The 126,784-nt window shown below is 39.9% G+C and overlaps 1 protein-coding gene across 1 annotated transcript; it reads right to left on the reverse strand.

Moving 5' to 3' along the window:
* Positions 1-1,913: 1,913 nt before the first annotated feature.
* On the reverse strand, positions 1,914-97,500 carry MED27 (mediator complex subunit 27). The gene is made up of 8 exons (XM_076355119.1): positions 97,278-97,500; positions 94,344-94,488; positions 58,579-58,709; positions 30,817-30,910; positions 20,311-20,418; positions 14,101-14,142; positions 4,963-5,040; positions 1,914-2,425 (listed from the first exon to the last, which is right to left on the reverse strand). The coding sequence occupies exons 1-8, from the start codon at positions 97,481-97,483 to the stop codon at positions 2,291-2,293; spliced, it is 939 nt and encodes a 312-aa protein (XP_076211234.1). The 5' UTR covers positions 97,484-97,500; the 3' UTR covers positions 1,914-2,290.
* Positions 97,501-126,784: the final 29,284 nt, after the last annotated feature.

A 126,784-nucleotide genomic window follows, 5' to 3' on the forward strand; every position in this document is an offset into this window, starting at 1 on the left:
GATGCTGTTTTCTGCAACTAATTATCTCCAAGTGCCAAGACATGATTCCACATATTATACTTTTGTGAACTTCAGGATTTGCTTTCTACGCCATTATTTAAGTATAAACAGAATGGAGCAGACAGCAGCGCCTAAAGCAGGTTGGATACCATATTATGACCTTTTTATTAACAAAAAAAAAGTGCTTACACTATCAGAAACCCAGGCCTTCTAATTAGTACAGTAACGGGACAGATAGCAGGGCTGCTTATTTACAAGGCGCTCTCTCATCTAAGATGCACACGTTGTTCTGTCTTGGGTGATCTTTGTACCGAGAAGGCTGCTTGGGTCAAATAATAGCACAACAAGTTTTCATTAGGTAATTCAACTGCAGCCGGATTTGAAACGGCCATTATCCCACTGCTATGGCCATGTTCCCGTCTGGTGATTGGGGGGGGGGGAAACGTTGAAAAAAAATCCCACTTACCAACATCCTCAAAGAAATATATGCTCATTCTTCATACGCAATGTTGTGCCTCCAAATGAAGTCATAAAGGTGTACTTTCTTTCAAGTTTCTCTCTCTTTTATACGAGCCAGTTTTGCACGGATTTCTATACCTAGAAAGCTGAAATTCCCACGTCACACCCTGTCCTTGCAGGAGGGAACTGTTGTCTTTGGGAGCTCAGTCTTTTATGTTACCAGCAAACACCAGTTAATTTAGTATCATGCAAGTACAGGGCGATACTCAAGTTTCTTCATTTTTCAGTTTCCACAGCTATGAAATGGGCTGTTTCATAAATGCTGTAGATTCAAATTGAATGAAACAAGTGCTTTAAAAATCTCTAAACACCTTATTTCAATCAGCTGCAAAAAAAAAAAGTCCCTCCCCTTCTTGCCCTGTTTTTTTTGTCCCCCCTGCCCCCTTCTTTTTATTAAATGTGATTAACTTCACTCAACATTCCTTGCTGAAAACCAAACCAAACCTCGCCACCACCAAAGCCTCCGAGAGGGGCGTCTTTTCTTTCTGCAACAGCAGCTTTTCACACAGGCAGAAGAAACCTCAAAAATTAGCCTGCAGCACTACGCTTTAATGTCGATTTATCTGAAAATTAATCGAGCGACAAAGCTTCTCCAGACCTCCCCTTACCAGCTCCCAAAAGCAAGCTTATTACCGAAGCCTCTGTGGCTTGTAAAGGAAACAAGGGTGCGCTAGCGGGAATGGCGGTTGAATTAATCAAATTGGCTATCAGGAGATGACAGATGAAACGTACCGTCCTCAAGAAAACACCAGAGAAGACACGTCACTTGCTACAGCCCCAGGCCAGCGAGCGTTCAGCTGGGACAGGACCAGGGACCTTCCCCGTCTTTGGGTGAAGGAAAAATGGCTGGGGCTCCTCGGAGCTGAACACTCCCATCCATTTCAAGGGCAACGATTACTGGGAGGGATCTTACTCTTCGCTGGTGTGTTGCATGTAAATTTTAAATCATTTAGGAAACATGCTGTCTGTGCTGCAGAAGCTGTGCTTTAGGGATGAATTATTTTACTACTTTCAGTCCTAAAACATGACGAATTGCACACACTGTCACTGCTCATGACACGTTTTCTAACCACTTAATACATGCAGATTTTGCTAACATTTTTCATTACAATTTTAGTAAAGGGAAACATCTGTTTCCCCCTGCCTTAGAAAGTATATTGCATCTTCCCAGCTGCCACATGCCTTTGAAATTCCATGTTTAATCAACGCCATAATCTCTTCCAGAAAAAGGCCAGCACTCAGATAAGCAGCCTTGCAACAACAACCACCCCCCCATCACATCAGCACGCACGTTTCAATGTTTCCAGTTTTTCTAAAGAAAAAAGCAGCATTGAAAAATCCACACCAAAACCAAGGATTTTGTTGACCAAATAATGAAATAAATAGCACAAATTCTGGAATACAAAATTTATTTCAATCTTATAAAAGTCTTCAACATTGCAAATTCTGTCACAAAACACTAACTGTACACAGATATTTTCATTAAGGTTTAGAATAACGATTATTACTGTCAGATCTCCCCAGACATATCATTTCAGCTCAGAAGCATCAAGCGATCACACACAGCTTCTTAGCATCTTCTTCAAAATACATTAGTCTCACACGTACCTTGCAGACTGATGGCTTTTAAATAGTCAAATGTATTAGTGCAACCTCACTACTTAGTACAGGATGAAAGGTTCAGAAATTGAACCACCTATTAAACCACCAGTTCTCTTCCGAGCCCGACAGATTGTTCTCTCCTCGCGTTATCAACGGCTGGGCTGGGCTACTATTGCCTGCAAGTGTCATGAAAAGCTTCAAGTGTTCGGAAATCCCTCCATGTGGGTGGCAGGCCATCCTGCAGAAACTTTCCGCAGCGCTGGCATGGAGCCTGGAACAGCTTTATGTAACTTCTTAACCAGGTCTAAAAGGAAAAGGGAAAGAAATTAAGAAAATTGGATACGGATGTTGCCGTTTGTCATCACTCTTGTCAGCGATAGCAAGGACAGAGGATGTACTTTGGCGAGGCCCCAGTGAGGTATACAGTGATTTTATAAACAGAAACATGCCGAAGATTACAAGGTCACTGTATAGCTGAATTCCCACTTTATTAATCATCTTTTTCTTTTTTAGTCACTTAAGCAAATTTGTTAATAGAAATTCACGCACCCTGAGCAGGAGGTATTCGCAGCTAGAGAACCATGATGGAAGGCAAGTATTGTAACGCTCCTCATATTTTTACTGGAATATAATTGTTCTTGATGGGTACCTCCTTCAACCGAATATTGGTTTGTCTCTTCCTATGATCATCTATCATACCCCTACTGCAATCATACTGCAACGGTCTGAACTCTTCATAGCCGAAGATATAAGGACTTTCACAGCAAGCGAACTAACTTCCTCTCTAATGCGATTTTAAGATCAATACTCATTGGTCATAAAAATACTGTACCATTTTAAATCTGATTACACTGAGAAATATATATATAAAAAAGGCTAGTACTGAACAACACAGAGTAAGTTCAGGTGTTCCTAGGTAAAGTTCCTGCCTCTCAAGGGGATTGTTCCCATCGTCATACATAGCAATGAGCATTATGTAACTCAATTCCCAACTCAAGGAGATATACAACTAAAAAACACCTAGACCAGCAGATTTATACTCTGAAGGATGCACATGAATCTTGTCATTTAAAGTCCTATTGAATTACATCGATAAGAGAAAATTGTTCTCTGAAGAAGAGGTCAACCGAGTTTATTGAAACAAATCCTTCCATCTTCATCAGAGCCTTCTCTATAGCAACCGAACCTTTGGCCATCAATAACTCTCCTCCAAAAGAACTAGATCTTCTCTGGGTTTAGCAGTAAATACGGGGACAAGGGCAACAGAATACTACAAGTAAATTGCTGTTATTTACTTCAGCTTGGATGAGCTTTGCTTGCACTACAGAGAAATCGAATTTTCTGAACCATAATACAAAAATAGGTAAATGAAGTTAAATTGTGCACTTGAGACATCTGTTGAAAGAAAAAAAAAAAAGGCATTCTTCATTCCCATCAGAAAATTAGGGCTTCACTACATCCTGTCATGTGGATTGCACAACTGACATGTGAAGGGACCAACATATTGACACTTCTGGTGTACATCTGGTTTTGCTTTGTTAAAAGTTTTAGTAGTGTTTTATCAAATCAATAAGGCAGGTCCATGGCTTAAACAAACGTGCTACCCATTCTATTAAACATTAATTTTCAGAAACATGTTGAAACATGGATTTGACCAGCAAGAGTTGCTTTCACCTTTCAAAACTTATTATTTTAAGATGCACTCCAAGAGAAGAGACCTTTGCAAATCTCTCACCTTAGTGGCCTTTTTATTAAACAAACCAACCAGCACAGCAGGTAAGGGAGTCTGACTGATCTGAAATTACAGACGTAAAAGACCCAATGCTACTGTACACACCTAAAGATGGTGAATGGCAAAATTAGATGTTTCTTTTTAAAAGTCTCAGTTACATTGCTCCAGGTGAAGGGGTAACGTAATGGAAGTTAAGAGAAGGAAGAAGTCTGAAGAGCAGAGAAAACTCTCCCAAAAGCCTCCTTTGGGAGACTGCAGCAGAGAGAACAGCAAGAATCTCCACTGCCAAAATTCATCTTGGTAGCAGGAATTCTGGATCATAAACCCTTGTTCTCACCCTCTGATTAACAGGGCTGCTTATTTACAAGTTTATTTCACAAATAAAATTCTAAATACAAGCAGAATTAAAGGTAATAAACTTAAATCTGCACATCAAGGTAGAGCAGTATTTGATTGATTTTATTCAGTAAGAAAACAGCAGAATACTTCAGTAAGCATTTCCTTGATTCCCAAAACCACCTGCTGTTGTGCTGGGTGAGTACATGCAATTCCTTAGGAACAAAGTTGGGGCTGATAGTGGGCACAGCAAAACGGACTCTTCCCGATCACGTTCTCCAAATAACTCTCATCACTTCCCATACTGGGCAAGCTGACAAGCAAGCTGCCTCAGCTGGAACACACTACCTGGGAGTCTCCTCTTACTGGGGAACTTCCAGCGGAGCAGGCTTTCTACATACAGAACTCAACTCCTTGCACAGTACGAACAGTGTGAAAGGGCTGGACTATAGTAAAGATTTTGGTTGAGAGAGTTTTTCCTACTGTCTTTAGAGGTGACCCAGAGTAGCTTTGCAAATAGGAATCATCAAGCAAATATTGAGACCTGTGACAGAAGAACCATATACAGCTCAGTCTTCCGACACCAGTTATCCCAGGGTAATGAGAATGAGCTCTTTATCCTTGTCCAGGTATCAGATACAAAGAATTAGTCATTCTCTACTGCCTAGCTTGTTTACATAGGGCAAATCACAACTGCATCAGAACTGCCTAATGTCAATCACTGTAAGCATGCTGAAGTCTATCTGGAAAAATGTATTTTCCAATACACTTACCATGAAAGATCTGACTACCACATCTGGCATTTGAGGCAGCTGGTAGTGCAACAGAGCAGTGGTTGCATGATCTGTCACCTGTATCACACAAAACGAGAATATACGCTTATTCATTCTGTATTTCAGACCAAGCAGTGTTAATTTGCAGGAAAACTATAAATTTCATGGGGAAGTAGCAAACCAAGAATTACATGACTGTGAAGACATCCTCAAAGTAATTTTGGGTAGTTTTTGACAGCTAGCTTCCATTCCCTCTGCCAACTTCATACAAGAATCAGCTGAAGCTGATAAATAACTTTGTACCCATACAGTAAAATCAAATAGACCTTTGGAAGTTCATAAACGTGATAAAAGCTAATAGTGTTGGTAAAAGAATCTAGACTGGTAGCCAATGTGAGCCAAGTGATGAGGAAGGTGTCCAGCTCTACGCCATATGGAACAATACTAAACTAACACGCTTCGCTTCCCACTTTGGGCTACCAACTCTGCTGTAAAAAGGATTAAAAAATAATCTTCTACAAAAGCAATAGCAAATAACTTTCAAATGTCTACAGCATAAGAGCAGAATCTGTGCTTCTGTGATTGAAATCCCACGTATTCTGTGAAATCATAACCAAGCAAAGTCACTAAACAAATCACGTCAGAAGAAAGCACTTTGGTTTTCTCTTTAAATGTTCCCATTTTTTCTTTGGTCTTTTTTTTTTTTTTTTTAAGAGAATATATTCCCTTAATCTATGACGATTTGCTCAACAAAAGAAAAAACGTTGTCAATGATGTAGCTAAATTAAATAGTCCTGGAAGACTAACTTATAAGAACAGAGGTTAAAACTTAAAAAAAAACCCCAAAACCCCAAAGCTTTGGTTTTGATCTGTTTTAGTGAAAAAAAATCCCAAACCCAAAACCAAGACACCACTCCCCCGCCCCCCTCCCAATAGAATAAAATAACCTGAACTGAAACTACATTTTTACAGAAAAATGAGTACACTCCATTTTTTAATGGGAAAACTTAAAATATTTAACTCCTGTAGTCCTGTTTCAGGTTGCTTACATTGAACAAACAGGAACTGAGCTCTCAGTTTCATTTCCTCTGAAACCAGGAATCAATTAATATGATTATGGTTTATAAATACTTGCATTAGTAAAAGATTTCTGATAGAAAGCTTTTTAATTTCCCAGACAGAGCCATAACAACATCTTACATCTGGGAATTACAGCTAGACAGAATACATAGAAAATGTATATTTATAATAACAAGAATAAGTAAAGAAAAAAAAAAAATCAGGAAAACCAACCAATGCTTTGATAGAATTTTTTTTTTGTTTTTTAAATCACTACCATTTTGAAATGATTCTGGAAGGGGGCAGTTTCTGACAGCTATGATACAATTCACTAACAGTATTCAGCCCGTCAGCTTCCTAAGTTATTACACAGTCAACAGCTTGCTTCTTCTCCGAAGTTCTAGGCTTAACGCAGAAATTCTTGGCAAAATCCTTTGGGCTGGACTATTAAAGAACTCAACACAACCCCGAGAGCTCTTTCACATCTTGTAACTTATAAATCTATTAACGGTCCTCATCAGTAATATCAAAGCATCCAATAAACTATGCGATTGTCTAGTTAGTGATTAAATTGTATGTTCTAGTTTTAACGTGGAGAAGTAGTGCTCTTCTCAGGGCTTGTCTATATATTTCCCAGGGCTTGTCTATATACTATAGTAAATTTTGAGTAAGATAAAGTGTGAACTGAAATTACAATTGCTATTCCTGGCTAACTCCACTTGTTCCTAATTTGTATTTAGTCTAATTCAGCAATGCGAATTGTGCTGAAGCACTCAAACTTTCACTGGAGAAAGAGAGGCTCATGCTTGAAGCTATTCAGGGAGGTGAATCTGTAAAATATATATTCCTGAAAAAATCCATGTATAGACAGGCTCTAATTCACACCATACAAACTTCCTCCGCAGAACACTACATCAAATCAGTCTGTCCTACACTGAATCCACTTTTAAGTTATACTACAATTTTAGAAACAGATTCTGCTCCCCATCATTCGTGCACAACTAACTCCAAAAGCAGCTCCATTCAGCGTGAATAAGGACATGCGATTCTGACATTTGGAAGGGAAAACTTTTGGGACCGTGCACATTCTGGTGAGTTTGCACAAATATTCACACAATGGACCTCAGCCTGCTTAAGCCATTTATATGTTACCATAGGAAAAAGAATTAAAAATAACGTGATTAACGGTGCATTAATAGCACAGCATAACTCAAATCAGTCATTTCTTTTAAACACATCTCATGTAGCTTTCAGAAATGACTGTAATCCAAGCCCTACTAGCTATGTGATTTTTTTTCTTTTAAGATGGTGCTTTTATAGGATAGTACCAGACATGTCAAAGGATAGAAAGTTCTGAAGTTATTTATGAGCAGCCGCTCTCCTTCTGCTGTATTTCTACTTCTAACAAACTGTATTTTTTTTCCTGAACAACAAAGTTGTTTTCTCTTGGCACTGAAGAAAGTTGCTTAAAAAAATACTGCTATTAACAAATTTAAATTGACTGGCCACTTTGGCAAAGTTGCACATATGCTGTTCCTATTGTAATGTAAAGCTAATGAGATTCCACAGGGAGATAAAAGCCATCCCAGCATTGCTAGAACACTAATAATGTTTTCTGAACAAAAAGGAGGCGATTTCTACCATAAGCAAGTGCTGATAAAGCGCTTCTAAAAAAGATCAAAGTGGGTGTCAAATCTGAGGAAGAGGAGTAGGGGATGACCCCCCCCAGCCCAGCAAAGAACATGATGTCAAACAGAAAAGAGCTGGGCAAATGATAAACTGGCCAGTGCATGGGAGTGAAGGAAGAATTAACCCCCGCCAAGATAACAGAGATGATGAGAGAAAGCACAGACTGGCCAAGATTAAAAAAGAGAAAAAAAAAAAAGGGGTGGTGGGGTGGTGGAAGATCAATACCCAGCTTTACTAATGGCAATACGATTTCACACCAAAGCAAAGCAAAACAAACTGCATACGCACCAGCTCACTTAAGGGACACACTTTTTCTGCCAGCCAAGTTGGAATCACAAACTAATTTATTCTGGGTGTGGGATGACATTTTGTACATTTCAGGGTTTTATTTTATTAACTTCACTTTTATTGCTCTGCCTCACCTACTGCTATCTAAGTTATTGGTCGCTTTCTAATTTCTCTACCTCTTTTTATATGGGAACATATTCAGAAGAGCACACATTGATTGGGATAGCTGTTGCTCTGGACCTTGAAATAGATCTTCAAGAGATCTTGCAGAAAAGCTCAGTATTTCACAATTCATATATTGAAAAGCACTTGGAATTTTTATCCAAAAAAAAGGCAAGACAAGGCAATCTCCTGAAGCACAATTTTGCTAAATAAAATAGCTGTTGTTTAACTAAGCACTTTGAGACAGAGCAAAAGAGACTTCAGTTACATGAAAAAAAAAAAAATCTGGCAAAGAGACTCAATTTGAACAGGAAAACTTCCCTTCTTGCTAACCGTTAATTATATCGCCTGAGATTTATTTTTTTTTTCCTCCTTTTCGCTTCCAAATTCAAGTTGACTATAACCATGTACTTCTTAAATACATCTCTGCTCCCTTGTCTAGGGCACTGTATAGCTCAGGCATACAAAACAGACTGATACTGGATCAAACCTAATCTTCATTGTGACTATGTGCAAATTAAATCCTACGTACTTGTCGCTCTCGGCGAACAATCAGGCCCCAGCAAGTGAGCAGGGCTGGCTGGGTACCGGCCCGCTGTGAGGAACTACCTGCCGAGCTCACGCCGCTGCTCTGCTCTGCGGCAGAGTGGGGAGACATGGACTCCTGGCTTCCCTCTCGCAGCCGACTGCTCAGCTTGCCTGCTCGGTAAAGTTATAAATAGCTCATGAGACCAACACCCAGCGATGAGCAGAAAACAAAATCCCTGTTATTTGTCTCAACCGAGCCACCACCAGTCATTTCTACAGCATTTCTTTACCCACTTGATAGTACTGCTCTGCTGAAACGTGCTTTCCAAAGGTGACACATCCAAAACATGGCATTATTGGGCCTTGACGACACTTGTTAGTCATATAGAATTCCCAAAGCTGAAAATTCATTTAAAAAAAAAAAAAAAAGCCATTCTACAGTTCACAGGTTGAGAAAGCCAAACAAGTGCTTCCTCTAACTGGAATAAGAAGCACAAAAGCAAAGACCTATGGTATAGCTTTGCTCCACCATAGACCCGGAATGTTCCGTAGACGTATGAAGCTATACCTGGCATAAAAACTAAAACATAAAAATACAAACATCACATGACTAAATTATAGAAGCTGTCTCCCTCCTCTAGCATTTTATCTCACTGCCAGTAAATACGCTTTTCAAAAGTAGGTGCAAAACTTTCTTTAAGAGTTATAACTTTCCTTGCCACTTACTTACTGGTTTATTCCCTCAAGTATGGCACTGACAATTCTATCTAATATAAAAGGATTCTCTAAATCCCCTGGAAGTTTTTTAATTTTTTTTTTAAACCCTGCTAAGTTCATGGCCTTAACAGTAGCCTGTAACAATGAGTTCTGGAGGATGATCACAGCACTAAAAGAAAAAAAAAGGAAGTTATTTTATTAGTGTTTAGACCTTTTATAGTGTGGAAAACTGCAGAGTGCCTTTGTTCATTTCCAAGGATTCCCATTACTCAGTCTTCTCTCCAGGACCACGTTTGAGTCTCTCTGGAGGGAATCTGGTGCACAGAACCCGGTGCCCAAGAGGTGCTTGGAGGGATGATAGATGGTGCCTGTACGAACAGGCATCGATGAACTCCACACAAATCCTTTACACACCCTTCCCCACTCCTAATTCAGTAATTTGTCCTTGCGACAGGACAAGGGGGAATGGGTTTAAACTAAAGGGGGGTAGATTCAGACTAGATCTAAGGAAGAAATTTTTTACGCTGAGGGTGGTGAAGCACTGGCACAGGTTGCCCAGGGAGGTGGTGGATGCCCCATCCCTGGAAACATTCCAGGTCAGGTTGGACGGGGCTCTGAGCAACCTGATCTAGTTGAAGATGTCCCTGCTCACTGCAGGGGGGTTGGACTAGATGGCCTTTAGAGGTCCCTTCCAACCCAAACTATCCTATGATTCTAAAGCACTACCAGAATTTTCTGAAGCATAGGATTTATCACTTGTTTCCAGAGCTCACAGAGTGTTCAAGTTTTTATTTCGCTTGTTCTGCTTATTTGGACTGGGTCATAGAGATTTTATTTCGCCTAAGCAGGTCTTTGAACAGAGCCAAGTACTGATCATGCACAGGAGCAATCATGCAGGTGACCCTGGAACAGTCCATCTCCTCTCCTTGAACAGACATCATCAATAGCCCAATATTTGTCTCATGCATGCATTCATCCTGCATGTGATTTTATTCTGAGATTATTGACAAGAATACATCTTCATACATTACAATACTTATGTGCCCTTGTAGTGGTGAAAATTGTGCTCCCGAGTTCCATCACTTCGGGATCACACAGCTCACAAACGGCTGGATAGGCACAAACAGCTTCTCGACGTTCAGGTTAAAACGTGCCTTGGGAAGCATCATATCTAAACAAAAACAGTTTGTGGCATGCTAAAATTGATAGACCACTTAGCTGAACATAAGAGTGGGACTCCGAGATCAGAATGAAATATATGGGTTTAATGCTATGCATATGACTTAAACAGCCAAACTGATCCTATTACACAGCAAAACCAGCTATGCCGCTCTTAACTGAGCAGCTTGATAAATGAAACAGTTAATGTTTGACACCATCTCCCATTTTGATCCACTCATAGCAGTTCCACTATTCTATATTTTTGCCTCTTTTTTGAATGCAAAGTTATGAATAATGCCCATTCTCCACAATACATAGTTTTTTAACCCTCTGCACAATGACCCGGAATTACGCAGCCCTCATGTACACTCTTCTTCCCACCAAGATTTAAACCCCAAAAATATTTCCTTATTTCCCGTGTTGTTCCTCCTCTTGCACTAGTGGATCAAGAGATGCAAGGTGTGAAAATAAGGAGGTTTAAGATCAAAACAGTTGCCGCTCCTGTGGAGTTTAAATGTCAGACCAACATGGAAGTCTGAAAAACCTTTTCTTTGCTCCTTGTGCTTTTGCCCTTTCAGCCTTCCCTCTCTTATTTCCCAGCTCCATTCTCTGAGTCTAACCCTGCTGGTGGATTCAATGCCTATAAAGCTTATTCACCCCAGGACCAGATTCAAGGAGTCTCCAGGGAACTTAGAAAATGACTGTACACTTTAACAGTAATGGGCCCTCTGGGAGCTGTCCCCCATCAAATTATACACACTCGGGTATCCTGCCTAATAAGGAGGAGAGAGAAAAGGCTTGCTGACACAGCCAACGTTTGCAAACAAAAAGTCAGGACAAATTTAGCTTCGTTTGACAGGGTTGGATTGAAGATCAGAGGTCTCTGGTCCTTAACCTAGAAAGTCATGCTGCAACCCTGTGAGAATTTGACAGGCCTGCAGCTACCGCTGGCAGGTATCTTGCGAGCTCCAGATGTTGTTATATCATCATTGAAGACACAGTTGGAGAACTTGGTCCAGCTTTTAAAGAGAAACGGCCCTGCCCTTCAGAGGGATGATTGCTTTTATGGTATTAAAGGCAGTAGAGCTGCAAGGGCTACCCAGCCTCCTCGGTGGGAGCAGTTACTCATCCGTGTTTTTCCTTCTCAGCACAGCACTTCCACATCGCGTTACTGGTGACTGCCATGAGAAACACATTTCAGGAACATTCAGATGTGCTCTGACACATTTACTGATGATTTTTTTAATGGCATAAAACCATTTGTTCTGAAGATCCTGCAGATCCTACACTAGTAACAGAGTATAATAGTTTCTCTAACACTATTTTATCTATTTCCTTTATTTTGCTACTGCTACATTACTATTCCTGGGTATTATAAATGGATACAAGTGCAGCTTCAGAGAATAAAGAGAAAACCAAACCAAGCACAGCACCACAGAGAGAAAACTTACTATGCTGAACCACAGCATTTTCTATCATGTTTGAAAACTTGACTTAGGTCCTAGCCTCAACTTCTTTAACTATCTGCTCAATAGTACAGAATCTATTGATTGGAAAGTACCATCACCTTGCATTTTTATCACATTTTTCATGCAAGAATCCGAGAGCACCATGCAACCAATTCCGCAATAGCTCCTGTGTAGGTAGCTCCCATGAAGTCAGCAAGTATTACCCCAGCCTAAGGGATGCGGAAAACTGAGCCAAAGAGAGGTTAATTTGCCCAAGGTAACACAGTGACAACTGGGAACAAAATGTATAAAACTACTATAAAAAATGCAGACAGCTGTTCAACTGGTTACAGGCGACCCTTTCGCCTGCAGTCTTTTCTTTCTGGGGTTTTTTTTTGGTAAACATTACTGCATTTGGTATTATTTACAGAGAGGGAACTGGAGAACAGGAACTTAATATTCAGGCCGCGTCACATTATTTAAGAGAATTAGGAAGAGAATAAAGATTCTTATTTATCCATAACGCAGCCACAGAGGCAGCAGTAAGAGGGGCATTTCACGTTTTCTCACTGACCTCTTCCACTTTTGGTCTGAAGGCCATCACCTGGACCTGAAGAGAAATTTACTCTACGTATTTATGCTCCCTGAGTCCTTAACCTGGACTTTTAAGCAAACCATACATTTACTCTACTCTGTTATTTTGCATATAGGCAATTAAAATTATACAATCAAAACCTCACAATTTATTATCATTTAGCACAAATTATGGCAATATGACTTAACCCTTCCAAGTTATTCTAAACCAAAACATCCAGGCAGACGATCTTAGGCCCAAAGGAGCTTACAACCAGACAGACACATGGGGAAATTGAGATGATGCACTTAATTACAGAACCTTAAATTTATTCCATTGCAAAAATTACTTTAAAGCATACTGATAAACTAGTTACTAAGATACACACTGTTTTACTTCCCGCTGTATTACCCTACTCAACACTAAATATTTTTGAGGAGCAAGAACAAAAAAAAAGAATATTTAATCCACTAATCTCTGGGGTAAAGAATCAACTGCAGCAAAATTTTGCTTTAATGCTAGGCAGAGAGGGAGAGCAACCAACCTCCCCAAAAGCTGTCCTTTGATCTCTAGCAGGTTAATATTACAGGTCAAACCTCTTCCCTTCTGACTGCATCTGAAATCTTGGAAGGAAGATGCACAAATACAGCCAATATGCCATATTTTTGACCCCTGCTTTTATGCCCTTTCGAGTCCCTGACCCCCATTTGTTACACAAACTACAGAAGTAGATGAAAGGAAGCTAGTGCACTAGCTGGAGACTCAAGCTCCTTGAACTGTGGCCTGAAGGTAAGGAAACCGGAATTTAAACCCGGATCAATCTGAACTTACAGCATTTTGACAAGAGGCCTTCAAAGAGAAATCTTCTCTTCCTTGCCTGGAAAATGGCGAGACATAGATCTTTCCAAAATACACTTTAACCTTCTTAATAGTTTTATACCTATTGCTCCCATTCTCTCATCGGTCTTTTCTTACTTTCTGGAATGGCATTCATTTCAGTAAGTTACTCCTTTTCCTTACACCATCATGGGAAAAGAAGCAGGCAAAATAATGTCATGGAAAAAATTTCCAAATGCATTTTGGAAAGTGAGTTCTACTGATTTATTAAACTCAAGCCCTCAGGAGAGGGGGGCAACCAAAAGCAATGAAAACAACAAAACAAAATCCAAACGAACCTGAAAGTCCTTCCTCCCCCAAAAGATTTAAACTAAAAAAAGAGTGCTTGAAGACTCCTCATGAAATTTTAAGGCTAGAGTAGTATAATCTCCAATTTCCTATTCCAAACCATGGACTGGAACTGTGATGGGAAATAAATCCAAATTAAGTAACAGCAGAAGTGATCTCCTTTTCTATTCACGGTTTTCCATTATTACAGATTATTGTTTGTTATCTGCAAGTTGTGATGACAAAGGAATAAATTCTGAATTCTTTTACATAAGGGCCTAGATATTTAAAATAAACTCCGCATATCTCCTATACGCATTATGTAGAGAAAAATGATATGAGACTTACCTTCTGAAAAACTTGATAGTTGGATTTAGACCATATGTCAAGCTACAGTAGGAAAAAAAAAAGAATTATGTATTACCACATGTGATTACGGAGAAAAAGAAACTAAGCAGCTCTTCAAATTAAAAGAGCAGGCAAACAGATCTAGGGAGATGTATTTCTCAGTTCAGTATTTTGACCCAGTGCCTTTACCTGTTGCAATCCAAGAAAGGGAATTAATGATGTAAGATTTCCTTTGTATTGCAATGAAGAATGAACACAGTTCATCACAGTTTCAATTAAAAAAATTATATATACAAGACCTGTTGAATTAATGCGTTCTCTTTAAAAACAGCAAAATCTTCTTTTGTATGGGGTTGTGGCTGATCTATGCAAATATTCATCAGCTTCAGTCTGTTTCTAAAATGAGGGCATTTTTACTAAGTTTATGCTTGTCTTGTGTCTGAATAAGTGATTCAGTTACAAATGACACAAAGAACGTTTAGCTGAATTAAGCCAAAGCACCGGTCTACTGAGGCTAAATAAAACATCCCTTAGGAAACCGCATTTAAATTTGCAGACAAAAATCACACTAAAAGAGATTTAAGGTTGTAGATAACTGCACACATCCATGACTTAAATGCGTGCTCAACTATACGCAAACTAAAAGAACAAAATTGAAATAAGTTTTATTAGCCCCGGAAACCAGAAGGTAAGGCTGTCCTTCTTAGACAACCAAATGGCTCACATGTTAAACAATTTCAGCTGACATGCTAATGCTCTTTTAGCCCAGCCCTGCGGAAGATCTTGTATTCTGTCAAGGAAAAGCAGCAGGGAAAAAACAAGAGGAGCTTCCATCAGTCCCAGAATTGCAAATCACTTTTTTCCCCTGCAGATCCCACTGTACTCAACAATTCCATATGCACAAAATTTGTCACAGGAAAGGTGTTTGATACAGCATTAACCTCAGGAATCTTAGTCTGGACCAAAGAAAATAATTTTTTTTGAGTGAATTTATGAAGCGGGGGTAGCTCCTCTAGTGCTTGATAACATGGTTGGACACACGTTCCCATTCTTTTCAGAGTAATACTGTTAAAGACACAGGTGTTACCACTTCTAAATACTGGTAACTTTTGAGTCCCCAAACCTCAGGCCGGACAGGAGGCGATGTTAAAGACTTTAAAAATCACTTCAGGATAGATGTTTCATGGCTTAGTACTGCTGACCTGGCCGCGAGACAAAAGGCAGCTGAAGTCTCAACGCCTTTTCCAGGTTAGATGAAGACAGAAGTACCCTGAGGCATGTACCTACAACCCTTTCTACATTTACTCGCTCTTAGGGTGGGATCAAGAACCTGTGCGTGCACCAGCAACACTCATACTCTAGAGTCCACAAGCGGCAGTCCAGCCTGGACTTGGACCTGAGCTTGATTTACCATGTAATAATAGCCCCGTGCCTGTTGGGAAGGAAGCACCGCATTTCCATATTAGAAAAGTCTACATTTGAAAATAAAAAAATAATGTGTATTTTTTAAAAACTGTTTTCCTGTAATTTAAGGCTTTCCTTGACTGCAGACAGAGTTGCTATAGTTGGAATGTATATATGCTTTTGCTAATCTCTAGTGATCAAACCAAGTATGGGATCCTCTCCAGTTAAGACTCAAGATCTAAAAAAAAAATAAAAAAATAAAAAAAAATTTCCACTTCAGATGCTGCATTAAGATGAGTCCAACAGGTTCTGAACGTTCATTAGTCGGCATGACGAAAAGCTGAAAAAGTAATGAATGTCTGTTTTACAGACATGATGTTATCCAAGTTAAAAAAGGAAAAAAGAAAGAAAAAAAAAGAAAAAAGAAAAACAAAGAAAAAGAAAAAGCAACCAAACGCCCCAAACCACATGCATACATCCTAAATGACTGCCCACCTTTCCCCCTGAAACAGAGGATTAAGGCAGAGGCGGATTAAAGAATGCATCGTTACAGGTCTATTATTCTTCAACTTTTCACTTTCAATCAAGACACACATTTGTAACTAAAAAACTGCTGAAAGCACAATTTCAGGGCATCCTCTGCATGTGAATTAAACTGGGGCTTTTTTTCCCAACGCCCCACTCTCCCCACCCGCCCCCAGCATAAGTAACAAGAGGCCATTTTCTGAAGGTCGTCTGAACGATTTCAAAGGCGATAACAAATCAGAACATTCCCTGCATCTAATATCAAACAGGTCCGGTGCCAACACTTATTAGAGAAATCGGATTCAACCCCCCTTTCACCCAAACACGCACACATCCAGCTTTGAAGTGGAAAGAATGCAGGGATCAGAAATTACCCGAGAGACAGCTCTGCCTGTCTTTGAAGCTTTCCTTTGATACTACTATTTCTTTTCCTCTCTTACGCTAGGAGGCTAAAAGCTGCCTTTTCTTATTGATATGGGGTAATTAATGAAGCCATAGCATTAACATAACCTAAGTTCCTTAACATGGTAATTCAACACAGACACTTATGTTTCTTTAGTTAAGTCCAACGGATGCAAAAATAGGAATTTGGCTAGGCAGCATTGTTAAGTACCCACTCTAAATACGCCCTGTCAAGGTGGTTCTTGGTCTCTGCATCCAAAGAAAAGCAGGGTATTACTATGCCAAAAAATCCCAATACGTTTCTATTTTTATTGGCAGACTAGGGCTACTAATGGCTCAGCTGACAATAAGCCTGCCCTGCGAGGGTGAGCTGCATAGGTTCATTTATTCAGGAATCAGGACAACACTAGTAATTAATTGCTATCCATGGTTAAATTCCAGTGCACAATGAGTATGCCAGAGTTTGAAATTAAGGGTGGCACGGTGCCATCACTAAAACCAGGGGGCTAATTAAAACGCATCAGTATGTGGTGGACGCAATGGGTTAGTATGGTAAGCAAGAGAGACTGCAGAGCGATCAGCATCCAGAACCCACGACATGAGAGAGGCTGCCAGATCTCACCTATTGTTTTTGCAAAGTGTCACCAAAAATGTCTAAGTTATGCAGCTGGCAACCTGGCAAAGACATATTCTGCAGGGTTTGTGAATAATGCACGAGAGAAGTACATGAAGCACTTAAGAAATGCAATGATTCTTCATCTGTATAAGCAAAGCTTGAAAATAAAGCCCCAGAATGTAGTGTCTTATTTTACTCACTGCAAGCTTAAGACTTCTATTTTTTCACCTGAATTTTGAAAGTATTTAAATCTCTAAGACGAAGTACCCAATTTAACTAGACTTCAGAACAGCAGAAACCATGTGAAGCTTTCACGTAAGTACCCGTCAACCTACATAGTACAACGTACAAGCACACAGCAAGCTAAAGCAACCTGGATAATGCAATGTCAGCTTTCCTGTGTAACTGCTGGTATGCCACCACGCACAGTTCTACAACTATGAGAAACACCCATATTTGTTTTATTTCTAGATTTGCCTGACTAATGGACCAGAAGACTATCAACGCCTCTGCTGTTTGCACTCACCCCTTCCCTTTTTCTTCCCAGTAATGCAAGATTTGCTAAAACAGTTGTACTTTGAGATAAATGATGACTCCCCTGATCCACAAGCAAACCGTTGGCCTCTTCTGCGCACAGCCCATTTTTCACTTACTGTCTGTGTGATCATTCAGTCTCCCAATGATGGCCATTTCTTCTTTTGCTGAATACATTTTGTTGCCCCAAACCCTGCTCTACTTGGAGAAAGCCCCCCACTGAATTTCATTTCTGTTACTTAAATGACCTTCTGACTTGCGCAGTTAGGAGGGTGACTCAACAGACCTTCATTCAGCTATTTAAGTGTAAAGAAGCACAATGACTTATCCAGTGTCCCTTCTTCAACATGGCTTACAGAAAAGACAGGAGCTTCAAAATTGCCATATTGTAAGATACCACCTAGTTAATCTTATCGCTGCTGTTTACAAATATTAAATGCTTCCCAGGAATACATAAGCAAACCCCCAAACCAGCAACTACTGTGTAAACTGCTCACTGGAAAAACGATCACCTCCTACTGTGATCCTGAGGGTTCTCTGTATTTTTGTTATTTAATAAAGAAGATACTCACTGATCTTCTCCTTTTTCATACTCTTCTGTGTCTCTTCTGAAAGCTAGTGCATTTTTCCCCCTATCAGGCTAGAAACTGAGAAGCTAGAATAGTATGGTGAAACCTCACTGGAGTACTTTCCCAACAGCATCTGTTGTGACAGAGAAGGAATTGGAATGGACTATGTTTGCAATTGACTGTAATTGCTTATTCCCAGCAGACACAATAAGTAAAGCGAATCATTGCAAGAGCACAATCTTATTCTTATTCTCCAATTACCAGCGTAGTTAATTAGTGAAAAAGAGGGAGCTCACTGTTTGTCAATATGTGCTCCAGTTGGCAAAACTAGCAAGCTTCGCGTTTATTCAATCTTCCAAGCCAAATTTACTCATGATTTAAGTGGCTGCAACGCTAATTCTATTTAAGTCAAATGAAATGTTCCTATTTATACCTAAAACACAGACCTTCAGGTTTGCGAAAGCCCTGGGATGGCCCAATGGAATAGCAAACTGCCACGTAAAGGTCACAGGTTCATGCAGCCTTGTGGGAGCAGTCACATAGCTTAGCTTTGGACACAGAAAGCTAAATTGGTAGAAAACACGATTCCCCTGCAGACTGGCTTAAAGCAAGAAAATAAGCCAGGTGTTAGCACCGATGCTCTGGAGAAGGTGAACTGCTCCCCACTGACAGCAGACAAAGGTTAGTGCCCTGTGCCAAAACCAGCCTTGGTGAGTCCCGCTCTCCCCCGCGCAGGAAACGATGACAGAGAAACTGTGTATGGCTCTCAAGAGAGTTAACCTTGAGCTAAACAGAAGCCCAACGCCAGATGCCGTTTCAGAAAGGAACTCTTTTACTTAGCTCTTCAGCATATATAGCGTTATTATATTTCAAGGGAGCTTCAAAGGAAACTGGATTCATCGGAGAAAATGAGCACACCCAAATGAAGTGTGACACAGGAATCCATCAAGCACTGTCAGCGCTCTTTAGGCAGACTATCATTTCACTTCCGAGCAGAACTTGGGGTGAAGAGGGGCTGGTGCTGTAAGTCTGTATTTATATGCTAATATACAGGGAGTATAGTGCAGCTGCTTCTGCGGCAAAGTGGTATTTAAACCTGCATATTTGAACAACGCAAATCAAAATCAGGCAATTTTTATTTTACTACTTCTTAGGCCAATCCCCCACCCTTTGACTGAGAATCTCTCACCTGGGAAATACAACTGTACTATTTCCTTCAGGAGATCAGCTCCTGGCCTTTTCTAGAGAACAGAGGTTCAGACTGAGAGCTGCTGAACTCTGGGTCAGTACACAACGTGCTTCTGTGTGCTAAAACACAGTTATCACTTTTGAAAGGGAAAAAAGTCTCACCTCATTATAACATGGCCTATGGCTGCCAAGTACTCATCTTGATATAATGAACTTTTTATTTTAATAGGCTTCATAATCAGAAGAGAAAGCTCCAGAGAGAAAATGTGAAACATGGAGGTATTTAGTACTGTTACTGGCAAAGGAGAGTCCTGGCGGATGTCTCGGTAAGAGAGACCATTCCACCCTGAAAAGAGAAACAAGCTGAGCTGAAGGCCGTCAGGTCCCATTAACATCTCCTGATGCGCTAAAGAGAGCCATATGGAGTGTGTGCAGTCAGATGGAATTTGAGGGTTCAAGTGGGGTGAATTGTTCGTAAAACAAATCACTTGTGGAAACAGGTAACACTTCCTTTAATAGCTGCTGTTCAAGATGTGCTATTACTGACAAGCAAATTATTGGGGACTACCTACCGATGACTCTCTCAGTTGCGTTTATCAAGTTAAGCACAAAACTAGCCCAAGATTTCCCAATGGCTCTCAGAAAAGAGAAAGCTGAACCCTGGGCTATTGGTGTGCTGGTACACTGAAAAAATGTTTTCTCAGTACACACTATTAATGAGGCAACTGGGGTCTAAGGTGATAAATTAGAAATTCAAGCAAGGGCTTCAGAGCTCAGAAAAAAGTCAGACATTTGGGTATGAAAAATCCAAGCAAAGCATGATACATTTAAACCAGAGCATTCTGCAAAACATCCAGAGAGTCTTTTGACAGTTTTATGTTTCTAGCATACTTGTGATGGGATTCCTGTTCTCTGTCATTTAACTACCAGGTAAAAATAAAATTTGATGTTGCTGGATATACAATAACCTACCTTGCCATCTTCAGTATAGACATTTTCACTGTACCCTTTTACTATTGTCCGGTCAATGAAGAGGCTCCGCATCACCACTATCACTTTTAACACTTTTCCTAAGGTAACCTGTGAAGAACAAGAGAAGGACAAAAACAAGCTGAAGGAGAGTCAATGGTGTCTGAATTCACAAGACCATCAAGTTAACAGCTTAAGTTGATGCAATTTCAGCTTTCAATATTTTATAGACAGACCAAAATAAAAGATCTAAAACCATGGTGTGTGTTATGAGGAAGAGATCGACTGTAAAGTGCAGAACAAATAAACATTCATTTGCAACTGAAAATATATGAATTCACAGAATTCCCTTGTGTAGACATGACACTGCCAAGCAACTCTCTCAATTTTATTAACACCACGACTCAATAACTTGTGAAAACCAATGAGCAAATGTGATTATTTTCGATGTATTTGATATTCTCCAATATAAGTCCACTTAGAGAAAAATAATCTGAAAGACAAATTGGACTCTTCTAATGCTAGCTTTTAAAAGCATGTCATGAGCTTAATGGAAAACATTTTAGGTCCAGTAAAAATGTAAAATTGTTTAAAAGGAAACTACAGCTAAAAAGTAAAAATGTTACATTTTCAAAGATTTAATTTTCTTCTGTGGAAGTGGTAAAGTGTAAAGAATAAAACTAGTATCATGGAAAAATATATAGGGTCAGAGTATAACAACAGATATAACACTAAATTATTATATTGACAAAAATGCAATAATGAAGGCATTTTAATCTAAAAATCAATTTACATTTCGAAGATGAACTTGCACTTCAATATTGTTAAGATGCGCGTCTAACAATAATTCTGTCTTTTGTGTTTTGTTATACAGAGATTATTACAGAGTTTTTCCTCACCCACAAAAGCATAAAACTGAGATAAAAAAGAAACAATTATTTCATTTTAATATTTCCCAATCAGCAGTGGCTCATTTTCCATTGTCTGTGTTCCAACATTTAGTCCAGTATAGATTAACACAGGCTAGAACAATTGTGTTTTTACTGCTGACCTCAGCAGACAAATCCACACCCAAAGAAATGAGTCAATATGCATCTTTATTGATTTGTTACATGTTTTTCCTTTTTAAATCCTGCTAATGACTCCTGCCTACCACCTTGTTTCAACATGAGTAACCTCAACCTGATGCTGACTAACTAAGAGACTAACAGGCAAATCAACTCTGAAGTGCCAAGTTGCTTTTCCCACCAAGAAGGAAGACAGAAAATCTGGCACAAAGACTCCATCTCAAAGCTGAGGCAGGGACCATGCTGCTGAAGGAGGGTTAGGAGGGGAAATGGTGGTAGGAATGGGATGACGGTACAGGACTTTGCAGAACAGTTACCCAAACTACTCTAAATGCTGCTTATTATATCACTATATAGCAGGACAGAGTCACAAATCCTGAAAAGAACTGATGACAATTCTTTGGCATGGGACATGGAGAAAGCAACTCTAGGACAGAGGAGTCTAAACAGGGAAGAACAAGTTGACAGCAAGAGAGACGACAGGGAGAAGAGACGGGAAAAAAGAGTCAGTGATAGACTTCAAGAGGACAGGCTGCTAGGTATAATTTTGCAAGAACACGAAGAGAAAAAGCAGGTCAGAACAATGGGTAAGTTTTTGAAGAAAAATGTTACAGGCTGAAGTAGGGTAACTTGTACCAAGGCCTGAGCCATGCACATCCCATGAACAGCTTTTTCTGGTTCCTGCCTTCTTACAATAGATTTTCTGAACGTGTATGGAACTGCCTAGTGTTCTCAGGCAACCATATCATGATATCAGGTACCGTGAATTTGGATCTAAATGTAGTTATCTTGCTGGGATACTCTGTAATAAGACCTAGTTGGTCTGCAAATAAAGGACATTGGCAGAGTTATTTCAGCACCTACCACGGTATCAGTTAAGTTAAAAATACAAAGCCATGACCCAGAGGTGCCTGATCTATGATGCTGATCATCCACTAGAATCAGAAAGACAGTTTTGTCATAACTGCTAAGATGAGGAAATGGAGTCACTTTGAAAAAAGTTGTCAGCACGCTTAGAGTTAACAGTTTGTTATTTATTTTTCTACCTTAGTAAGACTGGCACTTCGCTAGGATATAGGTCTACTGAGAGAACTGACTTTTGTAACTTCAAACTAGGCATCAACCATATACAGTAAAATTAAAAGGAGGAAAAGAAGAAATTTTAAACAAAAAGAAAAGAAATCTTCTTAATGGAAGAGCAAAAAGGCTGCCCTACAAACACCCAGACCCAGCTTTACGTATAACACTTTCTATCTCCATTGCCTTCACGCACTTTAGTGGATGCTCACTTCTTTCCTCTTCCCTTACGTTCTGCATTCATGATATCTCACATTGCTGCCAGGTGGAAAAAAAAATTGGATGAAGTTGATCTGAAGCCTGTGTGGGATGTTCCTGAAAATCCTCAGAGTGAACAGTGGAACATAACAAGCTGAAAAATCCCATGTTTGGCACTCCAGCTTGCTTGAATATACTTATTGCTGGCCTCAAACCTCCCCACAAGATTTACCTGCACAAATGCTTTCAAAATGCTTCTGCATTAGCTCATTGCCTTTTCCCAGGTCATCTGTTTTCATGCCCTTCCAACGATTTACTCCACACTTTCAGAATCCGTCACAGCTAGCCAGACACCAGCTACCATCCATCATGCAATACTGAAAGGTCAAATTCTGCATACTGGTCCGGGACAGTAGCCTCGATCACCCACTTGCTTGAATGTCAAACAAGCAGTGTTACACCGTCTCCCACATGTGTCAGGAGCTGTGTAAAACCATCCTTAGATGGGTACCTAAGACTGTGAGCTCCCTGAGGAAGGCACTACTGTTGCAATCTCAGCTTAGACAAGGGTTTGTGCCAGGGGGTCCTCTCCAGGAGTAGGGGCACCCAGGCGTCGTGGTAATACAAATGAACTATTGAATTGCATTGCAACTTTGGCCAGGTTAGTGCTAGGTTGTCTGAATTAGCTCTTACAGTGCTCTGGCACTGAAACAGAAAACTTTCCTGTTTTGTGTCACTGTTGTTATGACATGGGATTCCTGTGGATTTTACACTGGCTGGAAGAGAGATCGGGACTTTCAGATTATTTTTGCAGGACTGTATCATTAGTGAAGTCTGACAGAAGCAGAAATTTTGTAAAACTAAGCGTAACTCGGAGAAATTATAGTTCATCATTTTAACAGCATTGAAAGAATGAGGCTAGTAGTACAAAAAATGAACAACAACCTGTCACTAGACTGGAGGATGCTGTTAGATTTGGAAGCCAAAAGTATGCTCTGCAGCTATTTTCAGGGTAAAGCACATTCCAAATTGTACACAATAAATGGGATACCCTTTATATTTTCCTCTAATAATCAAGACTTGTAACTGTTTTCAGGACTTAATGATTTTGTTCACATCAACCGTATTTTACAAATCATGTTTTCCAGCAAACCATTTTCTTTCAATGCCTGCTCAACTTAGCTAACTGGAGTCCACGTTCAAAAAAGATCTATGTGTGGAATGTAATTTACACCTATAGTCATACAACTGTGTCCCTACAGATCACCTGAAAGAAGGTAGTAGAAACCTAATGACTCTGGTAAAAAAGTAATTTGATAGTTCTACTCTAAGCTCCAGTAGTGCAGGTCTCTCCTTCTGGAGGTCAAGACTCACCCAGATGGTCCCTATTTAATGGGCACTAAAATGTCCCTACATTTCCACAGATATCAACCGAAAGAAACTTCTTTCATTATACAGAAAAGATACCTTTCAATTGTGACAAAAAGGCAACAATTTCCTTTCTAAGCCAACTTTTCCTATTAAATTTCAACAACTTCTGTCGATATCCTGTTAAGACAGCACTTGGCTTTTTAATATTTCGCCTGAAGGATATATGCCAACTCGTCCTTGATGTAGAAAATTTTAATTCAAATCAATACATGTACAAGGTCACTTTAAAATTCAATTAATATGAATGAAAAAATATGCCCCACAGTTCTGTGAGCTGAAAATGGAACAGTTGCAAGTTAAATACTTCTGTAGCTTCTGTTTTGGTCTGTGTAATAACAATGTACTTCTAACTTCCTTTTAACTAAAGTGTACTAAATTCAGACAGTTAAGTTATTCATAAATCCCCTGCTTCCTAAAATGGCAAGCTCCAGAAGAAGGTAGGACAGGCAGCTGATTGAAATCTGCAATATTATGCAGCTTTTCTGACAAAGAGACATAAAATTAAAATATTGAAATATCCCAGTTTTAAAAATATTTTGTCTATCACCAAGATAATTCTCAAAGAGCATATGACAGACACTGTATGCCAAGAAAGGGGGAAGGGGAAACAGAATTATCAGTGAGAATGGCTTAGATAATGTCTTGTAAGACTGCTAAAAAAGTTCCCATTTAACATCACTTTTGGTTGGAAAAGAAATAAGTACCTCTCTAAATAAGTCAGAATTGGGGTAAAAATTAGTTTACAAAATGAAAAGGATCAAAATTAATTTACCACGCCAGAATTCTGCCTGGAGGAAATAGCTTGAAACCCCCCCCTTTAATTTTGCCTCCTCACTGAAAGTGATACCAAATAAAAAGCCCCTTTATAAACAATTTTTAAAAAATGCATTAACAAACATTCTTTCTTCAAATTTATTTAGAAGTTTGGTATTAGGAAAACATATGCTGACAACACCAAGCTCCAACACTTTGCAAAATATTCCCAAAGCTCCAGATTTCCTCTCAGCATCCCAGGGAATTTGCTGCTGATTTGAGCTGCAGATGCTCTGCAATGCAGAGCTAAAAGAAAGAAAACACTATTTTCAGTTAACATGGGTACCTCCCTGCTTGTATAAAAAGGAGGACAAGTCTGTATGCGTTTTTTATTCACCTTAGAAAACAATAAGGCAACATCAAACCAGAGATGTAACCAAGCTGTACCTATTTCCAGCAAAAGGCCAGACACCTGCTCCTTGCCATATAGCCAGCCATAAGCTTGTCCTCCACTTGTGTACCTATCTTACTAATCAGTGCAATGCCTGGAAATCATATCTCTCTCTCTCAACTGAAAAATAAGGTTTTATATTAAAAATAAAGTAAAAGAACCCTACCCAGACTTTCAACTAGTTTTTTTTTTTTTCCTATGTCTCATCTGCTGCTGGTATGAACGCTGCGCTTTCTCTCACATGCTTATTATTCTTTAATTATCTTGCTATTTACAAATAGGCATAAGATGCAATTAAGCCATTAGAGTCTAAATAAACAAACATACTAATTAGGTGCTTTACAAGGATTTCTTTTTTTATGTAAGGGCTGGAATTTACCTTTCATTAATCTAACCTAATTGCAATAGTGCATGATAAAAAGTCAACATAAATGAAGGACTTCAAATGATTTTGCCATATTAGGGATGAGCTGGTGATCCCCTCCCTCGGTAACACGGCATATTCTCTTAATAAAGTGAACAAACTGGCACAGAATATTGTTCAAAGGTTGAAAGACAGATTTTGCCAGTGGCCAGTCACACTTAGGGAAGGGTCACCCTAGTCCAGCATTGCTACGGATGATGAAATGGATTCTGTCTCTTCCTCCGTTCTAAATTATAACACACCAGGAATTTTACAGGGATGAAAAAGATGTCTGATCTTGCAGAATATACATCTATGGGAATATCAACACAGACCTGTGAGCCTTTGGGACGGACAGCAACCCTGGGACACAGTAAGAGGGAGCAAAGCTGAGGAAATTTCTTGCTGGTCTTCCTCTACTTTTCCTACTCTTGCTCACTTTCCCATCAAAAGACCCTTCCTCATTTTCCTCATTCTTATATTACACAAACAGAGAATAATTTACAATTTACTTGCCAACCCCTGCTCACATACTTTGCTGATTCAGGACATTCTTCCTCCACATACGTGACCTGAAATGCTGGCTTAATGCTTTTTAAATGCTGGTTCTCAATCTTAAAGAGACAAACTGTGAAGCCACCGCAGTCACAACAGTCCCACTATGAGCTCAGAAGTGATTCCTCAAGATCCAGCTCACACAAGAGATCCTTAAACAACCCAGTACCTCCATCAAACACCAAAACCTAGTGTCTCCAAGAGAGTAAATCCCTAAATTAGTGTTCATCATATGCGCCTAAAATTAGGTGCCTAAGCCACCAAACGCGATCATCAAATCTATATCCCTATCACAAACCTGCCTACCTCTAGCCAGTGCCTACTTTGCGCTAGTTTCCTAATGAACCACTGGACTGGTAAGGAGGAACACTTACACTGCTAAGCATTTTGGAGAAAAGAGACTGTTTTGAAAATAACAGCATTAAATTGTTTCCGATCAAGTATGACATCAGTGCTAACTTCAAATCCCTTAGCATGTTTCCCCCCCCTCCCCAGTTCTTCAAGATCAGGGTCTCCTGAACAAAAAACCGTTTGGTGGCTTTTCTTAATGGGCAAATAATAATAAATTTCAGAATCCATTTTTCCAACAGAAAATAATAACGATTTTAAGTAAAACACTGATAAACAAAAATGAGACACAAGAAATTACTCAGTTTCCGTGAACAGATGTCTAGCCTATTTGCAATTAATACAGCCCACTTCCATGCAATCAGACTGTTTAAAATGCTTGGAACAAGACTTGAAAGTTGAAATGCAAATGTGTCTGATTTTATGGAGAATGAATAAAATTGTATAAAAACGTTTCATATTTTTATATGAAAGATCTAGTAAAAATCTAGGCATCAGTATAAATTCATAAAATTAATTTATCATCAAAAATTTGTAAGAGAATACGAAAAGACAAAATCATGATTTCTGCCATGAGCTTTGGTTTGGCAGAAACAATTCAATTTTTCAAATTGGAAGATAGTTATACATATCATTATCCTTTAGAAACAGCTCAAATTACAGAAAACTATTCAATTATCTGTAAAAATATTTACCCAGTGTTTGTAACTTCTATAGTAGTGCTTTTATATAGCTTTACAAACACTGGGGAGACAAACAATTTTAAAGACAAAGTAGTTCCCAGATGAAGACAAGAAAGTAAGTTTCTACACCTGACTAGGACTGGCTAGGTACATGACCCGAAGGAAGGTATATCCGTCAACTGGAAAAGTGGGGCTAATGTTTACTGTTTTCTAAAATATTTCTGATATTAAGGAATGAATGAATTGTAGACAGGAATTAAGTGTTTCACACTGAAAAAAAATATTCTGAATTTTGATAATGGAAACAAGGTGTGTGAAACTCTCATAATAATCACACCATCAAGTTATTGTATTAGAAAAAAATAATGTATATCTAGGAATTCAAGTAATCATTCAAAACAAGCAAAAATCTAGGTATTTTTCGTTAATTAAAAATCAATTCATGTTTTCTTAACATATGAGATGAGGTTTATCTATTTACAATTCCTGGCATTTGACCAACAAAATCTCACAAAAACCTTAAGGAGTCCACAGTTCCCTTTGCTGCTGCTGGAAATTAATTTTGCATAACCCAGTTACTAAAGCTGATATAATTCTATGTTGAGTCTTCTTTATGCATAGTGCGATTAAAAGATTAATTGAAAAATCACTAGTGAAGATTGGGATTAAACAGCACCTTGAAATGCCATGATAAACTGCTTTTAAAATCAGTTGAGGATTTCACACAGCTCTGAAAGGTTTCAATTATTTATGTGTTTGGTCTGCGTAGCATAAATCCAGACTAATGAGGTACAATTGCTGTGTATAAATCTAAAGTACAAAAAACCTCCTTATTGTCTGGAGGAAACAGTCACCTCAAAGGACTAGGAGGTAGCAACCTTTCAAGACACCGCATTTATGCTCTCAGGAATAGTTTATTTTTCTCTTTGCTTAAAGTTCTCAGCTGATGTGAAAGCTGTACCCTGGTTAGGGAGAACCCAGCTTAACACAAAGGTTACTCGCCAGAAGAGTTTGACCAGCAGGCTCACACGGCTGCTAATTATTCCTCTTGAAACACCAGACGAATCTTAGACCGTGAAAGTCCCACTGCTACAGCTAAGGACATAAATTCATTTCCATGTGCGCATGAAGTTGTAGAGTCTGGGGCTGAAACTTGCTGTATTAGGTCTTTTTCCTAAAGATGCTTTGTTTGGCAAAGTCTCCAGCTATTCTGAAGTTTCAAAGAATCTCACAGGCGCTCCCTTCCCCTTCTTCCCCATCTCTTTCCAATCATTTGCACGCTTTTAAAACATGTACAGTGCTTACCAGTGCCTTTGAAGATGGATACATGTTTTTTCTGGTAAATGGAATGATTGTGTTTAAAGATGTTTTAACATAACAACTAGACCTCCGCGTCAAAGACCTTCATAAGCAACGGCAGGTATGATATGAACAGTCCAAGGATGAAAATAGTTGAGATTATACAGTTAATTAATTAACTCTGGGCAAACAGTATGGTTGTGAAATATTTTTTACATAAAATAAGCATCATCTGAATCCTTTGGTATTGTGGTAAACCACGCTGCTGCAAGGGAACAATTCCAAATCTAACTTGGGATAAGTTCAGAGTGAGAAATCACAAGTAGTGAAGAAACCTCCCTTCTTCTGGGGGAGGTGCTCTTCACACTGCCCATCCTACAGCACCTTTCACTGAATGATTTGCGGCTGAAAACAGCAAAAGCTTTTGTAGCAGTCAGGGCCAGATGGAAAGCGCCATATTGGCAACATCAACTGAGACAGATGGGAAAGAGGGAAAACCTGCCTAAAAGAAAAAAATGATAAACCCATCACACAATCACATACAAAAATACTTTAAAAACAATCTTTTGATCTCTGATCCAAGGAAAATATGCATGCCACTGGTTCAATACACGGCTGCTATCTTGTAGCAACAATCATGTCCTTGATTTAGAGAGCGACTGCAACATGGAATTCAGTAAGTTACTACTGCTTGCAAAAGGGGCTTCTTTTACAGTTACCGCCCTTCCACCCTACCTTATTCCTTATCAGTCACATCCAAGATAATTTATCTAATTTCCTAATTGTGCCCAAACCTTGAAAAGCATCATCTATTTTCTGACCTCAAAAAGCCATTAGAAGTGGAAGGCACTTACCACATGCAAAAAGGGGCTCTAAGAGAATGGAAAGGGTTTCAAAGCAAGGAAGTAAAACTAGACATTTTTCTATAGGAAAACAGTTAAATATAAAGTCAGCTTAAGAGGAAACACAAAAGCTTCCAAGACTTATAGCTTCTTAAGACTGCACTGATGAATTCAATTCTTTTCTGGAATATATTGTTCCACTTGGCAAATCCAACAATTGCAGATTAAATGTTTTAATGCCAGCTGTTTATTTTAACCTCTGACTCGGTTAATCTCTTGCAAATTTGGGGCTGTTCAAAGAAAGTTAATAATGGGATGTTAGTTGATTAATTAAAACTAAACATAATCACAGCTATATTTACTATAGAGAAATTAACGGAACCTTTGAAAAATATAGACAAAAATCTAACCATAGTAGTGTTTTAAAGTCAACAAAATCTAAAACCAATATGAAATCTAAGGAGCGGCCCTAACGTTGACTTACATTGACTCAACAATTCTGTTTTGATAAGGTATCTGATTTTCAGATTCATTTTACCATTTGCTTGGAAACAAAAAATATACTCACATGTACACTACACCCAAGCCTTTTGTAATAGCTTATGTGAGAAAGGAAAAAATTAAAAGGAAGTACGATGAGAAATCTGAGATGGAAAAGACCGATCTGGTCTCAGTTCTTCACCTGTGTATACCGATTATTTTCTAGTTTTATTTAAAATTTGGCTAAAGATGCGACTTCTGTCTTTCACCCTACTAGAGGAAAATCAGCATCCAACTGCTACGCTACAGACTCCACTTCCATGTTGCTGTCTTAGAGTAACAGCTTTAAAGACTTCTCTTGCTATAAGCACAACAGCTGCCTGTGAAAATTGATGTGAACAATAGGTTCTTCTGGAATGAAATCTTGCTTGGTCAGGCAGAAATAAGTCGAATGTATTGGACTTGTTTACCTCTAACCCAGCTTCTACTGCTCCTTTAATTCAAAGGCAAATTCTTGACTTCATCATATAACAGCAATTCACTGACCCAAGAACAACTTGAACAAATTTAAATCATATTGGTTTCCTCCTCCTTTTCTTCCTCCCACCACTCTTTTCCTTCTTAATTATCATGATTAAGACTCACTCATTGCCAAGACTGCTGAAAAACACAGCGAATATTTGAGTTTGCGCTCATATTTCTACAATCACATTTAACAATAAAAAGTAATAGATCTTTCATTTAAAGGTGAAATTCTTTTAGCACTCATTTGCCTAAGAGCAAGAAAGATCCTACATTGCTGTGACAAATGAACAGTATGTTTCTGAAAAAAAAAAAAAATATCTTTAATAACCTGCATTTTAGGAACAGTAACTCAATCCCTTAAGAAAACCATCTCAAGGGATTAAATGATCCAACTTACCAGAAGCATTGCCGAGGTTCCATTTGGCCGGGATAGCTGGATAGACATTTCAGGGAACATCCTATCAATGCGATTGATCACATCATCAACATATCTACCAAACAAACCAAACAACAGAATTAACACACACGCTCCTTGCCACAGTCTCAGATTAGTACTCCTTTTTAACAATCTCCGTAGGACTTTCCTGAATTAATTTCTCTTTGATACCTGCATATTCTTCAAAAATGCATGCAAGCATAATTCAAAAAGTTATTGATGAGAGGAAACATGCCAAAGCCCTATGTAAGTTGTTTTGAAAATTAATTACTCTGCCCTTAAAAACATGCACTCACTTAATTTTTAGTCCAAATCTGTCACCCTCAAACTCTTGCCATCACATTTCTATACTTTTGCCTCAGATTGTTGAAGGATACATTATCAAAATTACTCTTCCAGTGTAGGAATTCATAGGTTGTCAACTCCTTACCCTTTCTTTGATAAACTAAAGCAGATACAGGTTTTCTCAAAGTCTTCAGACTATTCTTAGGGGTTTGTTTTTCCTCTGAATCTTTCCAATTTATTTCATGCACTGGTGACTCTGAAATCGGCTACTACGTTCCAGGAGTTTCTCTGGGGTGATCACACACAGAGGTAAAATAACATCCTTTCTGCTGGGTATAATCCCTCTGCTTACGCAGGCCAAAGCGAGCCAGCGTACATTTGCTTGGTTCCCTGGCATCATATTAAGAGCTGACATCCATTAACAGTGAAAACTTCCTTTCAGAGACCTTGTTTCCCAGGACACATCACCCCATCCATGGGCATGTCTCTCATCCGTCAGCCATTCCTCTGGACAAATTAAAATGCACAGTATTTCTTTAGCAGAGTTTACAAGACAGTCTGTATCATCTGTGCCCTAATGTGTCCTCTGGTACTACTTTCAGTTCTCCTGAAGTATGCAGAAGAAGGGAGGGGCACTGCTGCCTTGTGATCATATGCATCTACAAACTCTGCAACTTGATCAGATCCATGAACGATTTTATTGATAAAACTGTTTTCATGCTAGCCCACATATGTGCTCTGAAAAAAAGATTTTGGAAGAATCGGTTGCCCCCGTTAGATTAACAGTAAAACTGAAAAATATAATTCTTTCCCTTTAACCTGCTTAAATAAAGGCAAAAAACGTTGAATTCTTGCTCTTCGAAGTTATTCAGTTCTAGTGTTAGTTGCTACCCCCCCCCCCAAAAAAAATCAATGAAGTGCTATGCTCCAATTGCTATTTTGCAAGGGATTAAAAGTCATCAGAAAAAAATAAAATCAAGAAAGCTACACTTACACAGCTGGTAAAGTCACCCCACTTTTAAAAGTAACAAAAAAATGGTATTAGTTATGACAATTTTGCATAAGAAACTTAATCCGCACTTCTCATTGCACAGAAAAAAGTTTCCCCGTTCACTTGAATGACTCATTAACAGCTTGCTTGCTGATGAGCAAAGTCAAAACATCCATTAGCCAAGAACTTCCTTAGCATGGGTGAAAGAGGAGACGCGTAAGACAGTGCTTCAGGATGAGTAAGCTACACATTGACAGTATGCACCTAACTATTTTAAACATTACTTAATCCCATACTTTTTTTATATAGCATGAGAGTTTATATTGTTTCCTAAATGCAATTACTCCAGGCTCTGCAAATAAATTAAGCTATCGCTTGTGCATGAATAGAGATGACTGACTGAGAAACAGGCAAGGAGAGATTCCGAGTTTCTTGGCTAGTATGTGGTTAGGAACATGTCTTATAGCCTTGCACGCTACGATGCAGATTATTGCATAACTTAAGTTTTCTAATTTTCCAAGCTTTGGGCAATAATCAGTTAAAAACAATCAAAAGATGAAGTTGCATAAAAAAAGGGCTGCTTACACACGGACACAGTCTATATGCATTAAGGAAGGAAAAGTCAAGTAATTTTAAATCATATAAACAACAGTTGGGCAGTTAATCTGCCTAGGTCCTTCTGAAAAACCCCAGGGGAGATGTACATTTATTCTTTGAAAATGTGATCCAAGCTGGTTGGAGGTAACCAATTCTTCAAGTCGTTCTTAGATCTGATTATTTTTTAAATGTAAAAATTGTCTTGATCGTGTGCCTTAAAACCTGACTCAAACCCAACTGTCATCTACTACTACCTGAGCAGTATAAGGCAGAACAGGGAATTCACAGGGAGCTTGGGAAGAGTCTTCCCTTTAAGTGAAATCACACATACAGCAAAACAGAAATCATCTCATTTGTATTAACCAGCTCGTGAAAGAACTTAAAGATGAGTTACTAAGACACTTTGGGCTTAGAAGCCTGTTAATTTTGTACCACTCTTCATAAGTCAGTTGACAAAAAAAGAAAATTAAAACCATACGCTTAAGGAAATATAATGTTTTACTTTGGTAAGGCTCAGCAACTCTCCAACAGGACCATCCACACAGGTAGCCTTTTCCTTCTTTTCTCAGTCAAGAGGATGTCAGAGAAAATCCAAGACCAATATGATAAAAGAGCATTGATGTACCTATCATTGTTTTGCCCCTTTGCCTTTTTTCAAGTAGACATCAGGGTTTCCTGAGGACTCATCAGAACAGAAGGATTCTTCAAAGATGCATATATAATTACTAAATTAGCCTGACTACATGGCGGCCTCAAATATAAAATGACAAACAACCTAATCTAAGGCAAAATTCTTCTATAGATATGCCCTTCAGAGAGGACATCTGGTAAAACATCTTGCGAAGGGATGGATATGATAAATCAGATGCAGCAAAGTAATGTAGAAGTGTAACTGGTGACGACTTTAGAGAAAACTGAAGAAGATATGATAAAGACAAGATAAAGTGCACTCCTGAGGCTGTCTGGAAAGAGGGTCAGAGAAAAAGCTGCTGTCTGGAACTTATTCTACAGAACTAGAATACATTAATTTAGTGCCAAAATAAGCAGAGTCACAATTTACACATCTCTGTCCACTCAGTTTTAGCTCAAAAATATGATAGTTCCTATTTGTGTTACAGAACCTCTTACACAGTCTCAGAGAAGCGTAGCACTTAAGGATGGAGAAAAGTCTAATTTTACTTTGCCAATAAGCACTTCAAACTTTTAACGTACTTACCACATCTCAGTTTTCTCCTACTTACAAAAGATGATGGTTGGAACGAGCATTTACAAACCCAGGAGAAATAACGCAAAGCAGGGAAAAGCAAATGGAAATAGATTTGCTCAAACATTTGGCATATCTTAATCTCAAGAAAAAAAATTCATGGAATTCTCAGAATTAAATACAAGCTGAAATTATATGGTAGTAGCTTCCCCTCTTGTCCTAGAACGGGCATTGTTCCACCTACGAAGGGTTGAATAGAGTGTTTAGACAAACTCCCTCCCCATAGCTTCTCTATCACGCAAAGGATGCTCAAGAAGGTCTGAAGACAGATCGCAAACAACTGCAAAAGATCATACCCAGTAGACTACATATTCAATTACAGCACAGTATTTAAAGTCTCTACAGACAGAATTTCATCTTCCTTATTCTTCTAGGCCTCAAAAGACAATACATTAACACCTTGTAGTTGCAACATCCTAAGTTAGTCCCATTCTATTCAAAAAAGCTTCAAGTAACTTCATCAATACCTGCATCCTAATCCAGACCTGTATGCCTCCTAGTCAGAAAAGAACAACAGACTCGACCAACAGGACCTCCGATCATTAAAGCATATCAGATACTAAAGCAATTTTGCTAATGTAATTTTACTGGTCAGAGGAAGGATTTTTAAAGAAGCTGTAATAGCAGGTTTGTACCAACTTCCCTCTCCCATTTTTTCTCATCCTTCTCTCCTTCGTGACACAGATTCATAATTTTTAAGGAGGTTTTAAAATTATATTTTTGACAGAAAATCTTTACTTTAAAAACGATAAATAGTATCATTCAGGGGTATGCATCTGAATGTGCAACAGAACCAGCCAGTAAGATCAGACCTGACATCAGATGCTCTCCAAGGCTGTCAACGCTATGAATCGTTGTTTTCATTTTAATGTAGTAGAATATTTTTTCCTACAAACATGCTATATTAATACCGCAAAAGTCAAAACACAGCAATCTACTTCATGAACATTAGCAAAGACTAAAATGAATTTGAAGTGTTATACTCCAAATGAAGTTGTTATGAACATGCAGAAAAGTCAACACTAGAATAAAGCAACAGAAATATTCTTTGAAAATCTCTCTGCCATTTTGCCAATAAGCTTATACTTAAATCCTTTAGTCCCTATTAGAGGAACAATGCCTGGGACAGAAGACACTTTTGAAGCCAGTTAGAAAATACTGTTTATAAGGGACTAATTAGTTATGCAAAATGCTAAACGAAAAGTTTCATACTAAAACATCAGGTTGACAAGGTAGATATAATTCAGGAACCATCTTTGTAGGTAAACGGTCTTGTAACATCTCCTTGATTCACACAAAGGTCCCCCCAAAAACCAGTAATATAGAAAAGTAATTCATTATAAATGCCTTTCAATTCCACACTGGACAGATGGCTTAGATCTCTAAAGTGACCTCTCATTTTTTTTATTTTTACTGGATTAGATCCAGCGATCCAATGTTAGTTTGATGTTTAACAGCTTAGACAAGATATAAATAGCGTTTATCCCACACAGTGTTTAACTTGCATGCTGTTCATTTTTTCCACCCAATACAACAATTTAAAGATTAGAAGTATAAATAATAATTTTCTGAGGAGGTCTTTCAGAAGAAAGAAAACTTTGCTAAATGATCTTGGGGAGACAGAGAAAAAGAGAGAGGGAGAAAAAAAATAGACATTTGTAATATAAAAGAACGGAATCTTTCCTATACACTCAGTGGAAAAGACCACATACGAGATGAAGAGAAACTCTACGATTCTGTTGAATCTGGATTCATAATATTCTGGACAGCAACAGGGGAAACTCTCCACACATTCTCTCACTTACTAGCCCAGTATTTACTTGCTCCCAGATTTTATTTTTTTTGGCTTTCAGTTACTATTTTCAACACAGCTAATCATTTCTTTTCACATGTCTGATATTTCAGAAGCATGGGCTGGCCCTACAGACTCTTGCTAGCATATGCAGTGTTCGCTAATAAAGGCATCGGTGCAAAGAGCTTGCCTGTACTCTGCTAAGACCTATGGAACAGCTATTTTTTGCAGAGCCAGGCTCAGTATGTAACTTAAAGCTTTTAGCAGGGGCAGGATTTTAAATATTACAGATTTTATACAGAGACTAAATAGTTTTCAGGCAACCTGATTAGAGAAATATTATATTTTAAAACATACAAGGTAGTCACAGTTCTAGTGTTTTATTCATCAATGAATTAAAGTTATAATTTGAGTCAGCTACCTGCTGAGCAAGTCTCTGCAGGTAGCAAATTCAAGTTGCTAGAAGGCTTTTCAGAAGCATCAATTAACAATAGTTATTAAAACAGTGACCTCTGCCAGCTTTTGTGAGATGACACTTCCTGCTTGGATAGGCAATGAAGAGCACGAAAAGAAATTCAACAACTCTCAGACTGAGAAAGTGACTTCAAGTCTCAAGACTCAATTAGACAGCTGGCACAATCCGTGACATCTCTACGTCAATCCTGGAAGTCTCTACCTCTTTCCCCAAGTTCCACAGGTTTTGTTGGGGTTTTTTTATTTATTGTTAATTCAGGCTCTTGCTCTTTTCTTCTCTAGAACCTCTAGAAAAATGCTCAAGTTTCCTGGCTCCAGTACTAAAATCACTTGCTTGTTTTGACCAACTTCTCCTCCAGCTATAAATTTCCTTGCCAGGCTGTCTTCTCTTATAGTTGTTAACACTGTCCTCTTGTCCTTTCTGAACAAACTGCTTCAGTGGTTTCCTCTCTCTTCTCACCCAATTTCCAAGTTTCTGTTGGTGGAAGACTCCAGCCAGGCTCCTCCTGGCTCATCTTCTTTCCTTCTGTTCCCTTCTCATCTGCACACTAACTCAGTCTTCTGCTACTCCTTCAATGCCTCCGTTCCTGCTGTGAAATCTTTATTCATAATACATTATAAAGGAAAAATGTTACCTCTTTCAAATAACTAACCGACTTCTAACTACCACGAGGTAAGTTGAGGGCAGAAGGGGCAAATCTGAGTCTCTCGAGTTATACACAGTTCTTCAGTCTTGGGGCTACAACATACGATCAGCATGAGGGCGTTTTGGCACTGGAGTGTCTTGGTAGCGTGAATCCACAGGTGTGGGAAGAAGCAAGCCAGAATGCACAGATTGTAAGGAAGAAATTTGCTGAGAGACCTTGGACAAAGGTCCTAAGGAACAAATTTGCTAAGATTCATCTCTACTGCAGGGTGGGGCGAAGGTGGGCAAGTGAGACAACACGCATCTGAAACCGCTGAAAGATTCAACTCCAAACCTGAAAGAAGGCAAATTTCCATTTATTCTTGCAAGTTAGCTTGTTTTCAACTTTGCTAGGGATGTTGTTTCGGTCATAGAAGAGTTACGTTTTATTATTGAGTGGATGCAAAAGATTAAGTTATGTGCCTAAATAGTCTAGAAGTGTTTACATATAAACACAGGGTGGTCTGCTTCAAAAGCATATGCACATATAGCTGTATCAAACACTTAACCATCTGCACTTCTCACTCACAAAAGGCCAAACCTGGTACAGCACTTAAGGATGCATGTGAAGTCGTTTGGACAGTTCTCTAGAAGCCAAGACAGAGTGTTTAAGGGTTGGATTTACAAAGACATTTAGAAACCTGAGGCTGTGATTCAACAATTTTCAGTCTTCAGCACCAATAGTGCCATAAGGCACTGACACATCCCCTCCCGCATGCTGCAGTGTACAGCCCCCTCAACTGTGCTGTGCTGGGAGAGCTGGATCACACAACTGATCTGGCTTTAAAAAAAAAAAAAAAGGGAAGAAAAATGTATTAGTTTAAATCGAAACCAGCTTCATGATTCAGCTCCCTGTGTGGCTGCACACACTGTGCGCCAGCACAACTCCTGCTGGGACCATGCATCAGGGGCCAGGAATACTGTACACCGGGGTCATTCTATTACAACAATCAAATAGTGGTTTATGGTAAAATGTGTTACTTATACTGTATTGTTTATATAAGAAACACAATTCTGAATTCTTCATTCAGTGCTAGTGTGAATCCATTGATAAGCGACATGGTGTCAACCTGCGAGGAATGTCCTCAAAGGTATGAGCTGACAGTGATGCTACGAATGCACGCAGGTTCTCATGCTGAATGCTTATAAAATGCAAACCGGGTTCTGAATCAAACAGTCTCCAGACATCTGCACATTTAAGTTAAACATGAACACCTCTTCAATGCACTCTGAAAACACACATTTTGACAGTGCGTAGTTTGTTTTTTAAGACAGAGCAAAAAGACATTTGTTCACAATATCAAATTCCAGTGCACCACCTTAAAAAGTGTAACTTTAATAAGGAAAATTTTAAGTTACAAATAGAGACCTTGCAGTCAAATTCCCATAGATATTTTATTATACTGTTGAAATAGCTTTCTTTGTACTTATGTGGAACGCTCTTCAAAATGCCTTTAATTCACAGCAGTAATCAAGAGAGGAATATGGATATTAGAATGTGTGAAAGCTGGTTAACAAAACAAGCATGCATCTACTTTACAGTCATCACCAGGATCTTGTCTGAGCCTGTTACTAGTCTGTGCTTTGTGGAAAACATTAACTCCCTTATATGTACCTCGAGAGGAAAAACAGCCCTCCCTAACTATGCAGCATCAGTAGTAATAGAATTTCGGAAGCAATACTTCACAGCACATATGTGTTGTTTATATTTCCACTCCTTCATGAAACTAGATGTTGCTCCACAGCCCAACAATGAATGCTAACAACAGTAATTTTCAGGGGCCTGGATGAGAATCAGAACTATTACATCAGTGTTTATCTACAAAGATGGTTCTTGAATTACTCCTAACTTGTCAAGCAATTTGTGCCCCACCTGTTAGCCTAAATTTGCACATGCACATACATGTTTCCATACAGTAACGCTGTGCCAAAAGTCCTCAAGAGAAACTCAAGCCAGGAGATCCAGCTGGCCTTTTAAAGAAAAAATAAATTAAAAAAAAAAATTAAAAACCACGTTTGCACAAACTACACACAGTTCTCCCCCGCGGGGTTTCAGAGATGGATAATCCCCACCCTCTCCACCACCTGTGGTTCAGCAGACTTCATCTGAGGTTGCTTGGGTCTGCGCTGTAAGGTGAAGTCACCTCTCCTGCACTCACTAGTCAATCATGCAGCAAGGGAGAGAGGAAAACTGTGACATGCTGATGTTCAGTAAACACCAGACGGTGCTTTGACAAAGGCCTCAAAATAACACATCAAGTTCAGTCCTGCTTCTAGAAAAGATGACAGGCTGGGCTGGTTTTCAGCCCACCTGCCCAGCCAGATTCCCAAACAAAGTAAATGGGGCTCCCTGCAGATGGGAAAGGTCCCGTTGTGTGGGCTGGCCGCCTGATGGGATCCCAATGGCGCACATTACTCCACACTGTCATTGCTGAATTCAGCTTTCTAAAGCTAGAATTCAGTATTTTGTAACATGTTATTTTCAGCTCTGCTATTGAGGAATTACTTCAATAGCAAAGTCTTCTCACTTACTTTCTTTGTGCTTTATTTCTCCCTCAACAGAGCAGAAATTACAGTACTTACTTGCTTTTATGAAAAGCAACCGATGATGCATGATACCTATTATGTATTCTATACCTATCAAAACCAGCAAGATTTTACCTTTGGGTGGAGAGATTGATGAATAGGAAACATACTATGTTTTGCACAGTTAGACCTTTTTATACGCTGTGCTTGACCATATAACTAGCACTGCTGGAAGGAAGAGATCTTAGTGATCATTTATGTTAGGCACATCAAGTCCCAGAACCTAGTGAAGGCAACACAAATTCCAGAGGATGGGAGGAAGGGAGGATTAAGGATATAACCGTCTGGGGAATGGCTAACATATCAAAACTTGAGAGCAGAGCAGACCGTTTCATAGGACAGGTTTTGTTTGTATCAGTTAAGTTACCAAAGCCCTGACATTTTCTGCTTTTAAAAAAGTGTTCCCTACTTAAATCACACTCCGATAGTTTGCAGGCAGTATCATGTGGTTTTAAAACATTCTTTACATTTGCAATGGCTCAGTACTCTGAAAACCTGTCTTATCCTTACCATATGTTTCTTTTAACTTCAGCTAAAAACACAATGGCTTATTGTCTCTGCCGTGTCATCACCTAATACAGCACCAGCACACGTACCAGATCTTCATTATTTATTTCATTATTTAATGCATGTAGGGTGTGTTGTGTTGTACAGTTATTGACTCTATCTTAGCTAGTGTTTCGTGACCTGTTAGAAGCTACTGGGATAAGATACTCAACTTTTATGCAAAATGGTTTAATTCCTACAGATCCAAGCTAAGACTTAGTGCTATCTATTACCATAGAATCTGCACTGAACTCTTGTATTTTGCAAGCAGATTTCTAAAGCTTGTAACCATGCTTTAGTGTGCTTTTTAAGCACACTCAGATACCAACAGAAGTGCTCTGACCAAGTATTTCGATCTGCCTGTGATACTACAGAGATGAAAAATCTATCTTAAAACTCAGAGGTTTATCAAAAGACTCCTTCAAGGTCACCTTTACACTCCAGTGCAAAAGCTGCATATAACAAGTACAATTAGACATTTATAAACTCAAGACTCTCCCAGTACAAACATTTTGGAGAGAAAAGCCCTTCAAAATATTATTTTCTAAAAAATACACTTTCATCACTTCTTCCTCCAACATGACAAGCTGTTCCTTAGGTTGGGATTTTTATAGGGCTCATGGAAATTAATTGTGTGGCTTCCACTGAAAGTCCATGTGGGGGAGGAGGGCTAATTCCCTTAAGCAAATTCTCTGAAAAAATTTTCTCTTTAAACACCACCACCACTAGCAGAAGTAAACAACAGCGTTGGTTAAAGGAAAGGGCTTATCATGGCAGTTACTCTGGGCTTGCCAGACACAGTCCAGACACCTCAGCAAAGCTACTGCAGAAATTCACTACACCTTTTTGACCATTTTCCCACTCTTGTAACCAGGTTCTCTCTCCTCTGATGTTATTTCCCCTCGCACACAAGGATCAGTGTGCAACCACAGCAGAGATCAGACGGGCTTTATGTTCACTGTGGCTTTTCAAACACTGGAGTCTCTGCTTTGCCTGTGTTCCTCCACTGCGCGGAACGGGCAGAGCAGAGTTTAAAGTACTTCACAGGGCTGAAACCTGGACTAAAGCCAAAGAAGTACCACAGCAAGCAAATACAGTTCTGTTCATAAGTATATTCTTGCACCTGCATCACTTTACATTACCTGCAGAGCTTCCCTAAGAAGTAAAACATAAACCAGCTTTTATGCCAAATATATCTAAAGTAGAATAACCACTTTAGAACGACTGTGTCCGGTGCTATCAGGGAGAAATGTTCAGCCCATTAAAAAAATAATACAGTTCTGTTTATGTAAATATACTAACAGAGAAAACTGCCTAAGTGAAAAACAAGGAATGAAGATCTCCTTAGGTAAATACAAACACGATTATTAACACTGCCTAGCTTTGCTCCTAGATACATTTCCCTAATTCTGAGTATCCACTTCGCGAATATTGGGCTCAAAACTTGTAAAAAGCAAGTTCCTTTAAGGAATGTCAAGTTGGTCACCCAAAGTAAAAACATTCCAAATTATCAGGTAATTTCTAATAGTAAATAGGTACAGATTAAAAAAAAAAGAAAAGTCTCTATGCATTCACAGTCCTTAATTAAAAAAGAAAAAAAGAAAAAGAAAAAGGAAAGACTGCCCTCTGTAATGTGAACGAGTGGCATGAAATAATCCAACATCGGATGGGACCGTACATGGTCACAAGTGAGAACTCGGACTCTGCCAAACAGCATCTCAAAAGTTCTGCTACCGAAGGGACAATAAAAGATTTCTTGCAGACTCTGAAGACAATACCAGCCTGATCAACCTTTCCTAATCAGCAGCCAAAGTGTCTCGCCTGTCTGTCAATGACAGTGTCTCTCAGCAGGGAGTGGTTTATTATTCTAATAAGATGCTCCAAAAAAGAGAGGGTCAGCTATGAATCACTATCATGAGAAGATTTAATTAGATTTTTACACTGACTAAAGACATTCCCTGCACACAGACAAAATTTTAAATATGGAGATAAATGATAGCATATTTTAAGGCAAGTTTACTTTTTGTTTGTTGGTTTTAAACTCACTGTTTGTATTTTTCCTTTTCTTGAGATGGCTGTTCACATTATACAGTTACACCATCCAGCTTAAAGGTTTCTCGTGAAAAAAAGTTCAATAATTTTTTGATTAAAAACTCTCTATGCAAATCTTCTGAAGTATTCCACCCAACAGAAAGCTCTATATTTTCTTAGGAAAAGGTCTGATGATAGCATAAACAAAAAAACATACCCAATTAAAAAAAAATAAAATCTCTGCTTCATCACAGAGTAAGAGCTACAGAATAGTTTGATATCAAACACATGTACAAAATATACCAATGTATTATTGTAGTATGGTGTTTTAACTAAAAATATACTGTATAAAGAAGAGAATGAGACTCAGTTATATTAATACATACAGCTGCAAACCATCTCTATTAGCAAACAGAACTTTCATTAAGAGTAACCTTATACCCAAGATTTTTCTAAAAGCAACCAGAGGAAAGTTGAGGTCAACCATGAGGGCCAGGGCTATTACAGCTATTTTGATCATTAGGAAACCATTATCTCAAATTCATGCTGCTACCAGGATACAGGTTCACCTAGTAACATGACAGCAAGTTATATGATTAATTAGTTAACGTGTAGCTACTGAGAGTCAACCAGTTGAAGCTGATGCCCAACAGGTAAAATATTACCAAATGTTATCCATCACCTCAAAAGATTGTCCTGCAGTTTTATTTCCAAACATCAGCGAATTTGCAAATGTTTCAAGGGAGCTCTCCCTTCATGCTCACTTTGCATTCAGTATTCTCTGCACTGACACGCACTCTCTATTTGACTTCTGCCTAATCATTTAATTATTCTTCACTTTTTGCCTAATTGCAATCATCGTTTTCTGTAGATTCAAAACACAAACACAAAATACAGTTGCATTGATCTAATAAGTCAGACACACTCTTAGTAGCATTTTATAGGTATTTTTAAAAAGGAGACAAAAATACTAGCCATTGATTGTATTGTATAACTACTTGGCAAAGGACATGAGACCAACATTGCACATCATCTCTGAAAAGGCAGCATGAAGATGGGAAAGCTGAAAAAGAAAGCCTGACTGAAAACAAATCAAATGTAGTTATAGTTACACCCTCAGCTGCACTACCGAGAGGTTTGCTGCTTTGACTGTCTTTCTGCAACCCATCCCATTATACTGAAAATAGACGACTTCATAAGCTGCAACTAGTGAGAAATCAGCAACAGCAAAAGACAGAAAATATGGGCAAACAAAACACAGGGCTCATTTTACTCTTCTCAAGGGCTTAAAAACACCAACCCAAAATCCTAAGACATTTGCTTAAATACATATCTGTACCTATATTTCACAGTATCACGGAGCAGTTAAGGAGCACTTGCCATCCTCGCGTGCCACACTGCATCAGTGCTGACACATCTGGAGAAGCTCTATGCTCAAATCAGAGCTGAACTTTTCTTAATAGAGCCTATCCTTCACACTCAGGAGATGGAAATGAAGTACTTATTTAGGATTTGAAAGCGAAGGGAGTCAACTATTTGGACAGACCATATGTCTGTCCAAAGAGACAGACATAAGAGAGAGAGAATTTATGTAATTCTCTAATAATCTAAAGAAGAGAGAGAAAGCCTTTTTCTTGAAATTCTCTGAAACAACCAGCCAGAACAAGTTAACAGATAAGGAAATATCTGAAACAACCTGAAAACCAAAGACCAACAACCAGCCAGGTTCTCTGTGTAGCTTGTTTACACCAGCATTTTAAGATGTGTGGAGAAGAACTTCAGCAGAAGGTACTCGAGAGATTTGCAAAATGCAGATCTTTAAGATCCAGTATATACTTACACTTTAACAAAGCAATTAATAGCAAAACCAAACAGCGGTTCACTTGCTTAAGAGCTTGCTGATGGAGGATGACACCTAAGACAATAAAAATTAAGTGGCTTAAATACATACAAGCATAGAAACAGATGATTCAACCATGGTACTGCAGACAGATGCAAAAGTACATAGCAGGAGAGAAAGAAGGATATTACAATGCTCAGGCTTCAGTATCAGAATTTCTATCCCCATCGATGATTTAATCAAAAACAGAGGGAAGACAGCAATTGTGGAACAACAAAAAGAAATTAGTAGCAGCAGATAATATTTTAGCTGTTCTAACAAAAATTATAATTGATTTTCTGTCTGTGGTGTTAAAGTTGCTATCTTTGCACTGAAAATAAATTTTCATTTTAAAAGCATAACCACATGTTAAAATAGTTCTACCTGGCATTTTCTGTCAACAAGCTCATTTTACAAGTGGCGTACAAGAGCCACCATTGCTCTGTCATGTCAAGAAATCCATTTCACTTCCTTAGAAATACCTAAGATTAGATAGCATTAAATTTGCTTATCGTCTATTTAGCACTAAATTTGCTTATCTATTTAGCCTTAAATTTGCTTATCATCTGTTATGCTCTAAAATCACATTGTTGAAGAAGTAACCTTTTGTCTAAATGAAAAGCAACTTTCAAAGTAGAAAGGATCATGCAAGCATCAACATATAAACTGCTTTTAAGCCAAATGTTAAATTAAAAAAAACATACAAATATTATTTTAAATCCCAAGCACTCCTCCTTGCAGCCCTCCTTTTAGTTAACTCATCTGCTTCTCACTGTCTGTTTTTTAAACAGGCTACTGTTGGTACTTAACGTGGATTCTCCAAAAATACCTGCTTTCTCTCTCCATCAGCCACACCCCCTCAAACCCTCCTTAGACTGGGGTTATTTTCAAGATGTGGGTTTTCAGCAGACCTGTTTAAACAAGAACAGCACTAACTGGACCTCTAGAAGCAGGCGAACTGCTTTGATGATAGCTACAAGTGTAGTCTTCCATCCCTGGAGGTTTTGGGGATTCAGCCAGGCAACATCACAGCTAATGTGATCTAGTTGTGACAAGAGACCATCTTTGAATGGGAGGCTGGACTAGATGACCTCCTGAGGTCCCTTCCAACTCGATCTCCAACTAGAAATCAAAGAGAATTCAGAGTTGAGAGTCTGGAGCACCTACTGCCCACAGCACACTTTTCCATTAATGCCTACTTGCCTAGAAAATACAAAAAGCTGCAGCAGGCAGAGGGTTAGCAGAGCCGGTACCCGAAGAATAAACACGCAGGAGAACAGTCGAAGGAATTACAGCTACGGAGTCTATTCAGTGCGCTCAGTGGACGGATCGCGCTTCAGTAACTGAAACACCAAACCAATGATTATCAACCAGAAATTATTTCCTAAACTTTCAAATTTATGGGTTACTTGCTAACAAAACACCTCAGCGACATTCAGCTAATCAGCCTAATACCCTCTTTTCTTAACTTAAATTTAAAATTGAATGATAAAAAAAGTTGAAAAGCAGTAAATGTTTAAACTTAGGTATTATTTATAATAAAGGTAAAGTACTGTTAGATATGACTATGATTCTTCAAGCTATGAGTCTGCCATGTAGCTGATTAGGCCCAAATTTAGATCCAAGTTTGATTTGTCTTTCAGTCCTTCACAAAAGGCTCTTTTATAAGACCTGTCTGCAAGGCACATACAAATTTGTCATGAGCAAAATCATCATCTTTGCTGAGCAACTGTCAAAATGCAAAAGCCAAAATGAAAGAAGGTTCTGCATGTAAAATACGAAAGTAGAAAAGCCTGGCTTTTGGCTTGAGGGGAGCTCAGTTTTATAGTGCTATTTTGGACACAACTATTAATTTTTGACTTAACATACATCAAAACAGTAGGGTATTTTTTGCCACTACTAGAGCACATTTGATTTTAACACCAAACACTGAGCACGACAATCAGCAAAAGAGCTCAACAATTTAGATTCAAGAAGTCTAGGGAGCTTGACACAGACTGACAGGCTCCAGCCAAGCTTGCTGTGTAATTATGTCATGTGTCTGCACTGTCTTCCATCACTGAAATGAACACCTAAAGGCAAGAACACAAAGGATACAGAATAATACATCAGCATTCATTTATCAGAATGAACACTGACAGTGGACAGTTAGAGCTTCCTATTAGGTCTTGCAAGCAGGGATGATACGGTCATTCATTCTGCACAATGTGTCACTCCTGGACTTTGAATTTTGTAAAAAATTAACAGGTCTTGAACAACTGACAATAAAAGACAAAAATCCAGACTCTTCCCCTGGATGAAAGCATCTGCTTTATAGTTAATGTATTCTCTTATCCCAGCTTTGTACAAATATTACTCGAGTCACTCTCAGCGCTCCTGCACAATTCCCAGATGATACAATTCACACAGTTCATGCGGGGAAACTGAGGCATAGAGCAACTAAAAAAAAAAAACCCAGTAATTTGCTCTGCACAACTTATTCAGGAATCTCTGTATCTTTAAGTGCTTTTAAACATATGTGGTACAGAATGAAAAGGCTCAACACTATTGCACAATCATATCCTGTGAGGGATGGAAACAAAGTATTATAGGCAATAACGGAGCACAATGGTCATACACAGAATGTAATCTTTATTTCATTTCATTCAAGGTGTCCAGGTAAACTTAGCAAAGGTTAAACAAGCAATTAACTACTTTACTATGATCTCTGTGCCAAACTATTACTTTCTTTCCCAAAATAAAATTTGTAAGAACAATCCTGAAAAAACACAAAAGAGAAATTTAATTTCAATGCAAAAATTGCTGCATGGAGACGCTTTTGGTTGCTAAAATTAGAGGACTTAATACAGGATTCCCCTGGCCATGACTCACCGACAATAAAGAGATTTCATGTACCCACAGAAAAAAGCAAAACTAAGTCTGCCAACGTTAACAAGGTCTTCCCTGTCCACAGTGTTTTACTCCCTATGTTACCCATGCAAAAACAAGAATCAGGGAAATAAACTAAAATAATGAGGGAAATGTATCTATGTCTAATTAGAAATGTGCATTACAATATAAATACACTTGTTTTCAAAATGACATACACAGACTACTGAGTAACATTACTGAAATTACAAAGACAGTGCTAAGACTTTATTAGGTAAAACCTATACAGCAAAGAGGAAGTGCTCTGCCCAATTAAACCATCAGGAATGAAAATAAGAATAGAGCAGCATCTATAAAGGGATGAAAACCAAGCCTCTTCACCCAGTGAAACTTCTAATGGTTGCATTTTATTTATTTTTTTCCTCTGGCAGTTGGGAAAATGGGACAAGCGAAATAATTGTACCAAAATCCTTCAAATCATTACAAACGAATATTATATTTAGAAGAAAACTCTATGAAGTCATCAGCTAGAATTTGCTACCCAAGCTTTTTTCATTTAACCCATCCATAGGGTTCCTTGTAAACACATGAATACCCGAGAATGCCTTAAAGTGAAATTAAAAAGTAGTAACAGTTATTTTTCACATGAAGTAAAGAAAGCAGAGCAAAGCAGTTCTCCTACTCTGTATCCCTTCTGGTTAGAAAGGGCATTTAACTGTCCTTCTCAAACTCAAAAAGTCCAGTCGGTTGATGGATGCTGAAAACAGCCGCTCGAGGCAGCGCTGCAGCCCGGCCAGCCCACCATCCACTGTGGTCCTCAGGGACGGGAACAGCCACTTCAGTCCCCAGGTAAATCCCCACCCGCAGTTCGTTACTTGGGAAAACTTTCCCTGTCTGTAGAGTTACTGTTGAAACCAGAGGGGGTTTTCTAATTGCCTTTCTTTTCAGGTACGACTTACATTTCAAAGTTTTCTTACTGTGATACACCTAGAGCCTCCTTCTCCTTAACAGTACAGGTTTCACAGGTTGAAAGTACTTTTATCCCCCTCACAGTATAGCTGTTTAGTTTTCCTCTCAAATAGCTAAAGGCTACTTGGAATCATGTAGAGGTACAGAAATAGAGTCATTAATAAATACATTCACAATACTTCCATATCATATCACATTATACAATACGATCATGCAATAATGCCATTCTTGCTAAGACACCAAAATAGAGAGACCTTCTCCATCCACCTTATTACGGCTCTGCTTTTTTTGCTCATCATCTTTGACAAGGGAATATACAACCAATGCAGATGGAAACACTTACTGTAATGTGTTTCTGAATTTGGCAAGTGGCAGTTTTAATTTATTCTTTTCAGATTGATTGTCTGCTGCAGTAAAGCAGCCCCTAATCGCCCTCCCCCAAATAGTCAAGCTAAAAAAAAAAAGGGGGTTAAAGCAATCATATGATAAAATCAGAGCTTTAGCAAAAGCTTTGATATCTTTATTAAGTTCATACAAATTTCCTCTCTTATCTAGCTTGTTCTTCACTAATTAGTCCAACCACTGGTAGTGTGTTCCTTTTTTTTCTTTTTTTTTGACACAGAAACAAGCAGTTAAACTAGTATTTGCAGTCTTTAATTACACATTAAAATCTTCATCCTTAACTTTCTTTTTTCTGAAAGTACAGGGATTCCCTACAGTGCAATATTAGTGTTCTGCTCTAAATGCTGCAAGGGCATCTTCTAACAGTTGCGACTGTGGAACAGCTTTTAATTAATTGCCACCTTTTAATGGCACGGTTCTCACACAAACATTACCTTTAAGGCAAACATACATCAAAGAGTCAGAAATTTGCTCTTTTACAAGAGAGCTGCAATCCCCAGTAATGCTGACATTCACTAAGGGCTACACGCTGCTCCGGATCTGTGCATATTCCAGAAAATGAACATGCAGATCACGGCCAGTACACAGCCCAAAGTTTCCAAAGAGATACACCGTTTTCATCTCCCAGATATAGCGTGTTCCAGCTCATCTTCAGCAAAGTAGATGGGAATTATTTCAAATCACTGTGCTCAGTCACACAGGGCTGCACATCACACCCGGAGCAATCCTATTTGCAGGATTAGTTTGTGGAATACGACACCAAAATATCAACAGCAATCCGCCCCAGGCCTCTTTTGGCTAACGTCTTCAAGACAGAGATGGTCACGGAGCTGTCCACTACAAAGACATTTGAGCTAAGGCTATCAGTCCATACCAGCTCACAACACACTAGTAAGCGAAGCTCTATACACTGTAAAGGAATGATGAAATCTTAATTACAAGCACTCTCTTTCCACAGTGGTTGATTAGAATATTTGTTGAAAAGGGAATAAATAAAACAGATTTTTCCTTGGTGTTAAAATACACTGTAAAGTTTTACAACACAACTAATGCACATTTCAGCAATTTACTAGGGCTAAAGCAACATCCAAGATCCTTGTCTCTTGTACTTGTATGGATAGAAAATTATTATCCTGTTAATGAGTATCATAAGGAACATTTGGGTTTAGTCAAAATCTTTTCTTTGGACAATCTGTGTTGAACAATGCCTGCTGGTTTTCTGTAATTACTTTGTAAGAAAACAGGCAGCTGTATAGTACTTAATGGAATGAAATGAAATTCAGCATGTAACTATAGCCAAAAAAAGCATTGATCCAGTATAACAAAACAAAGAAGATTATTACAGAAACCCTGCTGTCAGATATATCAACATATTAGGAGATTAGATCAAGATTAAAATTTTTAAAAGAATTATTTCTAAAGATGCATAGAACAGCAAAGGTGTTGACTCAATACTGAGTTACCAAGCATCACCAGACTCAAGAATGGCAGCTGTTACAAAAAACACAAAAAACCCCCCAAAAAACTTCCACAGAAAGTCATGTTGTACCCAAGTAGTGGCGACGCGGAGTGTACCCAGATTACTACTAAACCTCTGCCAGCACTTAGTCAGCTTCCACAGAAGTCACTCTATGACCCACCTACTGACTACTGCAGGAGGGCAAAGAGCACAGAGCAGGCAAGTGCCTCCTCACCCCACCACTCTTCACGTCACACGTACTGGGACCAAATCTGCTAAAAAACACAACAGTTTATCATGGAACTGCTCCCTCTTACCAGTATAAGGGTCTAGTTTGGATCCTACCCAACTCCTCAAGTCATACAGCTCTATCTGCGGCTCCAACACTTCTCCTGATCGGAGATAAACATAAATGAAAATCCAAAATACATTAACATTGTAAGAGCGTTTCTCCTATTGTCCAAATGCTGGTTTAATACTGTTGGAGTGATCAAGTTGACAGTGAAAAAGACAATTGGATTTATATTGTATTACAATATGCCATACAAAAATTTAGAAGTCAGAGATGCAGAAGCAGGCTATGGGTCCCAGCATCTCTCTGTTGTAGGACTGAGTGCTACAGTACGTTTTTATCATCTGCAAACTTTAAAAGCAGATCACATATCTTCCTCAGATTTCAGATTCTCATCAAATCTGTGTTGATCCACTATTCAAAATTGTCCCTAACTAAAGAAACCACATACATCCTTAATAAAGCACAGAAGAGGACAATCGACTGACCTCAGGAGTCCCACAGACCGAACAGGGAAAGAAAGAAGCAGGGGAAGGAGGCAGGGGGGGGAAATCATCTGCCTGCCTTCTGTATCTTTGGTATCTAAACAGGTTACAAAACACATGTATGGTTCCAAAGTTAACATGACAGATAACTCAAGTGAACAGCAGTGAAAACAAAGCAGAGACATAAACTAACAGCACCTTATTTTAACATTTACTTCTTACACTGAAATCAAAACCTCAACTGGATTACCCCCTTCTCTCTTTTTTGGAGCAGAGCTTGGTAAAGTATCTTTGGCTACAAACAGTAAGATGACTAATCAATGTTATATCCCCGGTAAGTTATTGGATTTGATCTCGTTGGAGTTGTCTAATAATGCCCCTCATGAATCAAAACAGTACTTTGGATTTTTTTCTTTCCAGTTAAATTATATTGAGTGCTAAACAGTAAATACCACATAACTAAAAGAGACAGACTGCTATTACATTTAATAGCAGACTGCTTCCCCCCCCCAGTATTTAAACAAAACACACTAAAAGAAACAGGGTAAAGCAATGGCAGGCCCATCGCTGCTCTGCGCCTGAGAACAGCCGGCCACTGAACTCTACGAACTGCTTGTCACTGCTGTTGACATGGGCCACTAGGAAAAAAAAAAAAAAGTCTCTCTTTAAAAGCTTAGAATCATCTTTCATCCAAATGACAAGGGCTAGTTAACTCGCTTGTGTTGCATGCGAAAACCAGAAAGAACAACGTGACACCCGCATGCACAGCTGTTCTTTTGATAAAACTCAGTCCGATAAAGTTTAATGATGTATTATCACCTAGGAATTTTCCCTTGTAATTTGTAATACAATATGGGTTCAATCATGGCAGATGCAGCTTTGGGATCAGAGTGTCCCAGCTACTGAATCTGAAAAGAATCACATCAGCGCCAAGCTGTCTATTAAATGTTGCCATTGAGTTTAAGGGTAACTTAAATCAGAATTTCTAACACTGTGGTGGCAACGTACTTTGTAGTAATCCAGACAACCAGATTTCTGAGCTTTCAGTGGTGGGGAAATAGTGTTGAGAAGAAAATGAAGAAATTAGGATTATGTAATTATAACTTTTCCTCCCATGCCCTAGCATACAACTTTAATACTTACTGTATTTAAGGAAACTAGAAGTACCCAAGGGTCTCACTAAACCTACAACGAAAGGTGTACTCTGACAGGCTCAAGTCCCATTTCCCCAAAACAACTTGCCTAAAAGCAACTGTTGTCATCTCTGCTTGGTAGGCAGAAGGGAAACCTGAAGAAAAATCCAAACCAAACCAAAACATGTCTGTATCTTAAAATAACTTAAAACTATCATATTTTCAATAGCTGCTAAAATTCATTATGATCTGAATTTCTCAGCACTTACCTTCCTGTAACAAAGCTGTCAAAATAGTGGTTTCCTGTTTGCTCATTATTCTCTATGACATTCTACAGGGTTTGAAAAATTCACTTGGGGACGTTGCTATTCTCTGAAGCAGTGTTGTAGGCGGCAGTTTGAATAGGTTCATATTATTCAGTAGTCTTCCTTTAAAGAAACTCGGTACTACACTATTTGTATTCCTTTGAAAAATTTTAGGGGAATGAATACCATGCAACACCATTGTTACATCCTATCACTCCACCACCACTATATTTAGAAAAGAATGGACTGCTAACCCCTGAAACGCACAGCGTGGATTTTATAATTGAAATCGATTTTCCTCTAGGGAATGGACAAATGCTCACAAAACCACCTGTTTACTGAGCACAATCCTTTTCACCAGAGGTTACTAAGAACTGGTACTCTACCTAGCGAGACTAGCTTTGGGAGTTAAAATACCAGTATTTGAGGGGGGAAAGCCAGTATTTTGGACCTTCTGTGCAAAATTATGGAGCTTATTAAAAAACAAGACAAACAAGTATTTAACAAAGATTGACCATACACAACAAAACCATACACATGGGCGGGGGGGGGGAAGAGCAAAGAACCATTGGCTAAGATTCTTTAAGGGAAAGTAAGAGTTATTTAACAAGCTAATGAAATACAACATACAAAGTTTTAAAGAGACTTTCTGTTTAGTTGAACCAGGTGAAATATGAGAGACTTGAGTATGAAAAGATCCTGCAAGATATGCATGTAAACTCTGAACACACTAAAATCAGTATACCAGTTAAGGATAAATGCAATCTCACTGTACAGCAATATGCTGCAACTTACACTAAAACAGCTTCACAAAACATCTGCAGAACAGGTGCTCATCAATTTACTAAAAATAAAAAGAAAACAGTACAACGATGTGATCCAAACTGTGCACAAGATACCAGATATGAAAATTAATGTTCGATCTACATGGTACATGGCTGCAAAGTAATTAAACTTATTCAAGTAAATATTATTGTCTTACAATATAAAGAACTAATTTTTAATCTTTTTTCTTCATATAAAAAGGGATTAATTTGCGGAGCAAAAGGGTCACATTTCAGCAACGTGTTCTTTTACAGTTGCTGTTGCACCGTCTGGCTAAAGTCAAGCTAAAGGAATACCTTGAGAAACTTAAACATGAACAGGGATATTAAATGAGCTCCTAGTATTGAAACTTATTGGAAACTGATCTCTTCCTTATTAATACAATTCCCCATCATGTACAAAAAGATATCTCCATGTTCCAGAATGCAAACAGAGTTTTAATCTTTAATTATATTCTCAACCTCAACTCTTCTGGAGAGAAGTACAGATGCGGGCCTGAGGATTATTGCTTTATTACATTATCATCTCTGTGATATTTAATGAATATTGATACTTAATGCAGCTTTGCCAGTAGGGGGAAAGAAGAATTTTAGAACTGCACGAAGAACTTCCGATGACTTTCCTCAAAACGGAAAATACAGCCACACACTTTGCTCTTCTACTCTTGAATACTTCTAAGAAGAGGCCCAAATGTTGGAGTACAGCTCGTAATACTGAATGGGATTATTGCAATAACAACACTTGCATGTTAAACAACCACATTCCCCACAGCTTATATACCAGGTGTCACACTTAACTGGTACATTGGATTCTTGGTTTCGAAGTATGAATTCCTGGCTGGGATTTCAGACCTCTAACACAGCGAGGTCAGACTGGATAAGCATAATTTAAACCTACAGTCTTAAAAAATACAAAACCTATGAACATTTATTGGCTTAAGGATGCTTTGACATTCTCTTTAATCTGCCTCTTTGTTTCATAACGAAAATCCCTGAACCTAGGAAGCAATTAGATGCCGTTTGTAAAACAAAATGCTGAAAAAAACCTTTCCTCCAAAAACTCTTGGCAAAGGGCTCATCAGGATTTTTCTTAATGTAAAAATGGTAAGTTACACAAGTTAAGTTCCAAATAATTTATTCTGGCACATCTGATGTCTGGGTGTATAGTTTATATATATACACCACATACCTTTCAGTTAACTGTTAAAAATAGCAATTTTTTTTTGAATACTACATCACTGACTATTTTAAATGAAATTCCTTCCTCAAGACTCAATTTGTGTGTCCCGAAGAAAGCTCTTGAACAAATACAATAGAACCATACAGTACTACTTATATGACAGAATCATTAAAACTGATAGGGCATTAATGCTATGAAAGAATAACACTTGGACTATGCTGGTACTGAATCAAGCTACGGTAAACACAGAGTTTGGGATATCTGTAAATTTATTTTCCAAATCCAGATGAACAGATACCTTCTGAGCCAGTAAATTAAGCTTTTAAAGGAGACCACTCACTAAAGAGCATCTTTTGTTAACGTAGCTCCAAAGGATGGAGCAAGTATGGACTTCTTTTTAATATATCCATCTTCTCTAGAAGAAGAATCCAGATGAATTCTGAGGCATAGAGAGCAGAATAGAGACCTCCTCCATCTCACCCAGAACAAGTGGCAGAAACAACCTGGCCCTCCTGAGTCTCTGCCCAGCACTCTATCCTCAAGTCCTTACTATCTCCTAAAAGAAAAATCTTCACAGCTTTTTGTTGCTCATTTATCTAGAACACTATCACAGGCAACACTGTCTTTTTTTTTTTTTAAATAAAGGAAAAGTAATTTTGCTGGTCTGCTCCTAGCAATAGCGTACAAATTCAGAGATTTTTACTCAATCTATTACAATGTTTTCACTGTCAGGTTAGGGCATACATCAAAGCACAAGAGATTTACAAGACATGTTGAAGAGCCCTAAAACAAAAAATTGGACTTTCTTACTCAAGCCTCTCTGTCCATCGAGCCTGAAGTTGTCAAACAAGAACCAGACTTCCACTTGTTTATTGCCTATAGTGTGCTTATTTCCTCCAACCTGCAAATGTCACAACAAATGGCCCTAAAAGGCACCATAAAGGGCAAGAGTCTCAGTACTTTTTGTGGTGAGCAAGTTCTTGTTCTGGCAATTTCCTTCCAGACAGAGAAGACAGATGATTAGTCTGGGAGCACTGAGAAAGCCCCGCACAACAGAGCTATCAAAGTCACAAGGTTTTCAGCTGAGACCCCTAAAAATTCCCTTTAAAACTAACTGACCCTCTTGAACACAATGAACACAACTGCAAGAATATAGTCAACATCCTGTGCTTCCTCTTTTCTTTCTTCCTCCTCATCTCACAGTAACCCACTGCTGTCATTTTCCAGCCAGGCAGTGACACACCAGAGTCTGTTGGGCTCTCAGCAGGGTGGTCCACTGGCAGGGACTACCTCTGCGGGCTCACTGCTCTCAGCCACTCCAGACTCTTTGGGGCACAGCGCTCGGCTCCCGCAGGGTCGTGGAGCCAACTTCATAACCGGGAATTTGCTTTTGAGATGTGGTGCCAAGCAAAATAATACAAGATGAATTAACTGTGTCAATTACTACATTTCAAGAGGAAAGAAAAAAAAAAAACCTAAGAGCCATCATTTCTTATTGTATTTATTTATTTCAACCCAGAAGCAGCCATCCTGGTTTTCAGAAGGATTGCATGTCTGTGCTTTCCTAGTCACTTGGAAGGAGCTGACAGCTTTCAGCACTTCAGCAAACACTGCTTGAGATTCTTTAACAGAAGGAAGGAACCAGCAGCCAGATGAGAAGCATGTGAGGGAACGCATCTATTAGCAAGTACAGGAAGATGTCTTGTTAATAGAAGACAGAAGGAGGGACAAAGCAGGGAGAGAAAGCAGCCAGCAGTTAGTCATTTTCTCATACAGATACGTTTGGCTACAAATGAGACGCGTATCAATCTAGTACTCCTTTCTGCACTTTCAGAGCCAGTGAAAACCAATACTGAAAAGCAAAACTGAACACTGAAAGGCCTCTCTTCAAAACTGTTCAGCACATCAAAAGATGGCCTAAGGCTAGCAAGGGACAAATGAGTAGGCCCACCAAGAATCAGCTTTGCCATTCTTGAAACCCTTTCTCTGACTCCTTCCGTGAGCATAAGGTAGGAAGAGATGGCTGAGCCTCCAAGACAGGCTGAGAACGTTCTGGGTTTGGGGGTTTTTTTTTGTTTTGTTTTTTGGCTTTTTTTTTTTTTTAAATAAAAAAGCCATTTTGGAGAGGAAAGGAGAAGAGCAACCAGAGCAGGGAGAGAGACTAAGGGCTCAAGTGAACAATGAGTTGACACAGCACAAGAATCAAGTTTTGTATCACCACCCTTATGAGAAGAGACACCATTTGGATACGTTCAGTCTGTGGAATAAAACTCAAGTCTCGCCATAGCAGTAAAGACCAAAGATATGGATTAGCAAGATAATTGCTCAGCTTGCACCTTTGCCATTAAGAATGTAATGTGCAATAGCAGAAGTTACCCATGCAGTTTCCTCAAGGAACAGGAAAATAAATAAATAAATAGATCAGTAACATGCTCTCTAATGCTACCTTTCACTCAAATTAAGACTTTTAATATCAAACTATCCATATGCAAAATCTGCACAAAAATAAAACAGTTTTTAGAAGATTCTTTGTCCAAATCATCACCTATGTTACCTCCTGACCAACACTGTTTCCTGCATTCCTTTGCTTGCTGAAAAGGATTACTGCAGTATTGCTATTTGCTCCAGTCTACTATCCCAAAATGACATTGTGGCATATAGCCGGTTTTAACTACTTAGGTTTAAGAAAATCTCTAGATAATATAGTTGCTCTGAACAACATTTAATATATACTTGACTCATAGCATATTGTTACTCAGCCCAAAAACTTGTCACTGAACTTAATTTTAATAGCATACATCAAAGCAAAAAAAGACAAAGAAATAGTTACCCCTTCCCTGAGTAATCAATAAAGCTAAAGAAAAATTCCCTGAATTGCCGTGGGAAAATTAGTATGCAGTATGCCCTTTCAAGGAGATATGCAGTTTTGCACCTAGATGTTTTCTTCTTTTGCATTTTAGAGAGAATGAAGGAAAAAAAAAAAATCACAGCATGAATCATCATTATTTGCATGAACTACAGCAAAATCGAGATATTAAAATCTATTTGCCATACTTTTTTTTTTTTTTTTAAATACTTTTCATAAGTCTTTTCATAATCTGCTTCTGCCCTGTGTTGGAGACGTGATATTGAGCTCAACAGGTATTTGATTTGACTTAATGTAACTATTATTCTTTTCTTAATGCACACCAAGATAGCAAATAAGGACAAATATGGAATGGTCAAAGAGAAGCCAGAGAGCAGGAAACCAGGCCAGCTCAGCATAAACATATTTTCTAGGTAAATGCACCACTGAAGGAAAAATCACCTGCAGATAAAAAGACATACAATACTTTTAAATGTTTATATTATATACCTCATATTAAGACTTACAGAGCTGCAACTGTTTAAGTACAGACTTTTCTATGCAAAAATAGAAGCCAGCTCTTTCTCTCTCACTATACGAACTTCTAGTAACTGGAGAAGCCATGTTTAAAAAAACCAACAAAACACCAAAATATTTTAAGACCTCTGAATATAAACTGTGACAACTGGTATCACAGTACTCTAGTTTATAGACTTCTTGGAGAAGTCCATTTTAAGCTCCGGATAAACCCGACACCCCAACAAGGAAGAAAATTAATTAGCCAGTTTGTCACAACATACCCCTGTTCTTTCACAGAGAAACAACATCCAGTTTTCAAACCTGTAGCTCTGCTAGAGCTGCCCTTCTAACCAGTCGTCTTCGTCTGACATATCGGTAAAACAATAGAACATTTTATGGATTCTTGAATTAGCAGCCCTTTAAAGTTAATATACAAGGGGAAAGGTCTGTTGACTCTGATTCTTTTCTCATTTAAGGAAAAAACTCTAAACTTCCTTTGATTCATTCATCAACTTAGGCCCGTGGACTCTGGTGACAACAGGGTCTATTATTACAATTATGAAGTTTTTAGTAGCATAGTGTTTATACATCAGTGACTCTTGTTCTGTGAAAAAAAGCAGGCAGTTTCCACAAACTACAAGGATGCTCAGTACAATGAATAATTGCTTAGCGCTTCATTTTCTACATAATAATCATTTTCTTATATGTAACTAAATATTTTAAGCAGTTTATTAATTTATAAGCTTAGTTGTGGACATCTCTGTGTTTTTGGCATCAGTACACAGACTGCCTAAAGTGTTGATACTCTATGTCCTCAAACAGTTTCTAAGTGTCCTCATAATTGCTTGTCACCTGTAAAAGAGGTTTAGATCCAATGCAAAATTAACATATGGTGAACAGATGGACTCAGAACAGACGTTTGTCGAGAAAGTACTCACACCAAAGACTTTTTGGCTTCAGCCTTTTAGGACCTTCAGAAAAGTCCTACTTGAAGCTCCAAGTCATACTAATCAGGGGAACATCGTTCCTCAATGACAATCTCGTATTGCAAAAACTTTTATGACCTGCTACATAGAAGAATCCTTGCAACTTTTCTGTTGTCACAGTGCCTCCGTAAACAGAAGAAACAAAATATTGTTTCCATAGGTACCCCACCCATCCTACAAGAATAATTCATCTTGTATGAAACAAAAATGCAAGCACAAAGCTGCTATTACAATGATTTTAAAAAAATAATAATTACAATAAGAAGTTTAAAAAAAAAGAAATCCCCCCCCCCCATGCAAACTCTTCAAAATATTCCATTACTTACTGAGGAGGTAAGACAAGAGTTGTTGGCTGGGCTTTTGGTCTGCGTTTTGCAGATACTCCCATCTGGTTGGCTGAACGTTTCAAAGACTGCTGATTCAAAAGGCCAGATGCTAGCCCTGCATGGTACTGCAACTGGATAATAAAAAAAACCATATATATTAAAATACACACCACTGCAGCACTCTATCTATGTCAGACCTCTACTATCTATACCATCTGATTCAAATAACAGCCAGTCAGTAAGTTAGTGTATGGTATTTCATTTTTTTTTTTTTTTTTTTTTTTTTTTTTTGCTTGGATGTAAGAGGATATGAACAAAAGCATATAAAAAAAAGTCTGATGTGAAATAGGTATTACAAGGAAATCATGCTATAGGACAAGTAAGATGATGAATCAAAGACTTTCTCTGAAGTCCTAACTCTCCTGAAACTTGGGCTTGCTTTTAAATGTTAAGACTGTTTCTCCTCTCAAGGGATCAAGCATTCTTACTTTTTGGAAGAAGATATGAGGAAGAAAGATGCAACCCTTTCACTATATGAACCAGCTTTTTAGAAATAACACTCATCTTTTTTTCTTAAACCTAAAAAACACAAAACATTCACAAAGAAGTTTCTACCACTGTAAAGAAAAACCTAGCCTTTAAAATACCTGCTAGCACGTCTCCATAGCATTGCAACAGAAAGATTCACATTCAGTAGCTTTCTCCTCTAACCTTTTACTTTACTTGCCAATGAAAGACAAATTTGTGAAGGACACAACGTGAATCTGCAAGATTTTGAGTGCATTCCCACTGCTCACAGATTTAAGAACAGCTACAGTGCTGTGTCAGTCCTGAAACCAGCCTCAACTGCAACAAGTTACAAGCTCACCTCTAAACACTTTCAATTTACATTCTTGGCTCCCCATTTCTGAAGAGAAGGGGGTGGGAAAAAAGCTCAAGGTTCAGTGTCAGACAAATGCAATTTCCTTCATCATTCTAGTCCCCACATCAATGAGCTCATTATCTACAGATTTGTTCTGAAAAAGGTGAACTGTTTAACACATTAATGACTCTAATCCCATGATCTGCGTATTAAAAAAAAAAAGGTTACAGTTAGGATACTATGACTTGCGGATGTTCAGAAAATAAACTGGTCTTAGGCAAAGCTATTCTGCACGGTACTGACTGAAAATGAGGGAAACAAAGCTTGGTGAAGCGATCTACTTGAAAATGGCTATTAAAATGAGTGAAGCTATCCCGTGAGCCAGTTTGACTCAAATATCAATGCTCAGAACATCCATAAGGCTTTTTAACAGGCTGGCTGCTTTGCCACATGATCTCAGCTGTGGCACAACATGAAGACACACTGCATTCCTAATGGTAAGAGAACCGCGCTCTGCCAGGGAAAGGGGGGATTGTATTGCCCCAACAGCTCCGCTTAGACCAATGAATTTTGCTCAAACTTGTTTTTCTCTGACAGATTTCTGAAATGGGGGGGGGGGGAATATAAAAAAAAAAAAAAAGAAATCAATGGAAGCGATGGACAGTACTTGTTTGAAAGGCAATGTTTCAAAGTGTCAGGGGCTTAGTTTTTAATCTTCACTACCAGAATTTGCAGTGAGTGCAATATGCAGGGAATTAAAGGGAAAGACAGCTCTGGCAGAAGACCCCTCTGACTCCAGGAACACGCTTTTCCCTTTTCTTCTTGCATCTTATTACAAGCAGCCCTCCTTCAGCCATTTTGTGCTGTTGACACGATTCAGTTACATTCACCGCGCAGAATGACACTGACAGGTATTTCAAGTAAATAACATCATTTGGACATTTGCTCAGAGACGGAGGTAATCACAGGTGCTAATCATAGATGAATTTTAAATGCAACCTTTTAAACACATTTCATAACCTCCCGGCTAGTCTGACATTTAGTGGTCAGGCATTAAAAAAAAAATGAATTAAAAATAAATATATTCTAAAAAACAATTCTGTCCTTGAATGCTCACTCCCAGTGATTAAGCTATTTTTACTAATTATTTCTTTATAATCTACCTTTGCTCCCAGGAATGCAGATCCAACTGTCAAAATCTATAAGGGCCATTAAATATTTACCAAACCATCCTTATAATGGGAGAAAAGGTCAAAGTTAATAAAACTGACAGGCAGCTTCTGTCCAACTTGATTTATACATTATTAAAGTATCACATACTGTATTGCACAGAATGCGTTCCTTTTTGTGGGCAGAGGGGTGTTAACTGAAGAGATTGGGAAATTGTTTCTTAATCATTTGTTCTGAGGAACAGAAACAAGACTGAAAATAGTGCCAAAGCAGTACCACTAGCATCAAAACTATAGCCGGGAGATTCAACAGTCATGATGGATAATGAACTGCCATTCAGTTCATTTTTCCTCTTGCAAAATAAACACCTTTGTCTGCCAGCATCAGCCATGACAGCAAAACTCAGCTGAAAACGTACCAATACCCTCAAAGTTTTTGTTTCCTAACAAGAGAATGCCATTTCCTAACATATTATCTTCACCTTAGGAAGCCAAATGTAGTGTACTGTCAGAGGACATTATGGGTGTTGAGAGGCTCACGCAGGGAAGCTGAGACGAACTCATGGGACACAAACCCTTCGAGGGTTAATAAACACACAGAAACCACATTTAGCTCAAGAAGTCCCTGAGCCAGAGACTGCTGGTGGCTGGAAGAACACCGGGGAGAACGTTGTATACAGGCATGTGCTTATAGCTACTGCTGCAGATGAGATACGCGGCTACGCGAGCCTTTGGTCTGACGCAGCAGAGCTGTTGTGCGTTTCAGTTAGTGTCTACAGAGGGGTGGTCCACGCAGGTCTAAGAGACCCTGCGACCCAACGCAGCCAGAAGTTGGACACTTGTGGACGATCACGACTGCCTTCTCTAAGCGTATTCCCAATGACCTGCCATCTGCTTTTGACAACTGTGCTCATTTAAACCAGCAGAATGGTAAACAGCAGTAGCTTTAACCACAAAATATGCTAAATACTCACTGAACTTGAGTATTGGTGCAGCACTAGGTAGTATAGCAAATCATTTCTTTATCAGTCGCTAAGGAATTCCCCATCATTCAGAGGCTTTATTACAGGAAGCATCCATGTCTTTCAGCTTTGGGGAATTCCAACTGGTTTATGTGAAGCTAAGCTCTTTACTTGCTAATGAAATATTCCTCCGTAAAATTTCAACAAGATTGATCTTTTTCCCCCAATACATGCAGATGAAACATAAAATCTATTTCAGAAAACTAAGAAATAAAAAACAACAACAACAAAAAAATCAATTTATAACACTTAACAGTTAGGATACACACCAGTGCCAACTTGTACAGTTTTATGATGAGTCTCATGATAGCTGATATTTTTCTTAAAACTGTGGTTCCAAGTAGATGTGTGAATTCCACATTTTAAAATCAAAAGAGACTCTAGTTCTCAAGGATGTAGGAAAAGTACTGAAAATAACACGTCAATACATGCAAAAGCTTTACCTGAAGGTAAATAAAAACAGAACTTGGATAATTTTTAAATGTCATTATTTTTGAGATTCATTATTTTTCTACGTTAATGGCAACATGGCTTATATTTTCTAGAAGAAAAGATTATCACTAATGTTTTACAGGTGCCATAATTCACATTTTCACAGTGTTCCTGAGTATATGAAAACTACATTCATATATTAACGGCTCTCAATCTTCCCCACAAAGTGAAATACATCATAACAGAGATAGCACTTTGGAGTCACTTTTCTCACAGTTGTAATCGTAAGGAGGGCAATTTCTTCATTCACATAAGATGTCTTTGGCTTTCACATGAACTATTTAAACAGAGAACGTGTATTAGAGAAATACAGACTGGATTTAGTTCCGAAAGCATTAATATTTTTTTAAAAGTTAATCACTTAGTATCTTTTATTTACTCTACCCTGGTACTCTCTTCTTATCAGAAACAAGGCAACACACCCCCTAAAACAATCGAAACAAACAAAAAAGAACCCCTGCATCCCCCCTGAAAGATCCCACTGTCTTCTGCAGATGATCTTAAAATGTTTGGAGCAGACAGAGAACTTCTGCTACAGCCAAAGGGCTTAAACCAGAACAATGCAGTAAGGCCCCTTCGTTCAACAGAAATGGACTGAGCATATCGTGACAGATTATATTTCGGCCTACAGGATTACTCTACAGTGTATGTTTGAAACTACAAACGTACACAGTGCTAATTTGAAACTTTTAAAATGAAAGCTTCATCATTAGAATCATGCTGGGTCTAAAGGTCTTTTGTTTACATAATTCATGGGCTGGAGATTTTGCATGTGCTGACTGCTGACCAAACAAGTCATTACACTCCACTTACTTAGAAGGCCATTTAAAGTTGCAAAAATTGGTTGGGCAGGAAGAAGATAAGAATCAGGGACAATCACTTGGAGCATTTACAGTTGATCATGTCAACTCACAGGTGCACATTAAATTTACAGATTACCATTATTTAAAGCTTTTTAAGCACCAATAGGTTTTCTTTAAAAAATGAAATCAGAAGAATGACTTTTCTTTGTGATCACATTACCCTGTTGTGATATTTTTTCCATTCTCATGTAAATACTTACAGACCACATACATAAACAGAAAAGCATTTTCTCAGATACAGGTAATATAAAAAATAATAATGTTTATTTCCATTCCTCCAAGAAATAGAGTTTTACAGAAGCGGCTGACAGATACTTGTCCATCACGGAATTTTCCGAGTTCACTGTAATACTGGTGAATGCGTGCACATTTGCCTCCTTTTAAGACGCGTAGTACTTTGCCCCTCATCGTTAAATTATTTCTCCCTTGCGCTAACAAGGGATTTGTCTATTATGATAAAACTCTAGTCATTCTTTTGAATAGAGCAATGAGCAAGCAAGCAGGACACTCCCACAGTTTCATCTCTGCAGACTAAAGTAGGCAAGAGAGAAATTACACTACCTTAATTGATATTTTTACTCTCAGATAATGAGGCCAGTTTGGAAATTCTCTTTTTCTCCAAACAAGGTTTGATCATTTTAGGATAGCTGAATTCTTGACTTGGCCAAAACAGCATCAATAAACCGAAAGAGCAGTCTCCAATTTATTTACTCATTGGTTTTCCTCTTGTGGAACTGGGTTGCAGGCTTTTCAATTAATAGGAAAGCTAGGCATTGTGCCTTTGCTCTAGTTTACAATTTAATCTGGACACTTTGTTCAATTTTTTAAAGCATTTATGCCCCCCAAACATCTTCCAGTTTACAAGAATATTTAAGCAACAAATACCTTTCCACGATGGGAACAAAGGCTACCCCCATACCATTCTTTTTTTAAATCGCAGTACAAAAGTTATTGCATCTTTTCCTAAACACCCTGATCCAACTAAGCTGTGAAACTAATGAGCTTGCACTTCTGTTAAAAACCTCTCTCATGCAACGGCTCTTATTTGCATTGCATTGAGATGCACAGAGCCATTGCCTCACCCTGGTCAATAAACCAGGAGATAGGGAGGCATTCTGAGGACATCTACCTGCACATGCCTCTCCACAGGCAGTCTTGCTTTTCCCTTGGGTCTCTCCTCCTCCCTCCCAAGGCTAGGGAGTTGAAAAACAAGTTTAGACGTCTATACATAAAGATACAATAGTAGGAAATGCATTGATACATATCCCTGTTTCTTTTAACATCTTGTCTTCACTACATCTTTTATTCCATTGTCTTTGAATTCCTATTTTTGCTGAGAGCACTCTTTTAATTAGTGTCAGATTTCAGCCTTAAAGTGTGTTCTTCCCATGCTTTTCTTTTGAAAACATTGAAGTTCTGCTGCTGAATGACTGCATCCCTCACTCCAATACTGCCTGCAAGTCTTTGGCTTTTTACCATGCAGAGATAGCAAATTTGGTGGCACTTTCTTCAAGGAATTGGTTAAAACTTCAGCGTCTGCATCCCTGCTGCCAATAAAATTATCTGCGTTGTTCGAAGTCACTGCAAAAGCCACTCCTCCTCCTCCAGGGTTTGTTTGGTTTTTTTAAAGGGTTCTGGAATCCATTTAATAATTACATCAGTGACATATTCTTGCTTTTTGGATAATGTCAACACAAAGGGACACTACCCAGCCAACAGGCTCTGAGGTTTAAAGAAATCTAGTATCTGAAACGGATAAAGAGGCAGAGTAATCATAATCTGAGGCTACACATTACCTTATTTACCTCTTCAGAAGAATAACTGTATTTTAGGCTTAAGATGTTTATAAATACTTCCGGGTGCTCTGAAGGGCTTGAACATTTATATTTCCTGAAAGATAACTAAATGAACTGGCATTTTACTGGATATGCAACTACAACCCAGACACCTAACAGAATCACAAAAAGCAGACTAAAATTATTACATTGCGTTCTGCATCCAAATGACAATAAAATCACATACAGTAACAAACAGTAGTATTTTCAAGTGACCTTGAGCTCAAGGGTAGTAGTTGGTACAGAGGTTGTCCACTAATATGCAAATGGTCTCGGTGTCGCTCTATGTGATATATTCACACTTGTGTGTTCATTTAATGGATTTCTTTAAAGACCCAAGAAGTGCACTCGATCAATATTTGACAAAAAATCCAAATTCCTTTTTGACAAAAGTATTATCTTTGCATAGGACAAATAATCTGTAGCAGGGAAAAGTCATCATTAAAACTCAAGGCTGAATAAGGACACAGTTAGCATCTTCCCCCAGTGCTGCTGTGCTCCCTTAAACAGCCACCAGAACTTTGAACTGAAGACACCGCTCTCACGCTAAAATTAGTATTTTCTAAAGCCCTAGACTAAATCTTTGGTGTCAGGGGCTCAGGTGGCAGCTATGTCAGTACAAAGAATGACCTGCTGCCTCGGTGACAGGGGATGCTCAGGTGCTTATATAAGAAATGTGAAGATACTTTAAAACTGAGTGGTAGAATAAAGGGCTGGAATCAGCTACAGAAACACTCTTCAAATTGCCTAGCAGCATGCCATGATTTGCAGCACTGTGGTTGGGCTTTACCACTATAGCAAACAAACTACTTTTTCAGACGAATCAAGAAATGAATACTCTTCTTCAATAAAATGTCTACAAGGTACAGCTTATGTAAATCCAACTGGTCCAGTTGCGCCATCAGACAAAAGGTGAGAAAGACGGTCAAAGAACAGATGAGAGGGAAATCCATTAGTGGATAAGCAATGTAGCAGTAATGACCCGGCTGGTACTTGGGCTGCTAATTTTTTTTCCCCCCCCTAACTCATTAAATTGGATTATTTTAACTTCTGTTAAATGTCTTTCCTTAGCTTTGGTCATTCGCACAATAATTAAAATGCACAATATATTTAGACTAACAAACATACTGAGTGTCAGACAGTAGCTATTAGCCTAGCCGTGGGTCTTTCTGCCAGCATACGGAAACCTGGCTTTACTCAGTCTCCCGTGGCCTTCCTGAGGGGACATTGTACTCAAAGATCAGAACTCCAGCATACAGTTCATCCTGATGCAGGTATGCTGTGGGCAGATGGATACACTCTGCAAAGCTATACCAGACATCACCACTCTCTTCTGCTAGAGGTTATCACACTACTGTGCCAGTAGAAGGGGTTGCATGAATACGATTTAAACTGTTTGAGCTGAACTTGCCAAATTAGGAGAGAATTCTTCCTTAAATGGTTACTTTTGCTAACATCCTCTTTCTTTACATCTAGCAGGCATCCCGAAGCAATGCTGCTGGGAATGCTAATTTCCAGCCCACTAGCAAGGACAACCAATTAAAGCTTGAAGCAGGACAGTTAGATCTGGAACAGAATGTATGTGGCCTATTTCCCTATATGAGCATTCCTACTATAGCTTCAGAACATTCACGATCGGATTAATTTCTACTCCTTCCAAGACAGTATAAAGTAACCCACAGAAAGCATTCATACACAAGTAAGAGCAACCGATACAGGTCACTGTTATAAGTGGGTTAGAGAAAGAGGTTTAAATTCTCACCCTCCCTTGTAACACCACAGATTTTTGCACAAACCCTAGAATCACCATAGGTGGCTGGAAGTTAGAGATCAACCGCATTCTGGAGGACAAGTATCAGAAAGACAGACATCATTTTCCCCCTTTAAAACATACTGCATTCAACACTGAATGGACATCTCTAGAATACTTGTTGGAAAAGATGACCATAATCACTCTACTTGCAAGCAGAATGCTGAAATGTAATGGTCAACAAAGCCTGAAACTCTTTTTTCCCCCCAACAAGGCAATTAAAAAAAGAGCTTTTCTGCCCTTACTCAAGTTTTCTGTGTTCAAAAATAATGATATACACCTGAATCCTGTCTTCAAGTTCACATTGACCTTTGGGAGACAGAGCGATCCTGCAGATCACTACCAGCAGCGCAAGCTCTTGCTTCTCTGAGAAGTTTTGCTCAAAATTTTCTCCAGCTAAGACAATATTATGCATTAACTAAGAACTCTAAATTAAAACTCAATTATCTTTTTTTTTAAACCCTTCAGAATAGCCATTTATGGCTTACAACATGGACTTTGAGGAATTTTGTCTGAAACAGAACACCAGACTTCAGAAAAAATTAGCTCTCTGCATTTAATTAGGACACTTACATGAGAAGCTGGATAATCATAAACCTGCAATCCTTGTCATTTGTATACAAGGTAGAGACATCATCTTAATCCATACTGCTGAGACCAAAACGTGTTTTACTACATCAGTTTGTGCGATGCACTATTAATAATAGCAACATATGGCCAAACTTTATTTTAAAAAAATAAATAACCCCCCTATCCTTAGTGATTTTTGAATGTCTCTACTTTTAGATGACCAAGCTGTGATGCATGAAAAAGTCAACTTTTGAAAAATCAGTTTAAAAGATATTTCAAGTTAGACATCCAAAAAATAGACAGACATTTATAAAAGTCTTAGTCAAATTATTTCTTTAGACTTCAAAGAGTTAAGTTATGAACGTTTTTAGGAATGAAAAAAGAATCTATCAGGTTTGATTGATAAAAGTGTAGCTTTTAACTAAGACTGAAAAAAATGAAGACTGGCAACATTTTTTCCAGAATAATATGCTTCCTCTGCTTTTTTTCAGCACAGTGCACATAAATCAAAGAAATGTTAAAGAGGCCAATACATCACAAGCTGGCATTTCTAAACTATTTACAAAATCTGTAGTAGTCAAGAGGATGGAAAATATAGAAGTGTGACCAGCGAAGTTACTGAAAGAAAAAAAGGCAGTTCTACCATCCCAGCAGGGTTAATTAAGGTTGGAAACAACTCTTGATTGTAGAATTTAAAAAATATTAAACCAAAACAGTCCTGATGATGCAGGGCTACAAAAAGCAAACAAGACAGTATATCGGCCAAAACAGAGAGAAGGTGGATTTGAGCAACATACTTGTTCCACGATTAAGTGCGTGGTTCTGAAAATAGGCAAAGCAAATGCTCTAATAAGGCTTGAAGTACGTAGAAAAGCAGGGCTGACTTTGCATCCGCAAAAAGACAGCCCCAAAAATATCAGTAACTCCAGTGCTTAGCTGCATATCCATCAAATTTTCACACCCCGACATCTAAGCATACAACAGACTTATACAGATGAGGTTTTCCTCAACAACTTTTACACATGAGAATCTCATCTCCTCTTCTGAAAGGAAAGATGGATTATGGAAAGTTTATCTGTCCATCTGTTGAAGATGTCACACTCTGACTAGAGAGTGCAAAAAGCACAGAGATGTTTTACAACCAAATCCAAAACTTACTGTAGTCTGAACTAGTGTAAAAGCCATATGCTTTGCAAAAACACCTCTTTTGCTACACATTTTTTTTTACCACAGCACAAAGAGTAACAGTTCGAAAGCTGCTGTAATCTTTATCTCTGAAAATAGATCACATATTCTTACTCTCATCTGCCACGCTCAGGTAAGCTAACCGATCAGAAACCAGAAAAACAAGGAAATGCTACACTGTGCAATGAAAGCTAAAAAACCTACACTCCATTGCAAGAAGTTACCTGCAGTTCACAGGTAAAGCAGCAGCTCAGAGAGCCCAAGACCGGGAACAGGATGATGCACCGAACAGAAACGTTTGGTGGAATGGCACATAAAGCGGTTTTACGGTTTTCTCTGTCGGTGTTGAAGACTTCCAGTAGGAGTATTCCAGATGAAGCTGGGGGACCTCAGAAACATCTTTAGGAGTAAAACAAATGGAATACACTTCATATTATTTTCATGGGAGCTTATAATGATATTATAATTAACTCAATTACACCACAAGATTAATAGCCTTTAAAACGCTCCCAGTCATTCATTACAGGCCTAATTAAAAGTCTCTTTTGGTGCTGAGCCAGCAAGAAATATGAAACTACTTGCTAACTACCCATATATAATTATATATGGTATTATCTTTACCATGCTGTTTGTTTCCATGTTCACAATTCAGTGAGCAGTTTGGTTTCTTTTTTAAAAAAACAATATCAAAGACAGAAGAAAAATGGACAAGATGCCACTTTAGAGGCTTCAACACCTGCAACAGCGTATCAGCTCACTACAGCTAACCAGTTTATTTCTAGTTTTGCTGCAACAGTTAAGGTCTTCTACAATAGCAGATGCCTTTCCTCCCACACATCAATTAATTTGCAAATGCACTCAGGTTGTAGAAATAATGAAGTGCTGAATGCTTTTCTATTGGCAAGTTTTGCTGTCAGGAGGTGGATGCTGTAGGCGAGGTGCTAAAATGTGCTGCTGCTATATGCATGCCAAAGGAAAGACATGCCACATGAAACTTGGTCGACAGCTAACAGGGCACACTGATTATTTTATTTACCCCTCTCTCACTGGAACCAAAAGGAAGAAACCCTCTCCAATAGCTTTTTATTGTATTTATCTAGGTATTTATTACACACCGTTTACAATGAGATCTGAGCTTTTGTGCTGATACAAGAAACATTTCCTATTCAAAGGCTAACATACAGGAGGAGAAAAGTAGTGGGTTTTCATGTATTGTTATATATGCTAAAAAAGTTATATTAAATGGTTAAAGTTACAAATGAAGAATTCAGTAACTAGGAAATGCTTGAATTCATACTGCCTATGCAATCTAAATCAGCCTGCTTGTGGTAAGGATTCAGACTTTGATTACGCGCTTCTTTCCAAAGGACCTCAAGTTACCATAGTCTGCAGGATCGCACGGATGAAGAGGCAGTTATTCAGTACCCATTTTCATGCACAGAATGTTATTTACAGTATTTCACACAATGTCCACACTTATCTTCTCAGATGTCTTCTATATTCTCCTGCTTTATCTTGCTTCTTTACAAATACTGTTAAATTTACCTTCACAATTCTTATTCCACTCATGCTGGGTGTGGATCTGAGGAATCTCAAATTTTTAAGAACACGAAATGTTTTTACTATTTACTATATTTGTAGTAGACTTCCTATAGATAATAACTGCAGTCAGGTGCTCAGCAAGTCTTCGAAGCAGCCAGAAAAGGCTTTAAGTCAGGTCATGGCAAGGTTGGAATCTCTACTCCCACTTCTATCACTTGAAAGAAAGGATTAGTCGGTAGCAGTTCACCATTACTTCCTGTCTTGATCAGCCACTAATTGGAACTGAAGCACATCTTGCCAGCTATTCTCTGAAAATAAGTTAAAAACTGAGATTCTGAACTTCCACATTAAATTCTGTGCTCTGGAGGACAGCATGTTCTCATGGATACCGACCCTTCTCATTTTGAGTCCTCAAATTAGGAGGCATATAGTTAGTGATCACAGCACAGGCCGGGGGGGGGGGGGGGGGGGGGGGGGGGGCGAGAAAAGGAATTAAAAAAAAGAGTTATGTTATGGTCAAGAGCCTGGACGGTTGGAGTTGATCCATTCCACAAGCTTCCTAGGAAATATTAAGTCAATCCAAAACAACCTTTGTGAACGTTCAGTCTTGCCTCTTCCCTAATTCAAGTTACTTTTGTGTTTAAAATTTAGCAAACGGAGTTAGAAAAAACAGAATATCCATGTGCTCACCTGTCAAGTCTTCCAAGGAAGGTGAGTCCCATACTATTCCTCTCCAATTGTTCCAGTGCTTAATTACCACTAGTGTTTAAACCGTGAACCTCAGCTGTAGTATAAATTTGTTAAATTTGTATTTTCAATTACTGAATTTTTTTTTGTCTTTGCTTGCTATAACAAAGAACCCTCTTAGCCACTTTTTCCCCCTCAATAAAGATGTTGGTACAAAGCAAGTGAGTCATCCGTTATCTTTTCTTTTCTGAGTGAAATAAATTGAACTTGTTTGATCATATAAAAGGAGCATAGGAACTCAAATGCTTTTGATCAGTTCTCACGTCTCTCAACTAGAAAACCCCAAATCAACAGGCACATAGACAAATGGTAACTAAGTAGTTTTACATTAAAATAATGCTTAAAACCATTTTCAAGCTTTAATAACTGAAAAGGTTATTCGTACAGGTACTAACAGGTAAGGAAGTTTGTTGTGAAAAATAGATGATTTTCTGCTTTTTAAAAATATGGGATTTTCAGGCTGACCTTGTCCCTTTTAAATTTTCATAGCATCTTCAGCTCCAATTTCAGATTTTCATATGGGGTAGGCAAACCTTCTTACATTCTATATTAAATGCAAGACACCTTCTTGGCATGATCTGCAATATTAATAATATAACAGTACCAATTTCAGGAGCAGCAATGTAGCATCAACACACGCATACCTACATGAATGGAATTTAACCATGTATATCACGGAAATCTTTAATACATCACAGAAAAAAAAGCAGGTCTAAGACAGCTCAAACACAATTTGAGATTTCCTCTTTTGCCATACAAACACATGACCTTGTCATGCTTCACAAGGTAACACCAATGTAGCTGATGCAAGAAAACATATGCTTCTCTTTACTGGACTCAAAATAGGAATAGAGGGGAAAGAGAATGATACTCGGGGCCAAACCCGGGTTTCTGAAGACTAGACTTGTAGCTGTCACTGTATTCAGCACAAAACATCCCCACCCACACAAGCCCTACAGTACTCCTATCACTAACTGCCACAACAGCATTTGAAAAATACTTTTTGGAAATTATAAACACTACAGCTTCTTTATTTAGCTAGGAATTTGCACTGTTGTTATCAGAAGAGTTTTAAGACTTTGAGACTGAGCCATTTTTAAGTTGCTGTGGGACACAGTTAAAACCACAGGAAAACCTAAAAGATTAATTTTTATGGATTTCAAAGGAGACTGACATACATTTGACTTTTCATGTATCGGCTGTCTTGCAGGCACTCTTCAATAACCCAATTACCACTTAAATGTCTACGATCTATCCCGCAGACGTTTCAGCTCCTCATCTAAATCTGCACATACTTTATTGCTATATCTTGATAATCACTAAGAACATCTTACTGGATCAAAAACCAGCAGTTCATCAGTACCCCAGTTTAAGGTACCAAGTAAACAGACACTCCTCTCACTGCTTTATGGACTTCATTATTAATGAAGTAAAAATTGCAGACATCAATCTATTGCTTCAGGTGGCCATCATAAGAGAAATAAATAGAAAGTTAATGTGGCTGGCCACAGTGGCTTATCTGGCATATTTACTGGAAGGTAAATTAAGAGCACTAATGACCACAGTGCTACAAGCGAGCTAATAACATTGGATTGGAATAAAAAAAATCCTTCTATACAGCTTCATCTGACCAAGACCTGTGTTTCCTCCCTCAAACCATAAGGCAAACTTTTGTGATTGTTTCAACTACTTTACCCTTCTCTACTGAAGGCCACACTGCCAACAAGCCCTGAGGATACAGTGGTGAGAACAAATGGACACTACTGGCCTTTTTCTCTTTTTCTGAATGCTCCCCATTACCAGGGGGGGAATATATATATATTTTATATATATATATATAAATATATATATATAAAAATATATATATATATATATATATAAAAAAAATATATAAAAATCATAATATTACTTAGTCTCTTGAAAAAAATGGGCAGGCTCCGAGCAGGTTCTCCTTCCCTGCAACTCTATCACCTGGCTGACAGCTCCCCAGAAGGGAGCCCACACCAAATGGCAGAACTACCCCACGGCACAGCACGCCGTGGCGGAGGCTGCCCCGCGCAATGCTCCTCGCTGCCGTACCTCACAGCCTGACCGAAACAGCAGCGGCAGCTTACGAGGCTTCAGATGCTACAGAGACTCAAAGCCTTCAGCTAGATTTGAGCTGTCTGACTTTATATCTGAAATACAGAGAGGGCAGAAGCATTTTCCTTGCTGTTCAATTCGTTTTATAGTGTATTATCAAAACGGCTCCTCTAACCTGGGCTGGAAAACTCCAAAGTCCAGCTGACTTCGGGGAATGGCACCGACTTCCCTACACACAGTTTCCATTGTACCAAAATTTCAGTACCATCCTATTATGAACTGGTATCCACCTCATCTTATCAACTGCTTCCCATAAAATCATGACGCATCCAATATACATGGTCTGCCACCCTCCAAAACTTGCCAGTCCTGAACAGCCACAAAATGCCGTACCCTATATTCTCACTTATTCTTACCTTTCTCACCTCAAAAACCAAAGCAACCCCTTCCCCTCCAACAGTTTTGAGCTGCTTTTTGAGAAGCAAACACCTTATGGAGCTAAGCACGCCATGGTGCCCATCACTGCAGCTACGGTGGGTGCAGAACATCAGAGAACTATTGGAAGTAACTAGTTTAGCCTGAACAGTGAATTGAGAATGTAAAAACATGTTATACATATAAGAAAGAAAAAAAAAAACCAAACCTGCATCTTTTTGGTCTTAAAGGTAGACAAGGAAATTACATTAAAAAAACCTACACAATTGTTACATTACAATTAGGTTTCGAAACAGACCCAAGCTGATAAATTCAGCATTAAGTTTTCCAAAAGTATCCTAACTCTTCAGCAGTGCACGCACTTACACAGCCAAAAAGGATCTTTCTGTATGAGATCATACCGCCAGCAATCTGACAAACTGGTGTGCATTTAAGGAAACTGGGGCGGTGGGGGAGCAAAATACTGCTTTTCACAAACCATGATTTTTTAACTTGTTTCTATCACTTCTCTAGCTACAAAATCTTTTGTAAACGAGGACACTATCTACCTACATCCCAAAGTTTATTTTATCAAGCCAATAATTCAGCAACATGAACGACCGACAATTCACTCAACTATAGTTTTTGCCTGAGGCATTAAAAAAAAAAAAAGAAAAAGGAAAACTTATAAATGGTGCTGAAAGAGCTGAAGACTTGCTGCTGGCACACTAAACAAACAGGGACAATTGAAAGCCACGGAGCAGTTAGTAATTTATACTACTGAGCCTAATGCTCGGACAGTAAGAAAAACAGCTGGCTCTGCAATATGGAGATGGCTCCATGAAAAGCAATCAGCACCGGGATGCTGCAATAACATAGTAGCAATAGTTTGGTTGTTGCAACAGCCACAGCAAACTGAACTGCATCATTTCAGGGTATAAAACAAAGCAAAACTTAACGAGAATAAAACAAAATAGAACTTCCTAGTTTAGTAAGCTTATATTCCTTGATAAAGCATGGTCTAGTTTAGGTTTTTTTAGACAGCTCTGCATAGTTCTGTGCAAATAAATAAGCCTAATCCGCCCGGCACTAGCAGTGTTCCTCTTCCTGTCCCGTCCCCCTCCCAGTAATTCTGCATCATACCAAACGGCTATGAACGTCAGCTATTTAGTTCTACTTTTAGCTCTGCTTTAAATAAAAGTGTGCTGAGTGCAAGCTGCATAATGAAGGCTCAAAACCATGGAGATAGCACAGACTGCAACTGGGCAGCATTACCAAGCTGTGGGGTTTTTATTTTTTGTTTTCCTTTCTGGCAGACTTATTTAATTTGTGGAACAAAACCAGAATTTGCCAAGGGAAGTTTCCAACTACACGCTGGAGCAGACAAGCAGCTGGCTGGTTCCAAATGGAAGTCCTGTTTCAGACCTTGAGGACATACTCGGAGGCAACGGACTCATAGTGCACATGCATACATAAACACATGAAGAACAGGTGAAGGACTTCTTGACAAATGCGTAAGGAGCTCAAACTAATTTGTTTTCTTTAAGTATTACATTTCAAGGCCATCATGACCAAGCAATATATCCATCATGCAAGGACTTCTAGTAATCTAAAAATCCAACCTGCAACTTTTCAGAAAGGTCAAATCATTATAAACTCTTCAACCACAGGAACCTCTTAAAATATATATATATATGCTCTCTAGGGAATCAGAGCACAGATGAAAACCTAGGTTTAAAGCCAAGCATTAAGATTCTTCTTCCTCTGCAACTTTCCTACAATAAACCAGGCTGTTTAAAGGGCAAGGTCAGTAGCTGGAGTTAACAGAGGAAGTATCATCTTGCCCTGCACACCATGACAGGTGATGCTATACATATTATGCCAACATATTCTCTGTTTTAGCAACAAGACTATTTTAATTTTAAAAAATCCATTAAAACAAGTGTTTTACTGTGGAATATGTCTATTATTTTTCTTAAATCAAAACTCACTGACACAATTGCTGATGCTGGTATACGGCAGTAGAAACCAAAGGCCTCAGCATGCAGTTTTACAGTATGGTTTAGAGCCAGGGAACTTTCACCAAAGCATCAGCCTGCCCCATGCCTTTTTGAAATATTTTCCACATCCAAACTTTCCATAGTTCAGGAATTTGATTAAAGCAATCTGCAGGTATTGTTTACTCAATAACATTACCTATCAGTGTTTCCTGAAATGCAAATGTTTCCCTGTGAGGCTGCAACAACTTCTGGAATGCAAATTTCACCATAAATCCTGCTGAAGATGAGAAAAGTGCAATTTGTTGTAAGTAATACACCAACATATACATGTTGCCACAGATGACAACTGGAGGCAACTGGGGTTCAAAAAAAAAAAACCCCACCAAACAACAGAATAAATTGGTCTGAAGCATTTCCAAAGTGCAGGGATAGTGCACTGTCTGAACGCTGATGAAGGCGTAAGCTCAGCAGTGTTATGAAAGAAGTCAGCATTAAAACACGACTGCACTTGTGTTTAGTTTGTAAAAGAAACATGAAAGCACAAGTTTACTATCACTCTCAGTGAGCAACCAAGTATTATTGTTCTTCAAAGCAATAATCAAGTAAGAAATTAAAGTAAGTTCATTTTAAGGAAGATGCTTTCAAAATACATTTCTCTTCTTCTGGACTTAAGCCTGATGAGTACATTGTACAACAAGAATTAGAACAAAACCTGCAAACTAATTACCAGCATGTATATTCACAGCATTTTGCCTGCCATGACTGCTGCTACTGGTATTGCTCTTCTCAATAAAGCAAACGACTGAGATTGATTAAATACCTACTTTGCATAAATACTCTTGATATACAGGGATTTTTCTTCCCCTTTTCTAATGGGTTTTTTACATTGGCAACTGATGGATCCTATATTAAACTGTTTTCATTCAAAACAGCAATGTGCTGCTACAGTCACCAAGCTGAAGAAAGGAGGGATGCTACAGCCCTGCGATTTGAAGGGAAAACAAGAAGAGAAAAAGGCGTAAAGTTTGCACAACACTGTAATATTCCTGCTGACAGGTTTTTTTTTACCTTGCAAACTTTCTTCCACACAGAAGCATTCTTTTATAACTTGACAATTCCCTGTAACCTGGAAGCTTCATGAACGTATAGTGTATTCTTGTTTAGAACCTCTTTGAAGTCCCTGCAATAATGTCTGTCTAACCTATTGATCAGGATGGCACGCAACTGCGTACATAAGAAGAGCAATCACATTTCCAGTACCATACACGCACTACTACTGCACTTTAGAAAATTTATTATTTCCATGAGTACCTTTTAATGAAGGCAGACATCATCAAGGGTTAAAAGAAAAAAAAATAAAATACAGATTTAAGCAACTTGCAAGAAAACAAAAACCAGATCAGTCAGTGAAGGCACTGGTTGACTTCATCAGCCACTGGGAAAATCACAAAGGATTTGCTGCTACTCTGATTTGATCATGCAAGCCTCTGAAAACTTTGCCTGGTCCATTATTTATTTAAAAAAATATTCTTTCCATATTTACCATAAGCGTAGTGAACATGAGACATTAGTTTCCCAGACTTCACATTGCGGCTGACAAAGCAAAACGCAATTTTTTGAAGTTAGATGGCCATCAGAGCAAGAATCTCTGAAAAAGGCCACCTTAAATAAACGCACAATAAATGTCTCCTCAGTCCACTCAAGCACAGTCTTCAGCCACTGCTGTATGTCAGTGTCTATTTTAAAAGCAGGTCATGGATGCTTACAGAAAAGCCACAGACCCTTGATTTCTACACATCTGGGAATTACTACATTTTGCAAGTTAGCGCATAAGAAAATGCACTAAGGACAGTACTCTCCGAGTTAATTTAGACTCTGGGAGTTCTACTACAAATAACCTTTGTAAAACAGTTAACATTCCCTACAACAGATTTTTTGGGGGATAGTGACTCTTAAAAGAGAGTCATCTTCCCGTGTACTGTTAACACAACAAACCCCTTACTATAGCATGACCATCATCAAATATGCATCTACTAGCCACACAAAATCATAAAGTTACTTTGAAATTTGTTTGAAGATTAGCTAAAAGCATTTGCAATGCAGTATTCTCTGATTCAGGAACAGTTCCCATGCCATTAAAGTCTATTCCATTTTAAACACTTTTTGTCCTCTGCTGCTTTATGGAAGATCCACACGGAAGGACAGCAAGTTTATCAGTACAGGAAAAGAGCAAAACTTAACAATGAACAAAGTCCTATCAAATTAATATAGCAATAATATGGTTCACAAGGGAAAAATCTTGAAGAATAATGTGTTTTGGTTTATCAGCTTAAATTAAATCTCCCCCCCCCCCCCCCCCATCAACCCCTTTTTCATTTCAGGACTCCTTTTCCTTTGTTACAGGGAAAATTAATTGTATCTGAGCAGGTGAATGTTCTATGTCCCTGCTGCTTTTAGTTCATGCAACCTGCTACAGCAAAGCAGTTGTCTCATTTGCATTGTTGCAAAAAATTAACAAGAAACTTATTTACCTCTGTATGCAGATACAGTTGCCTATTACATGGAAATATGACTTTACAAAACATAATATTCCAAAGCTGCTTGGTCTCTGAGGACATCTGTATAATACCAAGCTGCCACATAAAACGCTACTAACGAGATGTTGTTTTGATTCCCCACAATCAAAGGTCTCCAGCCATTAAGAGGGATATGCCATCTCTCTCTTCCGTCTGTGCTGCACTTTGAACAGACCATATCACCCCTTGGATGCGTCAACTCTAGGAACTGAACGGATCATCTAACAAGACAGCTAGACTGCAGCTTTCCTCACAGCCTTCCCCTGAGAGAGAGAGATTTGTTTCTTCCATTTCTGTAGAGTCTAGTGGACTCCTCTCCGCTTCAGGTCTTCCAGAGGGAAGGTATTGGCTTGGAGGAAATACAACTAGCTAGCTCCCCCACTGACAGGAGAAAGCAAGCACATTGACTTGTGCCCTTTATGTATTGATGCTTTAGCTGAGTAAATTAAGATGTACAGCGGAAAAGCAAAGAGCACCAGAAGTGGGTATACGACCTAGAAAAGCATAGCAGCAATTTTATATCTTCTTCAATCTTCCTGAAATGTGATAACAGTTGACCTTTAAATCTAGTAGATCAACCAATCAATTCTGCTGGAACAACCCTGTATATGTGATCTAAGAGCATACCCATACTTTAAAAACTTCCAATGGCTGCCTGGCATAGTCATTTTATTTTGCTGTAAAAGTTACCAAGACTTGTCTCAATTGATTTTACTTGCAAGAAAAACACAACATCAAAACTGCAGCATCAGCAGACACTAAAGGTCTCAGCTTCTTGCAGGATGAATGCAATATCAATAGTTATTAGGATGTATTCATAGAAGGTACACAAGAGGGATGGAAAGAAGATGCTAGTAATCTTACTTAATCCTAGCACAGCCCCAAGTCAGGTTCTTTAGACTGTGGGGGAAAAAAAATTGCAAGGAAAACAATAAACATTCCAAAATATTTGCCAGGCAAAGTGTTGAATTTGGAACTGAAAGCATATTTAACAGCTCTTCAAGTAGTAAAGCTTTTGTGTCGTGTTAGATGTTGTTTTATTTCAGCTGATAAATTGTGCTCTAACAAAATAACCCAAAAGAGGCTTCAGGATGGTATTTGCCCACAGAGGGCTCAGAAGTGAGATCAGCAACCACTAGTGGTCCTACTCATACGCGGCGTCTCTCTCAGATTTTTCAGAGTACTCATTCTGTAGCACAATCCTCATTTTATATAGACAGGAAAACAAAAGACATGCATAACAAAGTGACTTGTGAAACCTCATCCAGCAAGCTAAGGAGAGAGGAAAGAAAAGGATGCACAACTCCAGAGTCCCTCCAGTCCCGTTATAAACTTGGCAACACTGCCACGCCTGAAACCTTAAGCCTCCCCATCAAAAGTGTTTTGAAACGTCCTCACACGGTATCATCATACACTTGTGTTCACACAGTCAACTAGATAGCAAGTTCTTTTATGCAGAAAGTCATTGACTTCACTCCATATTACATGCTAGGTTGTCCAAAAGAACCAGAAAATTGGAAATGAAAGGTTAGCTTTTGTTTTATCGGGCACAAGAGAGCTTACAGACTTGATCGGCTCTGTGATCTATGCAGTTTCTACAAACAGCTTTGGAAGAGGCACCAAGCAGTGCAGTCAACCGGGGCGGGGGATGCGGGGGGGAGGGATGGAAGAAAAGACGGCACTGAGCAAACTGAAAATGCTACATTGAAAATTCTGAAAATACCAGATTTGACTCCAGAGTAAAACTGAACCATAAGGCAAGCCAGAGAACTTGTTAAGTCTGAGTGCTGAGACAACTGCAGAGAAAATTCTAAATAGAACCCAACGGAAAGCATATGGGTAGGGCAGGGAACATTAGAATAAAAATCTAACTAATGGTAAAACACACAGTGATGTTTTTTCTTAAGTCATGTAGGAAGAGAAACATATATCCAATCTCATTGAGAGATAACCTTGGGGGGAGGAAGCAGCTATTATTCTTTTAACTGCAGCTTATTTGATACAAAAGTGACATTTTCTCTGAATGAAGAGTACTTTTAACATAAAGAAAAGCCAACTTCTGAAATGAGATAGAGCCCAGTAACACTGCAGGAGTTGAGAATGTCATGATTTCCATCAAAAAACCTGTTTTGCAGAGATTAGGAACAGCTGTTTCAAACTGAATTAGACTAAAACTGGAAACAAGCTGTCAAGACCCAAAAAATATATTTTATACATAAAAGAACATATTTGATTCAGCTGTTTTATCGTGGTGGTCAGCCAAAAGAGAAAAATAAAGTAACATTCTGAGATTCCAGACGTTGTCGCAAAGACTCTCTCATTTTTAACACTCTTTATGTAGATTTATTCCTTTGAGCATTTGGAATAGGAAAAATGTCAAACAGCTCATATCACAGATTCTTGAGTATTTTCAAACCATGGGCAGCTTAAAACAGTTTAAAGACACCTGAGGACTCTTTCTGCTCTAGTCCACATTCTCTGCATCTTCTGTAGCAGTAACAGGATGTCGCAATAAGGAAAATACACTCAATTGCTGTTGACAGGAAAAGATTAAAATAATTCACTTTAACCCACCACTTGTGAGTAACAGTACATGTGTACAGCTCCTTTTTGTGCATGCCTGCAGATCCTAGAAGGCTTTTAGTGCGTATTTTCAATATCGATTTCCACAGGAATTGCAGTTTCATATAATGAGTAGTAAATACATCTATTTTAGAATATACTGTAAAATGTCACATCTAGATATCATTCCCTTGTGTCTAATGGCCCATGCAGTATACAGAGCACCGCTCATACTATATCGCTGTCAGTTACAGAAGCTTAGAGAATCCAAATACAACAACCAAATTAATCAAGACTGGTGCTGGTTTTGAACAGAACTGTTTGTTCCAAAGCGCAACTCTGAATATCAAAGACCCCTGTGATTTTATTACATGCTGTAAGATGTAGCCATTATACTCTGCTCTCCAACCAAATCTAAAGTAATCTTGAAAATATCCTTAGCATTTCAACATGTTCGTTACTTTTCATAATAATGATATATACTAATTCTAGCCAATAAGTATATTAGTTATTACTGTCAGCTTGTCAGTACATGTGCTTTTGAAGAAGAGGTATCTGGGAACAAGCCAATTCATGAGCATATAAAAAATGCATGCTCCAAAAAATGCATTTTTAACTCATTAAGACACCAGGCAAGCGTGCAACTGCAGTCATGCGCCATTTCAGCTTTCAGATTACTCACACGGTCTAGCTTTAGGCATTAAACTTGAGTACTTAAGTTTTCAGCAAACTCAGTGGAGCACCAGAGCGTGATTGAATGCTTCACACTAAGCCAAGAACCTTACAAAAGAGCACAACAAGATAACTGCTGCTCAGGATACATAAACTACGATCTTTCTGTGAAAAGATCAAAACTGAAAGACTAGCACCTGGTAGAATCAATCAGCTTTCATGAAATCTTCCTTTATTACTTCAGAGGACATCTTTTTCTAGGTATACTGTAACTGAACAAATGTCAGTGGTTAAAAGATTTTATTCATGTTTTTTGTTTCTTGTCCAAGTGGAAGCCTTACATTCAGGCATTTAAAATTAGATAAAATGAACTGCTATACATGCTTGGGCTAATCTTGTATCAGTAGAGAGAGCAATAACATGTACTGATAAGTCATCTTTATTTCCAGAACTTCAGGATTTTACAACTCCAATCGATTTAAATGCTAGCTCACACCAAGAAGATGTACCAACAACAAATGGAGTTAGGAGTGAAGTAGCTCCGAGTGCAACGTTCATATTCTCGTCTCTATTCTCCTATCAACCCCCGAAACCTGCCCGACTGTGACACTACTCAAACTTCTAGAGAGCCAAGATATGTTTCTGCAACAGCCAAACAAGCCTGACAGTCAACCATAAAGTTACATAGGCTACAATTCTTAGTACCACGTTTAGAATATTGTTTTTTCACATTCTACTCCCAGCTGACCCAAGACAGAAGAATATAATTACAGGGGACAGCGGGGAAGAAAAAACCCAAGCCCATTTCTCAAGAGGCAGCATTTTACAACAGAAGCAAAGTCTTGGTTTTCTACAGAAGAAGAGTCATTCATCAGAGCTCCTGCAGAAAGCAGAACACCAAATTCAAGTATCCCTAAAAGCTGGGTCAGATATCCAGCCAGATCTGAAACAAAGTTCACCTGCAAAACCAAACATTTTCAGAAGAATGTAAAATGACCACATCTACTGCAAAGCACAGACTTCCTTAATGGCTTGCTTAATGTTATTAGCGAAATCTTACAACTTTGATAATTTGAAGCAAGTTGTCTGTTCTCCCCAAGCAAAATTTTATTTTACTAACAGGAATATTTTGGAAAAGCAAATTCATTCTGAAAGGTCATCCGAGATCAACTGCACATCTTTTTCAATACACCTCTATCTACATTAAAACCAAAAACCAAGCACAGATGTGAACAGTAATAGTACTGATGTCATGGTTTGCAATTCCTTATTCACATTCTTCAATTATCACAGCACCAGAGCCACAAACCACCACCACTCCTGCAGGGCAGGATTATTCTTTCCTCCCAAGAAAACAAAAATCAGTATGCATCGATCCCAAGAGGCAAGAGATTTCAAGAATCACCAGAGACCACCTGGGTTACATGCCTTCAACATCAGAAGCTCAGTATCAACTACTGCTGCATATAAAACTCTTGCCACATTTTTGCCAAATGTACATTTCCATGAAGCAGTAGCCAAAGCAGTGCTCTGAACTGCACTTTGATTACATACAGCTCCTTACACAGACTATTTTCAATTTTATTAGCTTTTAGACGATTTCCATGTTTTGTTGCCCAGTTATCAACAGTATCTGATTAAGATACAATGGGGAAGAATTGAGTATTGCTTATATGCAATTCAAACAATTAAATCACTCTGTGAACTGTCTGAGGGGGCCAACTTTAGTAACTCCAAAAGAGAACTCCAAAAAAGATTAGAGATGAGCGCACTTCTGCCTCAAAAAAAAACCAAAAAACCAAACCAAACAACAAATAACAGTCACACAAAAAGACCTGACAACAATAGTAGAGAGCAACAGGGTGACATCATTAAATTTTCCATTTTATTTGATTTCCTCTAGAAGCTATAAAAAAAAAAATCTTCTCCATATAAAGAATACCAATGGGCTGCTTATCACCTGTATCAGTTATTTTATATTAGTGTTCGTATTCCTTGAATGCCCTTCATATGAAGGTCCCCAAACGCTTTACAATCATCTTTAATTTGCCTCAAAGAAAGTGAGACATCCTCTGTGCTTTCACGGTGGCCACCATCCACTGGAAGATAAAGCAGGCTTTCATCACTGATAGCAAGTCAGTCTGAGCCACCGAGAGCTGAGATAGCAGGCAAATACAAAATTCAAAGGCGTGCTGGGTCCGAGGGTTTATTACAATGCTGCCCTTGTTCTGCAGTCATACATATTCTTCAATTAATCCCTAGACAACATGGATTTCCAGTTACACTTTGTTGTGTTTCTCAACTTCTAAAAGTAAAGCCTTTTCTTCTGATCTAATGGTCCTACCATGACTTACTCAGCTACATACCGCAGTTCTGTGCCTGTGCATGGCTTAGTTTGATTCAAAGTCTGTTATTAATACAAAGCAATGCAGTTTTAACCAATTTGGTTTGATGAGCACATTCTACAGCTTAGAAAGGGAAAGTGATCACTGACTTACAAATTACATAATCCAGCCAACATGAATTGTATGAAGAGCTCTTGCAGAGGGAAAAAAAAGGAGTTGGGGAGGAAGAACCAGGAGTGGGCAGAAGTGTTTTGGTTAAAATAGAGCAACATCAATCATTTCCATCCTGAAATAGGCTAACAGCTAGAACATTAATACTTATCAAAGAAACAGGGAAAAAAACCCCACTCATTAGCAAATAAAGGTGTTGCAAAGCATTAAATAATTCCCACCAGCTGACAAGGGGGCTGTGATTTATAATAGTGTGTATTGATATATCACTTCCCATAATTAGGAAAAGTGAGACTGGTACAGCTTACAGCATTATTTTGATCAGAGCCTTGAAAAATACTGTTGAATACAAACAAACACCAGGCACAACAACAGAAAAACACCATATCATGCTCTCAGGCTGCTTCAGATTTGAAACAAAGTATTCTAGCAAAATTCAGCAAGAAAGGCAAATTCTGTTTGGACACACATAACCTTATTTCACAATAGCATCCTAGTGTGAATTATTACTATTATAACTCTGGGAAGATCACAGCTATAAAACATCCAACTACATAACAAACAAGTCCGAATCAAAGGCTAATTATTTCTTTTTTTTTTTAAGCAACAAAGGTACCCATCATCACTCTTCTCTTCCTGAAGTAAGAAACTAAACTCAGTCTACTAAAATGTCAATGCAATTCAACTAACCTTCAAGGGAATTATATTGGCACAAGGTGGCAAATATGGCAAATTCTCACCTGCCATAGCGTCTTTCTGGTAGTGCAAATAAAAAAGAAACCGGTAATTTTCATTTCCTTTTGTTCGAATTATTAGGTGTCAGAAACACTTTCATAGTTATATATAGTAACAATAAAAGAGTTAGGATAGCCCTGGTTTAGACTTTTGTTCAAAGCCAGCATAGGAATCAAAGACAAACCAACACAAGAATCCAAGAGCTGCAGATTCCAGGGACTCCCAGCTGAGGAGGGAAGATGCACCCTCCAAAAAGAAGATGGACATAACTGGTTGTGCTGGTTTTGGCTGGGGTAGAGTTAATTTTCTTCATAGTAGCTAGTATGGGGCTGTGTTTTGGATTTGTGCTAGAAACAGTGTTGATAATGCAGGGATGTTTTCGTTACTGCTGAGCAGTGCTGACACACAGTCAAGGCCTTTTCTGCCTCTCACCCCACCCCACCAGTGAGCAGGCTGGGGGGGCACAAGAAGCTGGGAGGGGACACAGCCAGGACAGTTGACCCCAACTGACCAAAGGGACATCCCACACCATATGGTGTCATGCTCAGCATATAAAGCTGGGGGAAGGAGAAGGAAGGGGGGCACGTTCAGAGTGATGGTGTTTGTCTTCCCAAGTCACCGTTACACATGATGGAGCCCTGCTGTCCTGGAGATGGCTGAACGCCTGCCTGCCGATGGGAAGGAGCGAATGAATTCCTTGTTTTGCTTTGCTTGTGTGTGCGGCTTTTGCTTTACCTGTTAAACTGTCTTTATCTCAACCCACGAGTTTCCTCACTTTTACCCTTCTGATTCTCCCCCGCATCCCACTGGGGGGGAGCGAGTGAGTAGCTGCGTGGTGCTTAGTTGCCGGCTGGGGTTAAACCACGACACTGGTGTTACCCATCTCCAGCGCCCCCAGATGCTGCTCTAGGCAGGATCTCTAGGGAGAATAAAACCCACCCAACATACAGTAGTTGGTGATCCTGCCTTTACTTCTACTGTTGCTATTGTTATAAGCTTCCCTGTTTTCATTATGGTTTTCACTATTTTTACTATTTTTCTCCTCACTATATTCACTGTTTTTTTATTAAACTATCATTGCATAGCTCGGAGACCCTCAGAAAAAGTTCTTGTCCCACCTTTTTCCTTCTCCAGTAAAGTATATGTTAACTACTGTAATTCCTGCCCCCCCTCCCCCCCCCCCCCATTTTGGTACAAGGTCTTTTTTCTTCCTCATAGCTTTTCCAGTGCTTTTTCCCGCAGCACTGTAATATCAAGGATAATTTGTACACTACCTGAATTTGCCACCCCTGTCATAGTTGGTCACTAAAAATCTATTCTGCAATAATAAAACTCAGTATTCTCCAGGCAGACAACTGAGCAATAATTAATAACTATGGCAGTTGGAGGCAAAGAGGTAACCACCTGTTTCCTAGTCATATTAAAAAAAAAAAAAAGAACATTAATGTAATTCTGAACAGCAAGGACATTTCACCAAAACATTTGCCTAAAATCGCACAAAATTAAAAGCCCATAAAGGGCATTTTTCCAGACTGCCAGGCAAACAACATTAGTCACTAGCTGTATAATGCTTGGCATCTACAAAGCATTTCTGTCCAAAGAACCCAATGCACTTGAGACACATTTAGACTAGAAACTCTCCCAAGAAGTAGGTTAAGTATTATTATCCTATTTTATCCGTTAAGAAAAATGAGGCACAGAAAAATCATGCATCCTGTTCAAGGTTACAACAAAAATTAGTAAGAAAAACAAGAATAGAATCCAAGTGGCCCAGCTCCTGTTTTGTGACCCATGTATAAGAAAACACCAGTTCGTGCATCATTCATTTCTCCAGTGACAGGAATATAAACTCCCATGGCTTATCTGCACAGGAAAGGAGTCCACAGCCGGTAATCCCTAAGAGCCTTTCCACTCCGGCTCCCTCTACGAAGCACTGATTCTGCTCTTACAAAGCAGATTAAAATGTGCTCTTCAGAATGCAACAGAGGTATCCTTGTACGGACTTGTCACTTTCCCTCAATTAGAGTCTTATTTTATTTTTTCATTTGTTCCCTTCTGTGAGCAAACCAAGGGATTTTGGTCACTGCAAATCTTTTCTTTAAGTAACTCCTTTAGAGCTCCTGCTCACTGAGAATACCAGTTGTCTCAAGCTGCACCACTGACCTTCCCACTCTTACCCCAGCTAGCACAGGGGATCTTCAAAAGCAACCTCCAGAAGCACTGGGCAAGCAGATGATCCAGTTACCGTGATACAGTTTTCCTCAATGCCACACGTCTGTCACTGACATTACAGTACACCTGAAAAGAACATGTTTCCCAATTTGGGTGGATGAAATCTCAGCAGCATAAGCTGGCTCTCCATGCAACAGTATGTCACAATATTACACCACCACATTTTTGCAGGAAAAAAAGTCCTGAAAGGACAAAATCTTGGCCATTTGCCTGAACTTCCAAAGAACTGCCAACATAGTAATTCAGTTACATTGTCCGTGCTACTGTAAAACTACATTAAATTCAAAATGTTTCAGTGCATCCAAAATTTAAAATTAATGTTCCTTGGAGGGAACACTTTGTTTTACAATCAAGTTGAACAAAAAAAAAATAATAATTACTTCAACAGTGTTCCTCTACTATTATGGTTAACATTTAATGTCATTTATTGTCATTAAACTCAATATTTGTGTCTAATCAATACTAAGCTACCAAGGGCAGTCGTAACAAGTCTGGACTTTCTCTACAGGCTTTATTGATTTCTTTTTTTGAGACCTACAACAAACACAATTTATACAAATAATTTATCAGGGAACACATCAAAATAATTTAATAAACAAAAACTATATATTCCTTTTCTCGTCATGTGACACAAAATCATTTTAACTCATTAATGGTAATCATCTCAACAGTTCGATTTTTAAATTTATGTAAAAACAAGAGGAAGCTATGAAGTAACAAATTTAAATCCAAATATTTTTTAGTGTATTTCAAGATGCAGATCAACAGTAATTTTTTTCATTTTGCAAATGCCAACGTATTACTTCCAAATAAATTTATGACAACTCCTATCCAGCTTTGTTCACTTGGAATACGTACAACACACTGATACTGTAAAGTTTATGCAAGTTACCATAATCTTCTTTTCACAGATGAGTAAATTAAATAATTTGATCTAAATCCTACTCACCCAGAGAGTCACAGGGTCAGAAAAGTTGATTTTTTGCTTTCTGCTTGAAGTGGTAGATAATAGCCTTTCCAAACATGCGGTTATCATGATTTTTTTAAGTACCATCTCATGATGATAAAACAATACCACCACCACTCACATACACCTACCCACGGAGGTTCAGACTATGGAAGCGTTGGAATTGGAATATAGCAAACGGACAAATGCAGCTCTGAAAACAGTAGAACATACAACACTGCACTTCAGTGAAGTTTAAGGCAAGGAAAAAATTTAAAATAACATCACCTGTTCAAGACTACAATTGTTCTAAATTTCCCCCACTTCTACTGCTGTTAATAACATTATTTGAAAGTCTGAAAACAAACTCTTTACTGCAAAGGGGGTGGAGGGAAGGAAAGACAACTTGTAGAAGACAGTATTTTCACTTGGGCAAGTAAACTCTGCTAGTACTGCTATCACTCAGCAACTTGGGGAAGACCGTTTGCTGCTATCCAACAAACTCAATGTTTCTTAAGTCTGGTAGAAAGAGGAATTCTATGGTGTTGGTTTGGTAGCTGATCATTTTGCATATACTCTTCAAATAAACAAACAAAAGCAAATAAGCAAAAAATCTCTACCAGTAATTAAAGCTCAAATGTTGGGCATGAACTACTTGACAGCAACCCATTAAGAGAGGGGAAACTTGCCCTATAAAAGCATTTGCCTTGCTCAGTGGACATATTTCTATTCCACCAAAGTCAATGGAAACACCTTAACAGACACTGCCTCGGGCATGCACAGGGCTAGGGTATACAATTGCTTTGCCAAGGGCAAAGAGGATGAACAAATACACACTACAGGCAATAAATAACCTCACTAAAGCACCAGATGGAAAACAAAAGTTCATACCAAAGAATGAGTTCAAACTCCTGGATTCCAAAAATCTGCATCCGCCCTGACTGCCAGCATTACTATAGCTGGATCAGGCAACCACACCATCACAAGCTTTATTAAACATTTTATATATGAATAAGTATATAATATTGGTTTAATCACACCATCAGAAGTATTTTTTCCCCCACAAAACCCCTTTGTCACCCAGTATTGAGAACAAATATCAAGAAACACGCAGTTGCTTAGTAAATGATGCTCTTATTCATGAGATCATGCTCTCATCTACTGCGGAAAAGGAGAAGCACCCAGGAACAAGGAAGGCCAGCGTAAGGGCACTTGCTACAGAAGTGTCCTGAAGAGCAACAGAGGTGAGTTCTTCCAGTGCTCTGTCACAAACGTGAGGTCACTTTTTTTTTTTTTTTTTTTTTTACAAATCAAAACTTAATCAGTATTTCAGTCTAATTTAGTGAGCGACTGTTAACAATTCCTTTCATCTAAACTTATAGCAAATGCATCCTCCCCTGCGGTAGTTTCTTGTGACATCCAATATAATGCAAGCAGCAAGCACCTGGTAACGAGAGATAAGGCAGCAGCACCCTGCAGGTCCAGTCCTGACTGTTTCAAGTAGTACCAGGCCACGCACATACAAACCAGAAACCCTTCTGACTGCTACTGTCATCTTAGATTTCAGCTGCTCAGACACAACAATCATATTACAAAAAATTCAACAGCTGAGATGTACATAATTACTGAAACCAGAAATCAATTACAATTACTAGACAGAGACAGTCCACATTAAAAAAAACAAACCCAAAACCCACTACTGATTTCTACAAACTTCCTAACTTACCGATAATACTTTATCTGCATTACCCATACAGAATGACAGCTCTTTTTTGTCTTATCTAATATTATATCTTCAGTATTACATTAGAGGGCACATATAGATCCTTCTGGGAAACAGCACTTCAATCGTAACGAAGAAAACCTCTTTTCTTAAATAGAATTGAAGAGGAGGGGGAAAAAAATTTATCAAGTAGACCTAAATACTGTTCCATGGCTACTACATGCCTCCACGCACCCTACAGTCAAAGTAATTTACTTATATGATATCTACTGATACATAAAAGAAGCTAAAGCAAAGAAGAAAAACCATTTATCTCTTGCTTGCAGTAAGAGCAACGTAAACTTCCTGTCCTTTTCAGCTATAGCTTGTGAGCTCTGTTAAACACCTGGGAAAGTAAAGTTCCTTTACAGCTGCATGTGTATGTAATTAATGCATTTGACAAGCTGTTGTGTTCCCAAACAGCTGCTTCCATTATATGGACAACTTTGCCATCTGCAAAACTATTGCATAAACTACAATAAGTAAATATCAGGATAGCAGGTGCTAATAAATAACAAGCCCTGCCAAGATAACACACTTCTGTAAGGAAAGTTTTAACTTTTCCCGCTGTACTTTTCTGTACCCCTGGAGCAGGCAAACTTAAGATACTCAGAAACAGAGGAACTAGCGTTGTGACTCACAGGAGCAGTAAAATAAGGTTTGGGGCAAATATCTCTGAAATCACAATTAAATGCAATTAATCTCTACTGCACTAAGCCAAAGAGGTCAGTAAATTCACACCTAAAAGTGAGTCTCCTCACAACACATAACCAGCCACAGCTACACATATTAAACGTGGTAAATAAAACAAGTTGAAAAGCATCAGGTAAGTCTAATCTCCTATGTTAACATCCATACCTTAAACAAAATTTTCTATTTATGTCTGTGAATATGATCTTCACCACCCTTCCCACTCAGCACTGCTACTTTACCCAGAAAGCTTGTCCATGCATCCAAGACCAGATCAAAATTGGGCATTTGCTTGACTCGGCATCAAAACAAAGCTGCAAATATAAACAAATAACTGTTCTAAGATCCAGTATCTCATGAACCACAAGGAACTATGACTAATACAGACTCAGCTGAAATTTAAGAAAACAAGACTAAACAAGCTATTACTTGTGCAACCAATTTTGCCGGAAAAAGTAAGTCACATAGGTAGATATGATCCACCTCCCGATTTACAAAACTGCTTAAGTTTAGGTACACTCATACACTTAAAAAAAAAAAAAAAAAAGCAGCAATTTGGTAGTACTATGCTTTAAAGAACTTCATGTGGTTTATGGTATTTGGAAGGTTACTGTCATTATATGCTCCAAAAACTGGCTGAGACTATAATTTCCAAAGCAGAAATACTCATAGAAGTGGACCAACTAAAAATCTCAGCTTTTAAACAAACAGACTAGGATAACTTTTGAAATGCTGGGATTTTTTTGGTTTGGGATTTTGGTGGTTTGGGTTTTTTAAAGAATTACCATTTCAGGCCTCTAATTGTTCTTTCAATTTTAGATAAAAAAATAATGCAGCAAAGCTTGCTTTTTTTAAAAATATATAGTACTATGTATAGTGCTTTGATATACTGAGCAATAATTTGCTTCTCATGAGATAGCCCAGTTATTCCTACCGACCTTACTCATTCTTGTCCTACAAGCTACTACTACCAGCCTCCCCATGTTTTAAAAATAAACAGAATGCATTGAAACATGCAACACAAAGTCTGCGTACTCACTTTCCCTATATTTCATGAATGTCCTTTTTGAATTGCACCACAGCCCCGAAACTCTCCTCCACCTATCCTCCCCTGGCAGCCATGTGGCTATTCATGCCATCAGTAATACACGAACAATCAAAGAGAGAGGAAAATGCCCTTATCTCAGCTCATCAAAAATACAAGCAAGCAAGCCACAAAGGGGTCACAAATTAAAAATTAAATGCAGACAGACATAAACTGTATTGACACATCACCACATCTAAATCCTCCCTTCGAAGCAACAGAAAACACCAGACACGCATAATAAGAACAGAAGGCGGCCAAAAGATGTAATGAAATAACACTTATTCAAGAAGTGTATTTAGCGATGAAGACTTAAGCAGCAATACACACAAGCATCAATAGGGTCTTCACTGCTAATGGTAAATCCAGCAGCTAATACCCTCACACAGGCAACACATCTGCTGTTAGAAACAGGGGCAACCTATCCACGCCTGCTGGTTATTGCAAACCCTAGAAAGGATGCTAGTAAAGTTCAGAAGAACCATTAGGTAGAAAGTAGCTATTTAAATACAACTTAAACAGTATCTTCTATTTTAGCTGTAAAACAGAAGTCAAAGGCAACAGAGATAAAAGAAAAAAAACCACTGGTTTTCCCCCCGGAACATTTAACTGTGTATGAGTGCACAGGATGCTAAAACTTTCTGCCTTCTGAAATCAGAATCCAGTATTACAAAAAACTGCTCTTCAAAGCTCCATAACGCTCTAAGTTAATAAAACATTCCATTAGAACAACTCTGCCAAAGCTATTACCAGCTGAGTTTACTCTGATAACGACCTAAAGAAGTAATTAAATCACTGAAGACTTAACTGGGTTACAAGTTTAGGAGTTTTCATGTCTAAATGTTAGATGGTTTTATTTTTTTCTGAAAGTAGCAAACGAATTATTTTTTTCTTCAGTGCCAATAATCTGCTGCTAACAGCAAGAAACACAAGCAAACATGAAACATTTTCTCAATTAATAAATCTCTTCTTAAAAATCCTTCATGTCCCCCATTTTCCAACCATACCAAATTGCCGTCAATGCTGAATTCTACTGATTTTAGAAGTTAACACATATTTGCATTCTGAAAAGTGACTGTACAAACATTATTGTGGTATTCATGCAAACATTACCGTAGTATTCTATTTTAAATCTGAATAGTATTAGACTGGTTGGATCAATGTAGAACAAGAATTTGCCTATGAAGTACTTGCGTAGTCTGAAAGTCTTCCTTGCTCATGTATCACAATAAATAATTGAAAGTGGAATTGTTTCTTTTAATGCCCTAAATATTTTCAGATTTATTATTCTTGCTTACTCCTGCTGTCTTGTGTAAGGTTGTTAAAAGCTACAACTCTGGAATCTCTCACTAATAACAATTATCATAACAGAAATGAATCCATCTTTTACATTTTGTAACAGCTCACTAGTATTTCAAAGATAATTTTAAGAAAGCTTTTAAATACGTATTCATTTAAATATTTCTATAAAAAGTAATAAGCGTGCTCAAAAAATTCAGGATGGGAACAGGCAACCTGAAACATAATGGTGCTCAGACAGAGACCAGTAATAATTGCAACAATGCAATGTTTACTTATTTAATAAAACCAGATGTGAGGAAAGGAATATTTTTGACCCACAAGTAGACTATGTTCAGAGCAGAGAAGGAAAGATAGCTATCAGATTTCTGTCTCTAGATATAGTCAGCATACAGGTTTATGGAACTGAATTATGCTCACGAGAAAGAAGTTTCTTTCAACAAAAACAATTAATTTTTTAAAAATGTAAAAAACTGCATTAACTTTATCTGCCTTTTTTTTTTTAACATTACTTAAAATTCAATGCAATATATACAATCTGAAAACACTAGGTATGCCAAAGCTGTTGAATACAAAGCTACTTCTGAGGCCAGGTGCAAATGGTTTTTAGCAAGAGCAAATGGTATGGAAAGGCATCAAGATTTCCGATGACGACAACTTCCCTATATGTTTTTCTTAGAAAAAGATTTGGAGGTGACATAAGCTCTTGATCCTCTGTTCTAATATCCCACTGCCCTCTGCTACAGTGTTTACTGCCAGATGCAAGGACACAATATACTTTTATTTTATATCTACATAAGATGCTAAACAGCTAACGTGGCATGGTCACACTCAAAGAGTTGCAGTCAACGGCTTGATGTCCAAGTGGAGACCAGTGACGAGCGGCGTTCCTCAGGGGTCGGCAGCAGGACCGGCACTGTTTTTGTTGGCGACATGGACAGTGGGATTGGGTGCACCCTCGGCAAGTTTGCCGACGACACCAAGCTGTGTGGTGCGGTCGACACGCTGGAGGGAAGGGGTGCCATCCAAAGGGACCTTGACAAGGCTGGAGAGGTGGGCCCGTGTGAACCTCATGAAGTTCAACAAGGCCAAGTGCAAGGTCCTGCACATGGGTCAGGGCAATCACAAGCACAAATACAGGCTGGGCAGAGAATGGATTGAGAGCAGCCCTGAGGAGAAGGACTTAGGGGTGTTGGCTGATGAGAAGCTCAACATGACCCGGCAACGTGCGCTCGCAGCCCAGAAAGCCAACTGTATCCTGAGCTTCATCAAAAGAAGCGTGGCCAGCAGGTCGAGGGAGGTGATTCTCCCCCTCTACTCCACTCTCGTGAGACCCCACCTGGAGTACTGCGTTCAGCTCTGGGGCCCCCAACATAAGAAGGACATGGACCTGTTGGAATGAGTCCAGAGGAGAGCCATGAAGATGATCAGAGGGCTGGAGCACCTCTCCTATGAAGACAGGCTGAGAAAGTTGGGGTTGTTGAAGAGAGTTGAGCCTGGAGAAAAGAAGGCTCTGAGGAGATCTTATAGCAGCCTTCCAGTACCTGAAGGGGCCTACAAGAAAGCTGGAGAGGGACTTTTTACAAGGGCACGTAGCAATAGGACAAGGGGTAATGGCTTTAAACTGAAAGAGGGTAGATTTAGATTAAATATAAGGGAGAAATTCTTCACTATGAGGGTGGTGAGGCACTGGAACAGGTGGCCCAGAGAAGCTGTGGATGCCCCATCCCTGGAAGTGCTCAAGGCCAGGCTGGATGGGGCTTTGAACAACCTGGTCTAGTGGAAGATGTCCCTGCCCATGGCAGGGGGGTTGGAACTAGATGATCTTTAAGGTCCCTTCCAACCCAAACCATTCTATGATTAGGGAGTTAACACCCCCTTTAAAAAACAAGGGCACACCTCAGTATCGCAGAAAAGTCTCCTCTCAATTAAAGCACCATTTTTACCCTTTAAAAGTACATTTAGGTATATATTATGCTCCTCAACTTCGTAACAAACTCAGCAATTTTGAGTCTCACACACTCAAGAGGTCTACTGTGCCACAAATCAAACATACTGTAGGAATACACAACTAAATCACATTGATGTATTCTGTTACCTTATTTGACCATTTGTAGGCTTGAAGAAGTTGGCTGTAAAGAGGTGTTTTGTCCTGAACAGGATCTAGGCTCAACAGTCCACTATTGTGCAGGGGATGGTTCTCAGATGGTTTACCAACTAGGTTGCTCAGACGCTCCAGTTCACTGAAAGAAAAGAGAATAGTAATTTTTTTAAAGTCAGATCTGCAGATACAGATATCTGAGAGGTACAGTCCTGCTGCAGCAACAGCAATCATGCATGAACTCTAATGTAATACCTCTGTGAGTTTTAAATACCTGCCCAATTCGATTAAAAAAAAAAAAAAAAACAAAAAACACAAAACAAAAAACACCACACGCACACAAAACTTAACCACTGTCATTACCCAAACAATTTAAAGTGGTCTGTTAGTCATTAAGCTCAGTGCTTCTAAAGAGAGAAAGTACAAGTCAAGAGTCTTTGTAAGACAACCTGGAAAAAGGCCAAACTGTGGTGGGTCCTGTTCACAAGCACTTCCAGAATCCAGGGCATCTTCTGAGCAATGCATACCCTCAGAAACTTCAAAATTCTGACTTGAGCATTGGCTGCAATACTAGGGGCAATACTAGAAATATTTTTTTTCCCATCAAGCAGGCAGATGCCTCACCATTTCATTAAAGATCTAGAAATTAAAATTGTCCTCATATAAATATACAGAAGAACTGGCATTAGTCCTAAGCCTGGAGATGGTCCTGCAAAGTCTGTGATTACTCTCAGCAAGTATACGCATTCCAAGTTCTCAGGGCAAGGAAGCATCTTCTGTTTTCCACGAGCAATTTTTACATTTGTAGATGCTTATAAAATACTCAACTAAAGCATAATAAGCACACTTTTCCCATGGAAAAAAAAGCTCACCGTGAAGTGATCTATTATTGCTTCATATCTCATCTGTCAAACACTACTTTTAATAATAACAAAAGTTAAGTAATTTTTAAAACTTGCATTAATCAGCTGTAGAAGAAAGACTGGCTACTTTGCACAGATATAAAATGCAGTTTTTCAAGCGACATGACTAATCGGGTGCCTTTCCTTTTGACTTCTGAATGTTACATCCCACTCCGAACTTCAGAACTTCCACTAGATTAAAAGCAGGATTCAGACCCTTCAAAGGGTGACTTCTGAAAATCTCTGTAAAAAAAAACCCCAAGTATCTCAATTTGCACTTAATGAAGGTTACGAAAATAAATGCCAACAATCAGGGAACCGACACTTAAGAGACTTCCACACTTTACTACCACAAAATTCTCCTTTATTAATCATCATTCCTTCAAGTTTCCATGGCCTACATTCTTTCTAAGCCTCTGGTGCTGTGAACAGTCATGAATGTGCTTAATATTTCTTGACAAAAGAATACAATAAAATAAATGTGAATAGAGAAAACAACTAAGGATTTGTTGAACAGGGATCCCAGCCAATACTTTCACGACGTGAGCCAAAGTCCACTGATATCGTTAACTTCAATCCACCTTGGAGTATTCCCTTGCTACTTGAAATCTGTGCTTCCCAAACATGTAACAGAATGTGTAACACTTCGATGCTGTACAAATTACAATATTTTGGGGCAGTTATGTTTCAAAAAAGACAAATTAAATATACATCAAAATATTAAAAAAAATTATCTTGCAAGGAATCAGGAAAGAAATGTGACCAAAGCACTGATAAGCATATCCACTAATGGCGTGGAAGAGATGGTGGAAAAGGAACTGGTGAAGTTTGGTGATGAAGCTACTCTCAGATATGGTAGGACAGGGACTGACTGCAAAGAATTGCACAAGAACTTCACAGCACTGAAATGCTGGATGATAAACTGCAAAGTAGAGGAGTGTAAAATACTACACACGAGACAAGATAGGTCAGAGCCAATTGCTATCTATTATTGTTTGGGAATAAGATTTCGGGGTTATACTAGATAATTCTTTAAAAAGAATTACCGAGCAAGACAAGAAGGATAACCAAAGGAATGGCACAGCTTCCATGCAGAGAATCATGAAGCCTCCTCAACTTGAAAACAATAAAAACCAAAGGGGTACAACAGAAGTCTATAAAGCTGTGTACAACATCATTTGTAAGAATTATTATCTACCATCTTTCCCAACAGAAGGGAAGAAGTAGGTAACAACTTATATTACCGCAATGAGAACTAAAAATCAGCAAGGCCTATTCGCCAGGAAGAAACAAGTTCTTATCCGCAAGACCCTGAATCCTAAATCTCAGGAGGCCAGAAGATGTGCTGGGAAAGGGCAGTTATGTGCTTGCCCTGCCCTTGGACACCTCCCTGGACAACACTGATGGCTTCCAGGAGGATACAGCTGAACCCAACAGTCCACAGGATCCACATGGACCATCAGCCTCAACAGTTTCTCTTTATTTACGTGAAACACACCTGCTGGCACTAAACAACTATACTTAATGTGTACTAACTTTCCAGCCTTACAAGTTTTCGTAATAAAATGGTCATTCCTGAACCACCTGGAAGCTAGTGAATAGTGTGAGCCTAGAAATTGATTATTTTTAACTTTTTTTTTAAAAAGACTTCAGAAAACAGAGAAAAATCTCCCCGCAACCAAAAGCATTCAGCCTGCCAAGGCAATCCCACCGACAGCTCCTTTTTTAAAACAAAACAAGAACAAAAAACAGGTAAACATTATAAGCAGCACTCATCCCTTTGGAGGCTCTGGAATGAAACACCACGGAGGGGTAACGCGCTCGATGTTGGAAGGAATAAACCGGAGCGTTTTCGCGTTTATTTGCCTAAAACTTTCTCCGGGAGCGGAAACGGCACCGCCGGGCGCCTCCGAGGGGAGAGGCCCGAGGAAGCCCGGGACGCCTCTCCCCGCCGCGCCGCCACCGCAGGGCCGGGAGCCCGGCTGCACACCGACGCGGGGGGGAAGCCCCCTCAGGGCCGGCTGCTCACCCCAGGTCGCGGCTGACGGAGTGCAGGCTCTCCTGGAAGGCGGCCACGAAGCCCTTCTCGCGGCCCTCCAGGGTCTCCTTGTTCCGCATCCCATCCTTCAGGCAGTCGAAGACCCGCGTCACGCTGGAGCGCAGCGCCTGGATAGCGGCGATGGCCTGGGAGAAGGCCTCCAGGTTCACCCCGGGGCTCAGCACCCCCTCCGCCATCTTGGCCGGCCGGGCCCGGCCTCCGCCCGGCGGGCTGTGAGGAATGCGGCGAGGCCGCGGCGGCCCGGGGCAGGCTGGGAAATGTAGTCCGGGCTCTGAGGGGGGCGGGGGCGAGCGGCGGGGCCGGGCGGGAAGTGGCGCTTCCCTCGGGGGCTGCCCAGGGCGGGGGGGCCGGTTGAGCGGCACAACAGGTCACTTTTAAGCCTTTTATCCTCTTTTTCTAACCTCAGGGATTTCTTCAGCAAAGGGGGGTCTGCCCCGTGCGCCCTGTGCCCCCCGCCTGTGACAGGAGCGGCTGAGGAGATGTCTGCCCAGCCCCGGAGCGGGAGCCAGGGGCCAAAGAAGTGACCACTGGCACGTGCATCTCTAAAATACCTCTCTCCTTCCTCAGAACATTTTTTTTCCAGTCAAATGTCCTCTTTTATTTTGTTTTCCTGTGCTGTGCATCGTCTGCTCATAATACAGGGTATATTCCCTTCTCTGGATGCTCGATACGGAAGAAATAAAACTTAGTTAAAATAGGAATCCAGGGCCCCCGTCCCGCTGCAGCTGTGCTTAGCTTTAAGCAGGCAAGAACACTTCTATAAGCCTTATGCTCATGGGCAGACTGGATTCAGATTTTAAGGTTGGGCCCCGTGTTACGGTTCATGTCTCGGTCATGATCACTGCTGAAATCAACAGGACGAGGGCCCGGCCTTCATTACCGAATGTTTGCAAAGCACTGCAAAGTTCGAGACTGCCATCATAACACTCAGTAGTACCAGTCGGATTTTGTAGGAGCTGCTTATGTTTCCAATGCCACCGCCAGTTCTTTTCACCCTTAGGGTGCAGATAAAACAAACAGAGCTAAAATAAATGAAGTGCTGCGCAGGCCAATAGTCACTCCACAGAGAGTAAATTGCAGCACAGGGCTAGGGTTTTTGTTTTCTCAACTTCTAAAGTAAATAACAACCTCTTTCATAAAGGTATTAATTAAATTCAGTAAGGCACAATCCACACAGTCAGACCCTGTAGTCAGGGGTGCTTTCTTTTAATATGTAAAATGGAAATGAATACGACAAGGACCGGCAGATGTGTCAGTGGCCAAGTGAAGCGAGGCTTTGCCCTCCACTCAGTGACACTTTTCTGTCTATCATGGAATGGATTCTGAAAATTGCATCCGATCAATTAAACGTTCTCAGACAACACGCGAGGTATTGATAAGTGAAACCCTATTACTTAGCATGAAGAATGAGAAAATGAAAAGGCTGCGGTTCTACTTCTCTTGAGCTTAGTAATGCTGTTGTAGCTAAGCACAGAGATAAAGCAAACCTGGAAGCAATATAGTCTGAAGCAATGTAGTTCATTCTACATAAACAGTGAAATATATACTGCTGTACTTCAAAGAATCAGCAATGGACTGAGCACACTTAGTAAGGCAAATATGAACAAGATAGGAATAGTTCTTTATGTGAAAAAGCACTGAATCAAAGAATAGCAGCCAGAGGCAGAAAGGACAGGACTATCTCAGCCAGACTGGCAACTTAAACTGTTTATGGATCTATAATATTAATTATGTTAGACATAAAATCCCTTTCTTTGCACTACAATAGATTGGTCAAGAAGGTACTGTGTTATTATAAAGGTATACTTGTAGGCTGAAGGATCATTCCCACATGGCATTATTCTTTTTTCCTCTCACTGCAAAGTTCAGACTCTGGGTGCACATTGCAGATGTCTGCATCTTATTTTATATGTTATCCCTTGGAAATGGATGATTCTTTTCCATTTCTTCCCCTCTGATTTATTATTTATTCTTCCCCTAAGATTTATTATTTTTAAACATATATTTTCAGCCGTTAATATCGCATTTATTTTAACTGCCTCCAAGATCCCTGTCATTGAGGTGCCCAAGTGCAAGGATTTCTGATTTTACACCCTACCTGGAACAGTAAAAGGGCTTGACAGTTTTTTACTATTTTTAAACAGTAACGACAAAGCAGTGGCCTGAAAACAAACCCATAAATGCATAAGGAAACATTTGGAACTTGCCCCTAAAGAACAAAGAGTACAGCATAGCTTTGGCTTAGAAACTCAAAGGAGGGCATTCACATTTTTTGCTCCAGGAATCTGCTTTTCCTTGCATAAATGAGGAGCCAAGTTCTCCTGAACAGACAACGGGCAATTCAGAGCACTAAGAACTCCGCTGGCTCTGCAGGGAGTTAAGGCAGACTCTGCTTCAACACCTAAAGATAATGGCTAAAGAACCGAGCAGGAGTTCCTGTTCCTCTTATTACCCCTTCTCCTGTTTTGCCACATCTAGAAGGAAAAGACTGCATAATTTGGTGTGCTCATTGGTAGGGCATTGCCTTGCCTAAGTTGCTCACTGCTTTCCTTTAAGCAATATTCCTTAAGTGGCAGCTTGCCCAAACCAAGGCAGTATGCTAATTTCAACTTCATTATAGGTATATTGTAAGTGGGCATCATGGATATAAAACACATGAAACCAGGACATCTCCAAGGTACCGATAAAAATCTTTTTGCCTTAAAATCACTAGTAAAACATAAAAGCAAGAATCCAGCTGATGTTCAAAACATCCAAAAATCTTACTATCTGACAGCTGTTGAGTGGGCTCCTGCAAAATTGTTGGGGTGGCCCAATATGGACACATATCCACATCTGAGCAAGCATCAGAACTGACATCTTTTATCTTCTCCACCAGAAGTTCAAGGAGCTAGTGATCTCCCTCCAAAAAATGATCACATTTAAAGCATATGGGTTATATGCACATTGCACAACGCAGTGTCACGTAGAGAGATGCAAACAGCAACCGCAGTCCTGGAAGCAGCCTGGTCTGTTAGTTCAGCATACTGACCAGACTAATAAACCCTGCCTCTCAGCATTGCTAATTAGCTCTGGCAGACCACTGTGCTAACTAACATGGTGATACTACAGCTAGCCCAGTTATCTCCACACACTGCTGCAGTGTGCCATGTAGATAGACTACGAGGTGGAATAGAGAGAAGACTGCAGTGAACTGCCAGTTCCGGATCTGTTCTGTGGCTAAAGAGGGAATTTCATTTTGGGTGCTGTCAGTCTCGTAACGTACGTAAGCCCTGAACTCACTTGGAGAGAAAAGGGGGGAAAAAAAGTAACAATCCAACCTGGCATCACATGCAGCTTGACAAGAGCAGTACAGTTCTCTTCTGAAGCAGAAACGTGACTGGGGAACACGTAATTAAGATGAACCTTTCACAGCAAAGTATGGTATGGCAGTATTACTCAAATTGCAGCTACTAAGAACCAAGTGGGCTGTAAGTAATCAGCAACATTGAAGAAAAGGGATGATTCCAGAATCCTTGCAGAGGTACTGTAAACAATTTGTTAGGGAAGAAAGTGCCCAATTAGAAATGCATTCTCATTTAAGAGAAATTAATTTTGTTGTCAGGAGAGACAACTAATGGTGACTATTGGGTTTCATACCAAGTGCAGATAATCTCTCATGAAATGTCTGGACAGGACTCAACCTTTGGAATAACTGACATCATAAGAAATGATCTTCATCTTCCTCTGAGATAGATAAATGCTGATATTTATTCTGTGGCAAGCTGGACTGATATTCATCAGCAGGGCCTCTTCATTTCTTCATACTTCATTGCTACATTCTTGACAGCACTTCAGATAAATATAATAAACCGATTTTTTTTTTGTTCAAATAATTGTGATGCTCAGTAGTGCAATTGGTAAGATATTCTTGCTATTTTTACATTCCTATTAATTTCTTTCAGGTTTTCAGTCTTCAGTTAGCCACAGAGTTTACTACACGATGCATTATTGAAACAGAAGAGAAGCTGGGGGGTTATCGACTCATGTTTGAGGCTTCTGCCAAGAGAAGGGAATGCATCCTGCCTCCTTTTAGACAAGGTTGGGATGGCAAGACATTTTCAGATGTGGGGGAGCCTTGATCTTCCGTGCTATTTCTTTTCTCTTGTTCCCTGTATCAGAATCTCCCACTATATCCAACAATAGTGAGCGAAAATCTTATCTGAACACTCCTGCCAGAAGAAACAGTGAAATAATGAACTGAGCTGACAATGATGTAGTTATCATCAGATTTCCTGTGGGATGAATAGAGTTAGCTTAGTATTGTTTCAGGATCTCAGGCGACCTGGCTCACATTCGAAAGGATCTTCCCCCACAAGATGGTGGGTGGAAAACAGACCTGGAGGCCTCCCGGTCCCCTTAGGGGGTCACTGTAACTGTAGGAACTACAATTTTCCTGTGGCTATTCAGTTCCTTATCTAGAGTGTTTTGTTTCAGTTTACGGTTATAAAGTGTCCACATCCCACCAAGGACTGGATGGATTACGACTCTTAATTCCCCCTTGTCTGTTGAAGCTGGCACCCGTGATATCAGTTTTAAGATAATTCAAAGAGATCTACTGTTAATGCTGTGCTGCTTCTGGAGTTTCGCTCCCTGGGGAAGTCAACTTAACACCTTAGCCCAGCACTGAATTTACATGAGGAGTGTAAAGCAAAATACAAAAAGTAAACCGTACCCAGCAAAACTCATGGTGTTATTTTATGCATGCGGAATTCTGTCCCAAAATATGTCACATTTTACTTGCAAAAATAAAAGGCTGCTGTTTTATTCTGTATGTGTGCAATCTGCAAAGAAGTATACTCAGCCGCTTCTTTTCTTTAAACATTCAGTGATCAAGTGTGGAATCTGATGTAAAACCCAACGGGAAGAAAGTATCATTATTTAAAGGCTACATAACTGCTTAAAATTAGAGCTGTGAAGGCATCAAAAAATACCAGAAATCACAGATGGTTTGCAGATAAATTCACATTGCATTTAGTCCACTCAACATCTAAAAAAAACCCTACGCTTTTGCCTTGCTTTTCAGTCTATCTGTTGATGCCTGCTCAAAACATACTTTCTTTAAATTGGGCTTTGAGTCGTGTTCTGTTGCCCTATACATTCAGATCCTAGCCACTTTGAAAAATCTGCACAAGTACATGTATTTTTAAATGACGTAGTTAAAATTTAATATATTTTGCACATTTTCAAAATGACAGCTATCCTGAGCGGGTTAAAAAAGACATTAGCAGGGATGAAATAGTAGCAAGAACAGACAAGTAGTTCTGCAATATGCAAGTGGCTGAGACAGAATGACCCAGTTGCTTCTTCTTGACTATATTGATGGTTCTGCAGTATTAGAGTCAGTTAAACTCATTGTTTTCCCTGTCCGAAGACTGCAGGATCAGGCTTTTACATAATTCTGGGATATTTGTGTATTCTGTAATTTAACTAGTTAAAGCCTACTTGCCTTTTTTAATGCCTGGGCTGTATTTTCAAATGTTTTGTCTTGTCCTCTGGGTTTTCTCTCTGCCACTGGTTTGCTCTGGGGAAAATTCCACTTCCATTATCATGAAGGGCCAGGATTTGGCACAATCGTTCCAGCTTCACTGCCTAGCAGCAGTCAGCAGAATTTGCTTGAATATATAATGCTTGGATTCTACTCCTTACAAGTTTCTTGCGGAGGTAGGATTTTGCAGCAGGCAAGGGGAAGCTTGAAACATGATGGTTATTCAATACATGGTTGAACACATCCACTAGCTATTGCTCTTCATTGAACAGGCGCATGAAAGTTTTAGATGGCAGCGTATCCGCTGTTATGACAGTAAATATGATGGAGTTCATGGTACGATATATGGTATTTCTTCTTGCCAGGAGCAAACTCTAACATGCAGCTTGGAAAAGCAGAGGCTGCTTTTCCCCAGGCTCTTTAAAAAACCTGACACAGTAACGATCACTGAGACAAGTTTAAAGTGTTCTGAAGCTCCTGATTAGTAAATATTATTTGAGAAAAGTGTAATCTCAGGACAGTAAGGCCTGACGTGAACCAGATTCAGGCATGATTTTGGCAATCTTCAGCTTTATTCCTTCTAAATATGAATGCAGCATGCCAAGCAACCATCCTGCCTAACTCCTGAGCTTAGCTTTCCCCACTCCACCAGCCACTTGCCAAGAGTCATTTGCTCCAGTACTTCTTACAAAAGCCAAGCTACTTCTCCTAACTCTCCATCCTAATTAAGCTACTTGCTGGCTTTTATAATCACCTCTCCATAAACCAATCAATCTCAGCAGGATTTTTAACAGATGAAACCGGGCTGATCTCCCCTTAAAGCACCAGCCAACCTGAAACAAGGTCTTATTTTTTATTCTTTAGCTTTTCTTGCATGCCTTCTTTCAGTTCTTTTCCAGCTGTAAAAGAGAGAGGCCAACAACAAAAATAAAGAGTCAAATATGCTTAAGGCTGAATGAGGGCATGGACATGTTTTCCAGACAAGCCAAGTAGTTCTAGCAACTGCATAGATCAGTATTTTCTTTCAAGCTGTTTCACACTCAGTATTGTTCATCAATCCATTAAGAAGGACAGGCAACCATGCTTTTGAACAGAAATCCAGACAAAACAGGCAGAATAAACCAAAGTTCTGGGATATTCAGAATTTCAGCATTTCAGAAATTCAGTACTTCATCTTGACCTTTATTCAAGAAAGCATCTGAACCAAACTTGGAGTACATACCAAGGGACTTTTAAATCGATGAGCCTTTCTACAGCCCTGCTGCCTGCTTCAAGACCCTATTTCTGGAATCTGCAGAGCAGTTAAACTGAACTCAGTTCAGAGAGTCCGCAACCAAAAGAGCATTTCCTCTGGAGTGGGCTCCATGGAAGAAAATTAACTCTATCCCAGTCGAAACCAGGACAAAGGCACACATCCAAAAACCGTGCAGAGCATCCTGGAGTCACTGCAGCATTCTACTGGTTAGCAGGACACAACTGGCACTGCTCAAATTGCCACCAAACTGGATTTACCCAGAAGCTTCTACTCCCACAGACATCGCTATGGAAAACGTCCTGCATGAGCAAAAAAAAAAGTTAATCAATTTGGTGTTGTCAAAGGCATGCTAGTGTGCTTCTTGCTGTCTCATAACATGGGATAAAAGGGACATCAATACTTGGAGACCATGGAGGCACCATATGATGTGGAAATAAACTGGCTTCAAATAAAAGACTACCTTCATTTTGTCAGGACAGAGACACGAGCGTATGCACACACACAGCGGGGCCGCGTCGCTACCAGCATCCCCAGCGAGTATCTGCCCCGTTTCGGTGTTGCTCCGCCAAAACCAGCAGACCCCAAAAACAACATGAAGGAGCGTGCGTCGTAGGTGCTGGCCTGCTGCCACGCTGGCATGCCAGCTAACCGCGTCCATGGGCTAGGGAAGGACCAGAGCCATGTGTGGCACGGTCAGCAGATACCGAACAGATTGGATTTTTTTCCAAAGGCTATTATCTGAAAAAGACTTTGCTTTGTACTTGGGCTAATATGGTAAACTGTGTCCAGTTAGCTCAGGAAAAGGTCAGAGATATTTTAAAGTAAAGAAAGGCCATTTCTGGCAGCTGTATCCAATTCAGAGAGATATATTATCCCCAAAGGAACATGAGAAAAGAAATCCTTATTTATTTTATTTCTGCATATTCCACTTACAGTTGCCCTGGTGCATTCACTCTGTGGAACTGAGCTATGTTTTCAAGCAGAATCCAGCCAGTCTTTCCTAAAATGAGACAGAGATTGTCTAAACAGACAATCGCTTCCTGGAATTTGCAGGTCTAATTCCATACTTCAGTATTTATGTGTCCAAAAAAAGTGACATCCATCTTCCCTCTTAAAAAAAAAGAAAGAAAGATTTTCCTTCTATCTAGAGATTATTTAGTGCTCTGTTATTGACACTGCTTCTATTGAAAGATTTAAAGATAAAAATGCAGTGTATTCAAGTAGTGAACATTTTTCATCGTCACTTAGTGACAGAACAGCCTGTAGTCAATTGCAGCAGATTTATCTTTTCTGCTATCGATCGTGCGGGGCTAAGCTGTTTGCAGGTACCTGGCTGTATCTCTTCTGAACTGCAGCAAGAAATGCGAAAGGAGTGGACAAGAGTGGTGCCAAGCAATCTTGTTTTCATTCTAAAAACTGTTTAATTATTTCCCTTTAAGTGGTGAGATAAGCTGCTAGAAGATAATCTGTTTATGGACGCAAGGCATTTCCTGCCGGACAGAAGGAACAGCATACGAACGTAGTTTCCCTGTGTAGCTCAGTCTACAAGGCGTCACAGGGAACTGGGTTCAAGACACCAGATGCAAATGAAAACTTCAGGTGTCGGAGGGACAGATGTTTTGTGAAAAGCAGGGGCTGCCTGTCAGGTTCCTAAAGCAAACCTCCCATAACCTCCTGTGGTGAAGATGCTCTCTTGTACTCTCGTGAGGATTCCCATCACATCATGGAAAGATTCCTTCTGCTTCTTGAAGCCCACAGAGAATGGAAAGTATTATCCTGAGGGTTTGGAGCGCTCCAGCCTCCAGAGCTCCATGAACAATTTCTATACTTAAGACACGGGGATTAATTCTGGTCACCTTCTGAGTTTAGTGTGAAGCTGAAGGAGAAAAAAACCCAAAACATTTAGATGCAAGGTAGGACCCGCTTGTTCTCAAACAGTACAATATTGGATCCCAGGCTCCTGTCTCAAACACATCTACTATTTTAAACAGAGCCAGACTTCTATATATGCTGTTCTTCGCTTAAGCCAAATACATCGGTAAGTGCTGATACAGAGGCTGTGAATTTGATGGCTGAATAATGCTTGCGGGAATCCTTAAGAGACCAAGAAAGCTTTCTCTAGAAGCTGTCATGCACCTCCCTGATGGATCACAGCTCACAAACCGTAAATGCATTTAATGTGGGGAGCAGTCAGGACCAGATCTTCAGCTTCCTGCAGCAGTTGCTCTGCTATGGAGCTAAAAGGTGCATTTGTGCTTGTTTCTCTTACCAGGTACTAGCTGAAATGTGACCCAGACACCTTTAAAGTTTCTATATATCAGGTGTAAGTTTTCAATATAAGCTGGAAAAGAGGCATACAAAGAACTTCAATGAATGAACGGACCATGGCGCCTCAGTGCTATTTGCAGCTTTCTCATCCAAGTGATGCCATTTATCCACAGTCCCCACTGTGACTTTGGGTTGCTCCCTTTTTGGATATTGCCCATAGGGATTAGAAAAGGGAAGGGCAAGTGCTGGCCATTGCCTAGACAAGGAGACCTACTCTATTCCTTGTGCCCCCTGCTTTTTCCTTCCACTCCTGCTGGGCAGACCCAGCAGATTAATTCATACAACAGCAAAAAGCCCTGGACATTGTAACTGCAGGAACTGCCTCGAGATGAAAATCACATACTTTATTCTGGAGGCAGTGACTTAGCCAAAACCAAGCAAGCTATGCTAATAAAACATATATATAGGTTCACCCCAAGTATGAACTTTACAGTGTTCTAGCCCTTCTCTCCTTCCTTGTTAATCATGCACTGAGGTTCATTTTCTAATCACTTCTATGAAAGACATTCTTCTCCTACAGAGACCTAATCTTTTTACACTCCTCTGCAGCTAGCTCTGACTCCCTTGTCATTTCCTGATCCAAACCCTTTTGATTAATCATCTCTTAACAGGTTTATCAATCTGTTCTGAAGCCCGTACACAGGAACATACATGTTCAGCAGATATTTCCTCTATAACTTTCTGTGCTACACTATTTTGGAGAACTGTTCCAAACTGTGCCAGCTAACTCTTGCTATTTGCAGACATGGGAGATGGGATTCTAAACCACGAGGATTTGCCAAGGTAGCTATATGAGTATACTAGCAAAAGGATATTTCTCCTACTGTATAGCTCATTCCTGTTCTTCAAATAAACTGTACTAGTAGAAGGACTTCCACTGCCTCAGCAGAAGGTTTTTGTTGACAGAAAATGTTTCACCTCTTGCATTGCAAACCGATAGAGCAATGATAATGCAGCTTTTGATCAGGACAAGTTGTTTTCTCCTCAGTATTCACAGCTGCCAAAAAAGGAATAGGAACACCATCTTAAAGAATAAAAAGTGGCTTAATTCTGTCCCCAAAAATAACCTGCACTTTTGATCCATTCTGAATTCTTTTTCTTGCAAGGCTTTCCTGCACAGATAACAACGTTAAACAAATTAGCAAATTACTCTCTCTGCAAGAGCCAGGTCATATTTCACCATTAGAGAAGGAGTCTGATTTTTGCTTGGGTGAAAATAAATCCACAGTAACAGTATTTGCTATCATTCACGTCTCAACATTCCCCCTCAAAATAGTTTCATTTTGTTATATTTAACGCTTCAGCGTTACATCTTAAAATAATGTCAATAATTACAAATCTCACTGTTTTATTTTAGGCACTGTTCTCCCGGAGTGACAGAAGCACACAGATTGAAAATGTTGCTGAAAAGACTGCTGGAAGATAGGAAAAACACATCTAAGCTTTGCCTAAGTGGTAAAAAGGAAAGAGAGGCTCTTTGGACACAGTGGCAAGGAGATACAAAAGTTCCTAATGTTGATCATTTGCTTAAAGCCCAAACAGTATTATCTGTGATAGCAAACTAAAGCATTGCACTATCGTGAGTTCGCGGGGTAATATTTTGTCTCTTGTGGGATATTATACTGCAGTACTGAAATGAAGGATCATACTCTGAAGTCTGCAATCTGGTGCCCCTCTCTGGCTGTCGTACCTGATTTTAGGCAGAAGAAACCCAATAAAGCATATTGATCAAACCCTGTCTGATGTGTCAGTTAAAAAATAGCCCTTCATCTGCAAACAAAAAACTACGCAGACCAAAAAAATCTTCAGAAACTTCCTCTCCTTCAAGTTATTAAAGCTCTTTCCATTGCTATACAATGAGAATATTTTCATAAGTTTTATGAGCTCTATCACTGACCTATTCATTTTCTAATGCCTGAAAAATTACAGATCTTCTCTTGCCCATTGAATAAAAAGCGAAGCCCTTTACAAGCCTATTAGGAAAACAATATTTACAACAAAACACCAAGGAAAATCCTCCCATTAAATTTTACAGCAATTTCCTTGGAAGAGTCCTTTCCACTGAGAACAGCTGGACTTAATTGCAAATGAGCTGACTGAAAGAAGTACATCTGATTGCAGATGCAATAAAATTCAGGCTTGACACCTTATTTTTTTTTAATATATATTGGCCACCATCAAATCACTGCATTTGCTGGTTTGCAGGCTAAAGCTATCAAAGTTCTGGCAGGAGAACAGACAGGGAACGGAAAAGCTTGTGGAGTCCTTCAAAGCTTGGTGCTTAAGGCACAGCTTTTTAATGCTATTGATTCCTAACAATCAATATTTTTTTCAATAAGAAAGTCTCATATTACCCCTTTTCCCAACCACCCTTCACAATGAACTTAGTTAGGATGAAAAAGCACTTAATGGCTTTCTTTTGAGGTCTTTTTTTTTTCATGTTCATTGCAGTCTCCTCTTCCTTACAAAGATCACCTCCCTCAGCCCTGCCGGCTGATACTACGTGGTTGTGGAGTGGCTGGCCCGATTTTCTCCAGTGTAACAACCTGCCATCAGGTTAAAATGTGACCCAGAAAAGCTAATTTCTTTGAAATTAATGAAATTGCAACCACATCAACCTAGCGCCTTTAAGGTTATTTGCTTAGAATCTACCATAAAAAGCAAAGACTTGTGCTTCTTCCTCATTCCTGTGGTAGTTCTGTGAATAACTTCGCTATCAATGAGCTTCACGAACAAGGTTTTAAAGTACTTTTTTACCATTAAATTTGAACCAAAGCAGTCATTTCTGTTGGGAGTCTTACACGATGACTTTTCAAAAAGTGGGGCTGGTCATCTCCTGTTGGCAAATGCAGTCCTTTTGCATCACGAGAATATGAAACTTTGCTTAGAGAGGGAACAGGGGGAGTAAGAACTGTGATTGCTGCCACCTGAGGTTGCCTAAGAACTGAGTTTCGTTGCTGACTAATTGCAGGCAAACTGCTTCTGCTGGAATGTATGCTGAGCGAACAGTAGCAACAGTGTTTGCCTGTAGAGCAGTAAGTTTAACAAGGATGGAATAAACACTAAATGCTGCCTGAATCCTCCTGCAGTGGAAGTATATAATCCCCTTTCCTCTTCAGTCTGCGATATGGGAGAGCGGGATTGTCATCCCATTCTCAGTGTTACCACATTTTCTGCTGAAGAAAACATTGGGATACTCTTCCGATTCTCTCCTGTCTCCTAGCCTAACAGGATTATTCCTGGACAGAAACACACATTTCTGTGGAAGGAAAATAGTTCTCTTTCAGCAATGTGTTGTGAGCTGAAACTAATGATCGGGGCTCATTACAAACGGAGGCTGCCTTTCCTTTCATTTTTTTTTCAGAGTAACACTGTGTGGCATCCCAACACTTTAAAAACAACCTGCTGCTCCACTGGTACCTAGCATGATGCTAATAAGAGCTTCGTATAAGGGATGTTGCAGAATCTGTAACAACGAGCTTCATTTTTTTTAAAAGGAGTAGCATTCTCTGCTTGCTTCTGTAAGTGGCTGTTTAACTAGTGCAGATATACATACAAATGCATTTTAATCAACCACAAAAACACTCTGTAGCATAAGTAGTTATGCAGCTGTGCCCACAAGAGCACAGGTAAGTAGGCTACTAAATATTTGATAAACTATGGTTGCATGGGATAGTAAACATAAATATTTAGTATAATATTTATTTACATTTATATTCTATGTTTAGAATCATATTATGTCTAAAGACAAATATACATTCCAGTGTTTGGTCTAGTAATACTACTCATAGACATGTGCTTAGGTAAGATATTTAATACAGTGTCATGATGCAGGCAAGAAAATGAAAGGATTCATTTATAAGATATATACACAGACATACAACTATATACATATTTAGTTTTCTTTGTAGAGTAATTGCACGATGAGAAACAAATGCAATATAAATATCAGCATCTCTTTGCAAGGCGGTACATGTTGGGCCTCTAACATATGACTTGTCAGTTGGTAGGGAATGACCTTGGGGGGTGCATTACAAAATGCTGGACTGGCATGAGAGCAGATTTGCAGTGAACACAGTTATGAAGTGCAAATATCACTCCCCCAAGGCGTAGGCCCAAGCACAGGCAGATTTCGTGCCTTTCTTATAGAGTAAAATGGAGGTTTTGGTGATTCTTTAGAGAAATGCAGGATGCAATCACTGCAAAGAGAAAAATCCCTTGCCAAAAGCCCTGGGAATGCACTAGCTCCCTAGCAAGGCTGCAACTCATCCTCTGTAAGGCTGTCTTTCGCCTCCATCCTGAAATAGAGGTGGCGTACTGTTTGACACATTAATATTTATTACAGCTTGCAGTGCAGCAATAGTCCTATATCAGAGCTGACTCTATTATAGAGAAGACCTGCATTATAGCAAGAGGTGGCCCTTTACAGGGTTTTGGTTTTTCTGCCTGATAACACATTTTGGACTACAGTCTCTCTATATACATTGAAAATTCCTTTTACAGCTACATTGCATTTATGATGACAGACAGCCTTTATCTCCAGTTGAGGGCCTTTTCAGAGAGTTCCTTGAGTTCTGATTTTTTTTTAAATGAATTAAATGAGATTTCTTGCAAAATATATATCTGTATGTGTACGTGCAGGCTTGGGTACTGTTTAGTGCCATTTATTTTGGACCCCTGACCAAAGCCACGATGTCAGCTTGACTGGAATATTTTGTGCCAAAGTAGAGAAGTCATCTTTGGAGGACCAGTAAAGCAGTAAAAAGCATTTAATCTCTAATTCATGGGCTTACCTATGGCCCATGTTACTCAGGACTGTTTTCACAGCTGCTCCACGATGACCTCGGTGAGATGTGGCAGAGCAGTGGTTCCGGTCTTCATGGATACTACTTGCCTGTTGTACAAAAAAACATCGTCACTGTTAATATCTCCGACAGAAAGACCTATGTGCAGTGTTGGGTTTTGTTGCTTTTTTTTTTCTTAGCATGCACCACTGTCCTTTTAGCGATATGCCTGCTGAATATTAACTACCCTAATGATCCCAGCGCAGCTCCTAGCACTGCTGCTTCCTTTAGTCGTAGCTGAAGTGATTTTCTGCCTTTGTAGCAGTTTCAGTAGAGGGGCCGAGGACTGGCAGAACTACAGCAGCTGAGCAACCTTCCTCTTCTTCACAGGCAGCTCACAGCCAGGCACCAGTGCTGACACACAAGGTGGGAAGCTTTGGTTGCCATTTTACCTTATTGATACTAATTCTGTAGTGCCTATGCCTTTAGACCTGGGCTCTGCTCTGCCATGCACCGCACAAACACGGGGTGAAGAGATGCGCGGTCCTCCCAGAGTTTATCTCCGAGAGTTAAGGACCTGCTTATACGATCTCCTCTGGATGCAGTTGGGCTGCCTGACATGGCGGCTGTGTTTGGAAGCCCATCCCTGCAGGAGGACACTGCTCTCCCTTCTGTCCGCCAGCTTGCCTGGACTGTGAGGGGTGAGGGAAGGATGTTCTGGGTCACAGGGCCAGCAGCTGTCTAGCAGGGCTGGGGTGAGAGGCAGAGGACGGTGCTGGGTGGGGATTACCTCCAGCTGGAGCATGAGAGAGAGCGGGAGCGCAATACACAGCAGAGAGGATACAAGGCAACTGGTCAGCACGGTGGGCAGGAGCAGGATAGAAAATGAGCGAGTAGGAGGAATGTGAAAGAGCATGAGGTGGTTTCTCAACCACTCATGGAGGAGTTCCCTCCTGGGAATATACTGGGAAGTCAGAGAAAGAGTGCAAAGAAAGGTAGGAAAACACTTCTACCAGCAGCTTCTGTAAGAGCACGGGAGGACAAGGCTGCGTCAGTAATGGCCAAGAGAAAGGATGGTGGCGTTATCAACACACAGGAATACAAGCCACAAAATTAAGTCTAGGCCTGAATTTCGTCAACGTGGATGGATATCAGAGGCTGCATTTGAGGGATGCTACACAGAGAAAAATCTGTACAATCTAAACTGGAGTTGAGGACAGGGTGGGAGACGCAAGATGGATGGGGCACTGTGGCACGCTTGAGTGAAGGATCGGCACAACTCATGAAGGAAAGCCTGTGGTATTTGCGTTTTGGGAACACCGGATGAACTTTCAATGGCATGAAAGGGAACTTGTACAGGAAACGTACCAAAGAGCCTAATCTAGAGCAAGAAGGGGCTAGGAAAGTTGACAAAGAATTTTGGAAGCCAAAACAAAAAAATATAGTCAAAATAACAGAAGACCATTTGAAGTGTCTTTTCCATGACCGGGAAATACTGAATCCACAGCCTTCCTCATGGAGATGAGCAATGAGAAGGAACCACTTTAATCTGCCATTTTCCTGGGTGAATTAGTTATTGCCAGGTAGAGAATGAAACCACAATACCTCCTGTCTTGAAAAGTGAGCAGATCTGGGAACAGAAGAGGAAGGCTGAGCACAGATGCATTGACACAGGGTCTGTAATCCTGCTGCTCAGATACTAACTGCACCTGGAAGAGTTAAGGAGAAGGAGAGGCGGGAGGAACTTAAGGAGGAGACCAAACTGATCTCTCCCACGTGCTGTCAGCATTTTACCCCCTCAAGCGCTGGTGTTCCTCCCGTCTCACCCAGCTGCAGCCAGGACATGCTGTACCATCCTGGGGAACTAACCCATCCGCATCTCTCCTAAAAAAGGGTCTCCTCTCTCTCTCTCTCTCTCTCTGACTTGCCCCCCAGCCTCCCCCCAGGCACACTTCATTTTTCATTGACTGACTGGTAAGATTGTGCCTGACTTCATTGAGAGGCTTTTAAAATCTTAGTCTTTGCTATTAGTATTGATTAGCTTTGTCCTCTTAATGGGCTATTTTTTTGTCTCCTGGCTTGTTGCATCATCGGGTTATATATTACTCTTCAGGGTTCTTTGTATGGATTCATAAATGTGAGTACAGTTGGGGACCACCTCTGAGAAGAGATGCTAATCTTCTGAACAACCCCCCCAAGCCATCTTTCAGTGTTTAGGAGACCATTCACAATGAGAAAAAGGATAAACAATCTGGTCATTGCATTTTTTCTGGGGAAAAAAAAAGGAAAAGAAAAAAGAAAAAGAGAAAAGGGGGAGAGCAACTTGTTCGTCCAAGGGGAGAGTGTGAGTACTTAGTAAATTAATGAGCCGATGCACCAACTTTATCCCTGCAGCCATGGGTTCTCAGCTTAAAAATACAACAGTAGTAATTAATAGTTTGCACTTATATAGCATTTTTGCAGATTAACCTCTCCACCAAAAGTTCACCTAAATCTAAATGCAGCCATTTCTGGAGTGGAACATAGTGGGAGTTTAATAATGCATAGCAACACCATGCAAGAACTCACGTCAGGAATATTATACAGAAATAAAAATGCAGGGGCAAGGTTCATAGTGAGAGAACTCAGTTACTCTGGCTAGAATTGCTTCACGCAGTCCGGCTAATAACCTGCCTTACAAAGTTGTTGCTGAATTGTTAAAATATTACAGGCAGGTATTACAAGTACACTTCAGTTCCATATCTCATCTTACAGCTAGCATCTCCCAGAGCATGGTGCCTCCAGTCTAATACCACTGCATTAATCCGATATTGATTCTAAGGAAACAGAGCTTCTGAGCCACCCAAACAATGGTTTGCAGCGCAGAAGGCTTCCATTGACATCTGTCCTCAAGCCACTGACCCAGCAGACCTGTTAGTTTGTGAGAGCTGCAAATATCACATTGCAAGGTGATGCGGGTGCAGCCCATTGATTTGATGCTCTCATCCTCTGGGAATGCATCCATTGCACAACTTAGCTTGGATGTCAGAGAAGTACTCCAGGCGAGAGAACTGCCGCAGAAACAGATGATAGTTTTCCTGGTTTTTCTATTGCTAGAAAATGCTATTTGCCATTTCCACGCCTCATTCAAAGCCTCCAGTCCTTACTGTTGTTTGGCATCAGTTGGTTGCCATGGGATGGGGATCAGGTGTCACTTTTAGCCCTCTTCCTTGGGTGCTTGTGCCTGGGGTTTGACGTTCAGTTGCCTCACTCACATCAGCTCACTGATACCCCCTGCGGGGTTTGTTCAGCCGTGCCTGTGACTGGAGGCTATGACCTCTCCAGCGGCACACGCCTTGGTCCTTCTACCGCAGTGAAGATGTCCTGTGACATCTGGAGCTGGAGATGTTGCTCATGAACGGTGAGTTCAGCTCACGAGAGAGGGAGAATATACTACCGAGGGGGCGTTCGCTCGTTAGCTGACCCCAGGTATTCCTTGATTGGACTCTGCTTCCTTCAAAAGTCTCTCTTGAGGGTTGAGCTCTAATCAAATTAAGATTTGTTGGCCAGTGAGGAATAATGGTAAATCTGAAGTCCTGAAGGCTTATGGAAATTTGCCGACATGGAGCATATAATTTTTAAATATAAAGGAGAAAACGGATTTGCAAAACAAGTTTCTCAGCTGGCAAAACAAGCTATAACAGAGAGCACAGCAAAAGGGAGAAAATAGTCTGGAGAATACTGCAACACAGCTTGAACACAAGGGTTTTGCCTGAGAAAAGCAGTTTCTTGTCATTTTACTGGAAAGGCATTTTACTCTGAAAATGAAATCTAGACAGGATGTTACTGATGGTCCACATCTTATTTTCAATAAATGATGAACCTTCATGTCCCATGACATATGAAAGTAGAAAGCTGCATTCTATTATATTCAGCAAAGGTTTTTTCCCCCTTTTGTTTAAATATATTCATTATCAAAGGTATAGTGCCCTTGAGAAGCTGAGGCAGTTGCTTGTATTGCTGTGCAAGGAATTTAAGATACTTACTAAAGTTTTTACGAACGATGATGCAGAGATGTGTAGCGTGTCTTTCAAGACCCCCAATCCATCTATTCAGAGCTGACACTTAAGCTGTAAAGAGACATCCTTGTCAAACTACTTACATATTGCATATACAATGAGATAGCTCTTCATTTCTAGCACACTAGTTGCAGGAGTTGGAATTTAAAGCAGAAGGGCTCTAGACCTCTTATTTCAGACTCTTGTGGCTCCACGTGTGGAAATCACATTGGCAATAATGAAAGTTCAGCATTTACATTGAATACATAGTACATGAGAGGGCATGAAAATATTTTGACGAAAAAGAATCTGGCTCGATACAACAATGTTTCCATCCTGCGCTTCAGAAATCGTTAGCGTGCTACGAGTTTGGGGGGTGTGTGTGAAGGGACGATACTTGTTTGGGATGCAGGTTATCCCCATACATCCTTTGTCCTGCTGTTCAGCAGTGACACTTAGGAAAATAAATACATTTGTATGGACCGTACAGACCTACAATACAAAAGAGAGAAAACCACCTCAAATGGCCGATTTCTGAAAGTCAGTAAGAATAATAAGATTCAGTTCAGCCCTTAGATACATACCAATGGTTTCATCTTGATTCCTCTTTACATGTTACACTTCCTACTTTTACTATTATTTTATTTTACTAACACTTTTCCTAATTTCTGCCTGTCCTTTAGGCACACTGATGACTATTCCATATAATATTTTCATTTTTAATATGTGTTATGCCCTCGCACGTGGTTCAAAAGCAGGAAGAATTATTCGCCTTCTCAAAAAATAAGAGTGCTTGCTATTAACCACCTTTTGGTCTCTGCTGCGCAGTCAAGAAAGGGTGGCTCAAGTGTCTTGTAACCCAGGAACTGAAGTAACCAGAAGTCGATGCCTAAGTTGACAGGAAGCTTTCTCCTGCGATGATGTATTTCAAAGGAAAGAACTCCATTGACATGTGGAGTGCCTACACCAGTCATGCTGGGTGCTAGAAGAGCTCCATCTTTATGCCAGTTTTTGTCCATGACAGTTTCTCATCGGCAGCCATACAAAGCGATGTGAAAATCTGAAAATGGACGGTAACAATTCGTTTTCTACATTTGCTTTGTTAATGTAACTTAATAATTTCCGTGTACCAACAGCTTGATTGTTCCTGCTGGAGTTCACTAGTTAAGTAGTTCTCCCCATAAGAAAAATCTCTGGGTAACATGGGCATCATCTGAACCAACTCGCTCACTGCCGGGAAATGGCAAGATTTCTTAGAATAACCACGATCTGGGCAGCGTTTTTACAAATCAGTATAAGTTCAACTCCTGTGAAAAGGGTTTTCTAGGGAAGAACTCCTGGGTACAGCACAGCCCTGTTTTGGAGGCAAGCGGGAGTTTAAGATTTCCTTCTGCCTCCACGACTCAGTGGGAACGGTGCCTTTCCCACAGCGCCCTTCAGAGCAGCAATAACACTGCACAACATCGTCTCAGACAGGCAGCCTCCCAAGGCTACTTCAGCAGCTGGAAATCTTTAGAGGTGCTTTATAGATATGCCCACTCTTACAGCAGGTGCCACGTCCTATTCCACCAAGGAATTTTCCTGCACCTGCTCCATGGAGAAATCCATGCCAGGCTGAAGGTCACAGCTCTGAGAAGTCCTTGCATTAAGTGACCTCAGCTGGCTAGGATGTGGTACCGGGTAATGTCTAATGGGTTTCATATGACTCAGGTTTTTCTCCTTTGTCCTTCCCTCTCCTTCACCAGTGTGCATTTTGCTAGTTAGTGGTTATGCAGCAACAGCTGCAAAGTACCATTTTAAGGCAAATTACTATTAATATCACTTTGCCAAATTGCCACAAACGATTGGATATCATTCTTGCAAGCAGCCTGGTCACTGCAACCCTCTAAGCAGAGTATGCATTTTTATCTTCACGTGCATTTTTGTCCTAACACAGTGGTGCATAAGGATAAAAGTCAGGAACCTTGCCTGGCTGCCAGCAGAGGCAGGCGGTGCTCTGAGCACAGCTCCAGCCAGCCCGGGCTCCCGCTCTCACACCGGCTACAGTTACGCTGCAAAAGTACTGGAGGAGAAATCTGCTGTAGTGAGCAATGCTTCTGCGATGTGGCAGTTCAGTAGGTGGCACAGGAAAGCTAATGCTCCAGCGCGATACTAGAGGGCACTGTAAACCTGGCAGTTTTGGCTTCCGAGTGGGACGAAGTAAAAATTGGAAGTGTTTGCTATTTGCAGTCATTAAAGCTCTCTTGGTACTTAGTGCAAAATTAGTGCTAACCCCTGGGTCCTGAACAAATTAATTTGTGGAATGACATTCTGCTGTCATAGATCCCCCCTTACAGTTACAGTACAGGATCCTTATTCATTGCCAGGCCCTGAGCTGCTGTGTCCCGCTGCTAGAGGGGCTCCACCTCCAGTAAACCAGCAGTCGGTATAATGCTTGGAGGAGAGGGGAGCAAGAACCATTATGAGGACTCGGGAACTTTTTTTAAAGCTATCACTTAACAGTAATGTGTTCCATTAATTGGCAGCCAGACTGCTGCCTGGCTTCATTTAAAAAAACGATGGTTCCCTTTTATTGTGGTAGCGCAAGGTTTCATCCTGTGTCCTTTGTACAGGCCAACATCAATTTTTTGTGTGTCTGCTTAAGGATACACACCTATCAGAGAGTAGGAGTGTTCCTGCACGGCGATAAAACAAAGTTGTTTTTTAAGTCTTTTAAAGCGTATTTAAAAATAGGAATATGCTATTCTAAATGAAACACTCCAATCAATGTGATCCATAGATTAATAGGTTTCAGTATCTGTCTCCTCAGATATTCCTCATACACCCATCACTGTAATTTAAAATTCAGTATTCAACTTAAATTAGTAAGATTTAAACTGAAACAACAACAGACTGGCAAGTAAACAAGACTTCCCAATTTAAATGTAAAATGTTTACCTAATATGCAGAATCAAGCTCTCCGCTCGCACAGTATCACCGCCACACGAAATACACAGAGAACCACAGGGAACAAGAGGAAAAGGGATCTTGAGAGGTCACCTAGTCCATCTCCTTCCCCCAGGGTAGGATCAACCCTGCCTAAATCGGTCTTGACAGGCGTTTCTCTAACCTGTTCATCCCTGGAGGTTTTTAAGGAGATTCCACAAGCTCCCCAGACGGTCTGTTCTGGGTGTCAGCTATTCTTACAGATGGAACATTTTCCCCAAAGTCTAACCCAAATTGCATTTGCTGCAGTTTAATCCCACTACTTCTGTCCTACCCCGGTGGACGTGGGCAACAGTTTATTACTTTTGTGGCATCTTTTACATTTTGGGAGATTATTACTGTATTTTCGTCAGCCTTAAGTAATCGACCGCAGTTCTTTCCTTCTCAGTAGGTTTCTTTTCTAGAACTCTGACCGTTCTTTTCATTTTCTGTATTTTTCTGGAAGTCTGATGACCAAAACTGCTCCTCCCCAACACTCAGTACAGATGGGAGCAGTGTACCATACTACACTCTCTTTACATACCGCGGTGTCAGCTTTGCTTTTCTCACACCGGGGTACCACAGTTGGCTCAGGGTTAATTTCTTGCCCACAATATTACCCCTTTTCCTTAGAAATGCTGCCTACGCAGCCATTTCCTGACATACGTTTCAATAGTTCTCGTACATTCTGCTTTGCCCTTGTCCTTTTCGAACGTCAACCTCTTCTTTCCAGCCTGTTTCTTCAGTTTGTTAAGATTTTTGAATCTTTCTCCTGTTCTCTGAGAGCACTTGCAGCCCCTCTCAGCTTGGTATTGTCAGCAGATGCAGTAAGTCTACTCCATATTCCATTACCCAAGTCACTAATGAAAATACTGAGTAATAGCAGCCCCTGCACAGACCCCTGCAGTGCCGTACTCAAGCCATCCTTCCACTTCGACAATAAACAGGCGATAGCTTTTCAGTATGCTTTCCCAGCCTGTTTGGTACCTTACAGCATTTCTCCTCGACCGTATTCCCCCACCTTGCTCCTGGGAATGCCATACGAAACAGTGTCAAAAGCCTTACTGCAGTCAAGATGTATCACATCTCCAGCTTCTCCCCTCTCTGAGACCTGCTGCCCCGTCACAGGAAAATTAGATTGGTTTGACATGATTTATTCTTGACAAAACCACGGCTGGTGGGGCTACTGTATACCTTATGCCAATGCCTTGCCTTTGGATCCAGCGAGCAAAATTCCGTGCCCATTGAAGTAAGGGACAAAACTCCCAGCATCCGAGAAGGACTTTACCGTGCCCAGATTCCACCCGGCACGCAGAAGCAGCGGAAATACCACGGGTGAGCAATGGTTTATTTCCACCGAGAGCTGCAAACGCAGAACACAGTACAGCGATATCGTACGTGGGTCTGAGCTTTGCACACCCCCGAGGACCATCGCGTTGTGTGCGTACAGTCCCCTGCCTCTCTGAAACTGCATTATCTGGTGCTACATCATTTCATTAGTATCCTTGGTGCAATGGGTCAGATTCAATATAGGTGGAAGCAGGTATAATTTACACGCTGAAGGGAGCTGGAAGAAAGTGTAAATTACTCAAGCACAGACTACCTAAGATTCACTTAAAATTCACTCTGAATTTGGCACCAGATATATAGGAGATAATCAAGCTTTCCTTTTTGAGGTCTTGTGTATTTAAAACCTGCTGTGTTTAATTTTTGCAGTCACAACAATGCTCATTCATAAATATTTCCTCATGTTTGATCCTATTAGTATGTGCAGCGCAGTGTTTGATTAATGGACTAGAACAATGGGATCAGATATATTTGGGGCTCCAGAATACCGCTTTGTAATGCCTAATATTTGATAAGATATTACAGATAGGCTTGTCTTCTGCCTAGATGTGATTGCACTTGAATTCTGAGAAACTCAGATACAGATCTTGGATAAGATCTGAATTTCAAGTGAGTCCTAATTACACAGCACGCTGGACCAAACCTTGAAGTCTGCATATTTCCAGCGTTGGATTCTTCACAGCTCAGATGCAAATGCTGTTTCTCAGCCCTCTCTCTTAGGAATTCATAACATATTCATCCACTTGTAGTACCTGAGAGTCCTGTCCAACTATATTTGGAAGACCTTAATTTGACTCCAGCAGGAGTTTAACAATATTAATAACTAATATTTAACTGGATTCCTAATGGGGATGCTAGGACAATACCCTTTGATCGCTGCATTAATCTGCTGCAATTGTGTTTATATCAGCTTTGTTCATCCCATGTGTGCTTAGTGCCATCTTGGCATGAATATGAAATATGCAAATCTGGGGGATACACGTTAATAGTGGGTCCATCTGCTAGGATCTTTTATTAAAGAGAAGTGTGAATGCAGTTGCCATGCAATACACTCTTACACACAAAGACCACGAGTTACAAAAACAAGAGAAAACATCTCATGCTTTTGCCTTATTGGTATTTCAGAGTCATCGTTTCTGCAGCCGATTTTCATTTTAATTTAGAAATTTTCACAAAAACGAAATTTGAGTGAAAAAGCTCAACAGTTAGCAATGACTGCGCATATACACGCACGCACATCTCTTCCTCTCTAGTGACAGACAGGATATTACTTTTCCACTGCGTATGAAATTAATACCAGAAGCACAAGAAAAAGCATGTAAATTCCAACCCTTAAAGCCTGACCTGGGTCTCACTTCTACTGCTTAAGACAGCCATAACCTAGAGGAAAACTATCTGTTCAAGTTAAAAAGAAGATAATCCAGAGCTGCTGATGGAGAGTCAAGCCCAAACTTCAGCTGAGCCTTGAATATGGAGTCATAGCCCAGCGCCTCCATAGGATACGGATGAACATCTGTGTGCTGCTATTTCACTTTTTCTGTAATAAACAACCCTTTCAACTCTATCCAAAAGGAAAAGCTCCTATGGCTCATTGTTCTTGTGAACCACTGTGTCCTTAGCTTGTCTCTCCCGTGGATGTGTGCCGTTCCATGCTAATAGTTTGGGGGGAGTATGCCGCAATTTATTTAACAGTTGGCAGGTCAAACCTCCGTGCCCTAGATACGCAAGGGCTGATTCGGATGTGGAGTGGAGAAGGTGTCGTGATGACATAAAGTCAAAGTATCCATCTTGATGAGTGTTCTTAATCCAGGAACTGCCTTTTGTCCACCAGCCTGCAGATACGGAGAGCTTTTGTCACCGTAGCTAGTTCTGAGTCTCACACTCATCCCGGAAGGCTGGCTTGAGCAATCGCTCCTTTATTCAAGGGCACTGAGATCTGAAGTACAAAGAGGGCCCATGTTCTCCTCCTTGTTTCACAGATATTTGAGTAGGCAGGAGAGTAAGCAAGAAGAGAGGTTTTTTCCATAACTTCAATATGCAAATAGACTAGTGAGCTCAGCTCTCTATTCATTGCTTCCAACATACATGACACAGATGATGCTGTTCCCATTGTCAGACTAAAACTGGGGGCTTGATGACAAGAAATTCCATCTGCATAAAGCTGAGAAGACGGTTGGGTAAGGAAAGTCACTGCACTGGAATATGTCAGCTCCACTGTCTACATCCACAATTTATTAGCTGTGTTTGGGACCTGAAAAGCCAGTTAGACTCCCAGTTATTCCTGCACGATCAGCTCTCACTGCTACTTGGTGTGGCCTCCTTTGTATCTACCCAAGGGACTGCCACCTTTCTCCCTTGTACGGGTATAGCTACTGTAATCTGGGCTGCAGCCAGTGAAATACCGAAGTGAGTATTCAAGCAGCACATGACTCAAGAAAAAGTTAAGCGCTGAGATTGATTATATATGTATTTATTAAGTTCCAGTGATGCAAATAGCATATTAACATATTAAATAGCAAATAATAACAATTATTTGGCAATCAGCACGTGTGCCTGGGAGGGAAGCATGTGCATGTGTCTGCTGGTTTTGTGCTGCTGAACACATCACCTCCTTGGAACAATAAACATGTTTATCCCACTCCCGAAGAAAGAGAGAAAAAAGAACAAGTCAACCTTCCACAGCTAGCTGATTATGCATTTTCCACATCAAATTGTCAGCATTTATTCAATTACTTCACTCATTACAAGTGTGTTCTTCAACCACTAACCTAAAAACGCTCCCTGCTGCTGTCAGCTCCATTAGAAGTGACACGTTTCTTCCTCAGGTTAAAAAGCGTTTGTGGAAGGCATCTCCTCCCAGCGTGAGGCTCGGGGCTGCCGAGGAAACACAGCCCCGCACCGGGAAGGGAGCTCTCCTCCCCATCGCCGCCCGCCCCGAGCGAGGCCGGGGGGCAACGCTGGGGCTTCCCGTGGGAATCAATCCACGGGTTGAGGTGAGCCCTCCGCGGCGTGGCGGGAGTTGTTTTTAAAGCACAGACACGCTCCCGGGCAGGGATTAGAGGAATTCGCAGGGCTCCGTCAAGGATACGGAGGAGATCCCCAGAGCCAAAACCGTATATTCTCAAACACTTCCATTTTAATAGTAAGTTAAAAGGAAAGTTCCCCTTCTGAGGGGTTGTTAATTATAGATCCCTCCTTTAAATGCTCCTCCTGTTTTTATCCATACTTACTCCCCCACAGCTGGTAGAGATAAGGAAAGCTCTACCTTCCCCAAAATCAAATAAATCTTAAATGCTTCCTGAGCTGATTCACTTGGCTAAGCTCTGATTTGATATATGAAACGAAAGCCAAGGCAAAAGACGAGGCAACAGAAAGCAACATATTTTCCCTGTGTCAAGGTGAAGTACTTCCCATCACCCAGCCCATCTCTGCTGGGGTTAATGTGCATCAATAATATTTAAATGATCAAAGTTTTTCAGCAAAGACAGCGATGGGTTTTTTTCTGACTTGTCATGCTTGTCTTCCTTAAAGAGGCAATGACCGGCCGTAGTTAAGGCTTGCAGTTTGGCACACAGGAGCATTTTGAGAAGCGTTATCTCCCTAACACAACAGCAGCCTCATGTTTCCCTGCACAACAACCTTTCTTAGCCTAAAATGCTTTGCATCCCATTTCCTTGATCTGGCTAAGTGCTTGCATGCTGAAAATCCCACCCTCCCTCCAGCTGTCCTTCTGGCAGGAAAGAGACAGCATCTTCTCTCTAGAGAGTACAGTCACTGCTCCTTTGGTTATCTAATCAGGGAGGGCAAAATTCACCAAGGGCCCTGTAAAACCGTCTGAGCTGCAGAAAATGCATCCGAGGTCTTGTGTGGGAGGGTGTGAGCCAGGGAGCCGGGGGAAGCCTCCCCTCCCAGAGCAGATGCTCTCTGCCATCTCCCCGGTAGCTTTCACAAAGGAAAAAAAAGGTAGAGTACTCCGAGGACTGAAGCATTCGGCTCTTCCCTCTCCTGCTCACTGGGGTACGTGTCTGCCTAAGAGCAGGGGACTGGTAGCGCCTGCTAGTCTGGCCCCGAGGCTAGAGCAGCGGTGTGCGGGAAGGGCAAGAAAATAAATATCCCCCACCCACCCTCCTGGACTGCGTGTACCAAAGCTGTCTGTTGCTCAGTTTCTCAGGCTTTGTGTGGGTTTTCCAGCATTTCTCCTAACTACAAAATATTATGTCTCTCTTCCTTTTAAAACTCAGTGATTTTGTCTTTGCACCACGCACAAGGAACTGGGAAGCACAAGCCTCCCCATTCTGATCAAGCTGGAAGCTTTCTTCACGTTGAGCTTGCTAAGAACAAAAGGACAGTACAAGGGTGGTGAGATGAGACAAATCGCCCCCGATAAGCGCAAGGTTCAAGCAGCCATCATCCCTAAAACAAAAGCACCCTTAGTAATTTCCTCCCCTCTTCTCTGCAAACTTCTCCCCGGAGGTCCCGGCGGGCTGGAGAAAGCCACCGCTGGAACAAGGGGTCGGGCTGAGCTGTGCTTGTCAAATATTACCCGAGACCCTCCCTTGCAAAGGGGTCTCTCGCCTGCTCCTGGGCTCGGAGCACAATTAAGAGCCTTGTGTTTCCACCTAATAAAATGCTTACTCACTTGCAGTAGGCACTTTGACATCCTTGGCCGCACATTGCTAGATAAGGACTATAAAAAGAATGTATTGCTATTATAGGTGATACAGCAATATGTATCCTCAAATGAAAGACCCTTTATAAGCCTGGTTATTATTCTGGCAGTAATCTCGGATCTCTCTCCACAGACTCAGCTCAGCTCAAACGTTAGCAAGCGCATCGCCACCGAGAATGGGGACTGCGAGGTGTCACGTTTACCTTCTGTTGTTTCAGTATATCCTCTATCATCCCAAGTCGGGAAAACACTTCCCTCTTCTCCCGTGCATGTCAAAAGCACCATTTGCCATTTAGATTTCGGGAGCCAAATATAGCTGTAGTATAAACAGGTGCGAGCCCGCATATGTCAATAGAATTACACCTGCTTATAATGGGTTTACATTTGGCCCTTGAGCCCCGGGGATCCCTTTGGGAGCAGAGGCTGTATTAAATATTAAGGGCCCTATTCTCCACCCCTGCCTACGCTGTAGTAATTAAATCTCAGTGCAGACCCATTGATTTTCAACCGCGCTCTCCTTGCGTGAGAAGGTAGCGCTCAGCGCAAGGGTGGGGGCAGAGCTGTCCCCTCAAGGAAAAGCACATCCATTTCGCTCCTCGCAGAAATTTCACCCAGAAGGAAACGATACCCAGCATTAAATATTTGCAAAATGTGCTTGGGCAAAAGAATGCAAATGGTCTAAAATCAAACATTCGCTGCAACTCTTCCCCATTCCTTCCTGCCTGTGACAGCAGCACTGCCCAGCTGCTTTGCAGTCGCTTCCTCCGGGCTCCCGCGCCTATGAGTGCCACAGACGATCCCTCTCCTTCCCAGCGTAAGGACCCTTGGAGCCGGACCTGTCTGTCTACCCCAGGAGCGGGACCAGTGCGGTTTCCCACCATCCGAGCTTGTTCCTGGATCTCCCGAATCGCTGCGTAACCTTGGACAAGCCGCGCAGCTGCCGCCAGCCTCTCTGGGGTATTACGCTGATCAGTTAATTCTGGTGATTTGCCTGGAGCTAGCGCCTTTTACCTGTGTCTATACACGTATTATTGCTAGCTTCTGATCTTTTGAGCTTGCAGGGCTGAGAAAAATGACTTTGTTTTTTCTTTAAATGCCATGTAGTTTAGAAGTGTGACAACTCATACTGTGCTGTTATTCCTTCCAATTGAAACCTAATGATGCGTGCATATCACTTAACTCTGATGTCAATAATCAGCACACCACTTGGTCTTTGCCGTGGCTATTAGAGGGAATGAAAATCAAATACCAACTCCTTTTTATCCTGTTACTGTACCATAATAACTAACAAAGGAGTAATAAGTGAGACACGGGGAATTTCCAGAGGAGTCATTACTACAGAGAAGACCTAAAAGCACAGAGTGAAATCCAGGAATATTAGCCAGCCCTGAATTCCCAGCCAGTGCTTCTCACTTAAGTAATACTGCTGCTGTAAAATAAGTGTTTACAGAAAAAATTACCATGTGGAAAGTATCAGTCTTGTGCCCTGACCAGAGGAGTGCAGATTGAGCCAGAATCAAAGACAGTCTTGCAGGTAAAGACCACCCTGTGCATCAGTGTAGCATTTAGGCTGGGCCAGAGTCAAGATACACGCCAGCATTTCATAAATCTCACTTATGCTCCAGTATATGGAAACGTTTCCCAGAAGAGCTCTAAATCACCTCTGCCCAGGGACAGGACGGATCGTGCGTTTTCCAGGGACTCTTAGATGGGAGAAGCCACATAGAGACCTCAGAGCAACGGGCCAAAGGAAATCATATAACAAAATACTGAGTCGATGAGATTGCAAACCGCATGCAAGTTGGACAATGCACTTTCTGGTTTAGAAATTATTGAATTCTTGGTTAGGAAGGAACAGTCATTTTTTGGTGGTCGTGTACATAGGGGGCAGTGGGGATTCTTTGGTTTTCCTCCCCGTAAATGGACTGTCATTTATCCACGTGCATGTCAAAAACCTGTCGCTGCTCAGGAATGGATCCTGTCTCCAGCATCTACCTGGTGCAGGGCAAACCTGGACCTTTACCTGTCGCAGTTTCATCCACCCTGTCGATAGCTGGAGCCTCCTCTGCCCCTCAGCGTGGGCACAGGAGAGTTGACCTAAGCAACACCTATAGCCTCTGCATCCCCGTGCTGGAAGGTGTTATCACACCTTGCAGCCCCGCACGTTAATCCCCTGCCTTACCAAAGAAAACCAGGTTTGGTTAAATCCCAAAGCACATTCCCACCATTATCAGAGCATTTCCCAGCCATCTGATTTCCCCGAGTTCCTGCTTTGTTTATCCTATTAATTCCAACCACCCCCTCTTCCCCCAACACACACGCACGCAGCCTCGTTTAACAGCATCTTCGCCAGCAGAAGCCTCCCCAAAATATTCAGGGCACACCAACCGAGAACTTACACGTGCGGGAAAACCCTCGTGACTAGAGCTTTTTTTCCCTCCACCAAACATGATCTCATGATTTTTTTTTTTTTTTTTTTTTTTTTAAGCTCTTAAAGGAAAGAAAGAAAAAAAAGAAAGAGACACCCAGAAGCGGCCCGCCCGACCCGCCGTTATCTAACCGGGGG

Source organism: Aptenodytes patagonicus, chromosome 18 (assembly GCF_965638725.1).
Source record: "Aptenodytes patagonicus chromosome 18, bAptPat1.pri.cur, whole genome shotgun sequence".
NCBI lineage: Eukaryota > Metazoa > Chordata > Aves > Sphenisciformes > Spheniscidae > Aptenodytes > Aptenodytes patagonicus.

Bases quoted from the DNA above. Each gene is read 5' to 3' on its own strand.
- MED27 (XM_076355119.1), bottom strand. From the start codon at position 97,483: ATGGCGGAGGGGGTGCTGAGCCCCGGGGTGAACCTGGAGGCCTTCTCC. The intron at 30,911-58,578 runs GTAAGTAATGGA...TTTGTTTGGTAG, and splicing joins ACTCTTGTCTTACCTCCTCA to ATATGTTGATGATGTGATCA. The intron at 14,143-20,310 runs GTAGGTTATTGT...TTCCTACTGTAG, and splicing joins TCTATACTGAAGATGGCAAG to CTTGACATATGGTCTAAATC.